The sequence below is a fragment of the Panthera onca genome, chromosome D1 (assembly GCF_046562875.1).
Source record: "Panthera onca isolate mPanOnc1 chromosome D1, mPanOnc1 haplotype 2, whole genome shotgun sequence".
NCBI classification, from domain to species: domain Eukaryota; kingdom Metazoa; phylum Chordata; class Mammalia; order Carnivora; family Felidae; genus Panthera; species Panthera onca.
Genome location: NC_138348.1, coordinates 108,624,763 through 108,768,941, shown reverse-complemented (window position 1 = coordinate 108,768,941; position 144,179 = coordinate 108,624,763). Strand labels below are relative to the sequence as shown.

Below are 144,179 nucleotides of genomic sequence, written 5' to 3'. Positions count from 1 at the left end.
TGGAGAGGATACTTGTCACCCTAGCTTCACCACGTACATCTGCGATCCTCAGCTCCCACGATGTCTACACAGCACAATGTATGGAAAGTGCCCAGAACAGAGCTTCATATACAGCGGACTCAAGAAATGGCACCTGTTGTGAATGTTGGCGCCAGTACTGACTTAGGTGAAGGGATCGTTGTCACTCATTTTGCCCATTCCCCTCTCCACCAGCATGCACACAGCTTCTCAAACACATACACAAACAGCAGTAGATTCTTCGAGGTCTTCTTAGAGTAAGGGAAAGACTAATAACCTTCCACCAAGAGCCCCAAAGCCACGTGTCTATGAGGAGACGCGCTGCACACTAAATCATTAACAACTGCACATCCAGATGTGTAGTATGACTCTGACCTTAGGAACGGGACGTTGATGACCATACGCTGCTATTTCTCAACTTTTGCTGGGAACTCCTCAAAATAACAATTTTTCCCTTCACTCTATCTGGTTCTTAGTCAGTTGCACATGAGAATCACCTGAAATCCTCCCGAAAAAGAATAATGCTCAAGTTCCCCCCCAGACCGATTAGGTTAGAAATTCCCAGGAAGAGGATTCAAGCTTGGGTGGTTTTCTAAAGGTCCCAGGTGATTCTAACGTGCTAATTCATGTGTAGACCCTGGACCATAGCACCAGCATCAACTAGAGGTTTGTTTAAAATGCAGAATCGCAGGTCCAGTCCAGACTGAATCAGAATCAGAAGGAATCAGAATCATCATTCCCAGTGATTCATCATCACATCAAAGTTTGAGAGGTATTAGTGGGGATCAGGGGCTCCCAACTCTGGCTACATACTCTAATCATCTAGAGGAATTTTGGAAAAGGCAGATGCTTGGGCTCCACTCTCTTGAGATTTTTTAAAAATTTATTTATTTATTCTTGAGAGACACAGAGAGAGAGTGCACACCAGGGAGGGGTAGAGAGAGGGAGAGGGAGACTCCCAAGCAGGCTCGGCACTGTCAGCTCAGAGCCCGATGTGGGGCTCGAACTCACGAACAGTGAGATCATGACCTGACCCAAAATCCGGAGTTGGACGCTTAACCACTGAGCCACCCAGGCGCCCCAATCCTCTGAGACTTTGATTTAATTGGTCTGAAGAGGACCTTGCATAAATATTTTGAAAAATCTCCCCTGAGTACATAAACCGTGCGGCCAGGGCGGAGGACCACAATGCCAGGCAGGTGTTGCCTCAGAGATGGGCTGAATTCTCGGCCAGGAGCGCCTTCATGAGGGAGCTGTGAGACACAAGGTTCATCAACATTCCTTTTCTCCATGGTCACCTCGGAATTGGCCAAAGAACAAATGTGGTCTCTCTAGGATGGGGCTTTCTAGCAACATGTTTAAAAAATGTCTATTTCATAAACACATATGTAAATTTGCATTTTCAATTTTTCTCCTGGTTACAGCTGCAGTTTATGAATGACTAGCTCTATGTGCATAATGACAATAAGCGAACTGGAGTATGCTTCTCTTAGATACTTGCTTCATGTTCTAGTTTTACTCAGTGGCAAATAACTTTCCTTATATTAAAACAAACAAGGGGATTTACAGGGTACAATATATACTGTTTGTGAATTTTAAAGGTAAAGCACAAGACTTCAAAGAAATTCTGTGCTTTAAGTGGACACTTCAGGCCATGCCCCAGACCTCTGAGTGGAATTTAATCTCCCTCTGCCCTTGGGACTAGTTTAGAGAGAAAGTTGGAGAAACACCGAATCAACAGAATTCTCTGAAATGTGACAAATCCTAATTGACTTGGTTCCCAATCCTCAGCAGTTCGAGCATCTGGGTTTATCTCATATGCTAGAGATACTGTAACACGTGTCACTTCGATCCCAGCCAAGGGTCAAATGCAGCATCACAAATAGAAGCTAAAATTAATTCCCAAAGTCATTTTGCAGTTGAGTTAACTTTATTCACATGATAGCTATAGGGGTTGACAACGACTTCCTCTAACATTTCTTTCTTCTGGTGAGTTGATTTAGAGTTTGGTTGCAGACAGTGTGGGTTGAAGGGATGTGTGGGTAAGACAGATCAGGGGCTTGTTACAATTCTACATCATCATGAATCATTTAATTTTAACCTTGTGGCTTGTCTAACACATCTGCAGGAAGAGTTGAGGAGTAAATCTAATGCTCACTGGCAAATACTTAGCAGCCCTTGAGAACAGCATCTTTAGAGTACCCACAATTGATCCTAACACTGGAGGCACCTTGGATATCGTGAGGGCGGGTCAGAAGTGCCTTGGGGTGCCAAGAGAGGCATCCCATGACAGCAATGGGAGCTCAGGGCATATGGCAGGCAGCTCTGGAGAGATGCAGTCAATCCCAGGAGCATGACATGGCTTCTCAGTACTGATAGGACCTCACAAGGAGCCACATGAGAATAACGGTAATGAGGACAATAGTGAAGTTGAGGAACAGCTCTCGAGTGGATATCCCCATCCTGAGTTGGCTCGGTGAGAACTGAAGGCAGACTCCTGAGGGCGCACCACAGACGTCCTGCTTGCCTCACCTAATGGAAAGTTACACAGAGAACATGGAAGATTAATGAGCATGCTTTCCTCACTGTGGAAGAGGAGAGTGTTAGGGGCCGAACTGTGTCCCCAACAAAATTCCTGTGTTGGAATCCTGACACCCAGTACCGCAGTGTGGGACTGTATTTGGAGACAGGGCCCTTCAAAAGGTACTTCAGTTTAAAGGAGGCCATCAAGATGGGCCTTAACCCATTATGACTGGTGTTCTTCTGAGAAAAGGACATGTGGACACAGACATGTACAAATGAAGGCCATGTGAAGGCAGGGAAGGCAGCCGCCTAGCAGCCAAGGAGAGAGGCCTCAGAAGAGATCAACACTGCCAAAACCTTCATCTTAAGTTTCTAGCCTCCAGCCTATCTTTGGACTAGAGCCACATTTCTTCCTGGCTCTCCAGATGGCTGACCTCCCCTGCAGACTTTGGACTTGTTGGCCTCCATAATCACATAAGCCAATTTTATCTATATATCTATCTATATCCATCTCAATATCAACATCTAGACGTAGGTCCTACACATACATACACACACACACACCCTATTGCTTCTATTTCTCTGAAGAACCCTGACTAATAAAGAGAACCTGGTTTTGCTACCTAATGTCAAAAAATCCAACAAAGTCCTGATTGTTTTTTCCTGTGATGAACGTACAGATGCTTTGGATAAAACCCAAAATATTCTATTTTCTCTCTTCAATATGTGTGTGTGTGTGTGTGTGTGTGTGTGTGTGTGTGTGTGTGTATGCACGCGCGCTTGCTTTTCTTAGAATACCAACAAGCCAGGTCACCGAAACAAAATAAAACCCCCAAAGTGGTATGGTTTAGTATCTGTTCTTGCACTGAATTGCATATAAAGTAGGATGCCATAATCTCTCGAGTTTCAGGCCACCACAGGTCTTCGCCTAACCCTGTGAAAGCATATGAAGCATTTGCAGCAGCTGCGTGGCCTCTTGCAAGCCCTACGTTGGGCATAGAGCCCACTGGGGTCAACCAGAAGTCCCTCGCATAGCAGGCACTCAGTCGAAAGAGCAAGTGTTAACCTCATGGGTACTTCTATTTCAAAAAGGGCTTGTGCCAGCTATTTTTAGTCAAGTGCAGGATGTGCCTATATTGTAAACACTTCAAAGAGCAGGGATGGTATCTTTATAGCTTGTAAGATAGTACATGCGGGAAATCAAACTTTGAGAACTCACGCAATGTAGTCAATCAGATTATTACCTTCGCGAGGGGGCATAATTGGCACTTTGTGCAAACCAAATGAAATTAAAGACTAAAGATACAATTCTAGATATCTAGATACTAAAATTTTTGATACTCCAAAGGGAAAACGTTTAGGGGGAAGGAGTGTTTTGTTTATTTGTTAAGGGTGGGAGTTCGGGGAGTAGGAAGGGTTGTTAGTAAGTTTTTTTTTCTTTTTTGGGGGGTTGTTAGTAAGTTTTGACCCTCAATGGCACTCTTAACTATCTAACCAGAGTGAATTATGATTTCTAATTACTGTGTTTATTGTATTATTAATGGACCAAATTATTAACTATACAAACGAACTAAATAATCATTCTTCATAGTATGTAATAGTTAGTATAATTAACATACAAGTTCAAATCAGCTGGAGACAGCCAGTGGATTGTTCAATCTTGCTTTAAAAAAATGGCTGATAAACACTGGTTTTTGTATCATTTTCCTTTTAATTCTTACCCATCTTTTTGGCCCTCCACATGAAGAACACAGTAAATTGTCAATGAAACTCTTTACACAGATTTGCTTGAAGGAGAAAGTAAAATGAAGAAAATGAATGGATAACAGAAGTAGAGAGAAGGTGTTAGAATATACACAAGACCATACAGGAACGGGAAGGTGATAAGTCCAGGCAGGAAGCCAGGAGGCAAAGGAAAGAGAATCATAGGCACACTCTTCTCTATGAATTTTTTAAAAGGTTTTTCGGGTTTTTTGTTTTTTTTTTTTTTTTTTTTGAGAGAGAGAGAGAGAGAAAGAGAGGCAGCGAGAGACAGAGACAGAGTGCTAGTGGGGGAGGGGCAGAAAGAAAGGCGGGGATACAAAATCCAGAGCAGGCTCCAGGCAACGCAGGACTCAAACTCACGAGCCTAGCAGTGAGATCAAGACCTGAGCTGAAGTCGGACGCTTAACCGACTGAGCCACCCACGTGCCCCTCTATGAATTTTTAAATAAAATTAAATCCTGGTATGAATACTAATTTGGGTACATGTTGAAGAAATACAGAGATATGCAAAAAGAGAGAGACAGAGACTCTATTTATAATGATCAACCCGATTCAGTGAGGGCAAAATCACTGTCCCACCAAATGTGCTTAGTAGATTAACCTCTTAAAAGAAGGGATTCACGGTCATTTGCCACTACGTGGATGGAACTGGAGGGTATTATGCTAAGTGAAATTAGTCAGAGAAAGACAAATATCACATGACTTCACTCATATGAGGACTTTAAGACACAGAACAGGTGAACACAAGGGAAGGGAAGCAAAAATAATATAAAACCAGGGAGGGGGACAAAATATAAGAGACTCTTATATATGGAGAACAAACAGAGGGTTGCTGGAGAGGTTGTGGGAGGGGAGATGGGCTAAATGGGTAAGGGGCACTAAGGAGTCTACCCCTGAAATCATTGTTGCACTAAATGCTAACTAACTTGGATGTAAATTTTTAAAATTAATTAGTTAATTAATTTTTAAAAAAGAACACTTAAAAAATAAAATTAAAAGAAAAGAAAAGAAAGGATTCATGGAGACTGGCCCAAGAGCAACATACTCAGAACATATTATTGAAAGCTGGCCACAGCTCTGTTGGTGTGACCTTCACAACTCTGTGACCTTTACCACTCACGCAAACATCACCACGATTTTTACGTGTCCCACTATTCCAGCTGAGAAACTGACTTTGAGAGAGAAGTTAGGTTGTTTGTGCAATGACACACAGCAAGGTAGAGGCCAAACTAGAACTGCCAGGCTGCTGGTAGTTGTTAGAATGTGGTTACTACACAGGAGTGATACAAGAAGGGGTTATGACTGCAGTTAACTGCCCTGACTACGCCAAGTTTGCGTACATCTTCAACGCTTTGGGAAAACGGTTTGACATTTTTTTTATTGAGGCTGATAATGCTAATTCTCTATTCTCCAGCCATTTCACTTCTACTCTAGAAACTCCACGTATACACCAGGATACACAGCCAAGAATATTCACAGCAACATTTTCGTAATATCCCCAAGCTGGAAAAAACTCAGGTGTTCATCAACAGCAGAAAAGATGGTGAATTGGGCTATTTTCATACATTTGAGTGCTCAATAAGATATGTGGATCTCACAAATATAACCCTTGGGCCAAAGAAGAATTTACAAAAGAAACTTAGAATACGACTCCGTTAATACAAAACCCAAAACAAGGAATGTAATCCTATCGTTTAAGAATGTTGAGGGGTGCCTGGCTGGCTCGGTCGGTTAAGTGTCCGACTTCGGCTCAGGTCACGATCTCATGGTTTGTGAGTTCGAGCCCCACGTCAGGCTCCGTGCTGACAGCTCGGAGCCTGGAGCCTGCTTCGGATTCTGTCTCCTTTTCTCTGCCCCTCCCCTGCTCACACTCTGTCTCTCTGTCTCTCAATAATAAATAAACGTTAAAAAAAAACTGCTTTAAAAAAAAAGAATGTTGAGATCGATGGTAAAATTATAAAGAAAAGCATGAACAAGATGATCTCAGCAATCAAGGTGGTGATTACCTATGGTAGAGGGCATAAGGGAGAGATGATCAGGAATGGATTTCTGGGGTGTCAGCAATGATCTCTTTCTTGACCTGGGTGACAGTATATAGGCGTCGCTTTATAATTATTGTTCAAATTATGCTTAATGATTCTTTACATTTTTTTCTCAGTAGTCTCTGAATTGATGGGCCACCTCGTATACTTCTTTATTTCCTACAGTTTACCTCTTACTATTTTTTGCACTTTGATGGTGAACTTAAGTATTTGTATTTAAATGAATAAAGCACAAAGAGTTAAGCCGAGAATTTCTAATGAACCCAATTTAATCAACACATATGCTAACAGTAAGAAGCGCACTTGACTTTCACACACATTTATACCAAAGTTAGGCAGAAATTGAGATTAGCAACCTTCCATTTTTCTGCTGTTACCCACAAAGACAATTTTGGCCTCGTAAGTCTTCCCAGGAGTCAAGATCGCACCATATGATCCAAAGTGATTGCCATATGCGTGAAATAAAAACCAGAAAAGCTCTGAATAAACTGACACTGACTTTCTTTGAATGGAGGCTTTGAGAATTAGAAAGGGAGAAAACACATACCAGGAGAGGGAAAAAAAGGAAAGCAAGGATAAATAATACTTTCTACATCTTAAAAAATACTATGTCTAATAGGTATTGCCTGTTTCATTAAGAAATGTAAACATGCCTCTGTGCTTCTCATTTGCAACCTGTACACACACACACACACACACACACACACTATGCTAAGTATAAAAATCCTGCTGTCACCTGAGGAGGGTCAAGGACACAAGTGGCTGGGATAGGCTTCTTCTCTTTCTCCAACTTGGGCTCCAACTCCCGCTCGTCTCCCAGGCTCTCTGGAGTCCCGGACTCTGGGCAGGACCTAATGTAGTCTGAGGGAGGTGGCAAGCACTGTGATGTCACTGATGAAACATCTCAGAGGAACAACCTTCAAAGGTTTGAGGCTATTTGTGTTTAGGGGGAATACAGAAATATGTTGACTAAGACTCTATTCCTTTGGCTGCCGATTTGTATTACCCACCCACCCCCCCGCCCCCCGCCCAGGGACTTAAAGTCCTCTCTTCCAGTTGACTTTAGGTGCAATCGATGTGGATTTTTAATTCATCTTTTGGATCTTCATGAGTATCTCTAACATGTGTTTGAAACCTAATAAACCAAGAGTAATAGACTGATATTAACAGATGGGTGCCGAAATTGGTCGCTCCTCTTACGCAGCATGTGAGGGTGTCAAAATATGACTTCTCTTTACCACCCCCATCCTTAACTATTAGAAATGCGAAGACTTTTCTGTCTTGCACACGCACATCCCAAACCGCACAGGCACCAGAATTCAACAGGCATCTCTGGCTCCTTCAAAACTGACCGTACCCCAGGCGGTGAAACTGATCTCTTCAGTCACCTGCTCTGCATAAGATTCCAGCTAAGCTGTATTTTGGAAGTTTACACATTAATATACAGTTTCATCTGAAACAGCTGTGGAAGCCCTGGTTTATATATCTCTGTCAGTAAACCAATACTGCAGTAAACCCATACTGCAAAACTCAGTCCTTTGGAGAGACCCAGGGGGTAAAAGGAGAGTGCATTGAAATGAGGAAACCATAAGTTATGGAATCTGTCCTTAAGAAATCGAATTGTATAACTCAAATATAAACACCAATGAAAACTAGGCTGTTAAGATGAGTTTACAATTAATAGTTCAGATGTCTAGAGGTCCATGGAGCCTCTTGAAATATTTAACTGGACTGGAAAGCATGGGACCTCAGCAATCGTGTTTGCTCAGCAAATCCCTTCTTTATAGATAATAGAGCAAATGCCCCTCTGAATTCCCAGTTAGGGTCAATCGAAATAATGCATCCCCAGAAGACTTATCAAGCAAAATTCTTCGTGTGGTTGGGTTCAGAGTCAAATCTCACCCCACTGTTTCTCCTACTCCAGAGACGTTACTAAAAGAAAGACTTTCCATTCCATTTCTTCATTTTCAACACAAACTCAATGCTAGGTAATGTTAATACAATATTCTGTCACCACATGCCTTGTAAAAAGATAGCTTGGTGAAGTGACAGTATATAATAATTACAGTGCAATCGAACATTGGCAATTATCTGTTGCCATCTGGCAAACCTCTTGAATGTAGTCAGATTTCTGTCTTTTGCCTCCAAGCCCTTGCCAGATCGTTTCAAATGCTGGGAGTGTTTTCTCAGTCACCAAGCCACACCCATACCTTTTTTTGACCACTCAAAATTATTTTGGGGGCAATTAAAAAGTTATATATTTATTATAGAAAAATTGAAAATATTAAATCATAAAGAAAATTTGTATCGGCCACTAATCTCACCATCCAAAGGGGTGGGGGGGAATCCTCTCTACTACTCTTTATTCACATTCAGGCTGCACAGATACAATCTCAAATTCCCCAAGATATTTTTGGTAAAGGAATCTGATACTTGAAAAACCTGTATCTTTTTTGATGCATGTAGAATCAAGTTCATACTATACGATGTATTTGGTTTTGTGCTTAGGGGACAAGCATTTATTTTTTTACATTATTCAACACAGAATTAGCTCTACAATATGTAAAACATTAAATACAATGGGGAAATGTTAACATATTCCAGAACAGCTCACCAACACTGTCATTTTGGTCGAACTGGTCACTTTCAATGTAACTTGGAGGGATAATCCTACCACTTAATAATGAGTCAGTTCAATTTGTTTACTTGGTTGTCCCATTTAAGTTTATCCAATTTATACCAGGGACGACTATGCCCAGTACATTGACAAATTCCCGGATAGAGCCTGCAGAAGCTTCTGCATATTAGTGGCTTATCCTGTGATGTCATCAGAGACTGGGGTTACGTTGAGAATTTAGCTTGTTATTAGTTTGACCTAATCTCTCCAGAAAAATATGCAAGCCACCCAGTTACCTGGCACGTATTCAAATGCCTAAGGATCTAGAGATCTTCAGATCTGTTAAAAAAAAAAAAAATCAACATTACTGCCTCTCATTTAAGAAACTGAAAATAACAAGATTTCAAACCTCAGTGCCAAAGCAAATGCATCCCTTTCAACCAACCTTCCTTAAAGTCTGCTGATATTTTCCTTTCTGTGAGCAACCCCCTTGATTTGACAGCATTCATATGCCATATCAACTTTCTTTCAAGGTGTTGCTCTGCTCATCAACAAGAAGACGTATTTAGAAATCTTTGACATTATCTCTATGCCTATTACTGTAGACTTTAGCCAAGGGCCAAAAACGTCAACTGAATAATATTCACCTTGACACTGATACCAACGATCTAATTAGCATTTATGTCCCCTCTGCCCGCTCACCACCAGCATACTTTCTTAGGTGTAAAACAGTACTCTTTGAGAGTTAATGTTGAGTTCTTGTGCCTGGTTAGCAGCTCACCTAGCTTGTTCAATTTATTCCCCATTTCCATCCACCTTTTTAGTTTGGAAAGTAAAAAGTGAACACCTCATGTCAGTCCATGAGTTTTGTGTCAAGTCTATGACACAATGGGAAAAAATCAGTAAGAAATCAGTAAGGCCTGATGAAAGGTGATAAGCTCTTAACACATCATGGTAATGAATATGATGATGACGGTGTCTTTCTCACCTTCACATCTTCACATCCAGCTCGTCATGGAGCTGCTCAGAAGGAAAGAAACCACTCTCTGCTATTCTTTTTCATTATCCCAAATACCTAAGTACAAGCCCAGAGAAAGAGGAAACCCTATTTTTGAAGTTCTGTCCGTGTCCCGAAAAAAGTAATGATTATTATCTGTATTCTTTTTTAAAATTTTTTAAATGTTTATTTATTTATTTTGAGAGAGAAAGTGTGTGTGTGTGTGTGTGTGTGTGTGTGTGTGTGTGCAAGCAGAGGAGAGCCAGAGGGAGGGAGAGAGAGAATCCCAAGTAGGTTCAGCACTATCAGCACAGAGCCCGATGTGGGACTTGAACCCATGAACTGTGAGATCATGACCTGAGATGAAATCAAGAGTCAGACGCTAACCGGCTGAGCCACTCAGACCTCCTCTTTATTATCTGTATTCTTAAACACTTGTGGTACATGTGTGATTTTTGTCTCACTAACTGGATTTTCACCTCAAAGTCAGGGATAGTTTCTTGTATTTATTTGTTCTCTAGCCACGCATCGAACCCACAAAGTATCATAATAGATGCTCCAGAATGTAGAGCAAGGGGCTCAGCCCAAGCCTCCGTCATATCACATCTCCTACTGAGACTGGACGTGTCTGAGCATGTCCAGCAAACATGAGTGGAGGAGGCTGAGGTCAAGGTCAAATCTACTCCAAAGGATCTAGACACCGCCTGGGATAGAACACTCCTCTGAAGGGAGGTGGTCAAGAAGATACGTGTGTTTCGGCAACAGGGAGAATAGTCATTCCACTGCACATAACACAGATTCGCTGGTCCCATGAGAAGCAGATGCCAAGACGGGACTAAACGTGCAGAAGAAAAATATATTAGGGGAAATGCCTGGGAGAGAAAATACAGAGGGAGGAGGGGAAACTGAGAGAGTCATCAAACAGCAAGAGAAAGAGACAGGGAAAAAGGGAAGGGAGGTTGGGTAGAAGCATGTCAGATACTAGAACTGCAATCCAGTTCTCAGGATAGTTTGAGCAGGCTATTAGGAAGCCTCAGGTCACAGTGGTGCGTCAGAGACGGTCCCCGTCTCCCGGGGAGGAGTCAGCCTTCGTATCCCCCCCACCATGCTTATAACTGACTGGGAGCAGCCCATGGCAGGCATAGCTTCTGTTTAAAATGTGATTTTGATTTCGGAGCACAGCAGCTGGGGTCCACCTCAGTGATGTCGCTGTGGTGAGAGGCACATTCTCGCGGCCACTGTGCCCACATACTTCCCATCCTGCTTCACTACAGCTCAGAGTCCGGGTCCTAGCGGAGAGAGAGGGCCACGCGTGAAAACCCCGTAACTCTTTTAACAATTTAACCTCCACCGTGTGTGGCGCTGAACGGGACAGAGAGATTCTCACGGACCTCGGCACCTCCGGGGAACCGGCAGTGTTCCTTCCTTCCAGTGTCACAGAGCCTGGCCGGAGCAGCAATACCAACGGAGGCTTAACCTGCAGTTTGCATTAAGTGGTGCAGGCCTCAGTAGCAAATAATAGCGGAGAGCAGCTCAAGCCGAAAGAGCAGGAGAATTGCAGGCGCTGCGGTAGCCAACAGGACTTGTGCATGGGTACATATGAGCCACCTCCTCAAGTTGCTGGAAATAATCGGGAGGAACATTACAGGGGCAGGCAGTCTTGCATAACAGGCGGGAGCGAGAGCCAGGCAACTAGGTATTCGTCCTTTTTATAATAACCCATTTTAAGTCCTGGGTTGGTGAGGCGACACCTGTTAACATCATTTGACTTGGAACCAATTAAATTCCTCTTCTCTGGAACAAGTATATTTCTGCTCTATAATAAGATTCTGCAAGCAAACAGCTTTCTCTCAGCACATTAAACATAGCAACCAGGGAGAAAAAAAGAAGCAGCCAAAAATGTGTTTACTACTAGGCTAATACCATCTGCCCTCCGAACACTCCCAGATTTCAGATTGGCTTTGATATTTTTCTGACGGGAAATAAGAATTCAGCAGTCTTTTGATGTGTTGTTACTGAGCCCTTTGGGGAGACCAGCCAGACACGCCTCCTCGAAACCTTGTTTCCTGGTGAACCTGACAGAGGATTTCACCGAATCTCTTTGGAGAACCTGTCAGTCACACTAACACAATTGCAATTTCAACATGAAGAACGAGGATCAGACAAAATTGCTTGTTCTCTGTGAACAAGTCCGTTTTGGCTCTCGCCGTGGCTGTTACGGCAGAGAGAACAAGGTCATGAAGAATCATGAAAATCCGACTCCACTCTCTGTAAAGGCAATGATAAAACCGAAGCGCCTAGTTTGCAGAAATGTGGAAGATTAGCTGGAGGCAAACTACCGGCCAGGTTTCCTTTTGGATGAGGGACGTACTATCTCTGGGAGCCATTGGGCTCTTGTTCTAGAGCCTGGGGAGTAACCTAACCTCTTACACTTTTACAGTAAGCGACGTAAAGTCGCCAGGGACTCATATTCTGGGAATTTGAGCAGCTTATCTGGGAGAAAGTGGTTCAGGCCTAGTCTCTTCAGTTCGCATTTTGCTGGTTCTCGCCCTCATTTGTCACTGTAAAGAGACAAGGGGGCCCCCACACCTCAGGCCAATTTTACCTGTGTCCTCATGGGGGTACCCCTTTAGCGCTAACGAAAAGCCAGCCAGCTAACATTTTCTCCTTCTTCTATTCTGCCCCTCTTCCGCTAGATGCTACAGCACTCCCCTTACATGTCACTGAGTCCACTTACATGCCACTCCCACTGAGGAATACCACAGGAGCACCTCCTTGCTCTCATGCCACGGTCTTCCCAGACAGCAGTTCTGGGGGAAGTTCGGCCAGGGACTACGTAGAAGTAAGAGGCATCCTGTTATCTTGGACTCACTTCTTCCCTTCCACCACTAACATGTGATACCAAACTCACCTTCTCTTAGAGGGAATTCTCTCTCTCGGGAGTTGGCTAAGTTCCCAGGGCAAATCGACCCCATCAGGCCTCCTCTATCGGTAAGTAAGACGCGTACTGACGTATCTGGGGATGCGGCACCACACGGCTCAGGCTCAAGCTCAGGCCATACACCACCAGCATCCTGTGCTTCCTACCAATTATCTTTCCACCGAGGTCGGAGTGGAAATTGCCTTTTCTGCACTCCAGAAGGCGAGCATACTATTTTGTGTGTCAGCGGCTTCCTGTCGCTCCCAGATGAAGTTTGAAATCTTCAGCTGCAGAGACAAGATCCTACTGTGGTCGAGCTTCTACACTTACTGCTGCCATCCTCTGCAACAAACCCCAACTTGTCAGCACTTCAGACGTTCTGTGTGTGTGAGTGCCATTCCCTTTGATTAGGACATCCTTCCTCTCTTCCCTCAACACTGCCTACTTTTGTTTGATGATCAACAATACTATTGGATTCAAACATTACATTCCCTGATCTTTAAGGCTGGGATCCATGCTGCCCTATATACTACTAATTCCACTCTTTTGTTAGCATTGACCTTCTTGTCCATCTCCCCAGCTTAAGAACAGAGATTGGCTCTCTCACCCCATAGACCCAGTGCCTAGTCAGGTAGTGCAAAGAATGCAGTGGGCACCCCACAGAAGTTTGTTGAATAAAAGTATGTCTGGGGGCACCTGGGTGGCTCATTCGGTTGGGCATCTGACTCTTGATATTGGCTCGGGTCATGATCTCACGGTTCATGGGATCAAGCCCCACATTGGACTCTGCACTGACAGGGCAAAGCCTGCTTCAGATTCTCTCTCTCCTCCTCTCTCTGCCACTCCCCCACTCATGTGCTCTGTCTCTGTCTGTCTGTCTCTCTCTCTCTCTCTCTCTCTCTCAAAAATAAATAAATAAATAAACTTTAAAAAAAAAAGAACCACTGGGACCTCATCAAGATAAAAAGCTTCTGACAGCAAAGGAAACAATCAACAAAACTAAAAGGCAACCAAGAGAATGGGAGAAGATATTTGCAAATGACATAATGGGCAAAGGGTTAGTATCCAAAATCTGTAAAGAACTTATCAAACTCAATACCCGGAAAACAAATAATCAGGTGAAGAAATAGGCAGAAGACATGAATAGACACTTTTCCAAAGAAGACATCCAGATGGCTAACAGACACATGAAAAGATGCTCAATATCACTCATCATCAGGGAAATACAAATCAAAACCACACTGAGGTACCACCTCACACCGGTCAGAGTGGCTAAAATTAACAAGTCAAGAAACAACAGACGTTGGTGAGGATGTGGAGAAAGGAGAACCCTCTTGCAGAGTTGGTGGGAATGCAAACTGGTGCAGCCATTCTGGAGAACAGTGTGGAGGTTCCTCAAAAAATTAAAAATAGAATTCTCTATGACCCAGCAATAGGACTGCTAGGTATTTACCCAAGGGATACAGGAGTGCTGATGCATAGGGGCACTTGTACCCCAATGTTTATAGCAGCACTTTCAACAATAGCCAAACTATGGAAAGAACCTAAATGTCCATCAACTGGCAAATGGATAAAGAAGATGTGGCTTATATACACAATGGAATACTACTCAGCAATGAAAAAGAATGACATGTTGCCATTTGCAGCAACATGGATGGAACTGGAGGGTATTATGCTAAGTGAAATAAATCCATCAGAGAAAAACAGATTACCATATGTTTTCACTCATGTGGAATGTGAGAAACTTAACAGGAGACCATGGGCGAGGGGAAGGGAAAAAAAATAGTTACAAACAGAGAAGGAGGCAAACAATAAGAGACTCTTTTGTTTGTTTTCCGTTTTTTTGTTTGCTTTGTTTTATGTGTTTCTCTTTGTAAGAGACTCTTAAACACAGAGAACAAACTGAGGGTTGATGGGGAAGGGCGGAGGGAGGGGGAAATGGGTGATGGGCCTTGAGGAGGGCACTTGTTGGGATGGGCACTGGGTGTTAAATGTAACTGATGAATCATGGGAATCTACTCCCGAAGCCAAGAGCACACTGTATACGCTGTATGTTAGCTAACTTAACAATAAATTATATTTTAAAAAATAAAAATAAAAATAATAAAATCCAGTTGTTTTTGAATGTGATTATATATATTCTTTAATATTTTATCTCATTCCTATGCATTTAGAACAGAAGGTGGAGATTTCTGCATGTACTCGTTCTGTCATGCTAACCCAGAAATGTTGCTTCTATTTTTAAAATAAATTATTACTGAAGTAAACAACAAAAACTAAACTTTTAAGCACCTAAAAATCAAGAAACATGAACCTCATTCCCTAACCCTGAGGTAGGAAGGTAGGTGAATCTTTTTGTTTTTTCCAATTCTCTCATTATGCTTCAAATCATCATGTGGACAATTGTGATAATATCTGTCATCACAGTGACATCTAGTACATTCAACATATCTGGTTTCTTCAATGTGCTTGAGACTCACAAAATTCCTGGAGGAATAAATACAGGTTGTATTATTATCTCCATTTTTCAAATGAGGAAAAGTAAATGAGCCACACAAGTAGTTAAATGGTCAACCCAGGGTGGAGTCTTTACCCTTTATATATAAAAGCAATGTTTATGGTCATTCAAAGATGCATATTCCAGATCAAGTGCCCATTTCACCAAGTAAATCTCAAACTTTTAGAAAACATTTGTCAACAAAATTCACACTGAAAAAAATGTTTTAATGGCTTTAAATGAATTATATAACATTAACAAATATTTGAAAAATTCTAAGGAGTGTCACGTATCCAGTCCATAGGCTCTGCGTGGTATGAATAAGAATTCAAAAACATTGGTGGTAACTCTATGGCACCCAGGCACTGATCCAATCTACATCAAGGGAACATCCTTAGTCCCTTAAAGTTTCATGAACAATATTACATAATCAATTTCCACCTGAAGTTTTCAAAGAATTAGAAGAGTCTTGATATCATTCGATATGGTGGCCTCCAAAATGGATCATTCAACGGGAATGTATATATTCTACTGGCCTTCTTATAATTATTAGAAAGTAATAGGGGCACCTGGGTGGCTCAGTCGGTTAAGCGTCCAACTTCAGCTCAGGTCATGATCTCACGGGTGAGTTCGAGCCCCGCGTCGGGCTCTGGGCTGATGGCTCACAGCCTGGAGCCTGCTTCCGATTCTGTGTCTCCCTCTGTCTCTGACCCTCCCCCGTTCATGCTCTGTCTCTCTCTGTCTCAAAAATAAATAAATGTTAAAAAAAAAAAATTTTTTTTTAAAAAGAAAGTAATAAACAAATAAATAAATAAATGATATATATAAATAATAATAAATTAATAAAACTAAAATAAAATAAGAAAAATATTAGACAAGGAGATAAGACAGAATATTCAGTCTACCATCCTTTTTCTAAGGGTGATAAATCTACAATTCTACTAATTACTGAAAGATGTCAGAGAAATTCTTCTTTTCCATTAAGTATGCCCCTGTATTCATTATGGAAAGGAAGATCTTGCTGATAGAGGTCAGTACTTTCTTTTATGAATATATCACATGACTATCAAAGATTGAAATGTGGTCTGGCTGTCATATTTTTATAAACCATTTGTACAATAAATCTTCATAGACAATTTTGTTGCAACAAAATAATTACTACCTAGAACTATCTCCACACAAACTTTTTTTTTTTTTAATTGGAGACAGAGAGTCGGGGAGAAGGGCAACGGAAGAGAGAGGGAATCTTAGGCATGTTCTACACATGCTCCCATGACCCTGGGGTCATGACCTGAGCCCAAACCAAGGGTTGGATGCTGAACCCACTGAGCCACCCAGGCACCCCTCTCGACACAAACTTTTACATCAAATGTATAGCTCCCTTCACTCTTTAAGAATAAAACAAGCGATAAAGTATATATGGGGGCACCTGGGTGGCGCAGTTGGTTAAGCATCCAACTCTTGATTTCGGCTCAGGTCATGATCTCACAGTTGGTGAGTTCAAGCCCCTTGTTAGGCTCTGTGCTGACAGCACAAAGTCTGCTTAGGATTTTCTCTCTCCCTCTCTCTCTGCCCCTCTGCCACTCATTCTCTCTCTCTCTCTCTCTCTCTCTTTCTCTCTCCGTCTCCCTCCCTCTCCTTCCCTCCCTCCCACCCCTAATAAGTAAATAAATAAACAAATAAATAAATAAACTTAAAAAAAAAAACCTATATAATGAGGACTAAATAGGGGAAGAGTTTGTTCTATGTTTAACCTTATTTATAATATTCTTACCATCCTAGATTTGTATGGATTTGTAAAAGCTGTGAGTAGAGAGATAATTCTATTCTATCTGCTTTATAAATGTGGAAATTAAGGCCAAGAGAAGTCAAATGATGTGACAGAAAGACTCCAGAATTTAGACAATGTAAGAAGCATATCATATATGTATATGTACTTCAATCTCATAAATGACCCACATTATTATCTCTATTGTACAGATAAGACATACTGAGGCTGGGAGAGGTTAGGTAAATGTCAAAAGGCCAGAAAACCAGCAAGTGGCAGACATAGGGTTCAATCCCAGGTTTAATTCCAGGGTCTGAGCTTTGAACCCTTACTTATGCTATCTGATTGCTAATTTCCTGACTTCGATTAATGTTCAAGATTCAGTAATAGGAATAGCATCTCTTTACCCTCAATTTAAAAGTTTTCTGGGCTTCTGGGTGAAGACAGCAGATTGAACATATGCATCTAACTGTGCTCCCTCTCCAAACCCTACTAAAATAACAGTAGAAAGATTTTTTTTTTTTGAGACATAAAGCCATAAGGATGAGGAGAATCAAATGGAAAAAAAAGCAGCAAATAAATTTCAGAAGCTGTAAAGCAAAAGGATGGGTGTAACCAATTTAGCAAAGCTAAGAAAGCTGAATCCTAAACTGGTAGTAGGAAAAGCCAAGAGCCGAGCCAATCTAGATGCTACAGATTGGTGGCGGTGGGGCTCAAAAGTGCGGTGGCTAAAATAAGGAGAATTCTCTGAGAGGGTTTCAAGAAATTGTCAGGTGCCAAGATCTGTTCCTCCCTCCCCCGGCCTTGGCACAGCCAACAACTGCTCTTCCCCCACCCAGGCAGAAGGCTGGAGTTTATTCCCTGGAGGGAGTCTCTGGATTAAGAAGCTGCAGGCACAGTTAAAGAAGTATCCTGTTCACAGGGGAGATTTAAACGAATGCACATCAGTATGGTGAACCCATCTCCCCACCAAGTCCTCTTCTCCTGTTCAGGTTCCAGAAGAGTGGAAACTAACACTGCACATGAAGCGCCAGGCAAATGATTAGAGAACCTTCTCTGAGGACTCTGAGCAGCCCAAGGAGAAAGGATGCTGATATTGGAATTCCTCAGTGACAAGGCCTCAAAACAATGGAACAGAATAGAAAAGCCAGGAATAAACCTACAACTATATGGTCAATTAATCTTCAGGAAAGCAGGGAAGAATATCCAATGGGCCAGAGACAGTCTCTTCAACAAACGGTGGTGGGAAAACCAGACAGCAGCATGCAAAAGAACGAAACTGGACCACTTTCTTACACCATACACAAAGACACACTCAAAGTGGATTAAAGCCCTAAATGTGAGACAGAAAATCATGAAAATCCTAGGAGAGAACACAGGCAGTAACTTCTCTGACATCAGCCGCATCAACTTCTTACTAGATACGTCTCCCGAGGCAAGGGAAACAAAAGCAGAAATACACAACAAGATAAAAAGCACAGCAAAGGAAATGACCAACAAAACTAAAAGGTGACCATTGGAATGGGAGAAGATATTTGCAAATGACATAGCTGATTAAGGGTTAGTATCCAAATCTATAAAGAACTTACCAAACACAACATCCCCAAAACAAATAATCCAGTTTAAAAATGGGCAAAACACATGACCAGATATTTCTCCAAAGAAGGCATCCAGATGGCCCACAGACACATGAAAAGATGTTCATCACCACTTACTATCAGGGAAATACAAATCAAAACTATAATAAAGTATCGCCTCACACTTTTCAGAAGAGCTAACATCAAAACCTCAAGAAACAATAGGTGTTGGTGAGGACACAGAGCAAGGGGAACCCTCTTGTTCTGTTGGTGGGAATGAAAACTGCTGCAGCCACTTTGGAAAACAGTATGAAGGTTCTCAAAAAGTTAAAAATAAACTATGACCCAGCAATCGCACTACTAGGTATTTCCCTCCAAAAATACAAAAACACTAATTCAAAGGGATACACACAACCCCTTTGTTTATGGCAGCATTATTTACAATAGTGAAATTATGGAAGCAGCCCAAGTGTCCATCGACTGATGAATGGATATAGAATGTATATATATATACCATGAAATACTACTCAGCCGTCAAAAAGAATGGAATCTTGTCATTTGCAACGACACGGGTGGAGCTGGAGAGTATTATGCTAAGTGAAACAAGTCAAAGAAGGACAAATACACTATGATTTCACTCATATGTGGGATTTAAGAAACAAAACAAATTAGCAAAGGGAAAAGAGAGAGAGAAAAAGAGAGAAGCCAAGAAACAGACTCTTAACTACAGAGAACACACTGATGGGTACCAGAGGGGAGGTGGGTGGGGGATGAGGAGTCGAAGGAGTGCACTTGTCGTGATGAGCACAGGGTGATGTACGGAAGTGTTGAATCACTACATCGTACACCTGAAACTAACGTAACACTGTATACTAACGAACTAGAATTAAAATAAAAACTCAGGGGCACACCTGGCTGGCTTAGTTGGTGGAGCCTGCAACTCTTAATCTCAGGGTTGTGAGTTCAGGCCCCACATTGGGTGTGGAGTCCACTTAAAATAAAATAAAATAAAATAAAATAAAATAAAATAAAATAAAATAAAATAAAATAAAACTTGTTTTAAATAAAATAAAATAAAAACTTAAAAAGCCAAAAAAGAAGAGAAAAGAGGTGTCAATAGCTCATACTACAGAGAACTGCATAATCCGAAGCCTGACTCATGTACTCTAAGAGTCTTAGCAGTTTTTAGTCCACATACTTAAATATTAGCAAAAAATGTAGAAGTTAGAGCCCAAAATAAACAGAAGAAAAACAATATGCAGGAAACAGAAATTATATGGGGAGAAAACATGCAAAGAAGAAATCAGATTGGTGTCCAACTTGTCACCAGCAACACTGGAAGCTGGTAGGCAATGGAGCAATTACCTCAAAATTCAGGGTTTTTTAAATAGAAAAACCATATCCAACTGAGAATTTTATCCCCAGTCAACGATCCATCAAGTGAAAGGGTAAAGATATTTTCGGACACGCTTGGCTTCAAATAATTCACCCCTCATAAAATCAGTCCCAGATGATGTGCTCCACAGAAAGGAGGGGGTTACCCATCAAGAGGAAAAGAGATCCAAGAAACTGCAGAGTCCAAGGGGACACCGAGATAATCGTAAATGGATGCAGCAAAGTGACATCCGTACCTTGGAATAAAGGGCCATCTGTCCACACTGGAGTAGGTCAGGCAGCCGCAGGAGACTCCTGGAAAATGCCAACCACCAGGAAGCCTGATGCATCTGAACATCTCAAAAGGAGTTTTGGAGAATCAGAGCAAAATTTTGGGTTGAATAAGTGGTAAGTGTAAGAAAAGCAAGCAAGCGGACAAAAAGATGTGAATTCTAACTGCCAGGAAAAAATTAAATTTCATACAGAAAATGGAAAAGTAGTCACAGTTTATTGCATGGTATTACATGGCTCAACTATGAATAGCATTTCCATAACACTAATACAAAAGAATGAATATTACGTTAAATAACATTAAAATATAACTCTATTGGGGGGCACCTGGGTGGCTCAGTCAGTTGAGCATCCGACTTCGGCCAAGGTCATGATCTCGCAGTTTGTACATTTGAACCCCACACGGGGCTCTCGGCGGTCAGCCTGTCAGCACAGAGCCTGCTTCAGATCTTCTGTCCCCCTCTTCCTGCCCCTCCCCTGCTTGCTCTCTCCCCCAAAATAAATAAATATTTTAAAAAATTATATATAGCTATATATTACTCTATTGGAACATGGTGGGGGTGGGGGGGGGGAGTAAAAAGAAACAAACTTTTTCTACCCCACTAAGAAGTCAACATAATGCTTAAAACTAAAAACTCAAGGAATAATACAAACACTTTATTTAAAAACATGTAAGTAAACGTGAAATGAATCAGCAAAAAGGAGGAGAGGACTGGCTTCGGAGCACGGAGATGTGCAGTGAGACCAGGATCCCTGTGGTGCATGGTGAAGCCAATCGTCACCTCACACTAGGGCACATATAACTTAAAAGACTAAAATGTAGATAAATGTTTTTAAATGGTATAATATGTTCATTCTCCCCCCCTCTCTTTCTCTCTCTCCTCGCCACTCCCCTCCCCTCTCTTCCATCTCTGTCTTTCTCTTGTTATAAACCTTATGTCAACCCCGCCAGCCAATCAGATGGAAAAGAGGGTTGGTTTTAAATACCAAGTTGATTTACTCTGGTAAATCAGTAGAACTCCATTAGACAAAAAAGATCGCTTCCTTTCTGGCACTCTGTATACATGGGCCCCAACTTTGCTGGAAATGGAAATTCTAGTTTTATCATAAAACAGCTCCTTTAATGATTTATCTTTCACCCGTCTGCAGCCTCCTGTATTTCTTTCCACTGATCTCAATAGAAACACTGCACAATCACATACGTTGAGTTATGACACTTCTTCCAGACTTTATTCCATTTATATTTCTTCTCACTTTGTTCTTTCCCTTTAGCAGATGCCTGTGTTCATATTTGACCTACGCAAGGGGTGTGCGGCCAAAGATAGTCCTCGGTCGCACTGTGGCCGGAGACAGATGGTGGGTGCCTTAGGGGACTCAGGTTACATTTCCAAGGCGTTCTCATGTAACAGTGTGTGCCTTTGATCAAAACACTGGGAAACACAAACCCTCACGTCCTCCTCAGCACAAACGCAGCCAGGACCCTGTTCTCTTGGCCCAAGGAAAGAAAGGTCCGCCCTTGCTCCATGGGACGCCATATGCGGTAAACACTCACGTTGTCAGGAGACCCGCGGAGGCACAGGAGGACATGGGCCGGACAGACAAGGGTCTCTGCAGGAGGCGGGCAGGGACCCCCGGAGGGCTATTTCCCTACTGTGTGCTATCCCCACGGCAGCTGCAGCAGGGCCTGGCACACAGTAGGCGTTCATCAGATACGTGTGTGGAGTAAATTGCTGAGTAAACTTGCCGCTGCTCTGCCTGGCATGCCCTTGACTTTTCTCAGATTAACACATTCGTGCTCATCCTTCAAGATTCAGTTCACTTATCTCTTGTACAGCTTTCTTTGGCCCACTAAACCCTTTCCTCTCGGTTTATCCGCACTTTGAACAGATTCCTGTTGCTTGTAGTTATACCACGGCACTGCAGTTACTTGTGTGCCTGTCTGTCCTCCCTGTAAGACTTTTAGTGCCTTGAGAGCTAAGGTTTTGCCTTATTTATTTCCGTATCCATGATGCCTAGTAGAGTGCCTGTATATTCATCCGTTCATTCAACAGGATTTCAGGACTTGTTCTGTTCCAGGAGCTAGGATGGGCTCTGGGGATACAGCGGTGGAGAAGACAGAGCCTCCCATGCCCCCCAGGCTTCCACCGTATTCAGGGCTGCAGACAATTACAATCAGCGTGGCAAGTGCAATGACAAGGGTTGTGAGCGCGCCATGGGATCCCACGGGAAGAGCGTCACGACCAAAATCTGAGGGATCGGGAAAAGCTCCAAGGGGAGGCTCCCCAGAAAAACAAAGAACATCTCAAGAAAGAGCAGGAATTAGCCAGGAAGGGTGGGAGTGAGTGTTCCAGGAAGTGCCGCGGGTGTGGGGAATGGAAGAAAGCAAAGAAGAAAGGAGGGAGGAAAGGACGGAAGGGAGGAAGGAAGGAACGGGAGCAATGGCAGGAAGCAGGAAGGGCTACTGGATTACTCATTTGCCTCGTCATATCCCTTATTCTGCAAGGTGGCCTTACTAAGAGTCCTAAGTCACCAGAGGCCACCTGCCACCGCACCTGATTTGGACGGTCTGCTTTCACTCCCAGTCACAGAAACCACTGGCTCCTGTAGAGCCAAAAAGGACCTTCAGACCTGGTTGTGTAACTCTTGTAGTACAGATACGAAAACCGAAGCCCACAGAGGAGAGTCATAACAACGTTTTGCTTTTTCTTCTCTTCTTACAAAGCATCTTCACCCCTATCCGGCCCTGTGAGGCAGCACCAGTGTTCTTCACGCCTCAGGAAACTGAGGCTCGAAGGGAGCGAGCGGCGGAGCTAGGAGCCAGGTCTTCTGGCGTCACACTCGCCGCTCATTCCGAGCCACACCTCGGCTCCTCTACCAAAGTCACACCATTAAGAACAGGGCCAGCGGTAGACTGGACTCCTCATCCAAAGCTCCTTCCAGAAGGCAAGAGTGTCCTGACACCCGATACGGACTGACCACTGCTAACTATCACGGTGTGTCCCATTACAAGAATACTTGTGCCGAACGTGTCGTTCACCAGCAGCCTGAAGGACGCTGAGATGACTGGGGTTTTTACCTCATCTTGCCTTGATTGGGTGTGAGGTTATAGGTCAGCCTTGTTACAAATGAAAAAGACGGTTAATTTTCACTACATAAAACTGTAAAATTTCTGTAAAAGCAAGACTATAAACAAAGTTAAAAGATAAGCCAAAGACTGGGGCAGGGGGCGGGGATATGAACTGCACATAAAAACAAAGTAATAACATCCAGAGTTTGGGAAATTCCTGAAAGCCAGTAAGAAAAAGACTTATAAACCAATAAAAAAAAATGGGCAGAGGATATCAATAGGCAATTCACAACAAACAGGAAACGTCAATGGCCAATGTACACACGGAAAGTGCTCACTGTTAATGAAGAGAGGCACAGTAAAACACTAAGATAACAAACCTCTACCCCAATCAGATTTATTTTAAAAAAATTATTTTTTATTTAAACATTTTTTTGAGGTTTATTTATTTTTGAGAGAGAGAGCATGAGCAGGGGAGAAGCAGAGAGAGAGGGAGAGAGGGTCTGAAGCGGGCTCCGCGTTGACAGCAGTGAGCCCGCAGGGCTCAAACTCATGAACTGTTAGATCATGGCCTGAGCCGAAGTAGGAGGCTCAACCGACTGAGCCACCCAGGTGCCCCCAGATTTATAAAAATGTCCAGGCCTAACAACAATGACGATGGAACAGCCAAGAATTTTGCTCTGGGAAGGAATAAAACAATATACACAAAAGCAGCAAATGCTCTATGGCCGAGCAATTAATTCCATTTCTAGATACAGAGTCAGATAGATGGGTGACAGATGATAACAGATAGCTAGATTGATTGATTGATTGATTGATATTAAAGAAACACGCACACGTACAGAGGTATGTATTAGGGGGGTTCAAAGAAGTGTTGTTTGACATCAAAATGTTTAGAAAGCAAATTTCATAATGCTATATACTATATTACCATTTCTATAAATTAAAATAATTATATAACATTTAATACATATATGAGCAAAAGTGCAAAGTCCAGACTGAACCTATACCAAATTTATAATGGTTTCCTCTGGGGAAGGACAGGAATATGGTTAAGAAGGGAACACGGGGGCGCCTGGGTGGCTCAGTCGGTTAAGTGTCTGACTATGGCTCAGGTCATGATCTCATGGTTCCTGAGTTCAAGCCCCACATCAGGCTCCGGGCTGTGGAGCCTGCTTCGGATTCTGTGTCTCCCTCTCTCTCTTTCTCTGCCCCTTCCCTGCTTGCTCTCTCTCTCTCTCTTAGAAAATGAATAAAACATTAAAAGGAAGAAGAAGAAGAAGAAGAAGAAGAAGAAGAAGAAGAAGAAGAAGAAGAAGAAGAAGAAGAAGAAAAAGAAGAAGGAAAGGGGAAGGAGAAGAAGGAGAAGAAGAAGAAGAAGAAGAAGAAGAAGAAGAAGAAGAAGAAGAAGAAGAAGAAGAAGAAGAAAAAGGAGGAAAGGGGAAGGAGAAGAAGGAGAAGAAGGAGAAGGAGAAGGAGAAGGAGAAGGAGAAGGAGAAGGAGAAGGAGAAGAAGGGAACACGGAGGGGGTGACTGGGTAGCTCCATTCACAGAGCATGTGACTCTTGATCTCAGTGTCATGAGCTCAAGCACCACATTGGGTGAGGAGCCTACTTAAAAAAAGAGGGGAGGGGGGACCATAAGGGACTTCAACTTTGTTGGGCTTTTTTATTTTTGTCTTCTTTTTATTTGAGTAGAGTCGACACACAATGTTACATTAGTCTCAAGGGTACAACATAGTGATTTAACTTCTCTACGTGGGATGCTATACTTCTGGGCTTTTGTTTCCCATAAAAATAATTTTTAAAAATCTCAATCTAAAACTTAACAGTATTTTATAATTCTTTGTTCATTTCGCACCAAAATTATTTTCCCAAACATTTTAAATAAGCCTGACGTTTCACAGGCAATTCTCAAATACTTGCCCTGACAACTCAGTCCTCATCTGCTAAAGAAAGAAAAGGTGTATTAGACCACTTCTAGTATCGCTTTCAGCCCTGACACTTAACCTCCTACAAAGCCTCAGAGGCTTTAAAGAGATTGTGGATGAGTGACCTTTTGTCTGAGTAAATTCTGGAAAGGGGCTAGGAATATACCGTCAGCTGTTACAAGGGAAGGAAGCCTTAGAACTTTTTTTTAATTATGGAAGCTGCTTCTTTTCTCAGCGGCATCACCCGAGAGGCATTCCCCAGTCAGTGTTTTATCTATTTATATTCTGGGAACCCTATCTAAATTAAGCTTCCACACTAGGTTTAAACGGTGATGGGTCTGAGCATTCCGGTACTATTTCTTTCCCCCTACCCTTAGCCAAATGCCTTGATATGAAACTTCATTATCACCAATTCTGGTATAAAACACTAAGCTCTGGGGCACCTGGGTGGCTCAGTCTGTTAAGTGGCCAACTTCGGCTCAGGTCATGATCTCATGGTTTGTGGTTTTAAGCCCCGCGTGGGGCTCTGTGCTGTCAGCCCAGAGCCTGGAGCCTGCTTTGAATTCTGTGTCTTCCTCTCTCTCTTTGCCCCTCCCCTGTTCATGCTCTGTCTCTCAAAAATAAATAAACATTAAACATTTTTTTAATAAAAAAATTTAAAACACTAAACTTAAAGGTTTGGTGACCATGTATTGAACCCCAAAGGAGAATTTGTGATTTGACACAGGTCTGATGATGGGACAGGATATTTGCCATCAGCATGATCCCAGCAAGTTGTCAGGCTTGTGGGAGACGAAAGGAACCAGGTAGCAGGTATGACAGGAAGCCTGGCAGAACCAAGGATTTTATACCTTCAGATGCACACAAACACTTCTGGAGAAACCCACTAGGGATAAGTTTCATTCAACCAAGAGAGAACTAAGAAAACTTTAGCAAGAGGTCTGATGATGAGCATTTAACGTATTTCATTGTAGAGCTAGGAATAAACCAAAGCTTGGGAAATAAGCAGAATAGTATGTGAACAAAATAAAAACAATGTAACTAAAATAACAAGAGGAGGGACGCCTGGGTGGTTCAGTCGGTTGAGCGCCCGACTCTCGAGGTTAGCTCAGGTCATGATTCCAGTCATGGGATCCTCAACATGGAGCCTGCTTGAGATTCTCTCTCTCTCTCTCTCTCTCTCTCTCTCTCTGTCTGCCCCCTTTCTCCTGCTTGCACAGTCTCTCTCTCTAAAAAAAAAGAAAAAAAGAAAAAACAGGAGGAGAAGAGACAGAGGAGAAATAGAGAAAAGATAACTGACTGAAAAGAGAAGATGCCTTTTCAAACTGAAACATTATTTGTTTTAAAAAGAGGAACTAGGGTTGTTAGAAAGGATTTTAGAACAAAGATAACTGTTATATGCGCCCACGTCCATTGCAGTATTATTTACAAATAGCCAAGATGTGGAGGCAACTTAAGTGTCCATCAATAGATGAATGGATAGGAGTGCCTGAGGGTCTCAGTGGTTGAGCATCTGACTTCAGCTCAGGTCATGATCTCACGGTTCATGGGTTCGAGCCCCTTGTTAGGCTCTGTGCTCTCAGCTCAGAGCCTGAAGCCTGCTTCCGATTCTGTGTCTCCCTCTCTCTCTCTCTGCCCCTCCCCTGCTCGTGCTGTCTCTCTCTCTCTCTCTCTCTCTCTCTCTCAAAAATAAAAAAACATTAAAAATAAATAAATAAATAAATAAACATTTAAAAAAAAACAGATGAATGGATAAAAAAAGTGTGGTGTATATGTACATACATACAATGGAATGTTATTCAGCCATAAAAAGGAAGGAAATCTTGCTATCTGCAGCCACGTGGATGGACATTGAGAGCATTAGGCTAAGTGAAATTAAGTCAGACATAGAAAGGCAAATGCCATCTGAACTCATTCACATGTGGAAGCTGAAGCCAGCAACCAAACAAATGGAACTCACAGATCCAGAGAATAGACGGGTAGTTGCCAGAGGCAGGGGGGAGGGCATGGGCAAATGGATGAAGGGGATCAGAAGGTATAAACTTCCAATTACAAAAATAAGTCATGGGGATGTACAGCATGGTGACTATAGGCAAGTTCTCATCACAATAAAAAAAACTGTAACAGTGTGTGGTGATCATTTCACAATATATAGAAATATCGAATCTTTATGTCGTACACCTGAAATTAATATAATGTTACATGTCAATTATATCTCAATTAAAAAACAAAGGTAACTATTACAGTGAATAATATGTTCCAAATACCACAAGAAATGTCTTCATTTTTATTTATTTTTTATGTTTATTTATTTTGAGAAAGAGTGAACATGGGCATACGAATGGGGGAAGGGCAGAGACAGAGGAAAAGTGAGAAACCCAAGCAGGCTCTGTGCTGACAGTGCAGAGCCCGATGCGGGGCTCGAACCCACAACCGTGAGATCATGACCTGAACCAAAATCAAGAGTCGTAGCTTAACTGACTGAGCCACCCAGGCGCCCTGAAGCAGGTTAATATTCTGCATATTCAAACAATGAAACTAAATCAGCAGGAGTGGGGAATACCGAAAGCTGAGTGTAAGCAGAAACAAATCAACTCAACTGTATTTCAAATGAATGAATGAGAGAGACAGAACAGCAAACAAATCCCAAACTCCTTTTTTGGTAGGTTTGTTTTCATCACGATATGGATGCAACTATTCTGAATCTACTTATTGTAAGAGAGAGTAAATGTGATTAAAGGAGAGACAGAATCCCAAGGAGGCTCCATGCCATCAGCACAGAACCCAATTCGGGGCTCAAACTCATGAACTGTGAGATCCTGACCTGAGCCAAGGTCAAGAAAGAGTAGGATGCTTAACCAACTACGCCACCCAGGCACCCCCTCACCTTACATCATTAATCAAGGTAAATCCCAGGTGTGTTAAATAACTATATGTGAGAGGTAGACCCACAAGGCAAACGAGAAAAAAATGTCAGAAAATAGCTTATAAAGTTAGGGAAGGATTTCTTAAACAAGACCCAGAAAGCAAAACCATAAGGAGAAAAGTTGATGAGATTTGACTACACCAAAATTAAGGATTTCTGTTCAACAACGCACACCAAACATTAGAAAATGTCTGCCACTTATAAAACCAACAAGGAATTAATTTCCAGGTTGTACCAGGAACATCTGAAAGCATACAAGAAAAAGAAATGGCATCCAATTTTTTAAGTTGAAAAAAATGAATAAATAATATGATTCCCAAAATAGAAAACACACACACACACACACACACACACACACACACACACACACAAATGAGTAGCAAATATCTGCCCCTCAAGTCAGGATCTTCCTGTTCCTCCAACACACCCAATATTATTGTTCTGGCTATTGAGTCTCTGCACCAGCCACTGCCTCAGTCTTCCGTGCTTTCTCCTAAAATTTCCTCTGAATGACTCTGTTTTGCTATTCAGATTCCATCCCCCTGCACCTAACATAGCCTTCCCACTACCTCCCCGTCATTATTTGTTTACTCACCCTGTTCATTACATCTTCATTACATCATTGCATACTGATTATTCCCTGACATATTCTTCTTTGTGTTTTTTGTTTAAGTTTATTTATTTATTTTGAAAGAAAGAGAGACGGCACAAGTGGGGAAGGGGCAGAGAGAGAGGGGGGAGAGAGAATTCTAAGCAGGGATTGCTGCCAGACCTGGGGCTTGAACTCATGAAACCGCAAGATCACGACGTGAGCTGAAACCAAGAGTCATACGCTTAACTGACTGGGCCACCGAGGCACCCCACTGACATATTCTTCATCTGTATGCTGATTCCTCTCTCTAGCCAGATGGTAAGCCCCATGGAGTAGAAAGTTTGTGTATCTTGTTCAATCTTGCATGCCCAGTACTTGGCACAGAGTTGGTATTCAATAAATTTTTGTCAATAAATATGTGAATGTATTAAAAGGGTAACACAATCCCTATTGCTGGCTTAATGAGCTTTCCAGACAAGGATGTTCAATCATAATTAAATGACTAATTAATGGAATTTTGCTAAGCACTGTTAAGCATCACATGAAGAACTGGACGGGACAACCATTTAATAGGCTCATTCTAAAAATATTTTATGACTCAAAGGAACACAGTTCCCTTGGATACTTTTGTTTTGACCGCACTGCCTAGACCTCATTATTTTAGCCAAATGGATTAAGCCAATTGAAACTCAACCCTCTTTAGGACTGTGCACTTTCTAAACACCATCACCCAGAGGGGCCTTGATGTGAATTCCATCAACAGGAGGTGGTATTTGTGCAGAATATTCCATGAGGCAGACATATTCTAACCACAAATCTTTGTGACTCAAGGTCACTGACAGCTGCTTCCCACTCTACATTCTGTGGAGTGACAATCACCACGTGATGGTGGAAAACTCCTACTCTTTGCTACCAGGTTTCATAGGAGAAGATCCAGTGAGTTTTTGATGATCAGGTCTCAGAAAGGTGTGGGATAGCACGGTACCACACCTTTTGTGAAGGCACAGAGACCTTGATTTAACAAGTTGCTGAATTTATTTCAACAAAATACTTACATGCTTAGAAAATCTGTCATACAGTTTCTCAACATGCCGTGCAATTTCTAACGATCCATTTTAGTAACCTTTGCTTGCCTGGTGTAACATGAGTCACGTCCCTGGGGATTTGCAGGAAGTCTATTTATGAGGTTTGGTTTTGTTTGTTTTCTTTTACCTTAGATGAAGAGTTAGCAGAATCCTAATTCTTAACACAGTGTCATAACAGCCCATGCAAATACCGCCCTTTATATCTATTAATTCTTTTCTTTTCTTTTATTTCTATTTTCTTTAACCTCCTTATTCTTTTCCTTCATTCCTCACCCCCGGTCACAAACCATAATGTATTTTACATAATGTTCTCAACCAGGTATATATCTCTCATGAAATTTGTGCTTTTAAAATAACTTCAATCTTTTTCTTACTTCTGTCACTTCAGCACCATTTTTAAGAAATATCCATTCCTGCACGAATATCCAATTTAAAACTTCTGTTTCAGTTTGTAGCCACTATATTTTAATTACCTATCCTCTTGTGCAAGTTTTATTGCTACTGTCATCAGATTCTTATTTTCTCTATTATTTTAAAGTGTGTTGTTGCTGACCTAGAGAAACAGTGTTGACTTTTACTATTATTTGACCTTGTAGCCAACAATTTCACCAAATATTTGGATTAGTTCTGATATATTTGCTTTTGTTTGTTTCTTTATGTTTATTTTTTATTTATTTCGAGAGGGAGATCATGAGCAGTGAAGGGGCAGAGACAGAGGGAGAGAAAATCCCAAGCAGGCTCCATACTATCAGTGCAGACTCCAACACGGGGCTCAAACCCACAAACCATAAGATCATGACCCGAGCTGAAATCAAGAGTCGGACACTTAACCTACCGAGCCACCCAAGCACCCCTAATTCTGATATATTTGAATGTTGAATAGCTTGGTTTTACCTTGTCTGTTGAGGAGTAAGAATGCCTTATCCCCTTCAAGGTCCTTCTAGCTGGACTAAGAATCAAAATGACACGAGACAGACTAAGAGGAGAAAATCAGATTTAATTTTGTGCCTACAAGGAATCCACACAGACATGAAATTCCAAAGTCAGTCAGGCAAAATGAGGAATATGTGTCATTCTGAACTACTAAGCAAGGAGGTAGGGGTCTGGGACCGCAAAGGGAAGGAATACAATTTGCAGAAATATGAAAAAGAGTAAATATGAAAAAAAAAAAAAAACAGGACACAGAGGATTTTGACCAACAAGCCTTGCTAGGTTCTTCCCTGTCCAGCATACCGAGCTCCTAGTGTGATGTGCTTGTCTGTGGTGATGGCTCCCTTCCTGGAGCAGGTCCTCTATCTAAATTCTTTTTAGACAGCTGTGGGGGGACATAAGGAGCTTTTCCTGAATCTGCTGGGGTTTCGGTTGCCGTTTAACTCAAAATAAGCTTCATGTCAAAGGGACCCTCTTGGGGTGGACTGCCATTGGCCTCCACATTTTGAGTGTTTATACCTCTCATGCTATTGTTTGTTTGTTTCGGCACTGGCCAGGACTTCCCTTACTATATTACAATGTAGCTGGGTCCCAAACTGGCCCTGTACACAGAAGGCAAGGAGAGACCACAGAAAGAGGCAGGCCACTCCAAGTGGGCAGGTGACCCTTTTAATAGTTAAGAGTACTTACAGTACAGGTAGACCTCCACACCTACCAGCCTTATCTTAAAATTTTGCATAGAAGCCTTACCTGGGGGCGACTTGGCTCAGTCAGTTGAGTGTCTGACTTTGGCTTAGGTCATAAGTTCAGAGTTTGTGGGTTTGAGCCCCACATTGGGATCCCAGCTATCAGGGCAGAGCCTGATTGATTCTCTGTCCCCTTCTCTCTCTGCCCCTCCCTTGCTCTTTCTCTAAAATAAATAAACATTAAAAAAAAATGCGTTAAAAAAAAAGAAGCCTCAACTGGGTTCACTCATGGATACCATCCAGATGATCTTAACAGGCCTCTCTAGAGGCCGTGTCCTTGAAAATGGCGCCCACTGTGGGAATGGTAGGCAGAAGGTACATCCCAAGGAAAGGAGAGGGGGTGAGGTGCTTCTGATTTCCCAAGCCCAGCTCTTGGGTCATCCAGAGGTCACATCTTCTGGATTACCTCCTCCAACATGAACAAGGTTAATCATTGCAGTAAAAGACTGGAAAGAATTCAAATGTCCTTCAAGAAGGAACTATTTGGATAAACTATAACACATCCACATCATTTTGTAGAACACGATACAACTATAAAAGGAAATAAGGGGGGTGCCTGGGTGGCTCAATTGGTTAAGTGCCGACTTCAGCTCAGGTCATAATCTCGAGGTCTGTGGGTTCGGGCCCCACGTCAGGCTCTGTGCTGACAGCTCAGAGCCTGGAGTCTGCTTCAGGTTCTGTGTCTCCCTCTCTCTCTCTGCTCCTCCTCCATTCACGCTATGTTTCTCTCTCTCTCTCAAAAATAAATAAACATTAAAAAAAATTTTTTTAAGGATATAATGAATAATGTTATAGTCTATGCTATGGAATAATCTCTGGGATGTACTGTTAAGTGAAAACACAAGACTCAAAACAGAGTGCATGGTGCACTTCCTTTTACTTAAGGAAGAGACGAATTACAAATGAGACAGAGAGAAAGAGGGAGAAGTTGCCCCTACATACTGTTAAGAATGATTAACGAAGACAATTTAGATGATACAAACAAACTCTACTTAGCACTTTATGAAGCGGGCAGTCTCCCTCTTCGAAGCGGGCAGTCTCCCTCTTCAAAGTCCTGGAAAACTGCAAAACAGGGTGGAAGGCAGGATGAAAAATAAGAAACAAAGATGTAATGACAGAGCCCAGAGTTGGCTTGGCCATTGAGGATTGGCTGAGCACATTAAGCTGTGTTTTGGTCAAGCAGAACACTTGCAGGGAAAGGAAAGTTCTCTAAGTTTCTGTCTGCTGACGTGGCAACCCCAGGGCAGAAGAGCTCCATCTTAGGCCTAGAAATTTATTTCAACCAAACTCTCCAGGATTTGGGGCAAACCAGAGTACAGCCAGGGCCTCCACTCTTCATACTTGTAGTCTCTTGACCTGCCCTTCCAACTCGGTAATTCCTGCCTGAATTCATTCTGCTTAGTGCCACAGCTGTTGAATCCAGTCTTCAACGACTGTATTTTTACACTCATGACATCTACGTGGTTCTTAGTTGCTTTTTGTCCCTGATTCATATTACCAATATCACTTCCTATTTCTTTGAGGATATTTATTTTATTTTTAAAAAATTTTAAACATTCACTGTTGAGAGAGTGTGAGCGGGGGAGGGGCAGAGAGAGAGGGAGACACAGAGTCCGAAGCAGGCTCCAGGCTCCGAGCCGTCAGCGCAGAGCCCGATGCAGGGTTCAAACTCACAAGCTGTGAGATCATGACCTGAGCCGAAATCAAGAGTTGGGACACCCAACCTACTGAGCCACCCAGGAGCCCCTAAGCTTATTTCATTTTAAAATCTTAGTCCAAGTTTTACATTAATTCTGTTTCCTCTAATATAGGTCATTTGGGTGGTGTTCTTTCTTCCTCTCTTCCTTCCTTTCTTTCTTTTTTAAGTTTATTTATTTTGAGAGATAGAGAGAGCACAAGTTGGGGAGGAATAGAGAGAGAGCAAGAGAGAGAATCCCAAGCGGGCTCTGCACTGACAGTGCAGAGCCCCAAGTGGGGCTCAAACCCACCAACTGTGAGATCATGATCTGAGCCAAAATCAAGAGTCTGACCCTTAACCAACTGGGCCATCCAAGCATCCCTGGGTGGTGTTCTTTCAAACACACTAGACTCCTCTGTTACCATGATACTGTGGCCTCTGAGAAGTTAAGGCCCAGGCTCTTGCTTGTCTCATTCCCGGGGAGTTGGGGGGATGGTTCTATTTCTTGTACCTTCACCAGGTGACTCTGACCTGATTTCCCGCTTATTGGAGAAGCTACATAAACCCCTCCAATATCTCCCCTGAAAGATGTCTTTTCTCTCTACATTGTAATTATCCAGTCCCAGATGTGTGGGGTGTGATAATTGTGACTGATAATAATTAATATATATTTGGTTTTTGTCCCCCTCCTAAGCACCTGAGCTCTTAAAATTCTTGTTATTTCCTAAGTCATGAGGGTGATAAAGGGGAGAGGACATCTTTTGTGATGCATACAGGTCCCTCTCAACCACACTGTGTTTATACTAATGAGATCACTCTTGGGGGTGGATTGGGGTATGGCGTGCAGGTGATGGCAAGGACCCACCAGATGGAACCACCGGTGATGAGAGTGGTGAGACTGAAAGTTCCTGACCTCTAGGGAGGGGAGAGGCACCGGAGATGGAATTCAACCACCATTGGCCAATGATTCAATCACTCGGGACTACGTAATGAAGTTATCGTTAAAAAAAAAAAAGAAAACGAACTGAAAGGGTTTGGGGAGCTTTCGGGTTGGTGAACACCCGGAGGTGCTGGGAGGGTGTCCCCTCAACCGAGAAGCTCTGCACCCCTTCTCACATAGTCTTATGCACTTCTTCCATCTTGGCTGTTCCCGAGTTCTTTCTTTTTATGAAAAACCAGTAATCTAGTAAGTAAATGGTTTTCCTGACTTCTATGAGCCCTTTTAGCAGATTATGAAACCGGAGGAGGTGGTCCTGGGAACACCCGACTTCCAGCTGGACGGTCAGAAGTACACAACCTAGGACTTAGGGCTGGTGTCTGAGAGGAAGTGGGGCAGTCTGGGAGACCGAGCCCTTTAAGCTGGGCGATCTGATGCTAGGTAGATGGTGTCAGAAGGGAGGTGTGAGCGTGGTAGGAGAGAAGAACGCTGCATTTGCCTTTAGGAGGAGGTGGGAGGCTCCATCATCGGACCGCATCCTTGTTAACTGTGCCTCCCCCAGGTCCGTCACCCTGCTGATATCCCACTGTCCTCCCCCTGGACTGGAGCTGCCATCGTTCTGTTCTATGATACGAGACCCCTTAATGATCCACACAAGCTACAGACAAGATCATAACCAAGTTTCCCTCCGCCATCCTACCTGAGCCAGGTCTCCTTTACTCCTTGCGGAGTTTTCCATTCCACCCCAGGTCACCATCACTCTGCAGCTCTCCAAGGCTCTCTGGTGGAGTTCTTATGCCTTATGCTTCAGTGCGCCAAACCCAGGGCTTTCTTCTCATTTTGGTGGCATGTCTGTGGTTCAGTTAGGAGAGCCTGCAGCCTGCCGGTTCACCAGCGTGTCTAGAACCAGAAGTAGCCTCCGTTCCTTAGCAGCATTAGGGTGAAGTCTTCTCTGACCCATGATTTTTGAAACTACACGTTTTAATCCTGGTTTTTTTCCGATTAGCGATTTGATCTTGGGCAACTTCTAAAATCTCTGGTTCTTAAAAATCTCATCTCAGGTAGTAACTCTGAGACTACATGCAAAATCATTTATGAAATGTGTCCTACGGTGTAAGCAACAGAGCCAGAAGCAGCATAGTTTCTACTCACCTATCTATTAGCTTTTGTTGCTTAACAAGCTATCCCAAATCTGAGGGCTTAAAACAACCACAATTTCTTGAGGTCCCGATCTGTGGATCGGTGATCTGGGCTGGGATCAGCTGGGAGTTTCCGGGAACGGGCTATTGTCAGCTTGAACAAAGGAGGTCATGGAGTCACCCGTCTCTCATCGACCAGCGGGCAAGTCTCCTACACGCGACTGAAGCCAATGTGGTCTCAGCTTGGAATCGGTATAGTGTTGCCTTTGCTGCATGTGGCTGACCAAAGGAAGTCACACATTCAGTCCAGACTCAAGGGGTTAGAGAAAGTCAACCCTACTTCCAAAGCCTTGGCTACACAGAGAAAAGCAATCTCCACTGAATTTGCAATTCACAAGCGCGTGAGGACACAACCTCCAGAGACCGACTGCCTGGGTTGGAATGCTGTTCCTGTCACTCGGTGGTCTGACCTTGGACATGACTCGACTTTTCTGTATCTCAGTTTCCTCATCTGTGAGAGGAGGTAATTACAGCACATCTCATAGGCATGTGGTGTGGTTCAGAGTCCACGCTTATGAAGTGCTTAAAGCAGAACCTGCCACAGGAAGCCTAGATGTGCAGTGTTTTGATGTGTATTGAAGTTTGTCTTGCCCTTGTCTCTCTACCTCCTTGCCTGTGCTCCTTGAGTTCCATCCCGTTCCCTCCTGGAACAAGAGAGCAGTCGCTGTGCCCCCTCTCTGCTCCCTCCAAAATGCCACCCATCCCTAAGGGTCTCTAAATGCCTCCTTTCCTCCGTCTCCCTTTCTCCCTTTTTCCTTTTAATTCATGTTCCAACATCACACTTTCTCTCTTTGATAGCAGCTGTCACATTCCACCTTGCATGGATTACATGTTTATTCATCCGAAAACAACGAGCTCCTCCTATGTTCCAAGCAGAGGATACAGGACCATGAACAGAGATACACAAAGTATCTGGACTGCAGTGGAGAACAGAGTTGTGCACATGTCTGTCTCTTCTAGATTATGCCTCCTGAAGGCAGGGATGAAGTCACACCCGCTTCATCTTCCACATTCCCTAGTCACAGTAGCCACACAAGAAGCTTTAAGTGGATGGGGCACCTGGGTGGCTCACTCGATTAAGCGGCTGACTTCAGCTCAGGTCATGATCTCACGGTTCAGGAGTTCGGGCCCCATGTTGGGCTCTGTGCTGACAGCTCGAATCCTGAAGCCTGCTTCAGATTCTGTGTCTCCCCCTCTCTCTCTGCCCCTACCCTGTTTGTGCTCTCTTTTTCAAAAAATAAACATTAAAAAATTTTTTTCAAGCTGTTAAGTGGATTGAAATATATTTCATTGAATTAAATTGAACATAATGTGATCACATTGGCAACGCCTCATTTGGGTCACTAGTTAACCCTCTTTTTTTTTTTTTTTTTTTTAAGGCAGGATCCACACCAACCCATGGAACCCATGGAACCCAGCAAGGGGCTTGAACTCACAACCCTGAGATCGAGACCTGAACTGAGATCAAGAGTGATGCTCAACTGACTGATCCACCCAGGTGCCCCAACCCTCTTTTTGGTTGCTTGTGACCAGAAGGAGAGCTAGATTGCCCTTACATTTTCAACAATGTCCTTTCCCAAACCATTTCCTCAAGCTTTCTCTATTCGGGCTGTGCAATTAAGACAGATATTTTCTCCAGCCAAAGCCAGAAGGGTCTGCTTCCAGAGCAAGTGACTTACAGCTTTTCATAGAGTCTGTGTGAACAAAGCCTCTCCTTGCCTTGTGCCACTTCCCGTAAGAAGAAATTTATGTCAGTGACTCAGTGCTATAATAGACACATGGGGTTACTGTCAGTGAATGTGACAGGACTGAGCTCTGACTCTGAAAATAACGTCACGTCCCGAATCACAGAGTATTTGGATGGTACTAAGCCTGTAGGAGCCTCTACCATGGAGTGATTTGAAGTCGGCGTAGTACAAAATAAAAATGAACTGAATCATAAAATAAAGGTAAAGGAACTCACAAAGGACCGTTTTTTCCCATGACGGCTATTCTTAAAAATAGAAATTACCAAATTCAGAATGTTTTTTCTAATTTACGGGGGTGGCTGGCGGGGTCCTAAGCGTGTGCATCGTCTACATATTTAATACGCCAGAATGGGACCAGCTGTTAGTACTCATGTAATACACAAAAATTCAAGTGAGGAAATTTGAAGATCTAATTGGCCTTATTAGGCTGTTCATGATGAGGTAGCATCTCAACCAGCAAGTAGGGGGGAACTCCCAGTTGTATAAAATTTAAGGTTTTCAAAGGAAGGAGGGTGGGACAAGGAAGTTAGTAGCAAAAGAAAAGACTGTTCCCCTCTGAGGGCACCGTCCCTCAGGGGGACGGCAGGAGGTCTCATTAGGCAGATCACCTCATTTTCCTTTGGGGGATGGAGAGGATCCATGTGATACGTTACATCATGGGTGCTGACCAGAAAATTCCTGACTGACCAGTTAAGACTACATTTCTGGGGCGCCTGGCTGGCTCAGTCGGTGGAGCCTGTAACTCTTGATCCCGGGGTTGTGGGTTCGAGCCCCACACTGGGTGTACAGATTACTTAAACATAAAATCTCAAAGACAACAACAATACTACACCTCTGGGGGAGTTTGGAAATGCAATCGGGTTAGGTATTAAGCCCCATCTTGGTGACGTGGCCTGGCGTAAGTGACTCCATCTTGGACCTGTGGTTTTCTGATACTCCTATTTCACAAAACCAAGATGGAGAAGTAGGGTAAGGGATTTAACCAATGTCGTAAAATTGGACCTGAAACTCCTGATTTGCATCTTGCACTCTTCCCAATAGAGCATACTGCACAAATATCAAAGGTGTGTGTGTGTGTGTGTGTGTGTGTGTTGGCATCTGAAGTGGAAAGTCTCCACAGAAAACCAGGTGGCTCCAAGGTGGCTAGGCTTCTGAAGGTCTAGGCTGACCTGCTATCTCTGTGGACGCACTTGATGGGAGTCTGGGGATCTAGGCCCTTAGGACTTGGCTCTCAGAGTCGAGCATCACCCACAGTACCCTGGGCCAGTCAGGGAGCTGGTTCTGGCCTCACTGCCGTGGAGCTGGGCTTCTGCTGCCATGGACAGAAATCCAGAATCAGGCTTGCTTTTCAGGGTCAATAGGAAGCAAGAGTGCTCGTCCCTCTGCTGTGTCCGGATTGGAGGCTGGGAAGAGAGTGTGAAGGGGAGGCCAGTTGTTCACTCCTCCCGTTAGAGGGCAGATTTCAGTCTCACAGATCGGCAATAAAACAGCTCTGAAGGCAGCCTTACCAATCTTTTAAGAGTCTTAGTTGCTGATGCTTGCTGGGGGAATATGAAGCCTCCAAAGTAATACAATCTCAGTCAGATAAATATCCTTTTACCAGTTATTAATTATCAGAACATCAATGGCAGGATTCGGCTCAACAAAGTCCCAGGGGCCTCCCATTCCTGTGTAACTCCGGTATTTATTTTCCGAATTTTTCATCATCTCAACACCACCACCTAGTGTCCACTTCTTTGATTTACCAGGTGCCTCCTTACCGGTTCAAGCATCAAACTCTGGTTTTTTTGGTTTGGGGGTTTTGGTTTTTAAGATTTATGTATTTTTGACAGAGAGAGCACAAATGGGGAAGGGGGGGGCAGACATACGATCCGAAGCAGGTGGTGAGCTTGATGCGGGGCTCGAACCCACGAGCTGTGAGATCGTGACCTGAGCCCAAGTCGGAGGGCTCAACTGACTGAGCCACCCAGGCACCCCTCAAGCATTCAACTCTTAAGACAGGAAGAGCAATATTCTCTGCTTGGGGAGATGTCTATGACATCTTGTTGAGTGAAAAAGAAAGAAAGAAAGAAAGAAAGAAAGAAAAAGAGAGAAAGAAAGAAAGAAAGAAAGAAAGAAAAAGAAAATCACAAGGTGTTATGTACCATATAGTTCCATACATGTAGACTTGTATGTGTGTATATGTGTGCAAATTTTATTCATGTGAGTACATGCATAAAAATCTAGAAAGACGTTCTCCAAATTACTGATGGTGACTATCCCGATCTGGAGGAATTTTTGTTACCTTCTTATTCTTACCTGTATTTCTTCAGTTTTTCGTAACATTAACCATTTGTGTAAACAGGGGGAAAACAATTTTTCGAAGACCACATGAGCTCCCTAGATGAGAATCCACCCAAATTATTATTTTCTGAAATGATATATTCAGGAGAAACTTACTGAGCATGTACTATGTACAATCTTCTGATTGTGAGGTACACCGGAAAAGTCGGGTGACATCCTTCTACCAAAACACTAGCCACATTTTAACGAGCATTTACTCCCTGCGAGGCGCTGTGCTGAGCATTTAAACAATCCTGTAGGTAAAACTATTGAGGTTAAGAACACTGAGCTCAGAGAGCTTAAGGAACTTACCCCAAGTCACCAAGTTACAGGAGATTCAAATTTTAGGTCTTTCTCCAAAGCCCAAACACTCAACTGGTACCCAACTCCCCTCCAAGTTTCTAAGAAATTCCCCCATGCTATCCACAAGCATGGATACAAAAGGGAGTTCGTATTTTTGAACACTAAGTACCAGACACTTCTTTAATCCTCATAGGAATCTATGAAGAAGACATTTCTTAGAGTACAACCACATTACAAATAAGCAAAAGGTCATCCTTATATGATAACTTTACCTAAGGTCAGAGATAATGGCCCCAACAATGAGTGTGTCAAGCACTTAAATGCCAGGCTGTGTTCTGAGTCTGTAACATGTACTGAGTGGTTAAACCTTCCATGGGGCAGGAGGCATGATTACCCTTTTCATTTTGCAGATGAAGAAAAGGCTCAGGGAGGTTAAATGACTCGCCCAAGACTGCAGCTAGTAAATAAAAGAGCTGAAGTTTGAACATAGGTTAGGTTTGGCAAACTGCATAGCCCAGATCCTGCCCTCTATTGGATGCTTCCCCGGGCTCAGGGTACGACCAACCCATATTTGAGAAAAATAATGGAAACAGGAGCCTGCCGTCATCCCCATTTAACAGAAGAGGATCTGGGGCCCAATGACTTGAACACTATCACTGTCCACAGTCCCTCAGCTAGTTGAAAAGATTAGAGTCCAAGATGGCTCTGGTACCCCTGTTCCACCTGACGCCTGGATGTAAGTGTTTGTTAACCACAGACCGTTGGTGTATTAGTGTCCTATGTACTGTGTAACAAACAGCCACAAACTTAGTGACTTGACACAACACGAATTTATTATCTTCCAATTCTAGAGATCGTAAGTCTGAAATGGTTCTTGCTGGGTCAAAATTAAGGTGTGGGCAAGGCTATGTTCCTTTATGGAGTCTCCAGGGGGAATCTATTTTCTTGCTTTTTCCAATTTCTAGAGGCTGCCCATCCCCCGTACTTCATGGTCCTGTTTCCGTCTTGTCCCATCACTCTGACTCTGTTTCAGTATCTTCCCTGACCCTTCTACTTTCCACTGTCACTTATAAGGACCCTTGTGATCACATTGGACCCACCCAGTAATCCAGGATATTCTCTCCATCTCAAGATTGCAACTTGATCACATCTGTAACATGTAGGGTAACATATTCACAGGACTTGAACTTCTTTGGGGAGTCATTATTCTGCCTACCAGAAAGTACTGATCTTTAGAGATTTTATTTATTTGAAATTACAATTTAAAAAATTCATACTTATACTAGGCTGTTTTTATCACAGCAACGATAAGTCCTTGAGGAAGTTGCTATTTGGAGTGCCAAGGTCTCTTCTCACAGAGAGCAGACCCAAATTTCCTTGTGGGTTTGGCAGAGAATCCTAATCCCCTGGGAGAATGAATTCTAAGGGTTGCAGGTCACATCCCACAGCCACACTTCTGGACTGTAAGCTGCTCACCTCCGTATCAGGGTCCACGTGGAGCTTGCATGCCACCCCTTTTGCGCAGGACCCCCTCCACAAGCCTTGTGGTTTCCCATCCCGAGGTACCAGGACAGGTCACAGCTGGACGGTGGAAGGGAGAATCGGGCGGATCAAACAGAACAAGGAACAGTGCAAGATGAGGTAGGTCTGAGTGAAAGGAGTCAATGGGCATAAAGATTATTGGACACCTATTAACCAATATTACCAGGCACGGTAGAGAATGTTTTCACCACCCTAGAAAGTTCCTTCATGCACTTTTCCAAGGACCCTTGCGCTACCCGGCAGCAATTACCATTCTGATTTCTATTTCCTGTCAATTTTTCCCCATTCTCTTTTTTTTTTTTAATTTTTTTAATGTTTACTTATTTTTGAGACAGAGAGAGACACAGCATGAACAGGGTAGGGTCAGAGAGAGAGGGAGACACAGAATCCAAAGCAGGCTCCAGGCTCTGAGCTGTGAGCACACAGCCCGACGCGGGGCTCGAACCCACAGACCATGAGATCATGACCTGAGCCGAAGTCGGACGCTTAACCGACTAACCACCCAGGCACCCCTTTCCCCATTCTCTATAAATGAGTTTTTCCTGTCTTTGAACTTTACATAAAAGGAATCATACAATATGTACTCTTTTCTTCTTCATTTCTTTCACTCAATATGATGTTTTTGAGACTTATTTACATCATCACATGTATCATAAGCACATTCTTTTTATCAGTGAGCAGCATTACATTTGTGAATACACCAAAATTTATTGATCCTTTCTGCTGATGCACCAATGTTTTCAAATTTTTGCTATTATAATTAAAGTTGCAACAACCAATCTTGTAGAAGGCTGTTGGACTGACAACTTTCACTGTCTCAGAGGGCCCTAGGCAGTAGCCCCCATGTTAGCACAGCAGGGCAGTATATAAGTAATGGGGGAGACCTGGTATATGTGTCACTTGAACAGTCGTACCTGAGGTCTGGTACTTATAAGCAAACTTCTTGAACCAGTGCTTGGCTTGTCAGAAGGCAGGGAAATAACGGCAGGACAATAGGACATTCCAAATGGAAGGATGTAGCTGCAGGGCGCCTCAGTGGCTCGGTCAGTTGAGCGTCTACCTCTTGATTTCAACTCATGATCTCCTGGTTTGTGGGATAGAGCACCACATCAAGCTCCACACTGAGCATGAAGCCTTCTTGAGATTCTCTCCGCCCCCCTCTGCCCCTCCTGTGTGCACAAGAGCCCTCTCTCTTAAATAAGTAAATAAACAAGTAAATTTCCTATTTAGAAAAGTGAGGAATGAACCAATACCAAGAGAAACCAAAGAACGAAGGATGAAGTTGATAGGGAGGCCTTCCACTACAAACCTGCTGATACCTTATCCATGTAACCCCCTTGACTGGATAGAAGAATAACCTAGACTCTCAACCCTAGGGATTCTCCAACGCATACTTCCTAAGTTAGACCAGAGGTGATGTTAAGCAGGTAGTTGAGTGATGCCCGGATCATGGGCTAGGAATGTCAGGTTGGGACAAATCTGTATCTCTCAATCTAGGAAGTCATGAAAGGTACTGTATCACACCACCCATCCAGCATTGGGGTTTTGCTGGGCAGGATGTGGGGGCAAGGAAATGAAGAATGTAGGTGAGGAGGGACGAAATCCAAGCAATCAATCACAGACTCTGGGGAGAATAGGGAGAAGAATATTCTAGAAGGGGTGAAATGAAAGCAACCAAAGAACGAGAGTTCAGAAGGGCTGGAAAAACAAACAGGTATGCTTGGTTTAGGGATGTAAATTGTGCTCAGAATATAAAATATGGGAATACACGAAGCACTTCTAAGTGATAACAAGACACAGATGTATCACGAGAGCAGCAGAGAAATTAAGGTAACAGTCATTGGCATGGAGGCCATAAATAAACTGTGCGATTCAAGTGTGGGCAAGTCGTCCACATGGGCACAGATCATCCAAGTTATGGAGGAAGTTGGGTGGGAAGATAGTAGCCAGTGTCAAAATCCTTAGTGAGGGCTTATGAGTGACGGGGAGGCAGGAGTTGGCTGACCAGATGGAGAGATGGAGAGAGAGAGAGAGAGAGAGACTAAAACGAAATATGGGGGCACCTCAGTGGCTCAGTTAAGCGTCTGACTCTTGGTTTTGGCTCAGGTCACGATCTCATGGTTTTGTGAGTTCGAGCCCCACGTTGGGCTCTGCACTGGCAACACGGAGCCTGCTTGGGATTCTCTCTCTCCCTGTCTGTCTGTCCCTCCGTCACCTGCACTGTCTCCGTGTCTCTCAAAATAAATTAATAAAAACTTTGGCGAGGGGGGGGAATGCTAAATAATGAAATGGGAAGATAATAAAATGTACAGTTGCTTTGTTGGAAATAAATTTTATTGCTCTGAGAAAAATCACAAAGTAATCACTCTAGTGGGCCAAAAATAAAAACAATACTGTTGGCAACAAATTTTACTGCTATGTCAATAAAGCACAAGTAGTTATTAATCCCCATCAGAGAAATGATTACTAGTAAATGTTATACTTCAAAAGGAAAATCGCTAGATTTTTCAAAGTTCATGGTTTATTCTTAAATGTAAGTCATACTAAATTTAATATAGTGGAGTGACTGTGCAGATGACAAATCTGTGGGTTTTTTTTTTTTTTCTTTTTCAGCCAGGAAGGCACCAGAAAACTGCTCTACCTACCTTTATTGACAGCAGCTTCCCTTCCAAAGGGGATGGGATAGCATAGACTGAACATAGTTATTGCCCCCGAATTTGGTGTGGACACAATGGAATACCTTGGAGAATCGTCTCTAAAAAGGTGAGTTACTTTCATGGCTTTTGAAGTAGCAAGGGATACATCCCTTAGGAGGACCTGATGGTCTACTTGGGGGAATATTCTGTGTTTTGAGGATTGAAAATTTAAAACTGCTTGATCCCTGAAAGTGTAGACCCCTAGACAGGAAATAAAGTCAGTAGCTTTGGGCAAGAGATATATATTAAGTGCATGAGCTCAGCTGACACCTTACGAGATGACTGTTTGAATTTGAATGCTAAGTATTAAGGACTGTGAGCCAGATGGCCAGGCTTCAGCAGGTTCAGGTCGTTCCCTGGAGAACCACAACGCACCATATCAAGTCTGGGCCCACCTGGATCAGCACAGGCCCCACCCAGAAAGGAATGGCACCCTTTGTCATCCAGAGAACCATCTTCTCCATGGTAATACCGTATATTTGGGAAGAAAATCAACAGAGCCTCACAAAGCAGAAACCAGTGCTCCTGCCTATGTAAGTTGGACAAAAGCACCCTTCGACCATCACGAATGTGGTGCCATCCACAGTCCCAGGGGCATAGGACTCTCACCTTCCCTAGTCTCTTCTTGTCCCATGCATCCCTGTCTTGGGGATCTCTGTGGGTATCCTCCCATAACCCAGCCAAACTTCTTCCTAGATTAGCATGTCATCCCTGAACTTCAGGCAACTAGAAAGTGCCCTTCTGTCTACAAACAAGTCTCCCAGCCAGGGGCTCTGCCTGACCTAGAGTCTTCCTGCTCTACTCCCCACAAAGAGATGGGGCATAACCTAAGTTCGTGTATCATGACCCAAGAGTTCTTGGGAAGTACACTATGCTCCCCAGCCAGCTGTGGCTCTCAACTGGGCCACACACCCCTGTTCTGGCATGGCTCACACTGTAGTGAGCAGATCAAGAATCAGGCCCTGGCCCTCCCCGTCTTGTCAAATCCTCCGAATTACCGTATGCCAGTTGTGGCCAATGAAGGTACCATTTACACTCAACCCAACAGGTGGACCGGAAATTGAAGTTCTACAGGAATGCCTCTAGCTGTGTGTCAAGGGTGGGGGCAGACTTCCTGGGGCAGCTGCTATCAGTCCTACGGACAAAGCAGTTTCTGGAGAAATAAGATGTTGGAGGGTAGGGCTGGGGAGGAGCTGCTGACGGAGGGGACGATGGTCTGTGTCCCTCCGCACCCCCATTTAAGGTGCACGCATTCACCTGCCAGCCTTTTCACAAAGCCCAAACTGGGTAAGCTCTCACGTGGGCTCACAAGACCGAGTGAGAATAGACATCCCAAAGAATGGGAAAACATGAAATACTTGGGCCGGAGCAGGAGAGCACGGTCACTTCGCAGAAACAAAGTACCATGTGTGGTCGGGGAAGGTGGGACTCCACGTGGTAACTCCAGACACTAGCACCGCTAGCCCCCTCCATCATACCTGGTGTGCAGAATCTGGCCTCCCCACTGGGCAGGCCACAGGCAGTCACTGCTCACCGCGGGTTGGTTGTATGGCACCATCTGTATGCTTGTTAAGGTCACTTGGAGCCAGTAATTGTTCAAACGACTTCCCTTCCAACCTAAATTCCTTCTCCAAAAGTATCTGCACTTCAGGATTGCTTGAAGAGGACAGTATTTCAACCAAGGAGTGAAGTGCATGACAAAAGCCATCAGGAGCAGGAAGTCTGGGACATTAAATCCTACAAGTAAAATTCTGCTCTTCTGGAGAGCCTTTACTCCCCTTGAGATACCATTTCTAGATTGCCAGACGTCTCCGAACGCCCTAGGACTGTGGGAGAACTGCACGTTCAGCATTACCTAATTTCCTCATAAATCACTCGCCTTTTAATCAGCTAAGTGGCTATCTGCTGAAGTTCCCTGATTTATGTGTATCTTTTGAGGGCTGAGGATGCGTCCAGATACTAAGTGATTAAATGTGGATGAAAATGGCACATCACCATAATAATGACAGAAAAGAGAGTCGTGACTAGGCAGACAGAAGACCTCAGAGCCCATGCAGACGGCGTCGTAAAAGGGCAGGCTCCAGAGCTGCAGGGAAAACGGCACGATCAGGCTGGCTTTTACATGAAAATCTTCCCAGCTCCTCTCACTAGACACGCACCTGCTGGCTCAGCAGCTCCAGGGGAACCGTAGCCCCTCAGAATTCAGTGTTTCAAGAGCCATGGGGGCTGCAAGCTGCCAAGCTGAAAGAAATCTTGGCATCTGTGTTCCCGCAAGCCACCAAACTCTGCCCTGCAAGAGAGGCTTCCACTTCTCTGAGAATTCTATCCTTCACCTGCTCATCAAAGCCAATCCCTGCTGAAGGCAGTCATCAGAATACCCTCTTTCAAAACAAAACACTTCGATTTAATAGGATATTACGGAGGTACTATAAAATGACAATGGTTTATGTCACAGGTCTCTGTAAGGAACACCTGTTAAAGCGCCACCTGCTGGGCACACCACAGATAACACATACAAATTCTCCACGAGCCACTGGTCCCAGAAGGGTGAGAAATGTTAACCGCCTGTCCACAAGAGAACCTACTTTCAGAGCGCAAACAGTGAAAATGGCACCAGCAAAGACTGCTCTCCTTCCAGTGTTGCCACAGTCCAACTGCACAATTTATTACTTCTGTACGACACTAGAGAACAACCTAGCAGCCCTATTGTAACATTCAGGAGGGTTTTTTTAATGGTATGAATATCTACAAAAAAAAGACCGAAACATCAATACTGTTCTAATAGGCTGGAAAAGTATTTACAGGAGGTTCTCAATGTAAGAACGTATTGTGTTTCAAAAGCTTGTGTGTGAGCCGGATATTTGAAGACACATTTTCCATGGAAGTGTTATTATGGAGACCGGGAAGTGACAGTCTTCATGAACTAAATATTGAAGCCAGGACGCACAGCTTTGCGGTACCATTATTCAATTGCTGAATGTCATTCACAGCATTGCATCTCTGGAAGACCGAATTCTAAGGTTTAATTCAGGATGCTAACGCGGGAATTCCTTTGCCCCTGCCTCTCCAGAGGGAGCAGGAGACGAGAAAAAACACCAGGTTTAGGGGGATGGGTGGAAAGGGCAGGGCAGGGCAGGGTAAGGTAATACTGCCTAAAAGTATCTGCATAAAAACCCTTACTTTAGGTCAGTCTCCCCTTAAATTCTCTGAACTGGGACCAAAGACAAAGTTCACTTAATAAATGCCCAAGAAGTGAGATGACCAAGGTCTAGAAAGATGAACAAAGGCCACAGTGGACCTGAAAGAGCTCAGCCCGTGGTGAAGAAGGGCAGGTAAACAGCAAGCGCTCAGTAAGTGCTACAAGAAGATATGAACAAGGGCCCCGGTAGCCTACAGGAGCAGAGGCCCGGCCTGGATGGCCTGAAGAAGGCTTCAGAGAAAGAGAGGACAGTTGAGTTAAACCTTAACAGACACGTGGGATGCTGTCACCGGAGATTCTCCATTTCACTGTCCCTACATACAGGTTTATGCCAAAGCAAGATATTTTAAAAAGTTTTTTTTTTATGTTTATTTACTTATTTTTTTAAAAAGTTTATTTATTTTTGACAGAGAAAGAGAGACAGACAGAGCATGAGTGGGGAAGGGGCAGAGAGAGGGAGACACAGAATCTGAAGCAGGCTCCAGGCTCTGAGCTGTTAGCACAGAGCCCGACACGGGGCTTGAACTCACAAACTGCGAGATCATGACCTGAGCTGAAGTCGGACGCTCAACCGACTGAGCCACCCAGGCGCCCCTGTTTATTTACTTATTTTGAGAGACAGAGAGAGAGAGACAGAGAGACAGAGAGAATCCAAGCAGGCTCCATGCTGTCAGCGCTGAGTCTGATGCAGGGCTCGAACCCACAACCCGCGATATCATAACGTGAGCCGAAATCAAGAGTCAGATGTTTAACCGACTGAGCCACCCAGGCACCCCCCAAAGAAGGATATTTTAAGAAATAATGTACTAATCAAACTGAAAGTCTTCCCCAAAGGGCCAAACACTGTAACCTAAACTTGTCCACTCATTGGTAGCTGTGAATGGTACAGAGCAAAAACCAACCATTAGTTTTAATCAACTGCAGAGAATAAAAGTTTATTTCACTCAAAAAAGTAAAAAAAAAAAAAAAATTAGAGGTGTCTGGGTGGCTCAGTCAGTTAAGCATCTGACTTTGGCTCAGGTCATGATCTTGAGGTTCACAGGTTCAAGCCCCATGTCGGGCTCTACGGTAGTGCTACAGAGCTGCCTTGGGATTCTCTCTCCCTTCTCCATTTGCACTCGCTCTCTCAAAATAAATAAATAAATTTTAATAATACATATTTAAAAAATTTTTAATTAAGATAATTCAATTTTAAAAAGATTATTCTGGCAAATAATGATCTGTGGGTTCACTCTGAACTTCCCTCCATCCCAACACAGCCCCAGACAGGTCTGCCACCTTACAGAAAGACATGATCCTAAAATGTTAGATATGGAGAAATCTGGAATATATAAAGTTATTAAAAAAAATTTTAACATTTACTCATTTTGGAGAGACACAGAGAACAGAGCATGAGTGGGGGAGTGGCAGAGAGAGAGGGAGACAGAATCCGAAGCAGGCTCCAGGCTCTGAGCTGTCAGCACAGAGACCGACGCGGGGCTCAAACCCACTGACAGTGAGATCATGACCTGAGCTGAAGTCGGACGCTCAACAGACTGAGCCACCCAGGCGCCCCTAATAAAGTCATTTAAAATCCAGAAGGGGAACTGGTTAATCAAAGAAACCACACAGTGAATGTATTTCCATGACATCAAAATCTTTTAATAACATGAACATTTACCCTCAATTTCTTTATTACATTAGAAAAAAGTTTACATACACAGTTTTTGTAAAGTGGCATAGTGATAGATGATGTCTCATGGCACGTTACAAACACTTGGTGAGAAGTAGTGTGGCACCCTCTTTGAACAACGGAGAGAGGGTTCCTCAGTCTACTGTATGGACCCTTCTTTCCTACATCTATGATACTCACACTTGTATCTCGGGATTTCTCAAGGGCTACCCCACCCATGCCGCCATATGCAATCACCAGACCTCACTGTGGTATAAAGGCCACAAGGCTTGTGGACAACGACTGTCTCAGCGAGACAAAACCCAGAAGCCTCTAACTGTGGAAACCGACCCCAAACCACACCGACTCCCCCAACTTCTGACTGCCCAGCCCCACTGGACAGCCCACTTTCAGGCCCTGTCCTGAGGCTGGATCGTGCCTGGTTGTCTCCCCGCAATGCTCTCCCACCTGTGCCTCCGAGACCCCAGTACAGGGACACAGCTTGTCTCCCTGACACTAACAGGTATTGGTTCTCAAACAGAGACACGATCCCAGCCACCCTGTCTTCTGTTCTATTTTCATAGTTCTACTTTTGATACATTATTTTGTATTCCTTTGTAAAATTTAACCACTGGATCCAGTCCAATGCTACGGGGCTCACTCCCCACCTACCAATTTTCCAAGTGTCCCCTCGGTGCTCAGCGGGCTCTGCTTGCCCCCGGCGACGGCTCCCGGCTTCCCAGGAAGCCTCAGGCGTGTGCGCCCCTTCTTGTCCAGCTACAAGGCGGCCGAGGGGGTCTCCTGCAGGTTCTCCTCGAGCTTCAGTCCTAGGTTGTCGATTCCGATGCTGGTGATGGGCGGCACGCTGCTCTCTGCCGGCTCGGCTGTGCGCGTGGGGGTGGAGCAGTAGAGGACGAACCCCACCATGATGACGGTGAAGGACAGGAGGTAGAGCCCCGAAAACTAGGAGGAGAACAGGCTACGGGTCGTGGTCTCCGACAAACACACGATGGCTGCCGCCCTTTGCCAACTGTGCTTTCAGGGTGACCCTCTCACAATCCTTTTTTCCTGAAAGTTGCCTAAGGAGACACTCGCTCATGCCCCAAACCCTCCAGTACGGATGCCGGTGATCGTACGCACTCTGGTGTGGGGGGCCGGGCCCCGGTGCCAGGCTGAGACCGGGTCGAGCAATGTTCCCCGTTGACTCAAGCCAACCCGGTGGTCCCCCCTCCCATTCACGTGGGAGGCCGGGCCCCGGCGCCAGGCTGAGACCGGGTCGAGCAACGTTCCCTGTTGACTCAAGCCAACCCGGTGGTTCCCCCTCCCATCCCCCCCCCTCTCAAGGGCATACGAAAGCCTTGTCAAGGCTGAGAAAGTTAATTCCTGAAGCCTGTGGTCTGCAGGTGTTGGCAGTAATGCTACCTCCCTTTTTCTACCCCGAGTCAGATAGAAACAAACATGGGAATTGTGTTTTGCTAGCGATCTTATCAACAAGGTCTTGTGACCTGTCTAGAAAATGCACAAGAAACACAGAACTAAATGTTTTGGTGGGCAGCGATTATGTGAAACCTGTTTATTCTTAGAATGACCTAACCCATAAGAGTCTGGTTATAAAAGATTGTGTACAGCAACAATAAAGCCGTCACTTGGGCCATCAGCCCAGGGAACCCTCCTGTTCCCAAACTTTCTCTTCTCTCTTTTTTTCTTGCATTCCCCTACCCTCAGGACCCTGACCTCGGTGTTTGTCGCGCCAGCCGCGACACTCTGGCCACAGCAGCTGGTGCCTCAGCCAAGGGGACACTTGGATCTCTAGAGAATGGAAATTGTGCCTCGCTCTGTGATAACCCAGCTGTACTCCCACCTTGCAACCAGTCCCACTCAGTGGAGAGAATCGAAAGTCAGCCTGGACACCATGAGAGAGTCAATTTCAGACCATAAGCACAATTTATAATACTGATGTGAAACAGAGGAAGATAGGACCTAAGATACAATGTGGATGTACAGATGTGACAAGTTCTCAACAACCCTTCATGTGTGAGAATGTGGTGAAATCCATTTTGGGGGCACCTGGGTGGCTCAGTCAGTTAAGCGTCTGACTCTTGATTTCGGCTCAGGTCACGACCTCATGGTTTATGGGTTCAAGCCCCACATCAGGCTTTGTATTAATAGCTCAGAGCCTGGAGCCTGCTTCCGATTCTGTGTCTCCCTTGCTCTCTGCCCCGCCCCTGCTCATCCTTTATCTCTCTCTCAAAAATAAATAAAAATAAACTTTAAAAAATGAAATAAAATCCACTTTGTTAAAATATAATAAATTATCTTGTCCCTGCAGGCAAGTGTTACATAATCAAATTTATGGTGGACTGAGAAGATTCAGATTTTTAGAGCTCGAAAGACCATTTCTCAGCAACACCTCCAACCCAAAGAAGTCACTGCTGTAAAGTGCAGGTAGACAAGCACAGGGAAGGGAGCCCCTACAGGAGGAATCCCCTGCCCTCTCTGCTCCCAGAAGGACTGATTACAGCAAGAACCCGTTCTGACAGACACACCACCGAGACATGGAGTTCCTGATGGCTTTCTCCAACCTGCCCCTCTCTGTTTAGAAAAACAACTACCCAGAGCAAAATGCAGTGAAGACACAACACTAATTCACTGTGTATTCTTACCAAAAATGGCCTGACATACCCCCAAAGTTTAAATAAATATGCACTCTGTATATTCACTCTCATTGGAGTTGAGGATCCATACAAAACGTCAAGTATTAAGGAAATTAACATTGTTTTTAACAGCACCAAAGATAAAACACAGAAAGAGAAAAGCTAAAGACTGACCAAGGATGGTGCAGTAAAACTTAGGGAAACTAGGCAGCACGATTTATGTGTAATTAAGTGCCTAGGACCATTTTTTTCCCTTGCAACAAGCGAACTCAACTTATGAATGGTCCTGCTAACCTGATTTTAAAGTTAAGAATGGGGTGTGCTATTTGCTCAAGCCAATAAATATTTTTAAACTAGCTGAGATTTCATAGTGTACCCCAAAGAGTTCTAATGTCTAAAAAGAGTTCTAATAAGGGGGTGACAAACAAAAACAATCAGAAAACACAACAGGTTGGGAAAGGAGATGAGGAGAAAGAATCTAGATACACTCCCAAAGGGGGAAGGAGGAACTAACCAGGGGTGTGAAATGAGCGTTAAGAGCATTGCTGCTCACCTCCAGCAGTGGGCTTCTGCCAGTCACCATTGGTTTCCACACGTTAATTTTTTAAAGGCTCTCGATTACTTCTTCCCCTTGAGCCTTTAGAACTCTTTAAGGAATGGAACAGCCACAGCCCTCCGCAAAGCGCGGAAGCCTTCAAAGTCAATGACAATGATGCAAAGTCAGTGTTGATGTCAAGCTGAACAGCAGAACCTGGCTTTAGTTCTGGGATCCAATACTCAGCACGATCCTCAACACACAGCTGGTATTTAATAAATATTTGTTGGGGAGAAAATATTCAGAGTATATTAGGGAAAGTTAAAGCTATTTAGAGTACCCTAAACGTTTAAAGTCAGTGTTATAAAGCCAGTACTTATGTTCGCCTATAAAATGTTCACTGTTACTTGTGGGTAAATCTACATAACTTGGTCAAAACACGTCCTCTTTGGTTTGGTGGTTTTAAATGTTTAGAAGAAAAAGTAACTTTTCCTTTTAAGAAGCAGGTGATCAAATGGAGACACTTCTCTTAGAGGGGAGAGACTCTGAGGAAATGGGGTTTCCTGAATTAGAGGCTCTTACCTTCACCTTTTTTCTTACTTTGAATTCTACCCTTTGTATCTGGATCTATGCAGGAAGTTTCTTGTAGCTCCTCTGGTCGGTAAGTATTTACTCAAGATCAATTCCAGAGGAGGCAAAATTTTTAAACTTTTTCAACTCTCTGATTTTTTAAAAAATCAGAGCCAAAGTGGGGTGCCTGGGGCTCAGCTGGTTAAGCATACAACCTCAGCTCAGATCGTGACCTCATGGTTTGTGGGTCTGGGCCCCGTGTCGAGCTCTGTGCTGACAGCTGAGAGCCTGGAGCCTGCTTGCTATTCTGTGTCTCCCTCTCTCTCTGCCCCTCCCCCACTCATGTTCTGTCTCTCTTTGCTGCCCTCTCTCAAAAATAAACATTAAAAAAATTTTTTAATAAAAAATCAGAGCCAACATTATTTCAGATACTACAATTGTAAAAAAGTGGTAGTATATTGGGCTTATAATCCTGTCTTTAAAAACCAGTTCTACAACACTAGATATCTTCTTTAAGTTCTGAATGGTTTTCCACCTCTGTAATTTACTCTGAAGATCACAGAAGATCTGCTCTTTGCTCTACAAGCCTCAAAACAGCCTTTGACCTAAACAACCAAGTCTGATCTAAGAGTGAGCTGCTAGACATGCAGGGACAAAGAAACATACAGCAAAAGAACTGGGAAGGAATTTTAAAGTCTGCATGCTCCAATTTTGAGAATAACAATTTAAAGGTATGTGGTCAAAAAAATGGCTTTTTCATATAAAGTTAAGAGCAGTGAAAGAGGAAATATCTGCATGAAGGGAGCTTATAATAAGTAGTGGCAGGTGTATTTTCACTTCAAAGCTTTTATTTCTTTAACCTTACTTCTTCCTTCCCACTTGGGTATTATTTTACTTAGAAAATTTTACTTACTAAAAAGAAAAAAGTACAGGTGAGTGAAGTTGTATGTAACACATAACCTGCCAACTGCTAAGTTTAACTGCAAAACAGAAACACCATCACCTCCTAGTGGTAGCTATGTGAAATGCAAGCACAGCATCAAACTTTCTTGCCTCCCTCCCCAACAACTCACTCACTTTGAAGGCCTACTTTGTAGCCCTTAGCAATTGTTCTCATTAAAAAAAAAAAAATCTAGGCTTGTTAGATCACTTCTCCGATTCATTTTGACATGTTATTTTTTAATGATGCTGCCAAGAAGCTATAAATACCCTTTCAGTTTTAGTTCAGGAATACCTTAACCAGCAAGATTGTAAAGATAACAGCTAGCTCCTATTACATGTAACCTTGCAGGGCAAAAATGGTTTATGCTTCTTTAAGCAGAAATTTCTGAGAACGCACGGAACTAGGCTTTGTGAGTTCACAGCCAATTCCTGGGAATAGTGTAAATCTGTGCCAAGCAATTTCTGCCTGGATACAAAATTCTACAAGGACAAAGGACTGTAGTTGTTGTTCCCAAATGAAACTAAAATTATCAAGCAACAGCCAACATTCTAACTATTTGTTCAAATCGCTTGCTGTGATGGCAAGCTTGTCAATAGGCATCTACTGAAGGTACAACTAAAGAAAGACGGGTTTCTGATGCAGCAGTTCTCAAGCTCCCAAGACCTTCGAGGGGACCCAAGACCCTTTCAGAAGTCTGTAACATCAAAAGTCTTCTTATAATACTAATAAGATGCTACTTGCCTGGAGCGCAGGGGGACTTTCCAGTGAAATTCTTTTTTTTTTATGTTGATTCACTTTTTGCGAGAGAAACAGACCGAGCACAAGCAGGAGAGGGGCAGAGAGAGAGGGAGACACAGAATCGGAAGCAGGTTCCAGGCCCTGAGCTGTCAGCACAGAGCCCGACGCGGGGCTCAAACTCATGAATGGTGAGATCATGACCTGAGCCGAAGTCGGACGCTTAACCGACTGAGCCACCCAGGCGCGCCTGTCAGTGAATTCTTGCCCCAAAAATGAGGTTTAATTTTGGATCTAAAATATTAAAGCAACCCGTTACTTCTTTTAGACCAAACAAGTGTTCCTATTTGCTTACCTTATAGCCAAACAGAAAGAGTCCAAAGAAAAGACTGTAGAGGTCGGCTGTCAGGATGCCCAAGTTCACAGAAGTGGCACTAGTGACCTGAATCACCAGCGGCATAAAGCTGTACAGGCAAAACATACAGAGGGCAAACGCCACAAACAGCAGGGCTGTGGGGGGACACAAAAGTGGAATATCGAATATCACAGGAAGAAATCAGAAGTCAAAGACACTCTGAAGGCTTGGCTGCCGTATAAAATTCCCTAACTGTTTAACATACTATCTACAAAGTCTCTTGTTAACACTCAGCATTGCCAATGAGGCATAGAAAGCTCTCAGGAAAAATATAATAATAAGACATGACATAGAGGAAGGACTTCAAAACTCCAACAGGGTGTTAGAGGGGGAAGGGCACAGAAACTTGCTCACGGTGGGACTGGTTCAACAGCTCCAGCGGCCCCAGGCAGAGAGATCTTGTGATAAAAGGTCAATAAAAGCAGAATAACGATCAAGAAGAAACACCCATTATCTTTTATTATCTCATTAAATCTCATTAAATTCAGTGTTCCCAGAAAGCACAGTATAACCATCCTCTATTGGACAGACAGAGTGTGGGTGCTCACTATTTAGCTTTGCAACCGCCTCTTCAATCTCACCCCCATACCCGACACACACCCACACACACCCACTCACACCCCGGCAATCGAAGTTATTTAACTGAACTAAATTATCCAAGCCCGGCAAATGAACACGGCATTTTACGTACTGCTTATAACTTCTTTCCACCCATCATTAAATAAGGTTGGAGTCTTTCCTGTTTCACCACTGTTTTCTTCTACATTATTGATTAGTGCAGGTGCCCAGGAATACCAGAGAGAAGCAATGGAAAGTGGTGGGTGATTACGCGCCATCAGATGATTTGGGTTAATGTTTCACAAATTACATCAAGCAGACAACCTTCACAAGAGCTTTGAGGACTCGTGATACAGATCTAATTGACAGGGAGTGTGACCGAAGGTCAGTCTTGCTCTGAATTCCTAGGACAGCAAAGCTATTCCTGAAGGTTAAGGTTAAGAATTAACTCCTGTGGAAGGTTCATTTACAAGTTCTCACGGAAAGCTCCCTGTAGACCACTGGAGCCCTCTGTGTACTGAATTACTCTGTGATTTTACAAAAATGACTAAATATTATGTAAATGAAGGTATTTACTTCTTGATGCGTGTTTTTGTCACTTAGAGGAAAAGGATACTGACCAAAAAAAGGATGAACATTTATGAACATACCGATTTTCCAGTCCCACTGAATGCTGGCAATATCCTTACATTCAACGATCGATCTAAGATTAAAACAAGAGGTCACAGTGAGATCTTACTCATTTTCACTTGTTTATAAGCATTTTAGTTGCTATACATCAGCTAAGGTGAAGAATTATGTTGATTCTTTTTTGAGGATTACATTGATTTTTAAATTTTGGTAAGTATGTTTAATAAAAATGACATAGAATAAAATCAAAGGGGCCCATAAACATGTTTTATGCCCGTAGAAGCAGTTTTCAAATAGTGGTCAGCTATAGAAGGAAAACATGACAGTGTGTCTTCCATTTGAATAGGGAGATAATAGTTTCTGGAAATCATTGAAAAAACAGTCTTTCTTGGTAATGCCCCAACCACACTGTAAGCAGAAATCCCAAGCATCATGCACACGTAAGAAAATGAGGCATAGGGGCGCCTGGGTGGCTCAGTCGGTTAAGCGTCCGACTTCGGCTCAGGTCATGATCTCACAGTATGTGAGTTCGAGCCCCACGTCGGGCTCTGTGCTGACAGCTCAGAGCCTGGAGCCTGCTTTAGATACTGTGTCTCCCCCACTCTCTGCCCCTCCTCTGCTCATGCTCTGTCTCTCTCTGTCCCAAAAATAATTAAAAACATCTAAAAAAAAGAAAGAAAATTAGGCATATTTTTTGCCATTTCTAGAATCTTCTAGGGGTGCTGGGTGGCTCAGTTGGTTAAGCATCCAGCTCTTGGTTTCGGTTCAGGTCATGATCTCACAGTCTTGAGTTCAAGCCCCACATTGGCCTCTGTGCTGACAGTGCAGAGCCTGCTTGGGATTCTCTCTCCCCCCCCCCCCCCTCTGTCCCTCCCTACCTGCTCTCTCTCTCTCAAAACACATAAAAATAAACAAAAAACAAAACAAAACAAAAGAGTCTCCTCATAGATAGTTAGCAAGTCACCGATTTCAAATCGGAATCTGGGCCAAATCAACAATGAACAGTAGTAGCTAGAAAGTGATCATGTATGATAAATGTGCTTCTTTGGGTTTTTTTTGTTTGTTTGTTTTTTTTGTTTAGTTTATTTTTGACAGAGACAGAGGGGGAACATGAGCTGGGGAGGGACAGAGAGAGAGGGAGACACAGAATCCAAAGAAGGCTCCAGGCTCCAAGCTGTCAGCACAGAACCCGACGCGAGGCTCGAACTCACGAAGCGTGAGATCATGACCTGGGCCGAAGTTGGACGCTCAACTGACTGAGCCACCCAGGTGCCCCTACTTCTTTGGTTTTTAAGGGAAATTTTAGACTCTTACAGCTGTATGCCACTGATAATGGTTCCAAATAGGCCCACCATTCCTAAAAACTCCTGCCTGCTCAGCTTCTTCACGATATACTCTTCACACACATTAGAAACAGCATAGAGAGAAGCTCCAAGAAGGACCAAGATGTCACCAATCAGCACGTCACTACCTGCAGGAAGACAAGGCACAAAACACAACACAGTGTCAATATAGGGGACCCTCGCTTGCTTGCTTCCAGCAGTTTATCTGGTTCACGTTCGTTTAAGTAAGTCTTTATGGAAGGACAAACCCTGATTTCTAAAAGTTTAAGGACCCTTCTTCTCCTCAATTTCTGGCACAATTCTGCCGTGATTTTTCTCACAGTTCACCCCTCAGGAGACTATAAGAGCAGAAAATGGAGCCATAACGTAAGGCCTCAAGAAATGATTCTATGACAGAGAAATTGATGGAATTTATGGCAGGGGATTAACTGAAAACTACAGGGAAGGAAGCTACCCAGTCAAGGTTATCTTCTCTCAAAGGGCACAATAAAGTCACTCGGAGGTTGGGTGAATTCGACACCGTATTTAGATTTTATACCATCAATTGCCTGAACTTTGGCCCAAAGCATGTCCACGTCCACATGTTCTCATCCATGGAGCCACTGAAAAAGAGGTCAGTCATCCAGTGGACATGAAACTTCCTTTTGATAAAAAAACCCAACAATCTACAGTAGCTTTTCCAGTAAACTAATCTCAATGTATGGGCCCGAAGATTAATTGTAAATATATCAACAACTGTCTCTCTCATGAGACGAAACAAAACTATTTATTGTGACAAAAAGGCACGAGCACCGTGCACAGGTAAGAACATAAAAAACTGCTTTGCAGGGGCACCTGGGTGGCTCAGTCGGTTAAGTGTCCGACTTGGCTCAGGTCATGATCTCAAGTTTATGGGTTCGAGCCCCACGTCAGGCTCTGTGCTGACAGCTCAGAGCCTGGAGCCTGCTTCAGATTCTGTGTCTCCCCCTCTCTCTGCCCCTACCCTGCTCGTGCTCACTCGCTCACTCTCTCGCTCTCTCAAAAATAAATAAACATTAAAAAAAAAAAAAGCTGCTTTGTGGAAGTGGTTACAACAGCAGAAGCAAATAGATCTCAAAATAAAAAACTTAAAAGACAGTTTATAACCAAGACACGTTTTCTGTCTTTTACCATATATCTTTGCAATATAAAAGCAAAAACACGAGGCGCCTGGGTGGCTCAGTTTAGAGTCCGGCTCTTGGTTTTGGCTCAGGTCATGATCCCAGGGCTGTGGGATCGAGCCCCGCGTTGGGCTCCTCACGGAGCATGGGGCCTGCGTGGGTTTCTCTCTCCTCTCCCTCTGCCCCTGCCCCCTACTCCCATTCTCTCTCTCAAAATAAATAAATTAAAAATTTTTTTAAAAAAAAGCAAAAATACAAGCAAAATTTTTTTCTGGGACGGAACCAGAAACAAAGTAGCACAGCCTCACCTGAATTGTCTTCTCTCCCTGCGAGTATGTCGGCACCGACCATCGTCCCCACGCCCAGCAGACAGACAGCTACAGCAATCAAGTGGATCACTCTGTATCTTGCATAAAGAACAAACCACGAGAGCGCCATCAACACAGGAATCCCAAAGCAGTCCAAAAGCTGCATGGAAGGAAAAACAAACAACTCAAACCATCTCTCCTCAGCTAAACGACGGAGTCAGCACCTAACTACTACCAGCTGTGTACATTTCGTGTGCATTTCAAGGATTTACCCCATTGCCTGGACTCCCCAGTACCCGGGTTAGCTCATCTAACCTTCACGATTCTAGGAGACTGAAAATGCATTTCCCATTTCACAGAGCAGGAAAACCAAGGCGCAGAGAGGTCACGTGAGCTGCCCCAAATCCCACAGTCAGAAGCCGGAGAACCGGTTGCTGCCCCCAGGAATTCCTCCCAGCAGCCGGTGCTACCTCGACACTCCTGCCTGTGTTTACCCGTAAGTCCAGGAGGCAGAGCTGCGGGGCCCTCGTGCACCCTCAACCCGAGTCAACAAATACTTTCGCCCCTCCCAGGTGGGAGACGCTACAAGAGAAGCTGGAGACGAAGGTGTGAGACACGGCCCTCGCAGGTGGAATAAGTCGTCACACAACCAGATACTTCAGTGCCTTTGGGCCAAGAGCTGCAGAGAACTAGCAGGGATTGTCAGAAGGCCCCGAGACACCAGCGCCCTGAGCAAGTGTGCGGCCCCACCACGTGGGACAACACCTGCTCCTGGCAAATCCTCTCGCTCATCTCCATCGTCTACTCCTAAACACTTGCCACGCCTCTGATACTGCCGGGCGGAAAGGCAGGGGAGTGAACAGTGGCAAGATCCCAGCAAATCCAAAATCGGTGGCAAGATAAAGAAAAAATGGGGCATTTTATTCACTCGATTCTCGAGGTCACAGATTTTGCAGAGTGCATTCAAGGATAAAATACATGCCATACGCTAATAATACTCCTGAAACTGTTTTATTGCTCACTCTGTTTTTTGTTTTGTTTTGTTTTTAACCTTGTCGCTGATGCGCTCTGTAGCTCTCTGGTTTGGGACAAGGGAGGCCCCTAAATCTCCAGCAGCCTGTTTCATGCTGTCCACCGCTGTTTAGTGATTGCCTTTCACTGCAATGTCGTTACTGGAGGCGGACGCGCCGACATGGGAATGGGCACTGCGCCTTGTTATTTATTCCAGCTGCAGAACGCTAATCCCCTAAGTGCTTTACTGAGCCTGCCGGAACAACAAATCATTAAGCGATGCACATGGTAATAGCCCGTCCCAGAAGACACCAGCAGAATCCAGCCATGATGACTTAACAAAGTCTACACTAGAATTCCTTCAACAAAAAAAGTACAAAAGGTCACTCTCAAAAACTCTCACAGGAAACTCCCTATCCTGAAATCGTGTCTTCAAATCAAACTTATATTGGCTCTATTTTTTAACAATTTTTGGCGGCCACATAAGGGAGCTGCCCATGGGGTGCAGCCACTGACCAGCCGCGTGCTCCCCAGCTGGTCCCCCTCTGCGTCAAAATATGAGAGGAAGAGAGCAGACCCAGATGATCTCACTGGTTCCTTCTTACCATAACGTCCCATGACTTCTCATCTGATACCTAGCACATACGGCCTTCTAACTACATCGATTCTCCTTTTCACAATGTACTCTTGGTGATGGAAATCTTCTCTTTGCTACTTTCAGTCCCAAGAGCCTCCCTATTTAATTTAATCTTTAAAAATTATTGGACAGCCACAGTAGACAAGGCACTATAAGTAAGACGCTGGGGGAAGCAGAGGTACAAAAATGAGTTAGATTTTATTAGAAATACCTTATTAAAGACGGAGCACAGAGGAGAACATGAGATTGAATCAGACCTTAGAGAATGGAGGATGGGGGCTTCAAAAAGCACTGTGTTCTAGAAAGAATAGAGCTGCACAATGCAGGAGAAGCTGGCTGAGGGTGGGGAACCAGCAGAGGTGGCTGTAAAGTGAGAGGAAGCACGAGTACCAAACTAGCCCGTGGGGTGTCAATGGCCACGTCGTGAGCACCATATTACATTACTGGTAATTACTACATTACTGGTCATAATTACAGAATCTTTTTAAATTTTTTTTAATGTTTATTTTTGAGAGAGAGAGAGACAGAGCACAAGCAGGGGAGGGCAGAGAGAGAGGGAGACACAGAATCTGAAGCAGGCTCCAGGCTCCCAGCTGTCAGTACAGAGCTTGTGGTGGGGCTCGAGTTCACGAACTGGGAGATCATGACCTGAGCCAAAGTCAGACACTTAACTGACAGAGCCACCCAGGCACCCCCGTAATTACAGAATCTTTGAAGGAATCCTTAGGGAGGAGGTTCAGAGACCACGTGGCCCAAACTCCCTTTCACCCAGGCCACAGATTTACTCAAGCAGAGACTTGGCTGGAAGGATCCCAGCGACACGCACCCTCCGCAGAGCCGGGAGCTGTAGCGGTCACATGCCCTTCTCGTACTGCACTCCTTGCGAGCACCGAAAAGCAAACACCTTTTGACAACCAAATGCTTACATTTTCCTAAGAGGCTAGAAGTGAAAGAAATTCTTTTCAGTGGTAAAGGACATGAACTTCAGTCAAAAAGACCCAACTGTAAGAGTTCCACTTAGCTGTGTTTAGACCTTGTACCATTTCAAAACTTGTCATCGTCAGTCGTCAAGAGGTCAAAGTTTCTGGGAGCTCTAATCAAGTAATTAAATTGTGCCTGAAATTATAAGGATAAACGTGACTAGAAAAATGCCATCTTCCACACTCTCATACTCTCATTACCCATAGCTGAAAGCACACATAATCCTATTCATGATGAATTTCATTCTTTCAGTAACTCCTGGTCTTAATTGTTATGAAATCCTGGGTTTTTTACGTGCCTCCTGTGGTATCCGTCTTAACCCATATTTCCCCAAGCCAGTCAAAAGCCAAAAAGTCTGCTGAAGACAATCCTTAGCACAATTAGTACAATGTTACAGAACAGAAAACACTTAATAAGATGCATTCAGCATTTGGGGCGCCTGGGTGGCTCAGTCGGTTGGGCGGCTGACTTCAGCTCGGGTCATGATCTCACGGTCCGTGAGTTCGAGCCCCGCATTGGGCTCTGGGCTGATGGCTCAGAGCCTGGAGCCTGCTTCCAATTCTGTGTCTCCCTCTCTCTCTGTCCCTCCCCCGTTCATGCTCTGTCTCTCTCTGTCTCAAAAACAAATAAACGTTAAAAAAAAAAAAAAAATTAATGTATATTCACATGGGAAAAATACCAAATTTTCACCAATCCTTTTGTCTTCCAAGTGAAATAAGTCCAATTTCAGTTCAATTTTTTCCATGGTCCTAAAATGTGAAGACGAAATAAACACATCTCTGTATTTTAGGGGCACCTGGGTGGCTCAGTCAGCTAAGCTTCCGACTTGGACTCAGGTCATGATCTCACAGTTGGTGGGTTCGAGCCCCACGTCGGGCTCTGCGCTGACAGCTCAGAACATGGAGGCTGCTTCGCATTCTGTGTCTCCCTCTCTCTGCCACTCCCCCACTCACGCTCTGTGTGTGTCTCTCTCTCTCAAAAATAAACATTTAAAAAAAAAAATCTCTGTATTTTAAATAGTGAGAAAACTGATGCATCAGAAAGTTATAAATCTAGGGGCACCTGGATGACTAAGTCAGTTGAGCATCTGGCTCAGGTCGTGATTTCACAGTCATGGCATCAAGCCCCACATCAGGCTCTGCAATGGGCGTGGAAGCCACTTGGGACTGACTCTCTCCCTCTTTCTCCCTCTCTCTCTCTCTCTCTCTCTCTCTCTATATATATATATATATATATATACACACCTCTGCCCTTCCCCCACTTGCGTGCACTCTCTCTCTCTCTCTCTCTCTCAAAAAAAAAGTTACAAACCTATTAAACTGTGAAGCGTAAACCTGACCCCGGAGTCTCCCTTTATAAACTGTGTTGTTGTTCCCACTAGTGAGTCGGTGCCATCACGCAGCCCGTAAGTCTGCTAACATTAAGACAACTGAATCAGTCTTCCTCAACCCCACCAAGTGAAAAAGTACTGCTCTGCAGGAACACACTTCTTTCAATCCATCAAGAGTCAACCTAAAAAAGGAATAAGGAGCTCGCTTTTGCCTTTGGCCACGCAGGACGCTGAGTCTCTACCCCATGTGTCTACGAGGTTCCTTCCAACAAGTCCAATGGCCCCTTTGTCTTGAATATCTACTTTACTAGCAAACCAGTTTTCTGTGGCACACAAAAGTATACTCACTTTATGGGCCGTGTTCAAACAAACTTAAAACAACTCTTGTCAACATCACAGCATCAATTGCCAACTAAATATTTCTGCTTCCTTCGGTATCAACTGTTCTACTGGGGAGCAGCACTGGCAGGTTGGGAACTGATTAACTTGTATACGTTTTCACTGATTCCAGGAGATCTTACTCACTAGCACATATGCTCCCCTGAAAAACAGATAGCATCCACCCGTGTTTAGATTTCCTGCAAGGGAACAGGTTTTTGATAAAGTTGGCCTAGCAAACATGGCTTCAGCTTCTTTCCTTGAACTGAAAACTCCAAACCGGTCAGAGACTGCCTCTTACCTGGACACTGGTTAGAGTCGTATACTGGTACGCTCTGACAATCAGGTAATTGGCTTCCACGTCCGCTAGTCCAAGCAGGACGTACTTCCACCATTTTCTCTTCAAGATGTGCAGAAGGTTATCACTACCTGGTGGAAAGAAATCTGGGTTGGCACATGTTGCTTGAAAGCAATACCATGGGGATGCCTGGGTGGCTAAGTCGGTCAAGCGTCCGGCTCTCGACTTCGGCTCAGGTCATGATCTCGTGGTTCACGAGTTCGAGCCCCACAGTGGGGTCTGCACTGACCCCTGCTAGGGGTCTCAGTCTCCCGTCTGCACTGACAGTGTGGAGTCTGCTTGGGAGTCTCAGTCTCCCTCTCTCTCTCTGCCCCTCCCCTGTGTGTGTGCTCTGTTTCTCTCGGTCTCTCAAAATAAATAAATAATACTTTTTTAAAGAAAGAAAAGAGGGCCGCCTGGATGGCTCAGTCAATTAAGCTTCCAACTTCGGCTCAGATCATGATTTCATGGTTCATGAGTTCGAGCCCCATGTCGGGTTCTGTGCTGACAGCTCAGGGCCCGGAGCGTGCTTCAGATTCTGTGTCTCCCTCTCTCTGTCTCTGCTCCTCCCCGGCTTGTGCTCCCTCTCTTTCTCTCTCTCAGAAATGAATAAACATTAGAAAAAGAAAAGAAAAGGGGCGCCTGGGTGGCTCAGTCGGTTGGGCGGCCGACTTCGGCTCAGGTCGTGATCTCGCGGTCCATGAATTCGAGCCCCGCGTCGGGCTCTGTGCTGACAGCTCAGAGCCTGGAGCCTGTTTCGGATTCTGTGTCTCCCTCTCTCTGACCCTCCCCTGTTCATGCTCTGTCTCTCTCTGTCTCGAAAATAAATGTTAAAAAAAAAAATTAAAAAAAAAAGAAAAAGAAAAGAAAAGAAAATATTACTATGCGTGTTCAATGTAGATATTAAAGAGTCAAAGCAAATGTTCATTATGTATTACGAATGTGGTGCTTCCTAATTTCCATTATTCATAACCTAAATGCCTACAGTAACTCAGCAGAGGCAGTTAGATTTTTTTCTGTTAGGAGACCCAGCCTAAGGTGTCATCATAGACAAGTGTTCAAAGAAAACACCAGAGAGAGAGTAAGTAGGAGAAAAGTGGTTAAATTTCCTTTCCTACTGTCACATAAATATAACATCCAGATATGGGCTTGGATGCTGCCATTGCTGATAAGCTACAGATTATCCTAGAAATGATATGTTTTCTTATAAATCCATTTGGTCATTTAATCTCTGCACTTGGTCATTCTTTTGGAAGAGATGTGCTCTCAAGAGAAAATTAAGTCAGTGATAAGTCTGGAAAAAAGACTTACATCATTGAAGAAACACCTTTTTTATTGCCCAAATTCTACTTATTTAAGTTAACTGCAATTCACTTCTTTGGAGATACATAGTTAGCACATACAGGAGAAGGCTTTACGATAAGATAATCTATAAGTGAGAATCATAACCAAAGAATTATCATCGAAGTCCAATTCGCAGGAACATCCTGAAATCAAAAAGTCAGTCCCACTCAACACGACATGGCTTGGAAGGTCCCTGCCATCACCCCTTGGGGGACCTCACTGACATATTTATGAATCATGCTAACTTCCTTCAAGAGTTCAGAACAGCTCACAGAGGAGCGGAGTCCGGGGCTAGTAACCATGTGTCCAATTGTGTTTCTAACTCCTAACATTCTTGCCAAATCTGGTGCTTTCCCCTTAAAATGTTTCCCCCACACACACACACTGGCTTCCATTTTCTTTCAAAAATAAGTCACTTATCCCAACACAGGAATACCACTGACCTATTAAGGTTCATATTACAAGAGGATTAGCAAACACCAGTGATTTCACGATGTGGCTTCAAATGCCAAAGACGGAAGGACAGCCCCCTCTTGGTCAGTCTGGGTTACCCCTCGTTTTCACATTCCTGGATTCAATCTCTTTTTGTTTTTTAGGTTTACTTATTTATTTTCAGAGAGACAGACACAGCACAAGTCGGGAAGGGCATAGAGAGAGGGAGAGAGAGAGAATCCCAAGCAGGCTCCACACTGTCAGCACAGAGCATGATGCAGGGCTCGAACCCACAAAACTGAGAGATCGTGACCCGAGCCGATCATGACTAAGACGCTTAACCAACTGAGCCACCCAGACACCCCTCACGCTCTCCTCTTACGGGAAGGACAGAAGGACGTCTGTTACGACTAACAGCCCCTCGTGCACAGCATGGGCTCATGGGTAGGCTGCCTGGCTCGGAATCCGGCTCCACCAGTCGCTACCTGTATGACTCACAACCAGCTCTGGTGGGCTGTGTGACTGTTTCCTCATCTGCAAAGTAGAGATAACGGTAATACTCACTTTGCTTCCTTGGGAGGACTGAGTGACATAAAATGTAACAAAATGAGGTAAACAATTCAAATGATATCCGGCACAAGAGGTCAGTCAGAACCTTTCCCATTTTTTGCACAGCAGCTAGAAATCATAAATCTATAACGATTCTAAAACAACTTAACCAAGGGCACCTGGGTGGTTCAGTTGGTTAAGCGTCCGACTTCAGCTCAGGTCATGATCTCGTGGTTCATGGATTCGAGCCCTGCACTGGGCTCTGTGCTGACAGCTCAGAGCCTGCTTTGGATTCTGTGTCTCCCTCTCGCTACTCCTCCCCCTTGCACTTTATCTCTCTCTCAAAAATAAACATTAGGGGCACCTGGGTGGCGTAGTCGGTTAAGCGTCCGACTTCAGCCAGGTCACGATCTCGCGGTCCGTGAGTTCGAGCCCCGCGTCAGGCTCTGGGCTGATGGCTCGGGGCCTGGAGTCTGTTTCCAATTCTGTGTCTCCCTCTCTCTCTGCCCCTCCCCCCGTTCATGCTCTGTCTCTCTCTGTCCCAAAAATAAATAAAAAACGTTGAAAAAAAAATTTTTTTTAAAATAAAAATAAAAATAAAAAAAATAAAATAAAACAACTTAACCAGCCAGTAATAAGGATGTTAATTCCTTCTCTCCCTCTCCCTCTCTCTCTGCCCCTCCCCACTTGTGCTGTCTCTTTTTTAATATTATTAAAAAATAAATATTTTTTAAAAAGGGGGGCGGGCACCTGAGTGGCTCAGGAGGTTAAGTGTCTGACTCCTGATTTTGGCTCAGGTCATGATCTCATGGCTCATGAGATCAAGCCCTACATCAGGCTGTCTGTCAGCAGGGGATTCTCTCTCTCTCCCTCTCTCTGCCCCTCCCCTGCTCTACTCTCTCTCTCCCAAAATAAACAAACATTAAAACAAAAAAAAGATGTTAACTCCTTGCCAATTCCTTTGTCTTTCTCACAACATAGACTTGATCTACACACAACCCATGCTCCCTCTAACATTCTCCACTTGGCTGGAAATGTGTATTTTGGAGAGTGAGGCTCTTTTTAAGGGTTTTTAATATTGTCTCTTAAATGTATCAACCACAGGGGAAAAAATAAAACCTGACTCTCAATGGAGCTTCCACTTTTTCAATTTTATTCATTTTTTTTTTTAAGTAATCTCTACCTCCAACGTGAGGCTCAAACTCACAACCCCGAGATCAAGAGTCCCATGCTTTACCAACTGAGCCAGTCAGATGTCCCAGCACTTTTTCAAATTCCTTGACAACTTCTACTGGTACCGTCTGGTGCTCCCTGTTCTTAACAATTTCACAGTTATACATAAATCTCCAATTGCTATTTGCATACCATTCAGAGGTGCCCTCCTTTTCTAATAACTTGGATGAAAAATAGTTTCCTGTTCTTGGTTTTACCTCGCATTTTATTTCTTAAGTAATTAGAAGCCCAACATTTTTATAAAGATAACTGGCTGCAAAGGCCACTCTCACGTTGTACCGACCTGACTGGAATGCCAGCATCACCGTATAAAACAGAAGCAGCAGGCAATAGTTGATAAAGCTCTGAAGCATGGGCGTGTTGACTCTGTATATTTCTGCCAGGTACTGGCTGGTAATGGCCGTCCCGCATATACACAAGGACAACATCTGACCCAATGCAACTGTCTTCAAGACGTTCCTGGAAAATAAAGGAGAAACTCAGAGTAACTTGCAAGTAAATTACACCTTATGTGCACGTACCCACACACACACACATACTAAACACAAAGAAAAATGTGAATTATTCCAGGTGGCTCTTTATTTCACTTTTTTGCTTACTTCATGAACACAAAAACCAAAGTGTTGTATTTTAGGGGCGCCTGGGTGGCTCAGTCGGTTGAGCACCTGACTTCAGCTTAGGTCATGATCTCACGGTCCGTGGGTTCGAGCCCCGTATCAGGCTCTGTGCTGACGGCTCAGAGCCTGGAGCCTGTTTTGGATTCTGTGTCTCCCTCGCTCTCTCCACCCCTCTCCTGCTTGTGCTCTTTCTCTCTCTCTCAAAAATAAATAAACATTAAAAAAAATTTTTTTTTGGGGCGCCTGGGTGGCGCAGTCGGTTAAGCGTCCGACTTCAGCCAGGTCACGATCTCGCGGTCCATGAGTTCGAGCCCCGTGTCGGGCTCTGGGCTGATGGCTCGGAGCCTGGAGCCTGTTTCCAATTCTGTGTCTCCCTCTCTCTCTGCCCCTCCCCTGTTCATGCTCTGTCTCTCTCTGTCCCAAAAATAAATAAAAAACGTTGAAAAAAAAAAAAAATAAAAATTTTTTTTTAATAATAAAGCGTTGTATTTTAACAAACTACATCTTTCACTGTTTGACATTTCTGATTTCCCACATTTCTCATTCCCACAAAGGTACATATTCCCAAACTTCACTGATCATTTTAATGTTTTTTGTTTGCTTGTTTTTTAGAGAGAAACAAAGCACAAACAGGAGAGGGGCAGAGAGAGACACACACACAGCATCCGAAGCAGGCTCCAGGCTCAGAACTGTCAGCACAGAGCCTGACGTGGGGCTCGAACTTGTGAACTGTGAGATGATAACCTGAGCTGAAGTCGGATACTTAACCTGCTGAGCCGCCCAGGCACCCCTTCACTGATCATTTTAGAGATCATTTTGATTACTTTGCTGTGTCACATTCTACCTGAAGGGTGTGTGATTTTTTTAATGCAACTTTAACTCCAGTTTTAAATTCTTCCTATTCATTAAATGTTTACCATTTTTTCCTCCTTTCATTCTCCCAGAGACTTGATTTCTTCAACTAAGGCTTTTACTGTTGCCTGCATGCTTGAATCACAGAGATTTAAAAAAATTTTTTTTCAATGTTTATTATTTTTGAGAGACAGAGAGCAAGCAGGGAAGGGGCTGAGAGAGAGGGAGGCACAGAATCCGAAGCAGGCTCCAGGCTCCGAGCTGTCAGCACGGAGCCCGACGCGGGGCTCGAACTCACGAACCGCGAGATCATGACCTGAGCCGAAGTCAGTCGCCCAACCAACTGAGCCACTCAGGAGCCCCCCACAGAGATTTTTTTTTTTTTTTAAGTTTTATTATTTATTTTTGACAGACACAGGGTGCGAGCATGAGCTGGGGAGGGGCAGAGAGAGAGAGGGAGTGACAGAATCTGAAGCTGTCAGCCCGGAGCCTGACGCGGGGCTCGAACTCATGAACTGAGATCATGACCTGGGCTGAAGTCGGAGGCTTAACTGACTGAGCCACCCAGGTGCCCCCCCCCCCACACAGAGATTTTTAAAATGCCAACGTCCAGCTGCACCTGGGACCCACTCTGCCATCACGTCTGGCGGTGGGTCCCAGGCACCGGTGACATTCCAAGCTCCCTGAGTGATTCCAGGGTGCAGCCAAGACTCGGAATCACTGCTCTCGAGGCTGGCACTTTGGATCCACAGAATAAGACCAGGTCTCTGCCTTTTGGTATTTAAAAAAAAAGAGGCATCGTAACAACCAACTAAAGCCAGGTCAGTGTCGATGGAAAGTACAGAATGACATGAAAGGCGCCCCAGGGGGAGAACGTACAGAACCCAGGGGCCCGTTAAACCTCCAGAGGAAGCACTGAAAATGATCTCGGGGTTTCCTTTCCAGAGTAGATGACTGGACACATACAAGGCGGCTGACCAGGTCAAGGAATACAGGATGAGAAGCAGGTGTGGGCAAGGGAAGGGGAGTGAGTTCCCTGGAAAAGCAGTAGACATGGAGATGGCCGTACCATCCGAGGGAAAAACAGTAACAGGTTTGTGACAGGGGGACTCTTAAGAAGGCCCCTAGTGAGTCTCTGCTTCCTGGCAGTTTTGTCCCATGGAATCTCGTCTTGAGCGTGGGTAGGATCTGTGACTTGCTTCTAACCGTTAGAACACAGTAAAAGTAATGGGATATCATTTCCACCAACATATTCCACGAGGTCACAACTCCCACCTTGCAAGTCAACTCTTTTGCCCCTCCTCCTCACTAGCTCCGATGAAACAAGGTGCCACATACACAGACCCACGTGGCAAGGAGCTGAGGGTGCTGGGGCACCGAGGCCATCTGTCCACCGGTCTGCCATGAAAGGAATCCCGCCAACATGAACATGAGCCTGGAAGCGGACCCCCCCCCCCCCCGCTGGAGGCTGCAGGGGGGTCCCTGGCCCCGGCCAACACCGTGACTGCAGGCTCGTGAGAGAACCCGGAACACAGGGCAGAGGTAAGCCATGCCCAGATGCCTGATCCACAAAAACTGTGACAGTAAGTGTATTATTTTAAGTCACTAAGTTTGTGGTAATTTGTTAAACAGTAATAGATAACAAACACCAAGTTTAAACTCTGGACTTCAGAAAGTTAGACCATAATCTGTTTTGTTCTCCACTATACATCCAGTGCCTGGCACTTCATTGTCACCCGATAACTATTTGTTGAACACACGTCAGTGGATAAAGATAGAATCATATGTGCCGAAATAGATGAACTGCAAGATCAGAGAAAGACTAGAAATTGTAAGAGTACCGTGAGGGGTCCCGAGGTGGCTCAGGGGGTTAAGCATCTGACTCTTGATTTGGGCTCAGGTCATCATCTCACAGTCGTGGGATCGAGCCCTGTGTCTGGACACTGCAAAGCCTGCTTAGATTCTCTCTCTCTCTCCCTCTCTGCCCCTCCCCTGCTCATGTGCCCTCTCTAAATAAAAAACAAACAAACAAAATTTTTTTTTTTTTCAACGATTTTTTTTATTTATTTTTGGGACAGAGAGAGACATAGCATGAACGGGGAAGGGGCAGAGAGAGAGGGAGACACAGAATCGGAAACAGGCTCCAGGCTCTGAGCCATCAGCCCAGAGCCTGACGCGGGGCTCGAACTCACGGACCGCGAGATCGTGACCTGGCTGAAGTCGGACGCTTAACCGACTGCGCCACCCAGGCGCCCCAAACAAACAAAATTTTTAAAAAAGAGTACCATGATACAGAAGTGAAGAGTGGAAAACATTTTTAAGAGGAAGAGATCATCAATACCATAGTATCAAAAACTACAGAGAGAAGCAGCAGCATCATAGTTAAAGACACACAGCTGGATTGGCAAGCTGGAAGTCGCTTACACCTTTGAGAGAAAGCTTTTCCTCGTGGTAATGCCTACCGTCAGATTCCAGGGGGCAGAGTGAACAGAACATGAGCAAGTAAATGTACCAAGCATAAATAGCTGGGTTTTTTTAAATGATGAAAAGGAGAATAGGAATAAGGAAAGAGTTTGAAGAATAAGCAGCAATGTTGAAGAGACGGGTTTATCATCATCACCACCACCACCACCACCATCATCATCATCATCATCATCATCACCATCATCTTGCTAAAAGGACTGAGGAAGCTTAAATATGTCTGGCAGATGAGCAGAAGGCACTACGAGTGAAAACCTGAAGACTGACAAAAAAGAAACTGAAGACAGATCACGAAGATAGCTCCTGGAAAGGTCAGGAAGCAGGACTGAGAACACTGAAACTTTTGTTTAAAATGCACTCTATATAAATACTTCCTCCGAGAGTTGCTCTAAGTGAGGTAGCAAATACCAAAACTGCAGAAGATAGAATATCTGTTCTAAGAGTTTACAATTACAATGTATTTTTTTCCTGTGGAATGTTTGTTTCAGTAATATGCAACTCATCTCCAACAATCCTAGTACAGGGCAGAAAGAGAAAGGGGAGGTTTGCTGGGAGAGTCGACCCTAAACACACTAGCAGAGCCTTGGCAGTGTATCAGGACAGGAAGGTAAAAAGTGAGTGGGCTCCCTCTGTGCCTCAGAGGTTCAGAGTCTGCCGGAGATAAGCAGGCATGTAAACTAGGAATTAGGGCCCAGCAAGACCAGGGCTATCACGGGCTAGTTTTAAAGACTTGAAGAATTCACCAGACAAGCATGGTCAGAAAATACATTCCAATTCTAAGCAGAAAGAGTGGTATACATACCAAGGCACCGAGCCCTAAAACAATATGGTACATTCAAGTGGGTTGACTGCAAAGAGTGTTGGGACAGAAAAATGGCAGCAAATGAGGATGAAAAGTCAATTGCAGCCAGATCCAGAAGGGCCTTAGATGTAATAATGTTCTGAAGTCGGCATCGTATCTTGCTGGTGGTGAGGTCACTGAAATCTTCTGACGAGGAGGGCAGTAAAGTGACTAGAAAGGAAGGAATTGAGCATTCTTGGGTCCCTAAACATGTCACAGCACAGAGCACCCAAGCCTTACCCTTCATCCCTAACGTGAAACCCAGTTACAGAGGGAAGTTGACAGAGAGAGGAGTCTGGAATCAGACCCAGTTTTCTAGATCAGACAACGGGATAGATCATAGTACGGTCAATCAAGACCCCAAACACAGCAGGAAAAGGCACATGTGGAAAGGAGAATAACTCCATTTCAAACATGCTGGATTCTGTTTCAACTATGAGACAGTCAAGGAAAAATATCCAGTAGGCAGTTTGGAGCTGGGAAAAAGGATGGGGTTGCAGAAATAAATGTGAGAACCAAGAGCATGGAGATGGTAACTGAAGGTGGGATATGAGTCATATTACTAAGACATGTCCCTAAAAAATGAAAACAGGGTGAAAAAAAAACACTCTGGGAAACAACAACACTAAGGGGCCAGAGGAGGAAGAGGAATTAGAGATGGGGATAAAAGGGCATGGCCAGAGAAGAGGGAGAGAAAAAGGAAGGAAGAACATTCTGGAAGCAGAAGACGGCATTTCAAGGAGGAGGTTCTCTACCGTTGGGGCCACGGCAAATTTCTCTTAACTGCTCCACTCTCCACAAATCCAGTCCCTACTGGGTAGCAGGAGTTAATGTTCCAGCTGCTAACCTGATGGGATCCCTCCCACGCGTCCTGACACCTTTCTGTGGATCCCCTTTGCCCTTAGACGAAAGCCAAACTTGAAAATGGCCCACAGAGACACCCACCATCTGACCCCTGGCTTGCTGGCCTGTCTCATCTTGGACTCCTCTCTCACAGCTTTCATTCGCTCTATAGGGAAATCTCCATAGGATAGTTAACAAAGTATACTGTAGAGCCAACATGCATTTATGGATCTACCAGGGAGCTTAAAAACTAAAATACTGGCAACGTCAACATAGCCCCCTTGGGTTCTCCCCAGTGTCAGCTCTCTGGGGTAACTTCTTATTCCAGAACTTGGTATTTATCATTCCATGCATTTACATGTATTTCAATATTTCTGTAAATATCCCTAAGCAATAAATAGTGTTGTTTTGCTTGTTTTTAAATTTTATAGAGACAGCATGATACGTAGGTATACTTTTGCAACCCGCTATTTTGATCAACACTGTCTGAGCGTCATCCAAGTTGGTACGTTAGTTCTGGTTCAGTCCTTTCTACATGATCATATCACTTTATCCGTTCCCTTCCTGATATTTAGGTTGTATCCCTGTGTGTGTGTGTGTGTGCGCGTGCGCACGTATTTTTATTTAAAAAAAGCCTCTACAAACATTCCTGTATACGCCTCCTGACGTACATATCTAAGAGTTTTCCTGGCATTCAGCAAATTGGTGCAAGTGGGCTCGTTGATGTGCCAAGACAGAATCTCCTCAGGATCGGGGTGCCTGGGGGGCTCAGTCGTTTATGCATCAGACTCTTGATCTCGGCTCAGGTCATGATTCCAGGGTCGTGGGAAGGAGCACTGCATGCTGGGCTCTGTGCTGACAGTGTGGAGCCTGCTTGGGATTCTCTCTCTCCCTCTCTCTGCTCCTCCCCCACTCTCGCTCATATGCTCTCACTCTCTCTCTCAAAATAAAGAAATAAACATTAAAAAAAAAAAAAAGGCTCCTCAGGGACACCTGGGTGGCTCAGTCGGTCAAGCGTCCGACTTTGGTTCAGGTCATGATCTCACGGTCTGTGAGTTCGAGCCCCATGTCTGTGCTGGCAGCTCAGAGCCTGGAGCCTGCTCCGGATTCTGTCTCTCCCCCTCTCTCTGCCCCTCCCCCACTCGCACTCTGCCTCCGTCTCAAAAATAAATAAACATTAAAAAAAAAAAAATCTCCTCAGGATGGCCCGATAGGAACTACTCAGAGTACCCTACAAATAGAATGACCTCCTATGTTTCAGGAAGTTTAAAGGAATCATTTGCTCTGGAGAAACACCTCACAGTGGAATTGTTGCTCTTAGGGCAGAAGCATCTTCAGTTTTACTTGTTTTGCTTGAAGGTTCTTCAAAGGATTCTATTACTTCATGCAGAAATGTCGTCTACTCAGTTACTTTTCAGGTTAGGAACTGAAGGCACCCTCACCCTTTGAAGGGAAGAGTAAGATCAGTAACTGGCTAGATGGAAAGGCATCTTTTTTTTTTTTTTTTTTAACATTTTTATTTATTTTTGAGAGAGAGAGAGAGAGAGAGACAGAGCATGAGCAGGGGAGGGGCAGAGAGAGAGAGGGAGACACAGAATCCGAAGCAGGCTCCAGGCAGGCTCCAGGCTCTGAGCTGTCGGCACAGAGCCCGACGTGGGGCTCGAACTCATGGACTGTGAGATCCTGACCTGAGCCGAAGTCGGACACTTAACCGATGGAGCCACCCAGGTGCCCCTGGAAAGGCATCTTTTTAAGGCTACTGAAGGACCTTTTCATCCAGGTGAGTTCAGGACTTGCTCCCACAAAGGGCAGCATTCTTTCTAGGAAGACTCTCCCTGTCACAGGCACATGAGGCGAAATAGGTCCAGGGGTTCTGACCTCTCCCTCTTGGGCTCACTTCTTTCTAAAGGAGACGCTGATTCTACATTTGAGGCCGCTCTATCCAAGACAAAAGAAATTTGCCAGTTGGTCCGTATAGAACATTAGGAGTCTACAGAAGTTAAGGGGCCAAAGCCAAAATGAGGAAAAGTGTATGCATTTCGTGTCACTGTCCCCAGCCTCATACCTCCCCCTCTGGAATCATGTGAGGAAGGGTAGGTCAGCAAAGAAATGGTTCCAATTTTCCTGCGTTTCAGCGTTCAACTGGTATCACTGTAGCACACATTCTCAGCAGAATCCTTACAAGCCCGAGAAGAGGGACTACCCTCCTGTTCCAAACGAGGAAAATGACACGAATTCACCCACAGTCATACAGGGAATAGAAGGCAGAGGAAGTCAGGGCTCTCAGCTTTTAAGAGATTAGGGGTCCAGATGTGCTTAAAGAAAAAGACCCAGGGAAACCTCTCCTCCCCTCCCTGGAAGAAAGTCTCGGGAAGACAGGACTTTGGTGTTAATCCCTACTTTTTCTTACAGGGAAGAGACTGTGACCCAGAAGAAGGAAGTGTTTTGCCCCAGATGATACAGAAGCAGAATGGATGCCCAACTTTTCTGGTCATTAAATATCTGCTGTTCCCCCTGCAGCGCACAGGTCTCGGGATAATACGTGAGATCATCCCTCATAGTTGGTATCTTCTTATTTTCTGTATCTCTCTCTCCTCGCTCTCCTTCCCCCACATCCCTCTCTTCACCCTCCTTCACATCTCCATTATGATTTCAGAACAGAGCTTTTATTAGGAAACCCCGTCTCTGAAGGATCGCTGCACCCACCTTGCTGTCGGGAAAGGAGTGTAGCCCGATCTCTCTCCTACCAGTACGAACCCTCCTTCCCTGCACATCAGCGGGGAGCCGGGTGTCGAAAGTACAGGGCGCCAGAAAGCTAGTAAGTGGCCCATAACCTAACCAAAGCCAGAACATTTTTCACGTCCCACAATGGACTCAAAAGCAATTATAAATTTGAAATAAGTGAGAATAAGAAGTCTGGAAGCACTAAGCCCTGTTCACAAATTGACAGAATTCCTCTAGGAAGCTCACATCTGCAATCTAAAATAGCACAATTAAGCAAGCTGTCCTCCAACTATAAAGTATCACCATTTTCTAAAAAAAAAAAAAAAGAAAAGAAAAGAAAGAAAAAGTCACAAATTGAGTACAGAGATTTAACGTTACAGGAATGCACTCCTCTTGGCTCCAAATCATAATGACCTCATCTATAATGGGAAAGCAAGAGAACGAGAGAGAGAGAGACAAGGAGGGAGAGGGAGAGAGATAGAGAGAGAGGCTGAAATGGGTGGAGGTTGAACAAAGGGGGAAAGAAGAGAAAAATACTCTGACTTGCAGAGAGATAGCAAAGGCCCCAAGACAAGTGCTGCTATGCCTTCACGCTGAATTGTCTGCGTTTCCCCACAAGGTCCTCGTTCACATGAATTCTGAACTGAGCACAGGGACTCTCCAACCGGTAACAAGGTAACAAAACCTGTTCCGTTCTGAGGGAAGCTGCCAGAGGCAACGTGCCTCTAACCATGGGATATGTCCTGTCACGAGTTTTCAAACGGAACCCCTCCTGTGGTGAACGTCAATGGCAGGATATGGTCCAACTCTAAGACATGTTTCCCCAGGTGGCTTCCGCGGTGGGAGCCAGGCCTCCAGAAAGCAGAGCAAACACGGGCTCTCGATCCTTGGGGCGCAGGCGCGGGAAAGTGGGTGGAAAATTGACTGAATATGGTCCCTGCTGACCACATTACCATTTGAATGTATTGTGTGAATTTAAGAATACAAGGATTGAAAGAAAAGAAGAGTTTTAAAGTATTTTATTTCCCCTCTTCCTTCTTGCAGAAGACATAAGAATGCTTATCTTTATATTCCTCCCATTCCAAAATACAGACTCAAGCACACACATGCTACTGACACTGTATCTTCTGTCTCCTCTTATTCATTTATTCAGTCAGTAAGCTCGTCAGTCATGGATTCACCAAAGTCTGTTGGGTGCCTAACACCTGCCAAGCAAAAGGGATTTAGAATTGAAAGGGCCAAGTGTTTCCTGGTCCCAGACCCTATCCTATCTTGACCAGGTCAGGGGGCTCACGCTCTGTGCCCTGAACAGACACCACATCCCTCTATTGTAGCACCTGCCACACTGTTTCTGATTCTTCTCCAACCAACACTACACTCCGACAGAACACGGACAGCGCATCCTCCATGGTTAACACAGTGCTTAATGGACATCCGCCATTTTTAAACATGCTAAGGAGCTTTTTGTCTGGTCCAGGAGCTAGACCTCCCAACACAACAACATGAGGAAGCGTCAGTGCCGAGCTGGGTGTGTGGCCAATGGGAAGAAAGGGTCCAGACTGCCCAGAGAAGGTTCACAGGGGTTGAAACACTTGATTACGGACCAGAAAAGTGAGCAATTTCCAGGAAGATTCAGGAATGAAGAAAGCTATACGAGTTCTTGCCTACTTCAAACACCAGTTTTACATCAAATATACATGAGATGCAATGATTGGATTGATTCATTTCTTTTTTTCAACGTTTTTTATTTATTTTTGGGACAGAGAGAGACAGAGCATGAACGGGGGAGGGGCAGAGAGAGAGGGAGACACAGAATCCGAAGCAGGCTCCAGGCTCCGAGCCATCAGCCCAGAGCCTGATGCGGGGCTCGAACTCACGGACCGCGAGATCGTGACCTGAGCTGAAGTCGGACGCTTAACCGACTGCGCCACCCAGGCGCCCCGGATTGATTCATTTCTTTAGCTCTTCTTGACTTGCAAAGTCAGACCAGTAGTCCTCCACTTGTGTATATTAAAAAAAAAAAAATCATTGGAGGATTAAAAACAAAACAAACAAACAAAAAAAGAAACACAACAAAAACCCTGACCTCAAACCAGCTGAATCAGATTCTCAGGAGGTGGGGTCCAGATATCCTCCTTGCAGAGCCCCCTCGGTGAGTCTAACATGCAAGGAGGATTACAAACCGCTGAGTTAGTCTCTCCCTTTTATTTGAAGAAAAAGAAGAATTCTTGGGGCGCCTGGGTGGCTCAGTCGGTTGAGTATCCGACTTCGGCTCAGGTCATGCATGGTCTCACAGCTCGTGAGTTCGAGCCCCGGGTCGGGCTCTGTGCTGACAGCTCAGAGCCTGGAGCCTGCTTCAGATTCTGTGTCTCCCTCTCTCTCTGCCCCTCACCTACTCGCATTCTCTGTCTCTCTCAAAAATAAACAAACATTTAAAAACATTTTTGTAATAAAATAAAATTTAATTTAATTTAAAAAAAGAAGAGTTCCAAACGACTCATAAAATGCATTGTTGGAATGCAAATGTCACGTTTTCCTTCACTTTATGTCTCAATCAATCTCTGCTGCTGCACTGCACATTGTCAGCTAAAGGCCGGATTTCATGAACAGGGCTAAAAGACTTGCACGGAGCACAGCTTCCTTGGGGAGATTTTAAAACCCACCCCTCTGTATTTACCTGCCATCTGGTATTTACCTGCCACCTTGTACCATATTTACCTAGTACAGAACAGTAACTTCCAGCCCTTCTATAAAACTCCTGTTACACATCTGAAAAGAAATACTCATTCAGACCAAATCTTCTCATTTAGCATCTAGATTAGCCAGTGTCTATTACGAGAGCATTTTAAAGTATACTGCAGCAGGCTAGAAAATTAGTAAGTAGTCGTTATTTACACAGCCTCAATGACAGGTTATATTCTTCCTATGTCTACATTTCTATGATTCAAAAATTTAGCCATTTGTGTATCGTCTAATTCTAATTAAGGCACAAGGAGCCAGCGCTTTGGAAGAACCCCCGTTCTCGTGCGAAAAGGCATCACCAAGATCACAAAAGCCAAATTTCAAAGACTAGAAAGTGTACTAGTACACATCATTACCTCGAAGGCAAGCAAGGAACCACTAGATTACGTCCTACTTCAGGTAGCAGAGCTCTAGAATGGTGGGTGCTTCCCATTCTGAGGTCTCTCAGCTCTAGGAACCCAGGGAACGAACGGCAGTCGTCTGGTCGGAATCTGGTTTTGACACTTCAAAAGACTGAACGGTACTTCTGACCACTGCTGGCAAGAATGCAAAATGACTCGGTCGTTACTGGGGGACATGACAGGGAGGGCATTTCTAGCAGTTTCACTTCTAGGGGTCTGTCGCAAAGATACTCTGGCAAAAACACAAAAGGCGTGCATACAGGCTCTTCACTGTGGCGCTATCTGTAACGGTAAAAGACTAACGGAAAACCCTAAATGTCTAACAACAGGGAGCCAGCCAATAAACACAAAGGAGTGGTATATTGCTATAAAAAGTGAGGTAAGCATCTCTGTAAACTGTCATACACTGACCACCAGGACAGCCTTTAAAAAGAAGCAAATGTGGAGGACAAAGGGTATGGAATGCTAACGTTTACCTCTATCTGTTATTTTTAAGTGTAAAGATAAAACACAAACTGTTTTCAAAGCTATCTATAGGTCAGGAAAGACAGCAAACTAAAATATAATGTCTAATACACCTTGCTTTATAGATCTGTCTTAGGAGGCTTGTAAATGTTTTAGATTATAATCACAGAGCAAAAACTGAAGTTTCAAAAAGCCATACCTAAAATAAAAACCAAAATGTTACATGACTTAAGGATGTTTTAAGTTGATAGCAAAACCAAGTAGAGAGGAATTATTTCAACTGACTTAAAAAAAAATTTTTTTTTTAAGTTTATATATTTTGAGAGAGAAAGAGTGGGTGGAGGCAGAGAGAAAGAGGGAAAGAGAGAATCTCAGGCAGGCTCTGCACTTGTCAGCAAGGAGCCTGACGCAGGGCTCAAACCCAAAAACCGTGAGATCGTGACCTGAGCTGAAATCAACAGTTGGACGCTTAACCTACTGAGGCACCCAGGTGCCCCTCAAGTGACTTTAAAACACACTGATTTGACAGTACATTCCTAATGGAATCTACCAAAGAAACAACAAGAACTCTAAAATATCTCAAACTGTTTGGAGGTACTACTGACATTAATTTGAGGTTGCGTGTATATACTATGAAATAAAGCAGGAAAAAATTATACTGGTGTATCGATTTATAGTATAGGAAAAAGGAGATGAAGATAGAAGACTAAATAGGGTAGACTAAAAACCCTTATAGTTCTGAACTTTACTGAACGCCAGAATTAACTCATAAGGCATTTTATATTTTTTAAAAATGTGTAATCCTATCCCTGTCCCCGGAAAAGCCAGTCGAAAACAATGACCGACCAGCAATCATGAAAACTCTTAGAGCCTGGATATGGCAACTAGATAACTATTTCCCAGAAAAAAGAACTAGGAATCCCTGGAGAATGGTTGATTTCTGACCTGGGGCTAGAAATGTAAAAAAATCAGTCTGGAATACCTTATCACACCAGATGTCAAGGTGGTGATCAAAAGACTACTGGAGTCGTGACAAAAAGACAATCTGTACATCAATAAAAACAACTGCAAAGGATTGAGATGCCTCAAATATGTTTAAACCCATGAGTTAGTAAGCAATGATTAAAATTTTTAAAAACAAAACTCACTGGTCATCTTTGAAGGATGCTAGGGAATCAACAGCCCATTATTCTGAAAACTGATACAGACAGAGGAAGCAAACATTCACCCCGCCCTTTCTACACAAATGATGCCTCAGGGTAATGAGTGGATGACAGTTTGTTTTTTTTGAAATATGTGGATAATTAAAAACAGAATGACAGAAATACAATGGCTTACAACTCCTAATAAAATAATGAATCGAGGCAATAAACATCAATAGCTCCTCCCGATGGCAAGCTACAATACCTATGAAATATCCCTGCCAGAAAAAAACAGGACCACAAGGTGTTTAATGGGATCTGTGGACCAGGCCAATGAAAATATTATGGAGAATCTATGGATTTGGATGGGAAAAAAAATACATCCTGATTTTCAGTAGCATTTAACTGAAGGTTAACATTCCCTCCAATTATAAACACAGGCAACAAACTATAGTAGTATCTAAGACCGGGCCGCCAACGCATCACAAGCATTCACTGATCGTTCGACCACTGTTGCTGAAATTCAAAATATCACTTACATTCATCACTACTCCAAAATTATTATAGTTAGATACCCATTGTGAGATCTCTTAATGTGTTCTTTTCATTTTTTTATTTTACTTTTTTAAAGGGAACCCGAGCGGGGGATGGTAAAGAGAGAGAGAAAGAAAGGATCCCAAACAGATTCTGCACTGAGCGTGGAGCTCGATCCCACGACCCTGGGATCATGACCTGAGCCAAAATCAAGACTCAGCCACTCAACAATGAGCCACCCAGGAACCCCTAATGTGTTATTTAAAAGAAACATACAGAGGCACCTGGGTGGCTCAGTTGGTTAAGCGACCAACTTTCGTTCAGGTCATGATCTAACCATCTTATGGGTTCGAGCCCCATGTCGGGCTCTGTGCTGACAGTTCAGTGCCTGGAACCTGCTTCAGATTCTGTGTCTCCCTCTCTCTGCCCCTCCCCTGCTGGCACTCTGTCTCTGTCTCTCTCTCTCTCCCAAAAATAAACAAACATTTAAAAAAGTCTTTAAAAGAAATATATTTTTTTAACATATGAAATTTATTGTCAAATTAGTTTCCATACAACACCCAGTGCTCATCCCAAAAGATGCCCTCTTCAATGCCCATCACCTACTCTCCCCTCCCTCCCACCCCCCACCAACCCTCACTTGTTCTCAGTTTTTTGTTTTGTTTTGTTTTGTTTTTAATATATGAAATTTATTGTCAAATTGGTTTCCATACAACACCCAGTGCTCATCTCAAAACATGCCCTCTTCAATACCCATCACCTACCCTACCCTTCCTCCCACCCCCCATCAACCCTCAGTTTGTTGTCAATTTTTAAGAGTCTCTTATGCTTTGGCTCTCTCCCACTCTAACCTCTTTTTTTTTTTTCCTTCCCTCCCCCATGGGTTTCTGTTAAGTTTCTCAGGATCCACATAAGAGTGAAAACATATACTATCTGTCTTTCTCTCTATGACTTATTTCACTTAGCATAAAAAAAAAATTTTTTTTAAAGAAACATTAACATATATCACAATGTGTTTTTATTTTTAATTTTTTAATGCTTTTATTTATTTTTGAGGAGAGAGAGAGAGAGCGAGAGAGAGCAAGCACAAGTGTAACAAGGGCAGAGAGAGGGGGAGACACAGAATCCAAAGCAGGCTCCAGGCTCTGAGCTGTCAGCACATAGCCTGATGTGGGGCTCGAACCCAAGAACTCTGAGATCATGACCTGAGCCAAAGTTGGATGCTCAACCGACTGAGCCACCCAGGTGCCCCTCACGATGTGTTTTTAATAGTTTAATGCCCAAATAGATGTAACTGGTTTCCATTATAATCCTACATATGTTATTTTATGCATTTAACAACATTTTTATTTGTTTATTTACTTTAATTTTTTTTAATATTTATTTATTTTTGAAAAAGAGAGAGAGCATACAAACGCACACAGGTGAGTAGGGGAGGGACAGAGAGAGGCGGGGGAACAGAAGATCCCAAGCAGGATCTGTGCTGACAGCAGAAAGCCCGACACAGGGCTCAAACTCACAAACTGTGAGATCATGACCCGGACCAAAGTGGGATGTTCAAACAACCAAGCCACTCAGGAGTCCCTAAAAACATATTGAGAAGGAAATATTGTAAACCCACCAGAAAGATACAGTCAGCAAAACCCAGGATGTGGTCACCTCTACATGACAAACTGTTTCTCCAGAAATACACTGCAAGAAAAAAAGAGCAAGAGGAAGCCTACAGAAGAAAGAGATGTCAACAAAGCAACCTGTTGAGATGGATGGACTTACACGCATCTTGATGTGAAGAAACTATTTTAAAAATTATGTGATAGTTGGGGAAATTTGAACTTGGACTACATATTGGATATTAAGGAGTTATTGTTAACTTTTAGGTGGAACAATATATGACTCTGCTTTTTAAGCCCTTATCTTTTAGACAGTAATACTGAAATATTTATGCATGAAGTTGTATGATGCCTGAGATTTACTTTCAGATAACCTAGAAGGGAGGAAGTAGAGAGGTATAAGTGAAAACAAGATGAGCTGATAAGTATCGCAAATGGGTGACAAGCAAAAACAAACTCAAAATGGATAAAAGATCTAAATATAAGACCTGAAACCATAAAAATCCTAGAGGAGGACATAGGCAATAAGCTCTCTGACACCAGCCTCAGCAACATTTTTCTAAATAGGCCTATATGTCTCTTCATGCAAAGGAAATAAAAGCAAAAATAAACTGTTGGTACTACAAAAGAAAAGACTTCTACACAGCACAGGAAACAATCAACAAAACTAAAAGGTAACTTAATGAGAGAAAATATTTGCAAATAACATATCTGATAAAGGGTTAGTGTCCAAAACATATAAAGAACTTATACCATTCAACACCAAACAAACAAACAAAACAAATAATCTGATTTAAAAATGGGCAGAAGTGGGGTGCCTGGGTGGCTGAGTCAGTGGAGTGTCTGACTTTGGCTCAGGTCATGATCTCACAGTTCATGGGTTCGAGCCCCAGGTTGGGCTCTGTGATGACAGCTCTGAGCCTGGAGCCTGCTTCAGATTCTATGTCTCCTTCTCTCTCTATCCCTCCCCCGCTCATGCTCTATCCCTCAAAAATAAATAAAACATTAAAGAAAAAATGGGCAGAAGACATGAACAGTCATTTCTCCGGAGAAGACATCCAGATGGCCAAGAGACACATGAAAAGATGCTCCACATCACTCATCACCAGGGAAATACAAATCAAAACCACAATGAGATACCACCTCGCACCTGTCAGAATGGCTACAATCAAAAACACAAGAAATAACAAGTGTTATGGAGAGAAAGGAACCCTCTTGCCCTGTTGCTGGGAATGCAAACTGGTGCAGCCACTCTGGAAAACAGTATGGATGGTCCTCAAAAAGTTAGAAGTAGAACTACCCTACGATCCAGTAATTGCACTACTGGGTATTTGCCCCAAAAAATACAAAAACACAAATTCAAAGGGATACATGCACCCTTATGTTTATAGCAGCATTAGTCATAATAGCCAGGTTATGGAAGCAGCCCAAGTGTCCATCAATTGCTGAATGGATAAAGAAATTATACATATATATATATATATATATATATATATATATATATATTTATATATATTTATATAAATTTATATATATAATATTAGCCATAAAACAGAATGAAATCTTGCCATATGTAATAACACAGATGGAGCTAGAGAGTATAATACCAAGCGAAATAAAACACAGAAAAACAAATACTATATGATTTCACTCATATGTGGCATTTAAGACACAAAACAAATGAGCAAACGGGAAAAGAGAGAGAGAAAAACCAAAAAACAGACTCTCGACTATAGAGAACAAACTGACGGTTACCAGAAGGGCGGTAAGTCAGGGGATGGGTGAAGGAGGTGATAGGGATTAAGGAGAGCACTTGTCACGATGAGCACCAGGTGATATAACACTGTGTGTTAACCATACTGGAATTAAAAAGTAATTTAAAAAGGGGTGGCTCAGTGGATTAAATATCTGACTTCGGCTCAGGTCATGATCTCGCGGTTCATGGGTTTGAGCCCCATGTCAGGCTCTTTGCTGACAATTCAGAGCCTGGAGCCTGCTTTGGATTCTGTGTCTCCCTCTCTCTCTCTCTGCCCCTCTCTGCTCCCACTCTCTCTCTCTCTCAAAAATAAACATTTAAAAATTTTTTAAAAAGTAATTAAAAAAAGAAAATAGGTAATAGGTACATCACAGCAGGCAATCATCTCTACTTCTATTTCAATGTTCCCATAATGAAGTTTTTTTCTAAGCATAACAGAAACCCTACATAATCCATGATAAGGCTATGCAGACTCACCAAAACATCACATGTATTTGCTTACAGCTATAATTACTCCAACCAAGGGTGCTAACACTCATTCTCTCTTGCTAACAGAAGCTTTGGTGTCTGATTAAAAGGGAAAGATAATAAATTCATTATTACTTTTAAAAGTGCAAACTAAAGGAGTTTCAAAAATCTTTTAAAATACAGAATTCGGGAAAAATAATAAGTTTATAATGGAGAAAAACCCTGAAGATTGCTGACCTAATAAAAAATATCTCATACTATATTCTATTTAGTATATGTGTTTGGCTCCCCGGGTAGGTTGTAGGCTCCTAAAAGGCAGAAACAATGATGTTTTCATTTTTATCGAGTATGTGAATCACTATGGGCTGGCTGAACTGTTACAGAGGTGAAAAAGGCCACCAGAGGAAGAGCCCTTTCTGAAGCCTCTCTCAGGCTCTCTGCAGCAGGGGGTGGGTGGGGAGGTGGGGACTATAATGGACTACAAAAAAAAAAAAAAAAAAAAAAAAGCAATCATTCTGCGATGTAACTTGGAAATGCATCAACCCAAGTATCAGCGGAAAGCATTCAACTTGAAAACGAAAATGTAAAATGAGCTGCAATGCATACTGAAATGGATGGAGTGATAGCGCTCGGTCCTGCTGGACGATATAAATTCTAGAAAAAGCAAGCTTGGCAAGTTATCCATTTCTCCAGTCCTGCAGAGGAGCAAGAGTGCCCTGATCTTTTAACAAGTCACTCATGGGGTGCGTGAGCGGCTCAGTCAGTTAAGCATCCGACTTTGGCTCAGGTCATGATCTCAAGGTTCATGGGTTTCAGCCCCGCATCGGGCTCTGTGCTGACAGCTCAGAGCCTGGAGCCTGCTTCAGATTCTGTCTCCCTCTCTCTCTCTGCCCCTCCCCTGGTCGTGCTCTGTCTCCCTTTCTCTCAGAAATAAAAGAACATTAAAAAACTTATTAACAAGTTGTTCATAACTGGAAGGCAGATGCCAAGAGTGTAAACAGAAGCATGGGTGTCACGAAGGTGGAGGGCGGTGGTTTGGCAGACAAGTAATTTCTTTTGTCGTTGTTCAAGATTCACCAAGCAACTTCAGACCTCCCATTTCCTAAGTAGACTTTTCTGTTGGGAGAGTCCTCCCGGCAGCAGCTATCCAAATGACAGCAACAATTCTCATGATAAGTTTAATACATTTATTTTCAGGCATAAATGTGAGTTTGAACAGCAAGAAACATTTTATGTAGAGCACGGTGACCACCCCTCCCCCCCAGTGATTTTCCAGACATAGAAAACTGGAATATTCCACCAAGGGACAGAGGTTCAGATGTCAGCTTTCTGATCTACAGTGCCAGAAGCATGTGCCAAAACCACAGTCTGGTACTTAATGAAGTAAAGAAGCAAGCTCTTCCAAAAATCGCCCCATAAATTATTGTAACACCCATCACATTTCTTATATTTATGATTATTATACAGAACAATGGAACAGGACACTTCTGAAATTACCAAAACATTTTCCCTCTACTTATCTTCACAGTGTGTCCTATGGAACGTCTTAGACTAGAGGGGAGGCGGGGCTAACTGATTCTCCAGTGTTCTGTAACAATTCAACAGAAGTTGAGAGAAGAACAAACCTAGTGTGGGTCTAAATGCAGCAAGGCACCCACCCAATTACACACAGTCACTTTATAATTCAGGACGGGGCGCTTGGGTGGCTCAGTCGGTCAAGCATCCTACTTCGGCTCAGGTCATGATCTCATGGTTTGTGAGTTCGAGCCCTGTATCGGGCTCTGTGCTGACTCTCTGTGCTTCAGAGTCTATGTCTCCCTCTCTGGCTGCCCCACCCTTGCTCATACTCTGTGTCTCACTCTCTCAAAAAATGAATAAATGTAAAAAAAAAATTTAATTGTAATTCAGGATGTTGTCACCCAGTATGAACTTCAACCTCTGGACCTCCCAACTCTGCTCATTCCCGGACCTGTTTCATTTTATTCTGACTCTGTGGGAACAAGGGCGGGATACTAGTGGAAGGGGTAAGAAGTCAGTGACTAGAATGATTGATGGGTCAAACTGCTTGGTTGAACCTTAAAATTAACAGAGAATGTAGGTAGGACTATGGGACATTTTTTTGGTTTTTTCTTCTTTACCCCTTTTGTATGTATCGAATTTTCTAACAAGGAGAAATCTATTTTTTCAAATCTGTGTTCCTTCTTGAAAGAACCAGGAAAGTGAAGGGACCAGAAGCAAGCACAAAGAATAACATTAGAACACTTCTTGGGGGCACCTGAGTGGCTGAGTCAGTTAAGCATGTGACTTCAGCTCAGATCATGATCTCCAGGTTCATAAGGTCAAGCCCCACGTCGGGCTCTTTGCTGACAGATCGGAGCCTGGAGCCTACTTCAGATTCTGTATCTCCCCCTCTCTCTCTGCCCCTCCCTGCTTGTGCTTGGTCTCTCTCCCTCTCTCAAACATAAACATTAAAAAAGGTTGTTTTTTTTTTTAATTTGGGAAAAAAAAAAAAAAAAAGACTTCCTGACTCCTCGTTTTGAATCCTTGTGCTAATCTGGACCCAGAGCTCACCTTCTCTCTTTTGTTTCTCCCCCAACCTCCTCATGACCTGTGATTCTTTGTTGACAATTCAGGGTTTCCAAACTGCTGACTTAATGCTCCCTGGATTTGCCAACGGGGCATCCATCATTATCAAATATTATTTATTTATTACATTCATGCTAATGGACAGCATCCGAATACCTGACTGTATGCCTTCCACGGTGCCTCGCAATTTACAAACCTTTTCTGTACCCTATCGTATTTAATTGTTGATCCACCGGAAAGTGCTGTTGGGTTACAAATGAAGAAATGGAGGCTGGGAGAGGCGAAATGGGTCACCCAACAGATGTTGTCCAAAAGGGGCAGAATCAGGTACAAAATACAAACCCCCAGCATAAGTAAAGTGCATTTGCTAAGCCGACTATGTCCCCTTCTACATGATTCTGTTAAAATAACTTCAAAACAGAGGGCCCATTCCTTTTTTTTCCTCTCTCTAACCAATTTGATGAAAATGAGTGAAGCTGCAAAAATACAGGATCATGTGACTGCCATCTCTGTTTTAAATGTCTGGCCTTTTATCTGATCGTTGAACATGACTTCAATATTATATTTTCCTATATATATTTAAAACGGATAATACATTCCTTAATACTGCAGACTGGTTATCACAGAACTAAGTCAGTTACTATAATATTAAAATTATTTTGTATTTTACTTGGAATTTTGCGTGCAAATATATCCTAACACATTCTGATCACTTATCAACTGGCTGAGCCATCCAGGCGCCCCTTGACTTTTGTTTTTTAAATGTCTATTTTTGAGAGAGAGAAAAAGCACAAGGGGGGGGGGGGGCGGGTGCAGAGAGTCCGAAGCGGGATCCTCACTGATAGCAGCAAACCTGACATGGGGCTTGAATTCACGAACCTCAAGATCATGACCTGAGCCGAAGTCAGATGCTTAACCGAGAGCCACCCAGGCGTCCCTGCAATACCTGTGAACTTTAATCATCACGATATCATTCCACAGCCAATAAGAGAAAGCTACCAATATCAAATCCTCTGGAAAATTAGAGTTTGGCAGAAAATCAAACAGATGCTAGTTGAAGGGGCCAGCACTCATTGCCCTGATTGGTTACTGAACCTTAAAACACACACACACACACACACACACACACACACACACACACACACACACATATACACAAGGAAGTATGCAGAGAGAGAGAGACAGAGAACAGCCACTTGAAGTATTTGAAGGTAACCACACCTATGGACTGGACAGAGCACACCCGGAAAACCGCAGCCTGGTCTGAGAGAGCTGGTCTGTCTCAAAAATGATCAAGTCAAGTTTCTCTCTGCGTCCGTCCTGACGAGAGGGGACAGCCCTTGCAGTGGTATACCACCCCGGGACTTCTACCTAGACACCAGAGAATTCTGGGAGAAGTCTGGTCTACTCGATGGAAACACTCCAACCTGGCAGGCAACCTCAACAACCCACAGTGACCTACTTTTATGACCGCCTTCTTAATGGCATCCAGTTCAATTCAGCAAATATCTGTTACCACCTAGCAGGTTCCTGATACTGCCAGCCTCCGGGAGAACAGAAATTACCGGCCCTGCCTTCATCAAATTCACAATACAGCAGGGAAGGCAAACACCAAAGAAGCAGTCTGATTTATTTCCTTTAGCATAATACCCTCTAGGTCCACCCATTTTGTCAAAAATGGTACGATGGATGGGACCTAACCTAATCTGAGATTTCTTAGGAGGCTTTACTCATGAAGTGGTATTTCATCTGAGACCTGATGAATAAAGACAAGCCGTTTGGGTCAAGAGAAAGGCTTTAATAGGAATGCTGAACCAGCAGAGAGAACGACTCACTTTGTCAATAACCCGCCTTAACTGGAGCTCCTAGACGGAGCTCATCCAAAGGAATGAGCAGCTACCGAATCTCTTCAAACAGATCACCCAACTTAAAAAGAGTCTAGCAAATCTTGGTTGATTACTTCAAACACTGACCACGTGCAAAAGTTGTGGGTTAGGAGTTGAGAAAAGATTTCCTTGACGTTTTATGAATTATTGTTTACATTTTCACCAGCATCTAGGTGGTCTTTGAGCTCCACTTTCTTTTGTTGTTGTTATTGTTGTTAAATGTTTATTTATTTATTTTTGAAAGAGACAGAGAGAGAGGGAGAGAGAAAGCAGGGGAGGGGCAGACAGAGGAGACAGAGAATCCCAAGCAGGCTCCGGGCCATCAGCACAGAGCTTGACGTGGGGCTCGATCTCATGAACCGTGCCCAAGATCATGACCTGAGCGGAAATCAAGAGTCAGACGCTTAACTGACAGAGCCTCTCATGTGCCTCTGTGCTCTACTTCCTCATCGGAAACACTTTTAGATTCTACACCAATGTGGTAGGGAGAACAATGGCTCCTCAAAAGTGCCCACGCCCTAGTCTCCTGGAACCTGTGAATGGGTCATCTTACATGCTGCGATGTAATAAGAAATATACACTTTAATCTTGGCTCCCCACCAAAGCTCTTTCCTCAGTGATAAGAAAGAAGCATCTTCTGTCTTCAGAACCAGCCCGTTTCAATCACACCCCAGTTTATGTTAATGAGGTGACTTTTGGAAAGCTCTTAAGGGGGTGGGGAGCTGGTTACCAAGGGAACCAATTTATGATTAAAGGTGTGTAAGCTTGAGCCCCACCGGAGGGAGAGAGGGGGCTTGAGGTTGAGTTAATCACGAATGACCAATGATTTAATCACCTGTGCCTATACGATGACGTCTTCCATAAAAGTCCTAACCAAAGGACTGAGACCTCCCAGGTTGGTGGACATAGTGATGTGCTGGGAGGATGAAAGGGTGAAGTTCCACGCCCTTTCCCCTCGCGCATTCCTTGCCCTACGCATCTCTTCTATCTGGCTGTTCGTGAGTTGTATCTTTTAATGATAAACTGGTAGTTTAATAAATAAGCTGTTTTCCTGAGTTCTGTGAGCCACTCCAGCAAATTACTGAACCTGAGCCGGGGGGTCATGAGAACCCCCCCTACGAGGCGACAGCCTGGGACTCACAACTGGTGTCTAAAAAGCGGGGTCCATGGGGCACCTGGGTGGCTCAGTCAGTTAAGCATCCGACTTCGGCTCAGGTCATGATCTCGCAGTTTGTGAATTTGAGCCCCGTGTGGGGCTCCGTGCTGACAGCTCAGAGTCTGGATCCTGCTTCGGAGTCTGTGTCTCCCTCTCTCTCTGCCCCTCCCCCTCTCTCACTCTATCTCTTTCTCTCAAAAATAAAACGGTAATTAAAAAGTTAAAAATAAATAAATAAATAAATAATAAAGACGGGGCGGGGGGGGGGGGGTGGTCAGGAGCCGGGAGAGGGCAGTCTTGAGGGACTGAGCCCTTAACCTGTGGGGTCTGTGCTAACTCCAGGTAGTTAGTGTCATAACTGAATGGTGAGACACCCAGTTTCGGTCTGGAGCATTGGAGAATTGGTGGATGTAGGGAAAACCCGCACACATTTGTGGTCAGAAGAAGTGAGTGTAGGAAAACACAGGTTTTTCCTTTTACGTGGTGAAAGGGCCTTTGCAGTTGTGACGACCGTTTGGGGGGGGGGGGGGGGGACTTCATCCTGGAGTATCCGGCGAGGCCCCATCCGATCACAGAAGTCCTTAAAGGGAGAACCTTGCCCGGCTGCAGTCAGGAGACATGACCACAGAAGCAAAGTCAGCCGGTCAGAGACACGGGCAGCATTGCCGGCTTTGACGATGGAGCGGGCACCAGGCACCAGGAGCCACGGAGTGCAGGCCGCCTCCAGAAGCAGAAAAGGGCAACGATCCATTCTCTCCAGAACTCCCGAAAGAGAATACAAGGTCCCTGCCAAATGCCTCGATTTCAGCCCAGTGAGACCCGCGTCCGATGTGTGTCCTACAGAACTGGCAGACAATAAACATGTTGTTTAAAACCACTAAGTTTGAGGGGCGCCGGCGTGGCTCAGGCGGTTAAGCGTCGGACTTCAGCTCAGGTCATGACCTCGCGGTTTGCGTATGTGAGCCCCGCGTCGGGTTCTCTGCTGACAGCTCAGAGTCTGGAGCCTGCTTCGGATTCTGTGTCTCCCTCTCTCTCTCTGTCCCTCCCCAACTCGTGCTCTGTCTCTTGTCTCTCTCAAAAATAAACAAACATTTAAAAAAATTTAAACCACTAAGTTTGTGGTAATTTGACAGCAATAGAAGAGTAATACACTAGGTCAGCGATGGGTATGATACCTTAAAATAACACGTGAATCATAATGTTCTCACTATTTATATTCATCTCAATGAATTCCCTTAGTAACAAGACAGTTACAGCAAATAAACAGGAATCTCTTAAACAACTGCAGACAAAGCTGATCAGGAGCCTTCCTGGATTAAACCACTTTCATCATTTGCCAGGGAGACAATAAATCCATGTCACCAAGCCACAAACTACTGAACTAGTTTTATGCAAACCAGCAAAAGTAAAAATTGTAAGTTAAGTGATCTCTTCTTGAACATTGTCCTACATGACTCTTAAATAGTCAAGAACACAGGGGAAACATTAATACCCTCTACGCCATAAAAGGACGGGAAACTAGTGGGTAACAGTCACTGTATTAAGCGCTAACATATATTTATATTTTTTAATGTTTATTTATTTTTGAGAGAGAGAGAGAGAGAGAGCGCGCGCGCACGCGCGCGCGCGCGCTAGTGGGGGAGGGGCAGGGACAGGGGCGACAGAGGATCCAAAGCAGGTTCTGAGCTGACAGCAGAAAGAGTCCAATTCAGGGCTCAAACTCACTAAGCTCTTGTGTATATTAACTTACTGGATTTTCATAAACCCTAAAATGCAGATGTCATTTTGCCAAAATTCCAGGGTCTTTTAGCAAGGTTCATAGGATAAACAAATAACAGCACTGGATTAACATCCAAATAAGATTCTTGGGGCCCCTGGGTGGCTCAGTTGGCTGGGCCTCTGACTTCAGCTCAGGTCATGATCTCGCAGTTTGTGAGCTCGAGCCCCGTGTCAGGCTCTGTGCAGACAGCTCAGAGCCTGGAGCCTGCTTTGGATTCTGTGTCTCCCTCTCTCTGTCCCTCCCCCGATGACACTCTGTCTCTCTCTCTCTCAAAAGTAAATAAACGTTAAATAAAAATTAAAAGATTCTAAAGCCTGTGTTCTTTCTATTCTGTTACGCCAAGAAAATAACTATGGGAAGAAAGTAAGAAATGTGCTCAGTTCCAGAATGCCGACCTCTCAAACCCTATGGCATTTGGGTTGTAGCCGTCTTTCCCCCACTTTCCATACTCTGTCTGGAGTGTTTTATATGTCTGTTGCATTTGCTTCGCTAGATTATAAATGCAGAAACTATGTCAGGGATATTTTAGTGCCCCCACCCATATATGTATCTATACAATATCTAATAATGTTACTATTACTGTTCTTGTTACTACTGTAACTATTATTGTTACCATTGTTACTATCAACAGTGAAAATAGAGGCCAGAGTGGCCCAATCAGTTAAGCATCCAACTTCAGCTCAGGTCATAATCTCACAGCTCGTGAGTTTGAGCCCTGCATCGGGCTCTATGCCGACAGCTCAGAGCCCAGAGCCTGCTTCGGGTTCTGTGTCTCCCTCTCTCTCTGCCCCTCCCTCACTAACGTTTTTTTGTTTTTTTTTTTCTCTCTCTCTCTAAAATAAATAAATATTAAAAAAAAAATTTTAAGCAGTGAAAATAGTATCCACCACATTAAGCGTGCCCTATCAGTGTACCAAGCACTGGCCCAACAATTTCACATTTCACTGTCCTAATTCATGCAATCCTGCCAACAATCCTATGAGGTAGATGCTATAATTAGTGCCATTTGTAAAGAAACTGAGGCCTGGAGATCGCACAATGTGCCCCGTGTCACACAGCTAGCAAATCGTAGAAGCTGGGGAGCAATCCGGGCAGTGTGTCACTGTCCCCCAGGAAGAACACTGCTCACGACTATTAGGGCCTCAAACACCTTTCCCACGATCCTAACAAAGGTGAGGCAGCTTCATAAAAATAAGCGTGTGTCACGTGGCACAGTAAGTGCTTATGTATGTTACTCCACTTAAATCTCACAAAACCTCTCCCGAGATAGGGACTATGTGGACAGCTGTCCCAGTGAGAAACTCGCCCAAGGTCAGAAACTCAGTAATCTGTACTTTTCCCGTCCCACGCATGGCCTCCCTGAGAATAAAATAAGTCCTGTAATACTGAATAGTCTGACACCATGCAAGGAGATCAAGTGACACAAATTAACCCTGCATCTCTGACAGTAGGCACTGATGAGCACAACCCACTTGATGACACGCTCAACGATTATTTGAATAAGGGGTGTTCTAATGAAAACGAGAGAGGGCAGGGGCAGTGGGGTGGCTCAGTCAGTTGAGCGTCCGACTTTGGCTCAGGTCACGATCTCGCGGTCCGGGAGTTCGAGCCCCGCGTCGGGCTCTGTGCTGACAGCTCAGAGCCTGGAGCCTGTTTCAGATTCTGTGTCTTCCTCTCTCTCTGCCCCCCACTTAATACTTTGTGTCCCTCTCTCTCTTTCTCTGCCCTTCCCCCACTCGTGCTCTCTCTCCCTCTCTGTCTCCCCCACTCTCTTTCTCAAAAATAAATAAACATTAGAAAAATTTTTAAAAAGGGGTGCCTGGGTGGCTCAGTCGGTTGAGCATCCGACTTCAGCTCAGGTCATGATCTCTCAGTTCATGAGTTCAAGCCCCATGTCAGGCTCTGTGCTGACAGCTCAGAGCCAGGAGACTGCTTCGGATTCTGTGTCTCCCTCTCCCTCTCTCTCTCTCCCTCTCTCTCTCTGCCCCTCCCCAGCTCACTCTCTCTCTGTCTCTCTCAAAAATAAATAAACTTTAAAAAAAAAATTTTTTAAAAAGAAAACGAGAGACGACATAATACCTCTCTATTCAACAGCCTCCCTCTGTTCTCTGATCTGTGATCGGTTGAAATGAGAAAAGTGTGAAACACGTCTATAAATCACCTAGTTTTCCGATACATGTCCGAAGAGGACCGTGAGTCCTGCAGCCTAGATGCGGGGAGGGGGCAGCGTTAAACTGTGGTCAACATGCGGCGGACTGGCCTCTTCGCTCCAGGACCCTCCCCACCCCCAGACGCCTCTGAGAATTCTACGAGGGACACCAGTGGGAACACACTCCAGAGGCGAGGAACGGGAGTTGAGAAGGGCCAGCATGGTGGGTGCAGGGAGGGGTAGAGTAGGTTCTGAAGGACGAGCTGAGCGTGGGGTAATGAGTGCGCCGTGTTTCAAGAGCCTGGATGATGAGAGGTTAGCACACACCGCCCTCTCCCCACCCACCCCAGTCTGGCACAGGCACGGAAGAAAACAGACTAACCCTGTTCTCAACAAGCAGCCAAGAAGTCACAGCCCATAAAACTTGAAATTCCTACTGCTTCCTGCCCACGGAGGCCAAATCACAAATTTCGAAGGGCTGTTTTTTCAACTGCTGTAAAATCTAAATGAGCCTTCCTGTGGATCATTAAAACAGAAATACCGTTTTCAAAAGCGAAGGGTTTTATTTGCTTATTTCTGTGTGTGGTTTAAACTGTCAAATGTGATCCCGAGGTCAAGACAATCAAGCAGTCTGTAGTTCAAAGCAGGAAATCAACAGCCAGTCAAAGCGCAGACACAAAATCCCCGTGGCTGGCTTCCTGACTCCAGCTGTGTCCCTGCCCTCCGTGGTTTGGCACTTTAACCTCCTCCAGTTCCGTAAAGTAATAAATCCTGTTTCACCCACACCCGTGGTGAGCCGGGTTTCTCACGAATACACTCATCCAACACCAACCGGGCACCAGAAAACAGCAGCCTAAGCCTGATCTAAGAAAGTTCCTGGCACTTGGCCTGCAGGGAAGGAGAGGCGGGGGCGGCAGGGAGATTTCCTGTGAGCCCGTCAGCATTCCTCGGGGCTCACACCAGAAAAACTCACTCGCCTCCTTCCTCAGCTTCTACTGCTCCTGATGAAACCCAACCAACTCTCAAGCTTTTCACTAGAACTGCCTCTTAACATTAAGCAAGGAGAAGTAAATTACCATTAGCAGGAAACCCGATACAAGCTCCAACTTCTTGAGCTCTCAAGGGGGATCCTTAAACTCCATGTAAACTGCACTGTGTACAGGGCCAACGGGTTAGTACAAAAGCAACGTGCAAAACCTGGTTCTTCCAAAGACAACACGGGTATCTCTTCCAAGTGGAAACACGTGAGGCCAGCAGACAGAGACCCACCTGCATTAGCGATCAGGAATATGCAAATCAGAGATACCCTTTCCATTCATCTGACTGCCAAAACTTTAGAAGTCTAATAATACCAGGCGTTAGAAAGGATGCATGTTTCACAGGATTTCTCCTACTCGGTGGGAGGGAATGTAAAGAGATACCACTACCCTTGTTTGTTTAAGTTTACTTATTTTGAGAGAGAGCACACATGTGAGTGTAGGGGGGAGGGGGGCAGAGAGAGAGGGGGGAGAGAGAAACCCAAGCAGGCTCTGCACTGTCAGTGCAGAGCCCAATGTGGGGCTTGAACTCACAAACCATGAGATCGTGACCTGAGTAAAAACCGAGAGTCGGACGCTTAATGGACTGAGCCACCCAGGCACCCCGGTACCACAACTTTGGAAAAACAGTCTGGCATTCTGTGAAGTTGAACAGTTAGTTACATACCCCAAATCTAGCTATCCCCACCAAGATGCTCCATGGCGCACCAAGTGTGTGTATAAAAGAAATGCTTAGGGGCGCCTGGGTGGCTCAGTCGGTTGAGCGTCTGACTTCGGCTCAGGTCATGATCTCGCGGTTTGTGAGTTTGAGCCCCGCATCGGGCTCTGTGCTGACAGCTCAGAGTCTGGAGCCTGCTTCAGATTCTGTCTCCCTCTCTCTCTGCTCATACCCTATCTCTCTCTGTCTCAAAAATAAATATTTAAAAAAAAAAAAAAAGAAAAAAAAAAGAAATGCTTATCTGTGATTGATAGGGGACCTGAAGAAAAATGTTCCTGGAAGTCCTGTTCACTACAGGAAAAAACTTGGAAAAAACACAAATGTCCATTAACTGAATTAATAAAGTACGGCATATGCACAGCAAAAAATATTATAGAGAGTCAAAGGGAGGGTTTTTGCAGCATTAGGCGATAGCATGCGTGAATCTTGGCAGTGTGATGCAGAAGGGGAAATAAATCCCAACAGGTTAGCTATAGCATGATATCCTTTTAATAAAGTAAAAAGAAATGATAATGAACACACACTTTTTAGAAACACACAGAGGTACAAAACTGTAAGAGAGAGAGAGAGAGAGAGAGAGCAAGGGAATGGTGAGATTATCTCTGGCTGGGGAAGGAGAGTGGGAGAGGTGTGAGCAGGTAAGTTACCATCACAGATTCTGGTTTTAGGGCTGCTGATGGGTTTGCAGAACGTACTGCACAAAAATAGTAGTTCGGCCATTCGTGGGCCCACCGTGACCGTGTGTCGTGAGCCAGGGATTATGATTACTCTACCTCCATGCAGCCGGAGGCTAAAATATAAACTAAATGAGGGGCGCCTGGCTGGCTCAGTGGGTGGAGCATGCGACTCTTGATCTCAGGGGCATGAGTTTAAGCCCCACGTTGGGTATAGAGGCTACTTAAAAAAATAAAACAGGGGCGCCTGGGTGGTTCAGTCAGTTTAGCGTCCGCCTCCGGCTTTCAGCTCAGGTCATGATCTCAGGGTTGTGGGTTTGAGCCCTACATCAGGCTCTGTGCTGACAACATGGAGCCTGCTTGGGATTCTCTGTCCCAATCTCTCTCTCTCTGCCCACGCCCCACGCATTCTCTCTGTCTCTCTCTCAAGATAAATAAATAAGTAAATAAATAAATAACTTTTAAACTTTTAAAAATATACAATAAAATACAATAAAATAAAAAATAAATTAAGTGGGGTGCCTGGATGGCTCAGTTAAGTATCTGACTCATGGTTTCAGCTCACGTCAGGATCTCCCAGTTTTGAGTTCAAGCCCATGTCAGGCTCTATGCTAATAGAGCAAGGCCTACTTCAGATTCTCTCTCTCTAACTCCCTCCCTCTCTGCCCCCCCCACCTGAAAAAAAAATATATATATATATACATATATATATAATTAATTAAATGATGCTTCAGGAAGACGTGTTATATTATATATCCTGTGACTTTATGTACTCTCTGGCACCCCTGGGGATATAAATAGCAAAAAGCTTGAGGGGGTGGGGGAACCGTGCTAACTGTCCAAGGTCTTTTTTTTGTTTGTTTGCTCCCCAACTGACAAGAGGCAGGGTAGTTCAGTGGTTAGGAGCACGGGCTCTGGGGCCAGACTGCCTTGTGGGGGGAGGAGGTGCAAGCTAGTTGCAGTCCTTACTACTATGTGACTACGACTGTTGGGGAAAATACTTGACCTCTCTGTGAATCCGCTCCCACGTATGTCAAAGGGGGCTGGCAATGACAGCATTATAATGCTCACCACAGAAAATTACTATAAGGATTACACGAGTTAATCCACCCTGAGATTCTGGAAGACTGAGGTTGCTGTAAGTGCACCAACTAAGCTTTACTCAACCAAGTCTGTCTTTTATTATTATTTAAAAAAAAATTTTTTTTTTAACATTTATTCATTTTTGAAAGACAGAGGCAGAGCGTGAGCAGGGAAGGGGCAGAGGGGGAGACACAGAATCCGAAGCAGGCTCCAGGCTCTGAGCTGTCAGCACAGAGCCTGACGTGGGGCTCGAACTCACAGACCGCGAGATCATGGCCTGAGCCGAAGTTGGATGCTTAACTGACTGAGCTACCCAGACACCCCTCTTATATACACAAGCAATTACTTTGGGAGGCAATTTGCTTTTTCCACAGATGTGACTACCGTTCAAAGCATCTCTGAAAACTCTTCAAAAATAGCCTAATTTAATTTCTTCATCGGATTTACCAAATCTTGTTGAAAAAAGGTTATTATTACCGCTCCTAGAAACCAACTGCTACCATTTCAGTTCAAAGCCAGGCACAAACTAAGTAGCAGAGGTACTTCAAAGATGAACTAACATCTAGGGGCGCCTGGGCAGCTCAGCTGGTTAAGCATCTGACTCTTGATCTTGGCTCAGGTCATGATCTCACGGTTTGTGAGTTCGAGTTCGAGCCCCGTGTCACTCTGTGCTGACATCTCAGACCTGCTTGGGATTCTCACTCCCTCCCTCTCTGTTCCTCCCTACTCGCACACTCTCTCTCAAAATAAATAAACATTAAAAAAAAAAAAAAAAAAAAAAAAAAAAAACAGGGGCACCTGGATGGCTCAGTTGGTTAAGTGTTGGACTTTGGCTCAAGTCATAATCTCGAGTTTCTTTGGGAGTTCAAGCCCTGCATCAGGCTGTCTGCTGTCATCACAGAGCCTGGAGCCTGCTTCTGATCCTCTGTTGCCCTCTCTCTGCCCCTCCCCCACCCATGCTCTGTCTGTCTGTCTGTCTCTCTCTCAAAAATAAACATTAAAAAAAGTTTTTTTAAGAATTCTTAAAAATTTTGTTTAAATTTTTTTCAAGGCATTGTCCCAGGCTGGTGATGATTACCTATTATGTCATGATATGGTAAATGCAAGGAGTTAGGACAGAAGGCACCTAAGCCAAGATGTGTGTGAAGAGAGACAAGGGAAAAGGACCACCTGACTCAATGTCCACACTCTGGAAGCAGCCATAAGAGGTCGGACAGGGAAAGCATCCACCAGGGAAGCTACAGGTAAAGGTGCAGACTAAGGCGTGTGCAGGGGAAGCAGAGGCTTGTTGCTGTCCCCGGAACACCAGGGAGGTGATGTTCTGGGAGGTGGCCCAGTACGGGGAGCCTTGGAGTTCGCCTCGAGAAGTCTGGACCTCACAAAAGGACCAATATCGCATGACTGCACTTACGTGCGGGATCTAGAATAGTCGAGTTCACAGAGACAGAAAGGACAATGGTGCTTACGGGGGCTGAGGGACAGGGGGGCGCAGAGCTAGTGTTCAAGACATACAGAGTTTCTGTATGGGATGATGACTAAATTCTGGAACTGGACAGCGGTGATGGCTGCCCAATATGGTGAATGCACTTGACGTCACTGAATTGTACACTTAACATGATTCAATTGGTAAATTTCATGTTACATATATTTTACCACAATGAAAACGACTAAAAATACAATAGTTGTGTTCAGGTAAAGGAGGACGGCGGGCAGGGAAGATGAGGAGGGATGGGACAAACGGCCACAGCTAGAGCTCTACCCAGTCACCCGTAGCGCTCAGACCTCCCGTAGCTCCAGAACCCTGTCCCCAAGCATCTGGCTTAAAAGTCCGACTACAAGGCAGGCAGACCGACACACCCGGCGGGTGCCAGAGACCGGCCCGGAAGCCCACGGTTCCTATTTCCCAACTTGCCCCCATAATGGACCCTGAGGAACCTCCAGGGAACCCCAAGAGCGTCCCCGTGTTTGCAGACCCGGTGCAGGTCCGAAGCTTCAGCCTGAACACAACGCAGGGGGATTTCTGAAACGGTAAAGCAGGTCTGGTCGTCAGAGGCCAATGAAACTGTCACGGCCCACGTCTCACCAGCCATGCGCACTTGGGCAAGTTACTCGCCTGCCATCAAAAGGTCCAAAAATACCTGTATAGGACTGCCTACGACCTGACTGACGAAGGTGAGGAAGACGTCCGATAAGGGGTGAGTTCTTCTGTGCCGGCAGCTCCCGACAGTCTCTGGTTTTATCTGACGTCATCTGGCTCCTGCACGGGGATGGGACTGCGGCTGCGGCACGAAGAGGCACAAACGGAAGCTACAGGGACACGGTGACAACAGGGACCGAAGGGGAGAGGGGGACTCCAGGAATGTTCTGCAAGTGCTGTCGAGATGGGGAGTAAGCCCTGGCAGTCAGCTCATATTTCCCCAAAGCAACCCGGAGAAAGCAGCAGAGACAAGAGGAACACAAACGTTGTCTGCAAGTGGTCTGCCAAGGGAGAGGGCTACAGCCGGGGGCGGAGAACAGGCGGAGGCCACTCAGGGCGCCTGGGAGAGAAGCTGGCGCAGTCCACCCAGACCTCTGTCCCACGCTGCACGGGGACAATTACTGCCTGTCCCTTGCCCAACGCCCTGCACTATTGAGAGGTTCATAAAAAGGCTCAGGCTGTCCAGCCAAAACTCATTCCTCCACCCACCCCTCCCAACTCTCAGGGCTAATGGGCCACAACCTCAAGAGGCCACCTCCTTCTTCCCCCAGAGCAGCTGCTGATAAAGCCGAGGTTACAGAACAGCCTGCAGGGCACGAGAGAATCGCAACCAGCAGGATTCCGTGAGGCCCACGGACTCTCCATCCTGGGGCTCATCCCCTCTCTTCTACTTAAAGTCACCTGGAGGGACTCACACCTGAGCCCGGCCTCTAGCTCTTCCCCAGGACATGAGGGGACACGTAGGGGCACACTCACCACAGTTTGTGGAGGCCAGGAGCAGAAAACTACTAGGGTGGGGCCACCACTGGAGGACCTGGCAGTCACAGAATACTCTACGGCAATTAGTTAGAAACAATAGGGCTAAATCAGAGGTTCTCATCCAAGGGGGATTCTGTCCCCCCAGGAGACATTTGACAATGTCTGGGAAGATTATTGCTCGTCACAACTCAGAGGTGGGGTGGGGGGAGGCTATGCTGGCCTCTAGCGGGTAGAGACCAGAGGTTGCTGCTACACCCTACAGCATACAGGACGGTCCCCCAACAAAGAATTATTCCACCTAAACTGTCAATAAGGTTGATTGAGAAACAACGAAACAGATGAACACAACATGACTACGTTATAAACATACAGCCCTGAACGGAAATGTATCTTATTTTATTTTATTTTATTTTATTTTATTTTATTTGAGACAGAGAGAGAGGGCGTGCGTGAGCAGGGAGAGAGGGGCAGAGAGAGACAGAATCCCAAGCAGGCTCTGTGCTGTCAACGAGGAACCCGAAGTGGGGCTTGATCCCACAACCCTGGGATCATGACCTGAGCTGAAATCGAGAGCCACCCGGTCAACTGACTGAGCTGTCCAGGCGCCCCAGGAATGTGTGTGTGTGTGTGTGTGTGTTTGTTTGTTTGTTTGTTTGTTTGTTTGTTTTAAAGAGATGTGATTACAATAAAACTCCTACTGGGAATTAGGGATTCACTCAATCATCTGATGTTCACTGTGCATCTATTATAAGGTAGGTGCTGTGCTCGGCAGAGTATGCAACAGTGACAAAAAGTAAGCAGGATCCCTCATGTCCTGCGGTCAGAAGAGGTGGATGTCAATTAAATAATCTCCCAGATGAAAGTGCAAAAGGAAGGAGATATTTGAGACTGGTACGATCTAGAGTTTCCTAATCCCACACTTGCACAGGCCACAAAAAGCCCCTCGACTTACACCTCTGCTTAAATAACACCACAGAACAATACCCTCCGGCAGAGCGGCAGACCAGCTTAAGACTGTGCCGTGCACGCAGTGAGCACTCAGTAGATGTCTGTTGAGTGAATACATGAACGAGGTGCGGTGACTCGTTCAAAAATTCCTGGGCCTGGGGCCCCTGGGTGGCTCTGTCATTTCAGCATCCAACTCAGGTCATGATTTCACGGTTGTGGGATCGAGCCCCGAGCTGGGCTCCTTGCTGAGCATGGAGCCTGCTTGAGATTCTCTCTCCTTCTTCCTCTGCCCCTCCCCACCTCGCACATGCGCGCGTGCGCACACACACACACACACACACTATCTCTCTCTCTCTCTGAGATTAAAAAAAAAAAAAATCTGGGCCTTAACCTTTGAAACAAAGAACGTGAACAGAAAGGAGGAGCCACAAGGCCAAGCCCTTGGCTGCACAATCAGAGGTGTGCTCGTGTTCACTGACCGACCTGCCTTTCCTTACATTCTCTGGGACCTCCAAACCTGGACTGCCCTTCCTCCCCTCGTTCACCTGGAAAACCCTTATTCCTGCTTCACATTCCTGATCACCTTCCCTGCCAAGCTTCCCAGCCCCACCTCACCCTGGGGAGCTCTATTTCCCCCTCCTTTGTGCCTTCTGTACTATGTGCTCGCCTCTACCACACGTGTCATAACCTCTTACCAGAACTCGATTTCTCTTGGAAACACACGCTAAATCCTATTCAAGTCTGCGGGCCACAGAGTAGTCTAGAACCTGGAACATCACAGACGCTCTAGGATGGGCAAAGGAAAGAACACATGAACACATGTCCTGCACTGTGCTATAAAAACAATGGGATAAAGTCTGTGCCCTCGAAAACCTTACCAACTTCGACAATAAATAAATGAAAAGATGTAGAAAAACTAATAAGAATTAAAAACTAGAATTCTAACGGTGCCTGGAGTGGCTCAGACGGTTCAGTGTCCGACTTCGGCTCAGGTCATGATCTCACAGTTCTGTGAGTCAGTGCCCCGCATTGGGCTCTGGGCTGTCAGCGTGGAGCCTGCTTGGGATTCTCACTCTCCCTTTCCCCCACGCATTCTCTCTCTCAAACATATTTTAAAAAAAAAGAAAAGAAAACTATAATTCTACATCAACACGATACTTAAAAATAATAAATTACTGTACCAAGAAGTCTCTTAGTGTAATCCATCAGACATCCTCACAAAATTCAAAAATAAAAGACTAGGAATAAACACAAAATATAAAGATATAGTTAGTGGAGTGTAAATGTTTCTGATCTTTTTATTTTTTTTAATTTTTTGAATTTTTAAATCTATTTTTGAGAGAGACAGCATGCGTGCAAGCACACGGGTGGGGGAGGGGTGTAGGGAGAGAGAGACACAGAGACAGAGAGAAGGAGAGAGAATCTCAAGCAGGCTCCATGTTCAGTGTGGAACCAGACGTGGGGCTTGATCCTACAACCCTGGGATCACACCCAAGCCGAAATCAAGAGTCAGACGTTCAATCATCTGAGGCACCCAAGTGCCCCCTGGTCTTCTTTTTATATGTGTCTGCATATTGTATTTAAAATGAATGTAAACTCATTTTTCATCAGAATAAAATTCTGAAAATAAATATAACCCAAAAAAAAGCTTACCATCTATTTAATGGGAAAAGGATAAGTAAGTGAAATAATATTTAACGGTTTTTGCTACAGATGCAAACTTGATAGTCATTATAAAAGCCATGCTTTTTTTTTCATACATGAATTAGACTGTAGGTGTTAGGGTGTAAGTTGCTAAATATATACAATTAAATAAATATCCTCAGGTACTCCTGGAAACCCATATCCCATCACACTATTTGTCTTTGAGTTAACAGCAATAAATGACAAAAGCTTAAATTACAAGCAGAGTCCACTTGGAAACGTACGGTGCTTCTCATCATGAATGCCTGGCACATAGTAAGTCCTCAATAAACTGTCATCAAATGAGTGATCTGACATTCTTAACCAAAGGAAAAAAAGTATCTATTAGTGAGGCAAGTATATCAGGAGTTGGGGTTACCTAGAATACATGCCTCTCATAATGATAACAGGCCCCAAATGTTTCTCCTGTGTTCAGTACCCAGTTGCCAAAAAGGCTATTCTTGCCCCTTTTTTGTAAAAGGAGTAGAAAAGAATCGTGTCCCTCTACATACAAACTATCTCTCCTTGTACTATCCACCCACTCACCAGCCTCTGCCCATCCCCATGGTTCCGTGGCCAAGGTTAGGGATCTGCGAAGCCAAACTCAAATTTGGGAGGTGAGTTTTAATACCGAGAGTTTAAAATATTGAGTATAAGGAGTACCGGATATCTGGTAAACGGCACTTTTCTGATTGCTGGATCAGACAAGGAAAAACTACAAACCAGAATCCAAGGTGTCTGGACGGTTGCCAGAGGTAGGAATGAAAACCTTCATGAACAAGAGTTCTGCCAACCGAAAAAAAGCTTCCAGCCCAATATCCTCGGAATAAAGACGGATAAAGGGGAGAGTGCAGTGAGTGTGGCAGAACGGGAAGGGAAGCCTCTAGAACCCTGTCATCCTTCTTCCATTCACTCACTGATGTGGTAGGGTTGTGGGAGATAGAAAAAGGGAAAAGACTTAATTCCTGCTGTTAAGGATCGCGTCCATCAGGAATATGAGATGGCCACAAACAGCTTTCACACAAGGAAGAAAGTAAAAATCCATAAAGGAGACACAAAAAAAGTGTGTTCAGAGATAGAAGAAATCTCATCTTTCTATCTAAATATGAGATTTCTTCTACTTCTTCTAAATATGAGAGGGGAAGATGCACTCTCCCCTTTATCCGTCTTTATTCCAAGGATCTTGGGCTGGAAGCTTTTTTTTTTTTTTTTTTTTTTTTTTTTTGGTTGGCAGAACTCTTTTGTTCATGAAGGTTTTCATTCCTACCTCTGGCAACCATCCAGACACCTTGGATTCTGGTCTGCAATGTTTCCTAGTCTGATCCAGTACATTAGATACTCCTGACTACAACATACCAGGATTTTGAAAATATTAGAACGTTAGGAGGAAAAAAAGAAACGATTGCTAATCCTTGCTAAAGGATTAGAACATTCGGAGAAAAAAAAAAAAAAAAAAGAAATCATCGCTAAGCCTTGTCATTACATCTCGCTCAATGGGTACCCATCTGGCGTACTGTCTGCCCATCCCCCGGGCCTCTGGCACCTCGGGGTACGCCACCCCATTTCCCAGCCCCCAGGAACAGAGGGCTAATGGTGGCTAACGACTGACCGATACAGAGCAGTACCCTGAACCAGGCCGTGGGCCCAGCCACGTAATCCTCACATTCTCCCAACAAGGTGGGAACCGTTACTATCCCCATTTTACAAACAGGAAAACGGGACAGAGACAGGTGAAGCGACTTCCCCAAAGTCAGCCGGCTGGGAAGCGGCAAGCGGCACCGACGGGATCAGAGTGCAGAAGAACCGGGCCCTGAGCCATTCCCCTCCCCTGCCTCCCAGCTGAGAGCCTGTGGACGTGCGTGAGGACATACACAGCTGGACGATCCAAGGCGATTTGGGCCCGACTTTGCACAGGCATCTATCGCGAACTACACGCATTTCCACGACGAAAATGCACACACCATTCTCGACCCGGTTTTGAAAACGAGTTTTCACAATCTTCAACGGGAAATGTGCTTTGTTCATCTGAAGACAAGTAGATAAATAAAGGCAAAAGCCTGTTTCACGAGGAGCCGGGGGCCAGAAGTTGTTACGGCCCAGTCTGACCGGGGCTTGCGGGCACCACCCTTTCCTGGCCATCCCATGGCCTCCGGCAAACGGCTTCGCCTCCTTTGTCCACCAGCAGAGTGGCTGTGGGAAGAGTGCCACCTCATAAAGTGGTCGAGATGACATGACAGCGTCCATAGAAACGGCTGAGCCCAGCACCCCAACCCAGCGGATACTCGGTGAACGTGCGAGTCCAGAAGGCACGGCCTCCCTCCAGCAACCCCATCCCAGGCGCTGCCGGTCCCTAAGCACATTCCTGCTTCCCGCAGAGCACGGCGACCCCGGCGGCGGCTCGGGGGGGGGGGAGGCCCCCCCGCCGGGAGGGCCGTGCACCCCGCTCAGGCCCAGGAAGGAGGCAGGCTGCGCACGACCTCGCGGCGGCACCGCGAAACTTAGCCCTGACTCCTCACTTGGGTGAACTCCCCGGTCAGCGGAGAGGATCGCGGGCCGGGTCCGACGCGCTCGGGCGGCCGAAAGAACGCGGGCTCGCCCACCTGCCGCGCCGGAGGCTGGACACCCCTCCTTCGCAACATCCCCGGGGCGTCCGGCCCCGGCCCGCCGCGCAGGGGAGGGGACTGGGCACCGGGGAGCGACCCGGCCGCGCCCACGCGGCCGACTTCCCCCAAATCGTCTCGCTCGCAAGCCCACGATTTCCAAGAGGGCGCCGAGGGAGGAGCGCGCGGCGCTTCACAAAGCCAGGTGGGCGGCCGCGTCCCGGCCGCACGTGCCGAGCCGCCGGGACCCGGACCGGCCCCGGAGTCCGCGCGGCCGCCGCCTCCGCGCCGCCGCCCCCCCCCCCGCCCCCCGCCCCCCCGGCCGCGTGTGCCGGGCAGCCACGTGCGCGCAGGGGCCCCGGCTGCCCCCGTCTCCCCCCTCCCCCACGCACCAGGTGAAAAGCTGGCTTTTGAGCCCGCTCAGCAGGCTGCACGGCACCCCCGCTGCCCCGCCCCCGCCCCCGGCACACCCCACCGCCCCCCGGGCACCCCGCACTCACCAGATAAAAAGCTGGCTTTTGAGCCCGTGCAGCAGGCTACCCAGCCCACCCCACCCCCCCACTGCCCGCGGGCACCCTCGCCCCTGCGAGGCACTACCCCCCCGGCACTACACCCCCCCCCCCCGCCCCGCACTCACCAGGTGAAGAGCTGGCGTTTGAGCCCGCGCAGCAAGCTGCCCAGCCCCCCCGCTGCCCCCCGGGCGCGCGGCTGCGGGGCAGCGGGTCCCGCCGGCGAGGCCGCCTCCATGCGGTCCCCTGCAGTCTGGGCGCCCGGAACCCCCCGACGTGCCGGGGCGGGGAAAACCGTAGGGGGCGGTGCCTGGGCGGCCGGCGGGATCCGACCCAGTGCCCGCCCGCGCGCGCGCTCGCTCGCTCGCGTGCCTCCCTCGTCGGGCTGGCTGGGCGCCTCCCCTGTCAGGCCCGCGCGGCCGGACCGGACATTTGCAGATCAGCGCCTGGCGCCCCCGGGGGAGCTGCGGGTCGCGGGGCGCTGTCTGCCCCCGCCCCGGCAGAGGAGCCACGGCGACGGGTGGCCCCTAATATGCATGTCAGGGTCTTACGGTTCCCTGTCGCGAACCGGCACGGGAGGCGGTGCAAGGCTGTGCCCCCGCGCCCTGACCTCGGGGGCCGTGACTTCGCAGCCGCCTGAACTTTGCCAACTGGAAAGGAGCGGCTGGCTCCACCCCCTGACCGCCCGGCCTCCTCCCTCTGACTAATTTATGAAAGATACGTCCTATCCAATCTAAAAGAACTGAAGACGCTTTAGTGCTGTTCTTCTCCACACAAAACCTGGGTGAAATCCCAGGGGGATCGGGGCGACGCGTCCCTTCGGCGCGTCTCCTTCCTCTCCGGTGGGTTGGGTGCGCTGACCTGTCCCGCAGGTGCCACCCGCTGGCGCGCACTCTGGGCGCCCGCGCTTGGACCACGCCTTGCGAGGCCTCTGTGGACCCAGGAGGACCGAGCTTCTGCGCTCGGGAGGCTCCTGACACCCACCCCCACCCTACCCCCCACCCTCCCCACCCTACCCCCCACCCTACCCCCCACCCTCCCCACCCTACCCCCCACCTCCCCACCCTACCCCCCACCTCCCCCTACACACACACACACCACCCCCCACCCCCCGGCAGGAGGGGCCCGCGGGTCAGGCAGAAAGGGGAAGATGGGAGACGAGAGAAAAGGTGTCTTTATAGACGGGTGTTTCCTAACCACCTCCCTCCCTGGGCGACGGGGCCGCGGGGGAGGAGGGTCTGAAGAAGGAGCAAGAGAGAGGTAAATTCAAACGAGCTGGCGGTTCTGTAAGAAAGTTCTAAGAAAGAACATTTTGAAAACTGAAATGTAGCTTTAGGAATCCCAAGTTTAGCATCTTACAGGAACCCCAAAGTTGAAACGAACTTCTTTTGTAATTGTTGAAGAACGTGGTCACCCGTAGAGGGATGACCGCACATCACGGTACAACAGCATATGGAAAAGAGCTCTACCAGGACCTGGGAGGATGTTCTCTAGCTATTTTTGAGCGGAAAAAAGAAAGGTATAGAGAAGTATGTTTAATGTGATCTCATTTTTGTAAAGCAAACAACCCATTACACCTTATACATTGACAGGGTTTAATTTTACTTGATCCGTGTACTCCTGGAATATAGTGAGAAATGCCCCCACACTTTTGTATTCTCAGAAGTGGCATATTGCAAAGAAACACACTTCCCATTCGACTTAGGCAAGACCCAAAAATGCTCTCTCGACCCAAAAATGCTCTCTCGTTCCCCTAGGACAAAGCCAGACGCAGAACCTACCAAATGGCTAAATTCCTCTTCTTCCTCCAGGCCTAGGAACTTTAACCCACATTAGTCTGAGCCAGCTTGTAACCCACATTAAAGGGTCCCCCCCTCCCGCCCTCCCCCCACCCTGCCCAGTTCCCAATATGGTTGCCTCAGGGTAAAAAGTCCTCAGATCTGCTATTCAATCGAGCCACCTTTTCATTGCACTTTCTTCCAGGGCAAGAGTCCCCTTCCCACTCCAATAATTCTTTCAAGTCAAGTCTCTTATCTAAATCAGATTTGGTTGTGGTTTGTTTGTTTTTTAAATGTTTATTTTAAAGAGAGAGAGTGAGAGAGCACGGGTTGAGTTGGGGGGAGAGGCAGAGAGAGAGATGGGGAGAAAGGAGCTGAAGTGGGCTCTGTGCTGACAGCAGAGAGCCTGACTCTGGGGCTTAAACCCACAAACCGTGAGATCATGACCTGAGCTGAAGCCGGATGCTCACCGACTGAGCCACCCAGGTGCTCCCTTTTTGTTTTTGTTTTTTTAAGATTTTATTTTCAAGTAATGTCCACACCCAATGTGGGGCTCGAACTCACAACCCTGAGATCAAGTCCCATGCTCCACTGACTGAGCCAGCCAGGTGCCCCAGATTTGTTTTTTTATTTGACAATATATATACATATAGTTATGTGAGCATAGAGAAAAGTGTAGGACACATGTCAACACAAGTAACCTTAGAAAAGTTAAGGGATACAGAAAAAAAAAATTTTTTTTTAAGCCTGTGCTTTAAAAAAATACTCCAGCATGTATGACATGTCCCTTTTATTTTTTTTTCAATTTTTTAAAACTGTATTTATTTATTTTGAGAAAGAGACAGTGCAAGCAGGGGAAGGGCAGAGAGAGAAGGATACAGAGAATCCCAAGTAGGCTCTGGGCGGTCAACACAGAGCCTGATGTGGGGCTTGAACTCATAAAACCATGAGATCATGATCTGAGCTGAAACCAAGGGTCAGACATTTAACTGACTGAGCCGCCCAAGGATGATGATATAGTCGCTTTTATATATAAGTGTTGTGTCTAAATATATGAGATTAAAAGGTAGATTTAGATGTTGTGGCAGGCTGAATAATATCCCCCTCCCAAAATAACCAGTTCCTAATCCCTAGAAGCTGAGAATGTTGCTTTGTATATGTGGTGTCTCTCCTGATCAGATGGGGGCTCCCAAATGTGAGGTGACCCGATTGAGTAGGAGCCAGTGTGGTAGGCCAGTGAAAAGATTCACCCAAAGTAAAACAAGGGAGATAGAAGTTTAGTGTATACTCTACAAGGGAACTTTGGGCCAGGACAACACAGGAGACCCTGTCTGCCACAGGCAGTGGGGTGAGGGCTGTATTTAAAGGGAGAAGATGAAGAAGTATGGGGAGGTACGAATTTTCCTTTCTCGGTACCTGCGTCTAGGTGAAAGTAACCCATTGGTCAGGTAGGGCTTACAGATATTTTGAGGTGGGTCGCCTAATGGGCCGTTTGTATTTGGCCAGGGGGTTGATAAGTTGATATGGGCCCTTTCCACATTCCATCGCTCCAGCCTGTTGCCTAAACCTCACCTCTACAATATGGTTAAAAAAAAAAAAAATGCAGATGTGATTCAATGCTGTATCTCGAGATGTGGAAATTACCCTGAATTATCTGGTGAGTTTTAATTAATCACGGGCATCCTTATGAGACAGAAGCAGATGGAGGTTTACAGAAGAGAAACTGACACTGTGATACAGGCGGAGATTGGGAAACTGCGCTTTGAAAACCCACAAACCAAGAAGTCAAGGCAGCCACTGTGAGCTCAGAGCCTCAAGAAGGAAGTAGCCTTATCGGTAGCCCAATAAAACAGATTTCGAACTTCTGGCCTCCAGAGCTGGCAGAGAATAACCTTGTGTAGTTTTAAGCCACTGCATCGGTGGCGATTCATTACAGCCGCCATAGGAAACAAATGCAGATTGTACACCTGCTAACTGTAGGGATCGTGATACACTGTCAAGCGAAAAAAGCAAGTTGCAGATTTGCAGAATAATTGTATAATATGATTCTGTTTTAGTAAACACCACCAACGAAGTAACTAAATATCTTCACATATACATATACATTTTTATGCATGTATATATGCTTGCTTGTATCTATATGAGCAAGAAGGTGTGGGAGAATATATACCAGGCCATTGATTTAAGTCATGGGACTTATGAGGGGGGAAGGTGGGGGGAGAGGTGGAGAAGGGGGATAAGGGAGTGGCATTATATGTCTTCATTTTGTGTTCTTACTGTGGGCCTATGCTACTTCTGCAACTTGAAAAATATTCAACTAAGACGTTTTGTCCACAGGTCATGTCAATCCTAATTAACATATTAGGCTCAATGTATCACCCCCACGGAAAAATGAGGTCAGGAAATATAGTCAACCATTGATGTGGATTCTGAAGTTATGGACAAAGTTATGGGGCACCTGGCTAGCTCAGTCGGTTGAGTGTCTGACTCTTGATTTCAGCTCAGGTCATGATCCCAGGGTTGTGTGGGATCAAGCCCTGGGTCAGACTCTGAGCTAAGCGTGGAACCTGCTTAAGATTCTCTCTCTCTCTCTCTCTCTCTCTCTCTCTCTCTCTCTTTCTCCCTCCCCCCCTCCCCCTCTGCCCTTCTCCCCAACTCATGCTCTTTCCCTCAAAAAAAAAAAAATAAATAAATAAATAATGAAGTTATGGACAAAGTTCTACTTATTTTCTAAACAAAAAACCTTCCTCAAAAAGTAGCAATAGTAGTTGCTGGGGAGCCTGGGGGGCTCAGTCGGTTAAGCGTCTGACTTCCGCTCAGGTCATGATCTCGCAGTTTGTGAGTTCGAGCCCCACATCGGGCTCTGTGCTGACAGCTCGGAGCCTGGAGCCTGCTTTGGATTCTACGTCTCCCTCTCTCTGCCCCTCCTCCTCTCACACACTCTCTCTCTCTCTCTCTCTCTCAAAGATAAATAAACATTTTTTAAAATTTACAAAAAAAACTTATATGAAAAAATAGTAGTATTGCTCTCAAATGAGCTCATCCCCTGACTGAAGATTATTGATCAGACTACATTATTTTGGTTTCAGGATTAAAATATATTGAGCGGATCTGTGGGCATCAATCCACAAGGTTTTGTCAAAGGAAATTTACTGGAAAAAAAATTATTTAGTGGTTGGGAAATTCTGCACACAATAGCCCTTGCTTCCTACAAGCGCCAAAAAACAACTACCTCTTATTGAGTACCTACGGTGTGCCAGACCCTTCGTATACATTTTCAGTTCTGTTCCAATTATCTATTGTACATATCAAATCACCCAAAATATTAGTGGCTTTAGACAATAATCATTTTGTTATCTCTTGTGGTTTCTGTGGGTCAGACATTTAAGAAGTTCGGGGCCAGGCGGCTCTTGCTTATGGCCTTTCATGCAGTTGCAGTCAGAAGGCAGCTGAAGCAGGAAGGTGGGGGTGTCGAGGGGTGGTGGGGCTGGAGCATCCAGGGACTGACCAGACTCACTCTTCACTGAGTTCTGTGTCGTCTCCTGGTGTGGGCTAAAATTGGGCTTCCTCACAGCCTGGTAACTTTGAGGTAGTTAGTCTGCGTATATGGCAGGTGGTTCCTCTCACCTCTAAGCTAGTGTCCCCAGAGAAAGAAAAAGCCAAAACGTTGTTAATGTCCTCCAGCCAAAGGCCACCAAGAATATACACATAGTTAAACAAGCTGAGCTTATTACTCCTTGCAGCGAGGGAGAAAGGCCTCTGGGAGAACCACTGGCTGTCTCTGTAAGAGGATGTTAGAAAGAATAGGCTTGGGGCTTTGTTTGAATGATTTGAGGAAGGATGTAAGGAAGGAAGGATTTATTCTGGGTTGAATGCTGTCAGACTGGATGCAATTCTGATTGGCATCTCAATCAATAAATGTTGGGGCACCTGGATGGCTCAGTCGGTTAAGCATCCACCTCTTGATTTTGGCTCAGGTCATGATGTCACGGTTTGTGAGATCGAGCCCCACGTCAGGCTCTGTATTGGGCTCTGTGCTGGGTATGTGGAGCCTGCTTTAGATTCTCTCTCTCTGCCCCTTCCCCACTCAAAGGCAGCTGTTCATGCACTCATGCACACACACAGACTCTCTCTCTCTCTCTCTCAAAATAAAGACACATTAAAAAAACTACATCTTACGTATAAAGAGGGCACAACAGGGTGGGGACAAAACCGCAATTGCTAAAGAGGCAGCAGCCATTCATTTTGACCAAGAGAGAAGGGAGTTGGTGTTTTGTGGGTGGCACAGTGATCCTGTTTTTTGCTTAGATAAAATTATGAACTGGCATTGCTCTGTCTCATTTTATCATGGTCTCAGAATAATCTTATCTTTGGACGGTACTCTGTGAGATTGTTTATGTCCAATAACAGAAAAAAATGGCCTAGCTATGAGTGCCAGGGCAGCTTCGAATGTTAAAGACTGCCTTTTTCTTTTCTTTTCTTTTCTTTTCTTTTCTTTTCTTTTCTTTTCTTTTCTTTTCTTTTCTTTGTATCTCCTTTTATACCCAAGCATCAAAAGTCACATGGGATCACCTTCATTATAATCACAAGGCCATCTAGGGGCACCTGAGTGGCTCAGTCAGTTAAGCATCAAACTTCAGTTCAGGTCATGATCTCGCAGTTCATGAGTTCAAGTCCCACATTGGGCTCTGCACTCACAGTGTGGAGCCTGTTTGGGATTCTCTCTCTCTCTCTCTCTCTCTCTCTCTCTCTGCTGCTGCTGCTATCCCACTCTCTCTCTCAAAATAAATAAACTTTAAAACAAAATTTAAAAAAAAATCACAAGGCCATCTAGATGCAAGGGGAGGGAACACAGACCTGTTCTGGATTGAATGTCTGTGTCCCTCCAAAATTCGTATGTTGAAATCCAATCCCCAGTGCGATGGTATTTGGAGGTGGGGTCTTTGGGAGGTAACTTAGGTCATGAGAGTGGAGCCCTCGTAAACAGAGGTCATGCAGCTGGTTCCCTTTTTCTCTGCCACGTGAGGATACAGTGAGAAGTGAGCACCTATAGCCCAGAAGAGGGCTCTCACCGGAACCTGACATGTTGGCACCTGGGTCTCAGGCTAGCAGCTTACCAGCTTCCAGAACAGAGAAATAAGTGTTTGCTGTTTAAGGCACATGGTCTATGGTAATTTGTTAAAGCAGCTCGAATAGACTGAGACAACCCCCACCTCTCCACGGGAGATGTGTCATGGGGAAGCCTGAGGAGAGAGAGCTTGTGGGATGGGAGATTTTGCTGCAAACATCTTTGGAAAGTAGAGTCAGCCACAAATCCTTTCCAAAATGCTAGGTTTATTAGCTCTTATTCGCTTATTAGCACTATTTTTTCAGAATAGTAACCGACCCTGACATCAAGGTCACCAGGCTGCTTCTCCAATTTAACTGACAAGCACCGATGAGCCTCTTTCTCAATATCTTTTTCTCCTTCTTTGTAAAAATAACTATAAATAAACATATTTTTAATTCTCACCACATACAACATACTGAATAATAAAAGCTGTTATGTTCATATCCATATTATGATTCTCATCAATCAAAAACCATAAGACTGTAATTCTCAGTATATTACCCAAAGCAATCTACACATTTCATGCAATCCCTATCAAAATAACACCAGCATTTTTCACAGAACTAGAACAAACAATCCCAGAATTTGTATGGAACCACAAAGACCCTGAATAGCCAAAGAAATCCTGAAAAAGACAAGTTGGAGGCATCACAACTCCCCAGACTTCAAGCTATATTACAAAGCTGTGGTCATCAAGACAGTAGGGTACTGGCACAAAAACAGACGCATATATCAATGGAACAGAATAGAAAACCCAGAAATGGACACACAACTATATGGTCAACTAATCATTAACAAAGCAGGAAAGAAAATCCAAAGGAAAAAAGACAGTCTCTTCAACAAAAGATGTTGGGAAAACTGGACAGCAGCATGCAGAAGAATGAAGCTGGACCACTTTCTTACACCAACACAAAAATAAATTCAAAATGGATGAAAGACCTAAATGTGAGTAAGGAAACCATCAAAATCCTACAGGGGAACACAGGCAGCAAGCTCTTTGACCTCGGCCACAGCAACTTCTTACTAGACACATCTCCAAAGGCAAGGGAAACATAAGCAAACATGAACTATTGGGACCCCATCAAGATAAAAAGCTTCTGCACAGTGACGGCAAAAAATCAACAAAACTGAAAGGCAGCCTATGGAATGGGTAGAGATATTTGCAAATGACATATCTGATGAATGGCTAGTATCCAAAACCTATAAAGGGCTCATCAAACTCAACACCCAAAAAACAAATGATCCAGGTAGGAAATAGACAGAAGACATGAATAGACACTTCCAAAGAAGACATCCAGATGGCCAACAGGCACATGAAAACATGCTCCACATCACTCATCATCAGGGAAATGCAAATCAAAACCACAATGAGATACCACCTCACACCTGTCAGAATGACTAAAATTAGCAACTCGGGCAACAACAGGTGTTGGCAAGGATGCATAGAAAGTGCAACCCTCTTACACTGTTGGTGGGAATGCAAACTGATGCAGCCACTCTGGAAAACAGTATGGCGGTTCCTCAAAAAGTTAAAAACAGAACCACCCTATGACCCAGCAATTGCACTACTAGATATTTACCTGAAGGATATAAAAACAAAAATTTGAAGGGGCACAGGCACCTCGATGTTTAAACCAGCATTATCAACAATAGCCAAGAGGTGCCTGGGTGGCTCAGGTGGTTAAGTGTCCAGCTCTTGGTTGGACAGGATCTCACAGTTAGTGAGACTGAGCCCTGAATCGGGCTCCACACTGACAGCTTGGGATTCTCTCTCCCTCTCTCTCTCTGCCCCTCCCCCGTGCTCGCTCTCTCTCTCCATCTCAAAATAAATAAATAAACTTTTAAAAACAAACAAACAAAAGTAATAGCCAAACTACGGAAAGAGCCCAAATGTCCATTGGTTGATGAATGGATAAAAAGGATATATATCACATAATACTCAGGCATCAAAAAGAATGAAATCTTGACATTTGCAATGACGTGGATCGAACTAGAGTGCATTATGCTAAGCGAAATAAGTCCAGCAGAGAAAGACAAACACCATATGATTTCACTCGTGTGTGGAAATTAAGAAACAAATCAGATGGACCACCTGGGTGGCTCAGTTGGTAAAATGCCCAGCTCTTGATTTCAGCTCAGGTCATGATACTGAGATTCACGGGATTGAACCCCAAACTCAGTAGATTCTCTCTCTCTCTGCCCCTCCTCACCTGTAAACAAACAAACAAATACACATTTCTTACAAATCTTTGAATCAAGGGGCGCCTGGGTGGCTCAGTCGCTTAAGTGTCCAACTTTGGCTCAGGTCATGATCTCATAGCTCGTGAGTTCAAGCCCTGAGTCAGACTCTGTGCTGACAGCTAGGAGCCTGGAGCCTGCTTCCGATTCAGTGTCTCCCTCGCTCTCTTCCCCTCCCCTGCTCACGCTCTGTCTCTCATTCTCAAAATTAAAAAATAAACAACAAAAAAAATCTTTGAATCCTTGGGGTGCCTGACTGGCTCAGTTGGTGGAGCGTGCAACTCTTGATCTCAGGGTTTGTGGGTTCAAGCCCCACATCGGGTGTAGAGATTACTTAAAAAAATAAAAATAAAAATAAATAAAAATCTTTGAATCCAGAACCAATGTTTAAGGTAAAGTCATTTAATAAAATGTAAATGGGAACTTTTCAAATGTAATATGTATTTAACTTCCTCTTAAAGCCCTTATATAAAAAAGCTTATTTTAATTCAATGGAATAGGGGCGCCTGGGTGGCTCAGTCAGTTAAGCGTCCGACTTCGGCTCAGGTCACGATCTCGCCGTCCAGTTCGAGCCCCGCGTCCGGCTCTGTGCTGACTGCTCGGAGCCTGGAGCCTGTTTCAGATTCTGTGTCTCCCTCTCTCTCTGACCCGCCCCCGTTCATGCTCTGTCTCTCTCTGTCTCAAAAATAAATAAATGTTAAAAAAATTAAAAAAAAAAAAAACGGAATATTATTCATCTATAACAAAGGAAATCCTGCCATTTGCAACAACATGGATGAACCTTGAGGGCATTGTGCTAAGTGAAATAAGTCAGAAAAAGACAAATATTGCCTACCTCACTTGTATGTGGAATCTAAAAAAGGTGAACTCCTAAGAAACAGAGTAGAATGGTGGTTACCAGGGGCTTCAGGGTTAGGGAAACGGGGAGATGTTGGCCAGACTACAACTTTTTTTTTTAATTTTTAAAAATTTTTTAACATTTATTTACTTTTGAGAGACAGAGAGACAGAGCATGAGCAGGGAAGGGGCAGAGAGAGAGGGAGACACAGAATCTGAAGCAGGCTCCAGGCTCCAGGCTCTGAGCTGCCAGCACAGGGCCCGAGGTGGGGCTCGAACTCATGAACTGCGAGATCAGAAACCTGAGCCAAAGTTGGACGCTTAACCGACTGAGCCACCCAGGTGCCCATCAGACTACTAACTTTCACTTATGAGATGAATAAGTTCTGGGGACCTAATGTACAGCATGGTGACAGCAGTTAACCATACTGAATTGTCAACTTGAAATCTGCTAAGACAACAGATCTTAAATGTTCTCACTACCCCCACACACATACACAAAACAAAAAAGGAAATAACTACGCCAAGTGATGGATATGTTAACTAACCTTAATGTCATAATCACTTTACTATGTATGTGGACGTCAAATCATCATATCATACACCTTAAACTTACACAGTGTTATTTGTCAATTATACCTCAATAAAGCTGGAGGGGGGAAAAACCCTTAAAGATCCTGTTGGGGCACTTGGGTGGCTCAGCCGGTTAAGCATCCGACTTCAGCTCAGGTCATGACCTCACAGTCCGTGAGTTCGAGCCCCGTGCTGGGCTCTGTGCCTGCTTCGGATTCTGTGTCTCCCTCTCGCTCTGCCCCTCCCCTGCTCACGCTCTGTCTCTCTCTGTCTCAAAAATAAATAAATAAATTTTTTAAAAAGATCCCGTTTCTAGCATCCTATTAAATATGTCTATTGCCACTATACTTGAGGCCCACAAAGACAAAGAGTGTCTTATTCGAGCTAAGCCTCCTTTATTTTCTCTTTCACAGGTGTTCTAAGAAGATTGCTGTCAAGCTATCTTCGATTTGAACGGCCGGGAGTACACAAGCTGCCCGAAACGAAGATGTCAGAATTATTTATCATTAAACAGAGTGAATCAATAATGCTGTGTGCTTAGACGGCAAGTTTGAAGAATTCACATTAAAACCATTATCTTATTATAGAGAATATTGTAAATCAATCAACCAGGTATTGGTTGAATGCAAATTATGTGCACACCACAGTTCTCGATATGATCAGCATTATTCGAGACATGAAAACTACTTTTACCTTTTCTTCTGTGTTTCCTTCTTTCCCTCCACAAACATTTTTAGAACATCTGCTATAATCAGGGAGCCATGTAGGAGGCAAGGGAAATGTAATAATAAATGACACTTGGTCTTGCCCTCAAATTGTCTAAAATTCAATACAGAAGATCTGTACACAACAGAGGACTTTATCATCCAGGCAAGGAGAGGAGGCTTTGAAATAGGAGCATCTTTTCAGGATTATTTCTAAGTGTCAGCCAGCCCCTACGTCATGCCCTCTTTTCTGCTCCGTACCAGAAGATTTCTCTTCCCTTCACCTCTTCCAGGTGCTACTGCCCTTTTTCCTGAGATCACCCAACCTCTGAAATAAGGAGTTAAGGATTAACGAAAAGGAAACAGACGTGGAGTTGAACAACAGCAACAAAATATAAAAAAGAAAGGGAAAATCATCTGGAGAAACTGAAAGTTTGTAATTACCCCTCGCTATTTCTTACTGTCTAGTTCCATGGTTTCAAGTACAACCCATAGGCTGATGACTCCCAAACTCTTTATCTCCAGTGTGGGATCCCCCCGAGGTGCAATTCATACATATGACTGTGTACCTGAGATTGCCACTAGGAAAGCTTAAAGACGTCTAGAACACGGCCCAGACAAAACCCTTCTTTCCCCGTTTCCTGTTTTCTTTGCCATTCACTCCAATCCCAGGATTTAGCATCTCAATGTATCAGTTCTCAAGCTGAGAAATTGAGGGGTCATACTTGATTCCTCCTTTTCTCTCATCCTCCCCATGCAATCCAAGAGCAAATCTTTTACTTCCACTTCCAAAAAACATCTTGAACCCACTCACTCTTCTCTGTCTCCACCACCGCAGGATGGACTACCAAAATCTCCAGCCTAGACCACGGCGCTAGACTCCTCTGTCATTTTACATATTCTGTTCTTGTCTCTGTACAATCGTTACTCAAAATGCCTATGAAATTAGGTCACTGTCCTGCTTATAAGCCTTCACTGCTGCCTGTTTTATTCAGAATAAAATTTAGGTTTCGTGCTCTGGTTCACAATGCATCTGCACACGTCTTCAACTTGCACCAGACTGTGCTTTCTATTCCTCTAACTCCAAATTGGTCTCGTTTCCTCCGCCTAGAATAATCTGCCTCTAGATTATTAGACCATAATCTCAGCGTGGTGTCAGCTCCAGTGTGACCTATTTAGAGAAGAATTCCTTGAGGTAAATTAATCCACTGTCTCCCAGTCTCCTATCAAATTTAACGGGTACATTTTTTTAAAGTTTATTTATTTATTGTGAGAGAGTCAGAGACGGCACGAGTGAGGGAGGGGCAGAGAGAGGGAGCGAGAGAGAATCCCAAACAGGCTCTAAGCTGTCAGCGCAGAACCTGATGCAGGGCTCCATCCCATGAAACTGTGAGATCATGACCTGAGTTGAAACCAAGAGTTGGACACTTAACGGACTGAGCCACCAGGTGCCCTGGGGTACTTTTTTTTTTTTTTTTTTTTTAATCATAGAAATGTTTATGACTAAATTGTGTTCTCCAATGTATCCTGCCAAGCAGAACCAAGGGTGCAGGGCCACCACCCTGGTAAACCAGAAGGCAAGACCACCCTGGTTGGAACCAATGACAGGGCCTCAAGCCAAAGAGCATTATTCTCGAGGCTTAAAATCAGATGGATTTGCCATGCTAGTGTTCTGACTTACTTGGCACCAGTGACCCCTTTCTTATTTCTGATTTCTCCCTTTTGGAAGGGGGATGTCTGTCCTATGCCTGTCCCACCACTGTATTTGGGAAGTAGATAATTTGTCTCATCGCACAGATTCACAGCTGAAGAGGAATTTTGCCTCAGGGGGAGCCATACCCTGAATCTCACCCATTCTTGAGTAAGATGAAAGTTAGATGAGACTGTAGACTCAAAATTCAGGCTGGAAAGGGTTAAGACTTCTGAAGCTAGGGTAAATATATACTGCATGTGAGAAGGACATGCCAGAGGGCAGGGTGTTTTGGGCTGAATTGTCTCCCACCAAAATGCATATGCTAAAGTCCTAACTCCCTAAACCCCAGGACATGACAGTATTTGGAGGTCAGATCATTCAAAACGAAATTAAATAAAATGATGTCATTAGGATAGGCTAATCCAGTATGACTGGTGTCCTTAAAGAAGAGGAGATTAGGACACAGACAGTTACAGAGGGAAGACCATGTGAGGATACAGGGAGAAGACGGCCATCTACAAGCCAAGTAGAGATGCCTGAGAAACCAAACCTGCTGATGCCTTGATCCTGGACTGCTGGCCTCCAAAACTAAGAAAACGCATTTCTGTTGTTTATGCCCCCTAGTGTGTGGCAGCCCTAGCAAACTAATTCAGAAAGTATCTGAAATAGGCTTGTTTATTTAATTACTAATTAAAGAATGCCCCAAAGAATGCCCTGCTCTTCTAGTAGGAACAGCCCCAAGTGCCTCAATAATCAGGGTACAGCTCAACAAATGAGGCTAACCCATAAGGCATTCGAGTAAGTTTCTCCAAAAAGATTTCTTTTTATTTTGTCATATACATTTCCCCAAACCTTATTTATTTAAAAAAATTTTTAATGTTTATTTACTTTAAGAAAGAGAGACAGAGCAGGAAGAGGGGAAAGGCAGAGAGAGAGGGAGATACAGAATCTGAAGCAGGCTCCAGGCTCCAAGCTGTCAGCACAGAGCCCAACTCGGGGCTCAAACTCACAAACTGTGAGATTGACTGAGCCACCCAGGCACCCTCATCTTCCACAAATTTTAATGTATTAGTCTCAGTGCCCCTCTCACTACCTATTTCGTTTGATTTCTACTTCACTAATTTTTGTTCCAATCTATATCATTTCCTTCCTTCTACATTATTTGGGGTTTTCCCTCATTTTCCCTAACTCCTTAAATTGTATGCTAAAGTGCATTAATTGTGAGCTGCATCTCACAACTTGATGATAGTTTTGCTATCATTCACTCGGATTTTCCAATTTCCATTATGATTTCTTCTTTGACTATGAGTTTAAGACATCCCATCATTTCCAAGCATAAGACATTTCAGTTCTTTTCCTGCAATTTATTTCAAACTTAATTGCATGATAACATACCCTATATGAAACCAATACTTTGAAATTTGCCAAAACTAACTTTGAGACTTAGTAAATAGTCAATTTTCATTAATGTTTAATGTGTGTTTAATGTTTTATTTTTTTTTTATTTTTGAGAGAGAGAGAGACAGAGCATGAGCAGGGGAGGGGCAGAGAGAGGGGAGACACAGAATCTGAAGCAGGCTCCAGGCTCTGAGTTGTCAGCACAGAGCCCGACGCGGGGCTCAAACTCACGGAGTGTGAGATCATGACCTGAGCCGAAATCAGACACCCAACCGACTGAGGCACCCAGGCACCCCTGTTTCATGTGTGTTTAAAATGTGTATTCTCTAATGTTCTAACCTGTCTGTTAGATCAAGCTTAATAATGGTGCTCTTCAAATATTCCATCTCCTGCTAATTTTTTGTCGGTCTGATATATCAATCATTGAAACTTGCTAAATTTGCTAAACCAGTGATTCTCAAAATATGGTTCCCAAACCAGAAACAGCAGCAGCATGTGAGAACTTATTAGAGGTGGAAATTCTCAGATTCTATGCCCAACCTATTGAATCAGAAGCCCCAGAGATGGGCCCAGCAATCTGCTTTAACAAGACTTCCACAGGTTCTGAGGCATACTAAAGTTTGAGAACCAATGCGTTAAAATGATCCCTCTCGAATGGGGGCTTTGTCAGTTTCTCCTTGCAGATTTGTCAATATTTGATTCATATGTTTTCAATTGTTGTTAATAGGCATGTAGTAGCATTAAATTGTTATATATCTCTAGTGAATCAAAGGTTTTATCATTATGAAAAAACACTAGTTATTTGTAGTAAACAGATAACTTTTTGTGTTAAAGTCAATTTTTCCTACTAATATGGCTTTTCCAAGTTCCTTTCAGTTAGTGTTGTCCTAGGGTATTTTGTTTTCCCACTTTGTCTTTCAATAATATGTCTGTATAACAATGATTTGTATACATCTCTTGAAATAGCATATAGCTGGATTTCATTTTGTTTTTCAATCTGATCATCTTTGTCTTTTCATCAGAGTTTAATATATTTACACAAGGAATGATTAATGGAATATTCAGATTTATTTATACCAAATTACTATGTGTTTTCAACTTGTCTCACTCAATGGTACTTTTTTTCCCTCTTTCTTTCCTCCTTTTGTAAATTATAGAACTATGTCTATTCTTTTATGGTTGCCCTAGCTATTCTAATGTGCAAACTTAACAAAGTTTGAAATTATCAGTGTTAATCCTGTTTCTAAACAATACAAGAATCTTAGAATACTTCAATAATTTCTCCAACCTATATGCTATTGTCTAGTAATTTAATTCTAACTTGCTTTTTCTTCCCTACAAGGTGGATAAATTTATTCATGTTTTATACAGTCATTGATTGTTTAGACATACTTAGGACCAGATTAATGGGTGTGTGGCCTGTGAAGTCCCATACTGGTCCCTGTTCTGAAGGGCCCCATGCTTGACTTAATACTCTGCTGCCGCCATTTTGAATTCTTAATAATTTTTTAACAAGGGGCCCTGCATTTTCAGGGCTCTGCATTGAGACCCAAAAATTATGTACCCAAATCTTCCATCAAGAACTTCTTTTAGAGGGTGACTTATTTTTCTTGTATTTATTTATTTTGAGTGAGTGTGTGTGTGTGTGTGTGTGTGCAAATGGGAGAGGGGTAGACAGAGGGGGAGACAGACTCCCAGGCAGGCTCTGCACTGTCAGCGCAGAGCCCAATGCGGGGCTGGAATTCACGAACCGCGAGATCATGACCTGAGCTGAAGTCAGACACTTAACCAAATGAGGCACTGGGGTGCCCCTAGATAGTGCCTTTTGATGGTAAAGTCTCTCTTTTTTGACTGTGTAAAAATCTTAATTGTACCTTCTTTGCTTTTAAATTGGTTTTGAGGGTATAGAACTTTAGATTGACTAATACCTTCTCTTGCCACTTTGAATGTATTTTTCCTGTTTACGCTGTTGCAACTGAAAGTCAACCAACTATCCAATTACCTTTTCTTTGTAGGTGACTTGACTCTTTTTCTGTGACTTTTTACTGCCTTCTCTTTTTTGGGGTTGTATATTTCACTAAGATGTGTCTCGATGTTGATATGTTACTTGGGATTTGTTTGGCTTTGTTGGGCTTCCCAGACTTTAAGATATCTTTTAATAATTAGGGAAATATTCAGCCATTAGATTCATATTGCCCTTTCCCTGGTCTCTCTACTATCTTCTTCAGGGACTCCTTTTAGACATAGATCAGACACCCTTATTCTCTCCTCCACATTCCTCAGTTCCTTTCATATTTTCCATTATTTTTCTCTCTGAATTTGTTCTGGATAATGATTTCAAGTCTACCTTCAATAATGTTAATTCTTTTTTTAATTGTGTCTAATGGTGATTAAACCAATTTTGAGATTTTCTTTTCAGTTATTTCTAGAGGTTATTTTGCAAATCTACTTGTTTTGTACTCATATTTTTAAGCTTTACTTTTATTTTTTTTCACTTTTATTTCTTTAAACAAAGTTATTTTATATTCTGTGTTAAAAATTCCAAAAGCTGAAAATTTTATAGGCCTATTTATGCTGTTCATTAATTCTCTTTTCTCACTGAGGAGGCATTATTTCTCTTGAACTGTTCTTTTTTTTTTAAGTTGTTTGATGTTTATTTATTTTTGAGAGAGAGAGACAGCAGACAGACAGAGTGTGAGCGGAGAAGGGGCAGAAAGAGAGGGAGACACAGAATCTTAAGCAGACTCCAGGCTTTGAGTTGTCAGCACAGACCCCAACTTGGGGCTCGAACTCATGAACCATGAGATCATGACCTGAGCCAAAGTCAGATGCTCAACTGACTGAGCTACCCAGGCACCCTGAACTGTTCTTTTCTTTGAAATATTACCTACGAATATGTTGACATCTAGATTGGAGCTGACTTCTCTCAAAGATGAGTTAATTCTATCTGGGGGAGCTGCCACACTGGGACCACTTTATTTGTTTGTTTGTTTGTTTGTTTGTTTGTTTTTAAGTAGGCTCCAGGCTCAGTGCAGAGCCCAATGCTAGACCTGAACTCACAACCCTGAGTTCAAGACCTGAGCTGAGATCAAGAGTCAGACAGTTAACCAACTGAGCCACCCAGGTACCCCCAAATTGGGACTACTTTATTTTTTTAATGTTTATGTATTTATTTTGAGAGAGAGAGAGTGTGTGTGTGTGAGCAGACGAGGGGCAGAGAGGAGGGAGTGGAGAGAGAGAGAATCCCAAGCAGGCTCCACGTTGTCAGGAGAGGCCCAACTCAGGGCTCAAGCTCACAACTGTGAGCCAAGTTTCAGTTGGACACTTAACTAAATGAGCCCCCCAGGCACCCCTGGGACTATGTTAATTATATCCTATACTGGAGGGAATTTTTTGAAACACACAGCATGAGTTAGAACCACATAACTCATAAGGGCCAGCTTGTTCAAAGAATATTTTCTCAACTTCAGAACAGAACAGTCTTCTCTGATCTCTTCTGCAGAATGGAGTTTATTTTTCATTTACCCTTATACTTCAAGTATAGTTCTCTGAGCCTCCAGCTTCATTGAGAAGGTTTATTACTAGGCCCCTCACCTTAAGCATGCCTTGAACTTTAATATTTATACTTAAATCTTCAGGGTTTAGCAGGAACCTTCCGGGCAAAAATGGACTTTAGCATATTCCTAGTTCCCAGGATCTCTGAGTTTCCCTCAAAACTACCAGTCCTGCAATGGGTTTTAAATGAGTTTATATTCTTTATGTTTTATCTGTTTAGTTTATAGGGTCATTCAGAGTATCTAATTGACAAAATTGCCTGAAATGGAACTCTGCATCTACTTAATCTATAACATAAAATTTTGAACCATGAAGATATTTTAAGAAGAAGAAGAAAATACACAAACTAGCAACAGACTTGGAGAAGATATTTACAATCCATATATCTGACAAAGACCTCATACCCACAATACATAAAAACTACAAATGAAGAAAAAGACAACCTAAGTAAAAATTAGGCAAAATATATTTACATGCACTTCACAAGATAGGATATCCAAATGGTCACCAAGGAAATGCAATAACATTCCACTACATAACAGAAGGGCTACTTTTGGGGGGCACCTGGGTGGCTCGGTCAATTAAGTGTCAGACTTTGGCTCAGGTCACGATCGCACGGTTCACGAGTTTGAGCCCCACATTGGGCTCTGTGCCAACAGCTCAGAGTCTGGAGCCTGCTTGAGATTCTGTGTCTTTCTCTCTGCCCCTCCCCTACTCACGCTCTGACTCTACCTCAAAAGGAAGTAAACATTTAAAACAAAAGAAGTGCTAATTTTTTAAAACAACAATACCAAATATTGATGAGGATGCAGAATTTCTGTTACTGTTACAGACTTCTGGTGAGAACGTAAAAAATGCAATCACTTCATTAAACCATAGACCTGCTGAGGCTGCACATAGGCTTCCCCAAGATCCTGCAATCCCGCTCTGGGTGTGTACCAAAAAGAAAATACGTATTTGCATAAGCGAGATATACAAGAATGCTCATAGCGTCTTTATCAATATTACCCCTGTGATGTTGTGACATAATAAGAAAAACATATTTGGTCCCTGCTCCTGGCATAGAGCTCCTAAAACCCTTGGGATGTCCTGAGGGAGAGGGGTAAGAGAAGCATCTTCTGTTACGCATAATAAGCCCCTTTGAACCATATCTGAGTTTATGCCAGTGTGATGAGTCTTCGAGATTGGGGTCTGGTCACCGAAAAAAAACCAGCCATGTGATTAGGAGGGTGGGACTTTTAGCTCCACCTCCTGACCTCCAGGAAGGAGAGAGGATTCTCTCTCTCTCTCTGAGCTAGAATTCAGTTCATTGTGAACCACCCGGTGATTTCATCAACTGCACCTCCATAATGGAACCTCCATAAAAACATTAACCGATAAGGTTCAGAGAGCTCTGGGTTGATGAACACAGGAAGTGCTGGAGGGTAGTGTTCCCAGAGAGAGCATGGAGGCTCTGTTACCTACTTACCCCCCACATCTTGTCTATGCATCTCCTCCTTTGGACTGTTCCTGAGTCTTATCCTGTAAAATAAGTAGATAAGTAGGTAACAATATAAATAAATAAATAAATAAATAAATAAATAAATAAATAAATAAATAAAAAATAGGTAAGTAACCTATTTTCCTGAGCTCTGTGAGTCCTTTAAGCAAATTATCAAACCTGAGAAGGAGGTCAGGGGAGCCCTCTGACTTGCTAGCTGGCTGGTCAGAAGCATGGGGGGCCCAGGTTTGCAACTGGCATCTCAAGTAGAGGCAGTCGTGTAAGGCTGAGCCTTTAACCTGTGGGGTCTGTAGTAATAATGCCAGGTACTTAGTTACAGAATTGAGTTGAGTTGTAGGACACCCAGTTGGCACCCAGAGGGTGGGAGAATTGGTTGTTGGTGTGAAAAATCTGCACACTTGGTGTCAGAAGAGTTCCGTGGGCAAAATCAGGTTTTAGTGAGCCCCAAACTCAAAAGTACCTGAATGTTTATCGGCAGTAGGACAGATAAATTTCCACAATGGAATACTATAGTGTGTCGGGAAAAACACCAAGTACTGATATGTGAAACATGGGATGGTGACTCTACAGACATATATTGAGTGAAAAAAGTCAGAACTACTCCGTGCTTCCATTTATATGAGTTTCAAGAAGCTCAAGAAGGTAAAACTAATCTATTATGTTTACTTATTTATTTTGAGAGAGAGAGAGAGAGAGCGTGAGTGAGGGAGTGGGCAGAGCAAGAGGGAGAGAGAGAGTCCCAAGCAGGCTCTGCACTGATGCAGGGCTCCACTCACGACCTGTGAGATCATGACCTGAGCTAAAATCAAAAGTTGGATGCTTCATGGACTGAGCCACCCAGCTGCCCAAAACTAATCCATTACGACAGGAATCAGAATAGTGGTTACTTTTGGTGTTAAGGTTTGAATTGTGTTTCCCAAAAAGGTATATGGAAGTCCTAATTCCTGTACCTATGAATGTGACCTTACTGGAAATGGGATCTTTGAAGATGTGATAAGTAGGTTGCAGTCATACAGAATTAGGCTGGGTCCTAACTCAATGACCAACATCCCTTATGAGGGCAATGTGGACACAGAGACAGAGGGATATAGATAGAGAAGGCCGTGTGATGAGGAAGGTGAGATCAGAGTAACAGCTGCAGAACAAGGAGCTCCCAGAATTGCTGGAAACCACCAGAAGCAAGAGAGAGTCTAGAACAGATTCCCCCCAAGGGGTGCCTGGGTGGCTCTGTCAGTTGAGCATCCGACATCTGCTCAGGTCATGATCCCATGGTTTGTGGGTTCGAGCCCCATATTGGATTCTGGGCAGATAGCTCAGAGCCTGGAGCCTGCTTCAGATTCTGGGTCTCTCTTTCTCTCTGCCCCTCCCTGGCTTGAGCTCTGTCTCTCTCTTAAAAATAAATAAACATTAAAAAAAAAAAAAAACAATGCCTTATAAACATAAAAGGATATAAATCAGGGAATTGGAATCAGGTGCTTACAAAAAATGTTCGGAATGCCTGGAGAAGCAGACTCTAGCCTGATGTCCAGGGGTGACTTCTAGGAAGAACACAGAACTAGCCCAGCAGAGGAGCCACACCTTGGCTACAGCCAGGGAAGTGGAAACACTTCCCTGCCTCTAGAACATACTATGGGTCAGGGTCAGGAAGTCACTGGTGCTGCACATGGTCCTTGTGAGCTCTTGCGTGCCTGTCAGACACCCCACGCCTGGCCTCCTGCTATCTGCACAGCTAGAAATTGGACACTGAGAAAAAAACACCCCTGTGACTCTAGGAGCTGGTAGAAAATACTAGAAGTGACAGGCAGATGGCCTTGACCTCACTTCCACCTCTAATTCATAACAAATGTATCTAATTCGTGGAAAGTATCCCAACAGTTGGTAACTTTTCAGACTCTGCAGTATAAAAAGGCAGAGTAGGGAGACTTGGGAATGGAGGCTAAATTATGAATTATGTCCCCCATAATTCAGACCTTTGGCTACTCAATCTCTATGGACATTTGTACCCATACTTAAACTTTTTTTTAAATTGTTTAATTTTTAATGTTTGTTTATTTTTGAGAGAGAGACAGACAGTGAGCAGGGGAGGGGCAGAGAGGGAGACATAATCCAAAGCGGGCTCCAGGCTCTGAGCTGTCAGCACAGATTCCTACATGGGGCTTGAACCCACGAACCGCAAGATCATCACCTGAGCTGAGGATGCTCAACCGACTGAGCCACCCAGGCACCTCCATATTTAAAGTTCTAAACAATGGCGAGAGCAAAACACCCTGTTCCTGCCTCATGCGATGTAGTTACCTTCAGACAGACATGCACGGTCTCTCACAAGAAGGGTAAATGCAAATTCCAAAGAATCATTGCCTGCACCTCTGGGTAGTGTTTGCTCCTCTTCTCATTCAGTCCACAGAACCATGTTCTGTAACAGGTGGACTAAACTATCAAGTTAACCACCAACACACCCATACAAATACAAGGAAAAAGGAAGAGGAAAAACATAAAGGAAATTGGTTCAAGTATATGCATATTAGCCCAAGACGAGGGCTTGATGCACCTGTTTGTTTGGGAGGTGACCTCCCAGAGGAAGGGTGAAGATTGGGATGAGATAGGAAAGGGGAAAGAGAGCAGAACTGGTTGTGGGGCCGGTTATCACGTGGGCAACGGCTGCCGATCCCACTGGGACTTCTGTGCGGAACAGATTCCATGCAACTCCGAGTTATGCCCTCTCAAGGACGGAGGTGGGAATCTATCCAACTCCAATCCCTGATGGCAGAGAGTTGCCCCTGGGCACTAACTCCTCTCCGTGTAGGGAACCCCATGCATGGCTTGAGCAAACTTCCCTGATGTCAGAGAAAGCCCTGAGCAGGAAAACAGAAACACTAAAGGACACGTTTATTTATTGTTGTTTATTTCCTGAGGAGTCCTGCCTGCATCGGGAAGCTAAGTTTTCCATGAACTTTTCTGGCTTGGCACATAAGAGGCAAACCAAAAGGTTCCCAAGATTCCAGAAAAACTCTTTGTCCCCTTGTATAGCAGGAGACCTATTTCTCCTGGATGGTCAAGATCAATCATCCCAATGAGTATAGTGACCCTCTCCTCTATTTGCCAATAGCAAGCACCTGGACACTGCGCTGTTGTTGCAGAAAGAACCCCACGTCATCACTCCCCATGCTGAACACCAGAAGAAACAGACAGATGGCTTCTGCCTCACGTCTACCTCTCAAATCTTGACCACAGACATCTTGTAACAGCCTAGCTACTGTCAATTCTTTTAATGTATTTATCAGTTAGAGATGCTTTCTGAAATATTTACAAAGATATGATTCCATCTCACTAGTAAGTGGAATATTTATGTCTGTGACACACAATGTCTCTCTATCTTGGATAGTGTGGAAGGTTGTAACTTTCTGGGTAATTTACGAGCACTGGGATTATAAACACTAAGCTCAGTGTTTATTAGCAATACAAGTCTTAAAGTGGATACTCCTGTGGGTGGTACCCACTGCAGGAGTTACATAATTAATGCACTGATTCTTCCTGGTCTTGCTTTCAAAGCCAACAAATTTGGGAGATGCCCTCTTTACACTAATCTCATTCTAAGTGATTTTATTGAAAACGTCAAAGGAAAATAATTAAGGGGCAAAATGAATAGGTCCATTACATGGAGTTATTCCATGTAAAATCTACACTGTAGATTATTGCATTATTATTCAAATACTGATGTGCTTTTGAAAAATTTCCAAGCAGAAGTAGAAAGAGAAGAGGTTGGGACATTTAGGATGTAATGGAACATCATTGAAAAGTGCTGCTGTTAAAAAGTAAGTAGGTAAGCACTTGAGAAATTTAGGCATATACCATTGAGCACATAAAAATGATATTTTAAGCTCAAGAATGAACTAAAAGTCTTATTGAACTGCTGACAGTTTTTGAAAAGTATTGAAAAACTATATAGCAGCACAAAGAATTGAAAGGGTAAGTATAGTGCCATCCTGTATTAGCTGCAGAAACAGTGTCCCCTAAATGTCTCTTAAAATTATCCTCATAGGCCCAACCCACTTGTCAGCAAAAATTAAATGGCAGGGTTATTGTGATATTTACTGAGATGCTGCCTACTTTTACAAAACACTCTTCAAAACATTTACTAATGTGTTGTTATAAATAATTAAAACCAAATGAATTCAGAATTGCTAAATAATTTAAACACTTGTCAAAATAAATCACCTAAGAATATTCTGAGGTTTGATATATTTGATTTTCATGCTTTGATTTACTTGTTTCCCCATTAAATCAGATAAAATAAAACAAAGAAGAGTTAAACTTTCAACTCATATATGCCAAATAACAGTGCCTGTACCGTCCTGAAAAACACGTTTGTTGGAAAAGAAACTTAAATGCATTAATAAAAGAAACTGATAAAATTTGAAATTTGGGTGGATTTTCCACAAGTCACACGTGCTCTAAATTCAAATCACAGTACTGTCTTCCCACAAGTACTGTCGTATTTTCATAGACTATAGACCCTGTTTTGGGTTTAATGTATATGGTCCTTGGGCTCAAAACATTAATATATATATTAATATGTATATGTGTCCTTGGCATCAAGAAATTAGCAATATATAGGGGAAATAAAGCATGTACAATAAAAACTGACAAAGTAAAGTACTATATGTCAAATGCCATAAATTCTAAAGGGATTCAAAATTAGATTAGACAGCACCAGGCTCAATCAGAAACAACTTCAAAAAAACAAAACACCCTTTTTTTCCTGGGCTTTAAATTATACCTAGGACCTAGGATAGGTGATGAGTAAGAGAGCATTTGGAATCAAGGTAAAAAGTAGAGTATTGCGTCTCAGCATGGAAGAACGAGCAAACAGCCTGGCTGAAAGAGGGGACTTCATGATACGAAACAGAAGACAAGGAGAGAAATGTAGGTTGGGGTTAAACTAGAAAGGGCCTTGAACTGAGGTCAAGCAGTTTCAGTTCCACTGTAGAGACAGTCCGTAAGAGGCTTTTTGAGCAGTCTAGTACTAAGAAGGCTGCTCCTGTAGAACACATTAGAAATAAAGGGTTGAATGCGGGGAGAGCCATTAGCAGGTCATTACGGCAGCGTGGATTCTGTAGCAGGGTCCAGTGGATCATGAATCGTGGTAATAGGAATAAAGAAGAAGGACCAGAACAAAGGAGGCGTCCTTAGAACCCAGAGAAGTTGGTGACTGCTTAGCAAGAAGAGACAAAAGACCAGACTAAGAAAGGAAGAAGAGAACGGGCTTGATTTTCAAGCTTCAAGGAATAGCTCTGTTTTCAGGGGGTCATGTCTGGGCCTGTTTAAAATACATGGAGAAGACTGCTAGAGGGGTGCCTGAGTGGCTCAGTCGTTTGAGCGACTGACTTCAGCTCAGGTCATGATCTCATAGTTCATGGGTTCGAGCCCCACATAGGGCTCTGTGATGACAGCTCGGAGCCTAGAGCCTGCTTCCGATTCTGTGTCTCCCTCTCTCTCTGCCCCTCCGCTGCTCACGCTCTGTCTCTCTCTGTCTCAAAAATAAATAAACATTAAAAAAAATTTTAAATAAATGAAAATAAACATCAAAAAAGTAAAAAATAAAAGACTGATCACAAGCTACTCAAAAGTAAAAAAAAAAAAAAAAAAAAAATGGAAAAGACTGTTAGAACAAGAGATCTGGAACTCTGGCCTAGCAGTGGCAGCTGGACAAGGAAATGAAGCTAAATATCCTGAGGAAGAGAATGCAGGTAGAAAAAAACAGAACCAACCTAGCAAATGCCCTCACTTAGAGGGCCGCCTTTTGTGGAAGCCAAAACATTTAATGTCAGTGCAAGAAACAGACATATGTAATAGGAGTGATGACAATGATTATTATTTTAGAAGTTTATCTCTCAATATTACTCAGGCAAATAATAAGATACAGAAATTTCACTAAAGAATAATGAAAAAGCAAGAATGATACCAACCAAAACTCTTTTTCATGAATTATGCCAAGAGAAATTGTGACAGATCAAGAGGGATAAATGTTGGAATGTTTTCCAATTAAATGCATATTGCTCACTTATGCGAGACGAAGGCTGATGGAATATTTGTCTACAAATATGTAAGTGGATGTAAGCACATAAGAAGTGCTTAGTTAATGTTGCTTAATAATTAGTTAAGGACATTCTGACTTCAGATGCTCGCGGGCAATGCAGGAAACCAGACATATAAATCACCAATTAAAATAAAGTAAAATAGGGGCGCCTGGGTGGCGCAGTCGATTAAGCGTCCGACTTCAGCCAGGTCACGATCTCGCGGTCCGTGAGTTCGAGCCCCGCGTCAGGCTCTGGGCTGATGGCTCGGAGCCTGGAGCCTGTTTCCGATTCTGTGTCTCCCTCTCTCTCTGCCCCTCCCCCGTTCATGCTCTGTCTCTCTCTGTCCCAAAAATAAAAAAAAAATTAAAAAAAAAAAAATAAATAAATAAATAAAATAAAATAAAGTAAAATGAAGCCATAATAATAATGCTTATTATTATTATCATTATGTGCTTACCATGTTTTTATTATCCCCACTTTATAGAACAAGAAACCGAGGTCGAGAGAGGTTATACAAATTGCTCAAAGTCACACAGTTAATAGATAATACATTCAAACCCAGATTTGCTGATTCCACAGTCTGGGCCCTTAAACAGATACATCAAGTCTCCAGAGACGGTTCAATAGTGGTTTCCATGGAAGGTAGAACGGAGGAGGTTCTTGATGCAAAAGGCAAGAGACAGCACTGAGAGGGTAACGAGATCAGGAATAGTTTCACTGAGTTGAATAAGGCAGCTTCGTAAAAAGTAGAGGTTTGGTAGGCAAAGAAACAGAACGTGGCAGGCAAAAGGAAGAAGAATTACAAACACAAGGTGTGACTGGCTCACCGAGGGCACATGAAGATGTGGTAAAAGGCAAGGTCAGAAAGGTCAGCAGGAACATGCCTTCAAGAGCTCGATGCCTCCTGAAGCCTTGTGACACCAGGAAGCTTAGGAACGTCCTGACTGTTGAGACATTAATGTGTGTGATGGATAGGACAGGGCAGAAATGCTAGTAAGGAGGTAAGTGTCATAGTCCGGGCAAAGCTAATAGGGAGCCTAAACTAGGGATGGAAAGGAGGGAACAGAGCGTGAACATATTTAGAAAGTACAGTCTATAAAGTTGAGTGCTGATAGGACTTCCGGGTGAAGGGGAAGGGGGACTCGAGGCTAACTTCCGGCTTCTGACTACTGCAAGGCACAAAAGATTTTTTTTTTCCTCTTGAAGACTCTAGCGAGAGGAGCAAGTCTGACACGGGAAATAATGAAATAATGAATTCTACGTTGGACTTTTGTGTTCGGAATGCCTCTAAGACATCCAGATGGAGATGTATAGAGAATTTACAGTAAAAATTTGTGTCTGTCACTCGGAAGTGATTTGTTACTACCCACTGATATCGAACTGATGTAGCCCTTCCAAATGTGCAATATTCTTCTGTTAATTCAGAAAGCAACCTTTTATGTGTGGAAATACAAAGGTATGGGTTTAATAACACACACCAGTGAGCATAATCCTACTACTGGTCAACAACAGATCCCGGATGTGAGAGCAGGTCGGTCAACTTTGGATCTGTCCATTAGACTGTACTGCCTCCATGTGCATCCAAGTTGCAATAGCAGAAGGAAAGTATATCACTTCATTGTTTTAGGAAAAATTATACACATTCAAATACTTGGAAGGCAAAAGTAATCCAATGAGACAGATTCTTAGTCTATGTAACCTTTTGGGAAACCTGTTGGGAGCTCTGCCATAGTCTGGTATTTCCCAGAATAAAGCCTTAACACAATAATAATTTCTAAATGACCTACAAAAGAATTCTTCAGTAATCTGAAAGGATTTTTATTCTTAGCTTTATTAAGTTACCAAGAAGTAATGGACCAATTAGAAATAAGGGCTAGAAGTAAAATGTAATTACTTGCTATACTATCTTCCTGTGATCTTCAGCCAAAAGCACTAAAGGTCAGAATGTATGTCTAGTATTAATAAAAAACCAAAGCATTGTTAAGGACGATAGTGAGCATACTCTGAAGATTTAGGAAAAGACAATAAAAAATGATTTTTCTAGCCTGGGGATGGGGAGTAGACTCACACAAGTTCTATAAAATATGGTTAGCACTTACCCATGCAAACAAAGGAAGAAATTCCTCTTTCTTCAAAAACAGATACCATAGAACTCCAAAAGAGGAGAACAATTATGGCGGGGGGGGGGGGGGAGAATTAATTAAAAGAATACAATGATCTGGGTATTTAAAACTCAGATTTACTTATGTGCTGAGACTTTTGAAAAGGAGGAAAAGGCTATGCATGTTTTAAGTGAGGCAGTAGTAGAATGTGAACTCAAGACTGAAAGCTACCTCTGTCTTCAAATTCCATGCTGCCAATCACCCTGTCTTCTGCCTTTTAAGAGAGAAGGTTAGATATTATCTTCCCAAACCCCAAGTCAACATGTCTGAAATCCTCTCATCAACCATCACCTGGAGAAGAGTTTGTCTTCCTTAAAAGCATAATCCTAAGTGAGAGGAAATCTACGGTATGGGTCACCCACCTTGTCATTATTAATTGAATAATTAAATATTGAGTGTTTAATCTGTGCTGGGCAAGATTCTAGCAATTGCATATAGACAGTATGGAAGATGGGTTGGGGAAGGACATGAATGAATAAATGAATGGATGAATAATACAGGAAGAGCATCAGAGAGTTGCAAGTGCTCGTGATAGGAGGGAAGGAATGGTAGAACAGAAGTAGGTAATAACATTAAATTTAAATCAGAAGAACTAAGGGCTAGCTTAGCTTTGCCACAAACTAGTGTTTGGACCTTGGGCACAGCACCTCACTCCCCTGGATCTTCATGCCTCACACATCAAATGAAAGTCATTTTAAAATATAGTGTACTGAACATGTGTGTTTATCTTTGTTCCTTTCCAAAACCCCAGGGAGTGATATAGTAAACAGATGAACTAAAAACAAAACAAAACAAAAAAGGAAGACGTAAACCCACAAGGACAAAAGAGAAGGAAAGTCGACAGCAGTCAGCAGATAAGAGTGTCAACCAAATTTCCGAAGATGAAAGTAGTGGAACCGTTGGTAGCTGACTTAGCAGAATTAAGGAAGCTGAACCCTAGTGTGGAAAGTCAGAAGCCGAAACAAGCCACTAAACAGAATAAAATGAAGTCAGAGAAAAAAGACCAAGCTGGGACTGAAATAAAGCTTTAAAGATAATAATATCACCAGAGAGATAATACAATGATGAATCTACAAAACAAGAACAGTATGCTATAAGAAGAAAATAATCAGAAAGCATCAACAACCACAAAAACTTTTTGGAAATTAAAGGTTGGTAGGAAAAATTTTAAATTCATCAGAAAGATTGAAAGATAAAGTTGAGGGAATCTACTAAGAAGTGAAACCAAGATGCAAAAAGATGGGGAAAGGGAGATAATAAGAAAATCAGAAGATATATCCAAAATCAAAAGATACGTCCAACTTTTGAGGCATTTCGGGAAGAGGAGGAAGGCATTTTAGGAAGAGAATCAAGGAATGAAGAAAAGGAAATTCTCGAATTGAAAACAAATACCAAAAATATCCTGTTATGGAAAAGCAAGAGTATCCATATGAAGGAATCCACAGCAAAAGAGAAAGTCACATCGCTGTAACATTTTATAAAACCACACATAAAGAAAGGATCTGAAAAGTGGATCAGAGGGGGAAAAAGCCAGTCGTTTCCGCACAAACATGTAGGAATCAACATGGCAATGGACTTCTTAACCACAACCCTGGAACCCAGGAGAAAATACCAAAATGTCTTCAAAATTCTAATGGAAAATGATTTCCAACCATTAAACACTAGGGCAAACTGTTAGGTAAATAGGAAGATAAAGACATTTTAGACATGAAATTTCTCAAAAAATTCTGGCTATGCATCCTTTTTTGGGAAGCTGCTGGCGAATGTAATCCACCAAGTCAAAAAGTGTATCAAGTGAGAAAGAGCCGTGGTGGAGCAGGTGCAGTGGATTGGCTCACTGAGTGTCCTAATCTCATGTGCCTCTCTGGTCGTGTAGCGGATGGAAAGCTAAAATCACATTCACCCGTGTCTCTGGAAGACTTCAGTTTTATCAATCACATGCATGTTCAGACACGTGAATTCAGGACTGAGTCAAGGAGACACTGGGTATGTAACACGCGTGGCATCTGGGGCGCCTGGGTGGCTCAGTCGGTTGAGCGTCCGACTTCGGCTCGGGTCATGATCTCACAGTTTGTGAGTTCGAGCCCCGAGTCCGGCTCTGTGCTGACAGCTCAGAGCCTGGAGCCTGTTTCCGATTCTGTGTCTCCCTCTCTCTCTCTGACCCTCCCCCATTCATGCTCTGTCTCTCTCAAAAATAAATAAACTTTTAAAAAATACATAACACGTATGGCACCTTTTTTTGCTGCTGTGGATATATCGAGTGTAAAATGGCTCTGGAGCCAGCAGATTAGCGGCAGCCACCCTGGTCCCTGTATCCAAGCTGGGAGGGGATGGTCCTGGAGTCAATCGCTGATTCCTCCTCCCTCCCCCAGCATCTTGATTAGAGCAGACATGGCAGCTCCAGGAGCCAGTGCTATTCTAGGAGTCGTCGTCGCTGGCGTCCCCACCTGCGGCCCGGCCCTCCAGCCCTGTCCGCAGTTTCCACCACTGAATTCCTGCACTAAATACTTTTCTACTTAAAACAGCTCGGCTGGTTTTTGTGATCTATCTGTACCTGAAAGGATTGTACGCAATAAATATTCAAGGATAGGAATCTGGGATTGTGTGGCCTGGATTTTCGGGAAGGAGTGGGGAGCTGTGACAGTTAGAAGGTGAGATGTTGATAGACCGTGACACCCAGTAGCGTGTTACTTGAATTAGCACCTGTGTGCAGTGAAGCGTGCCTTCTGTAGGCTTTGGTGGGATGCGTAGCGAAGGTCACAGCACGGGGTGCTGCACAATACAAGGGCTGAGAGGCCCTTTTTTGCTCCCTTGGGTCCCTTACAGCCACTCTGGGGCACCCTTTGTCTCCCAGCTCCAGGTAAAAAGTCACACCAGTTAGTTTCAGGGCGTCCTTAGATAATAAAATGTCCGCTTATTCTCTTCAGGCCACACAACACACAGTCAATTTGAGGTTAGTCTCCAATCCCTGACCCCCAACTCTGGCCTGTTGCAGCCAGAAGCCTGCTCTTGGGGAGGAGGAGGAAGACAGCGACCGCTCTCCACCCCACCTAATGCTTCCCCTCCCTCATGTTGCCAACCCTGGGTTTTGGCCGTTCCAGGGTCAGAGGACATGGAAAAGAAAGGAAAGGAAAGCAGAAGAATTCATACCTAACGGGCACCGTGGTGGCGATGTGGCCATCATGCTCTCCGGTCTCAGAGAAGATTTTAAACCAGCTTTTTTTTTTTTTTTTTTTTTAAACCTGGGCAGCTTGGCAGACTTCGTGCAGTCTTCACAAATCCCACATCACTAGAAAGCTTTCGGCTGCGAGTCCCTTGACGTGGGCGCAAGCCTCTGTCTTCTGACCGGTGCTGGCTGCCCCTTCCGCAGTCCGCAGGCATCCAGTGGTGCACCTGCAGCAGGGGACACGGGGACATTTCCACGCTGGCTTCTCACAGGCACGATTCCTTGTGGTCCACAGAAGACACTTACTCATCCTTCCCCCCAACAAAATAGAGAAATGCAGGTTAGTTCCAACACATCACGACCTCTGCTTTGATCCTCCAGCCCCTCCCTCTTTAGATTTCTCAGGTGTAGTTAAAACACGTTCCCCAACTGGGGTGCCTGGGTGGCTTAGTCGGTTAAGCTTCCGACTTGGGCTCAGGTCATAGTCTCATGTCTTGTGAGTTGAGCCCCACATCGGGCTCTGTGCTGACAGCTCACAGCCTGGATCCTGCTTTGGATTCTGTGTCTCCCTCTCTCTCTGCCCCTCCCTCATTCACACTCTGTCTCCGTCTCTCAAAAATGAATAAGCATTAATTAAACACACACACACACACACACACACACACACACACACACACATTCCCCAACTGCTGGGAGCACATATTGAACTCTGTGAGTGGTCCTGTTGAGGCTCTTTCCCCGGACTGGAGGTGAGGCAGGCATCCTTGGGGAGGGGAGGAGAAGCTCACAGCACATCACCAGCTCTCTGCAAAACTCATGTCTCATCACCCACAACCCGTGACTTTACACTCTCCACATAGACAGGGCTATAGGAGTTTTGGGGGTGGGGGGGCGTCTCTTGAAATTTTTGCACCTTGGCCTGAAGATGCTTTGGAAGCTGTTCTCTGTTGCATAGGGGATTTAGCTGAAACTGCCACTATATATTGTTAGGCTCTGACAAAAATTAAACTTAAGACGATGGGCTTTCACTAGACTGGATAATCTTTCAGGTCTCTTCCAGCTCTAACGATGGCATGTGTGGAGGTGGTGGGAAGTGTATTTGAAGAGCAGAGCCCAATGCTGGTGGTCATGGATGGAGATGAAGAAGAAAAGCGTGCACGTGTGTATGGCAGGATGTGGTTGGGGGCACAGGTAGCAGGTGGCCACATAATATTTAGTCCCTATTGACCCCCCCTGAAAGCCTTGGAAAACAAGGCTGAAATCATGACCATCCAAGCTGTCAAAGAACTACTGGCCAGACACCATCATCTGAAGAGAACCGTAAACGGTGGTTTAGGAAATGAAAAACCTTTTTTCTTTTTCTTCTTGAGATCTTTACGATGCTAAGGAAATTCTGCTCAATATATTTAACTAAGGGAGGATCATAACAATGACTCTTACACCACATTAGATCTCAGGGCACCTAGCTGGCTCAGTCGGTGGAGTGTGTGACTCTTGATCTCAGGGCTGTAAGTTCGAGCCCTACACTCGGTGTAGAGATTACTTAAAAATAAAATCTTAAAAACACACACACAAAATTCACTAGGTCTCTGTGTATTTAACAAAAATAAATGGGCACTCTTTTGCAGCAACTCCGTGGAAGCATAAGTGAAGAATGCAGGCTACATTTCAGGCTGCCTATTCTAATGAAATGTTGCCTGACAGAAAATGTAGTAAAAGCTACATCCTTTCTTAAGGAATAAAAAGAGCCCAAGCATTTGGCTCTGATCAGGTGAATAGGTCCCAAACACTCTTTGGTGGACTTCCAATGAGAAAAAATGGCATCTGAGAAGGTTTAGAATTGGAAGAGAGCCAATTTTTTCTTTTTGCTCTGCCTCAATAATATTGATTTCTGAGCATTTGTGTAGAGAAAATTTTCTAAATGCTTTAGGTCTGGAATTAGAGGAAAATTTGCTTCTACATTCTCAGTTTAGAGATTCCAAGAACATTGCTTTCTTTAATGATCTTGAAATTCACTGTGATGATTTATACCCTAACGTTTGAGTCATTTAATTTCCAGTGATGGGAAAAGTGAGGTAAGGGAAAACTAAAGTGATCGATCATCAGGTTAGTCACCCTCAGCAAAACTGTCAATTTGATAGGTAAAAACTGCATATCATTGATTTAATTTTCATCTCTTTGATTACCAGTGAAGTTGGGCATTTTTTTCAGTGCTTAATGGCCATTTATATTTCTTCATTTGTGAATAACCTGTTCACTGGTAGAAATGGCCTTTTGATAAAACAGATAGCAATTTCCACTGGAATAAAGATAAACTATGTTCCAGCCCCTCTGTTTTTTAGTTTGTACCTTATGATACTGCTCTTCGGCCAGTAGATTACAAGTCCCTAGACATAAGACAAAACAAACAAAAAACTAACCATCTTAAATGTGAATCACTTTTAAATGTTTCTATTATAACTACTCTGCTCTCTATTTTCAGACAAGAAATGCTTCTAAAAAGTCAACTGTTTTAACAATAAATTCTTACCCGTGAAAGACAGATACCAATGTTTAACTTGCTTGTCAATTATAAACTTTTACAACTCATTGAGTTGCTGACATGTATCTTCATTGTGAATGGTTGAGACAGACATGTAGTTTCATCTGATGTAAAAATTTTCCAGGTTAAGTCCCTAAAGTCATGCTTCCTTATATTGAACTTTGGGGTCCTAAAGACCCTTGCATCTTTGTGCTAGAATGAATTCCAAACTGCTGCCTGAGGAGAATCTAGGCCATACCCAAAAGTATTGACCTAACTCCATGCCCTTCCAGACTTTTCTGCCCTCAAAAGAAGCTGTCAATCCTATCCCCAGCCCAGATCACTATTAATATTTATGACTCTACCTTGAACTACACCCCAGGTACCTGGCATTAAGAATGACCTTGAACTCACAATACTTATCCAAAGTCAGACAAATAATATTTCTGGAAGAATGACTGAATGGGCTATTCCCCGAGCTCATACTAAGATCTATCCCTAGGAAAGACCGAACCAGAAGAGAAGTGGACCTCAGCTTCCGACAATCCTGTTATTGCTAACTTAAACTCTGACATGATGTTGGCCTACGCCAAGGGGCATTTATATGAAGCCATCAAACTCACCGGCCTCTCACTTTCTTGACTGCCTCCTCTTTATGGACAGTTTTCATCTATACCACCTGAGGTACCTACTCTCCAGAGTCGCATCATAAATATCATCACCAGAAACGGTTCCGCTTACTTCCTAACTCACAAATCTCATACCTCAATCTCTCTGCTGCCCATCCAGGTTCTGTACCCAAGTAGTGCACTGCCACATGCATCACCTCATTAAGAGCACCTACCCATGGGGCGCCTGGGTGGCTCAGTCGGTTAAGCGTCCGACTTCGGCTCAGGTCATGATCTCACGGTCCGTGAGTTCGAGCCCCGCGTCGGGCTCTGTGCTGACAGCTCAGAGCCTGGAGCCTGCTTCAGATTCTGTGTCTCCCTCTCTCTCTGACCCTCTCCCATTCATGCTCTGTCTTTCTCTGTCTCAAAAATAAATAAACATTAAAAAAAAAATTAAAAAAAAAAAAAAAGAGCACCTACCCAAGGACTCAGTCTATCAAAGTTTTCTCGTCCTCATTTTCTTCCTTATTCACCTTAGGTACCGCGGCCTGAAGTTACAAGCACACGTGCAATTTAAAAATCCAAGGGTATAACTTGCTTTAGCTACAGCTTGATGCTAGGGATCAAACGACGTCAAAAGAACTCAGTTTCTCTTCTGGGTTTAAGAGCTGTGCTTCCTCTATGTTGGTAGAGCCTGGGTCCCTACCTTTGTAAAGCCGCCCTGTTGACCCTAGACAGTGCAACTTCACGCTTCTCTTACACGAAGGAGAAATAAATTTCCCTCATATGTAAGTCATTGTTATCTTGTTGTTTCTGTCACTCACGGCCTAATCTAATGCTAACGCTACAGATGCAAAGTGTATGGTGTTGAGCTAGACCGTGGCATTTCAGGAGCCACATATAGCATAATAATGTAAAAGCGAACAGAAAATAGAAGATGAAGGAAAACCCCATGGTACCAAAGCATATCTTTTATGCCATTCTAGTAAGTTTAGACGTTATTCTTTAAGCGTTGTGTATATGTATATACATGGGATATTTGAAATAGTTTTAGCTAGGTGTAATATGATTATTCTAACCATTAGAAAGATTCTTGAAGATCTTTGGGAGTTGGACAAAACCAGAGGAATTGAGCTTATGACAATTCTGGTAAGAGATGTTAAGTGTCAAAATCAGGGCAACAGTACCGGGAAAGACAAAGTATAGACAGATTTGAAAGATACATACAAAATGGAATTGACCAGAATTTAGTCAACCTGAATGACTTCTGAAGCAAGAGAGACAGACAGGCACTATTACAAGACTACAACCAACTGATATAAGAAGTCCACCATGGGCATTCCAGAGGGACGATGTGACAAATTCAGCTACGCATTCTGGGAGATTTTTCATTCACCACTCACATATGTATTTCTCACAAAAGTCCTGAGACTCACATGCATGTTGTGTCCGAAAGGATGTGCATACTTTCCTGGAGTACACACGTATTTGAATCACTCTTATATGTCAGCTATCATTTGGATCAGTTCTTCCTCTTTTAGCGGGCAAGTATTTTCAGCCTACTGCTTCGAGCATGCAAACGAACTATAACTTTATCTTCCTACAATTCAGCTTCGTCTTTGAGTCTCCGTTCTATTGAATGACCTAATGTAGTTATTTTTCCCCCCAACCACTGCAGGTTTAAACTCTGTCGATTCAGGCTTTTTTCTCCCTCCCCATGTTTATTGAGGTCGTTTAAATTCCTGAATGTTTATATAAGCTCACTGTATCGGAGATGGGGAGTGGAACTGGACATTGGTCCAACTGAGAAATGGCAAAAGCCTTCACAATGCAATGGCTATAGAGTTGTATCTTCTAAGTACAGAGGGGTATACAGAGGAAGTTCTACCATCCACATGCCTCTTGTGGGGCAAACATAACAAAATAAAAACAATGCCTACACAAGTTAGAAAATTTTTGTTTGTTTGTTTGTTTGTTTGTTTAGAGACAAAGAGAGAGTGCGCACAAGAGGCAGAGAGAGAGGGAGAGAGAGAATCTCAAGCAGGCTCTATGCTCAGCACAGAGCCCAATGTGGGGCTCAATCCCATGACCCTGGGATCATGACCCGAGCTGAAATCAAGAGTCAGTTGTTCAACCGACTGAACCACCCAGGCATCCTGAAAATTAGTATATTTTTAAAGTGTAAATTGACTTCTGATTCACTTTGGATGAACCGCCCTATTCAGAAAAGAATTGTGGAGATCATAGTTTTTTAGAGTATTGAGAATGGCATGCATACACATTTCAAACTGACTTCTAATTTTATGCAATTATTTCAGTCCACACTATTCATACACTCTGGAAAACTCTATTTGTCTCAAAAGGTCCTATAAGATGGTTAAGTGAGGCTAGCTAATCGGTACAAATGAGAACTTTAGTTCCAGTGTGATCAGCTCCTGATTTTGAGGATCAGGTATTGAGGGCAGTGAGGATATTAATCACTTCATATGGAGCCCTCAGTCATCCATCTCACGACTCCCCGTAGAACCACTTGGAGAACAGCTAGTTTCAACACCAAATTTATTATCAAAATCAATCAGTGGTAGGAAAAGATTACAAACACTCCATTTACAAATACAAAATTCTAACTGATAGAACTCTTTCTCTATTCTCCATACCCAGAAACATTTTTCTTTAATTCCCATCCAAAGTCTTCAGTCTTTGTATCTGAAATTAAATGTCACTACCTTTTCAATTTAAAGATCCCTTATCGGGAAACCTGGCTGGCTCAGTCCGGTAGAGCATGCAACTCTTGATCTTGGGGTTTTAAGTTCAAAGCCCATGTTGGTGTACAGATTACTAAACATAAAATCTTGGGGAAAAAAAAACCCTTATCAGTTACCCTGATTTTGTCTTCTGGAGGGAAACTTGCGGAAACTTTAAATGTATTCAACAAATATTTGTTTACTGCCTGTGATAATCCAGGTGATGTGGTAGGCACTGGAGTACCACTGTGAATAAAACAGACCAAAACACAAATCCTTGTCTTGATGCAGCTTACATTCTCTTGGGGGGTGCAAACAATAAACAAAATAATAAGTAAGATGCATATTATGTTATATGATAGTAAGTGCTAAGGAGAAAGATAAAGGAGACAAGGGGGTAGAGGGGCAGTTTTAAATATAGTCAAATGAAGACACTCGAGTGGAGCTTGGATGAGGTGAGAGAGCAGGCTATGCAAAGACAGAAGGAAAGAGCTCTTCCAGAGGGAAGGGCAAGTACAAAGGCTCTGAGGTGGCAGCCTGCCTCTCCTGTTTGAGGAACATCAAGGAAGCCAGTCTGGGGCACCTGGCTGGCTCAGTCAGTAGGGCATGCAACTCTGGATCTCAGGGTTGTGAGTTCGAACCTCACACTAGGAGTAGAGATTACTTAAAAATAAAATCCTAAAAAAAAAAAAAAAGGAAGCCAGTATGTTGTGAAGGTATTAAAGAGGAAGGTGAAGGGGTGCCTGGGTGGCTCGGTCGGTTAAGCGTCCGACTTCGGCTCAAGTCATGATCTCATGGTCCGTGAGTTCAAGCCCCGCGTCGGGCTCTGTGCGGACAGCTCAGAGCCTGGAGCCTGTTTCGGATTCTGTGTCTCCCTCTCTCTCTGCCCCTCCCCTGTTCATGCTCTGTCTCTCTGTCTCAAAAATAAATAAACGTTTAAAAAAAAATTTTTTTAAAAAAAGAGGAAGGTGAAGATGAGAAGATGAGGCCCAAGAGGTAATGAGAGACCAAGGCAAGGAATTTGACTTTTGCAGTGACATCAGAACCAATTAGAAGTTCTGGAGCATAGCAGTGACGAGATCTGACTTACATCTTGCAGGGTGGTAGCTTCCAGGTTGAAAATAGCAATAGTAACGGCAGGGCAAGACCTAATTAGATACTATTCCAGTAATCCAGGCTACAGATGACGGCAACTTGGAACATGGTGGCAGAGGTGGAAGTGTTGAGAAATGACTAGAATCTAGACATATTTTGAATACACACCCTATAGAA

The 144,179-nt window shown here is 44.1% G+C and overlaps 2 protein-coding genes and 1 long non-coding RNA gene across 3 annotated transcripts; all 3 read right to left on the bottom strand.

The window, feature by feature from the left end:
• Positions 1-1,929: 1,929 nt before the first annotated feature.
• Positions 1,930-2,569, bottom strand: SLN (sarcolipin). The gene has a single exon (XM_060604596.2). The coding sequence runs from the start codon at positions 2,478-2,480 to the stop codon at positions 2,385-2,387; it is 96 nt and encodes a 31-aa protein (XP_060460579.1). The 5' UTR covers positions 2,481-2,569; the 3' UTR covers positions 1,930-2,384.
• A 7,885-nt stretch (positions 2,570-10,454) lies between these two features.
• LOC144613027 (uncharacterized) lies at positions 10,455-12,707 on the bottom strand. The gene is made up of 2 exons (XR_013550335.1): positions 11,353-12,707; positions 10,455-11,250 (listed from the first exon to the last, which is right to left on the bottom strand). It is a non-coding gene; the product is annotated as an uncharacterized LOC144613027 (long non-coding RNA).
• A 36,196-nt stretch (positions 12,708-48,903) lies between these two features.
• SLC35F2 (solute carrier family 35 member F2) lies at positions 48,904-106,480 on the bottom strand. The gene is made up of 9 exons (XM_078433922.1): positions 106,371-106,480; positions 105,734-106,228; positions 67,285-67,460; positions 63,408-63,535; positions 58,770-58,929; positions 57,294-57,450; positions 56,000-56,052; positions 54,732-54,886; positions 48,904-49,902 (listed from the first exon to the last, which is right to left on the bottom strand). The coding sequence occupies exons 1-9, from the start codon at positions 106,478-106,480 to the stop codon at positions 49,717-49,719; spliced, it is 1,620 nt and encodes a 539-aa protein (XP_078290048.1). The 3' UTR covers positions 48,904-49,716.
• Positions 106,481-144,179: the final 37,699 nt, after the last annotated feature.

Bases quoted from the DNA above. Each gene is read 5' to 3' on its own strand.
- SLN (XM_060604596.2), bottom strand. From the start codon at position 2,480: ATGGGGATATCCACTCGAGAGCTGTTCCTCAACTTCACTATTGTCCTC.
- SLC35F2 (XM_078433922.1), bottom strand. From the start codon at position 106,480: ATGGAGGCGGCCTCGCCGGCGGGACCCGCTGCCCCGCAGCCGCGCGCC. The intron at 67,461-105,733 runs GTGGGCGAGCCC...TTTATTTTCCAG, and splicing joins TCCAGCCTCCGGCGCGGCAG to GAACGTCTTGAAGACAGTTG. The intron at 57,451-58,769 runs GTGAGGCTGTGC...GTCTTCCTGCAG, and splicing joins AGGGAGAGAAGACAATTCAG to GTAGTGACGTGCTGATTGGT.